The following is a 144,179-nucleotide window of genomic DNA, read 5'->3' on the forward strand; positions in this document are numbered from 1 at the left end:
ATGAGCCAAAATGTTAGGCTCAGCCTGGCAGTTTTATATCAGCGCAAGTGGCTCCTCAGACTGAGGAAGAAATCAATGGCTGCACCTCTATAATAGGGAAGTTTAACTGCAGCTGAGAGTCTCTGTTTAGCTGACATGCAGAGGCCTTAGAGCAGGGGTGTCAAACTCAAACACACAGTGGGCCAAAATTCAAAACTGGAACAAAGTCGCGGGCTAACGTTAATATTTATTGAAATATATTTATTCCTCCAGATATAAGAATGAATCTTTTCTTATGGACTCAAACACGTTGTGCTGAAAAACTGAATATGGAACAAGCAAAGCTTAATACTAAACAATATATATATTAGCTGTATGATACCAGTAGGCCAGCTCTGATAATAACTTGGTATGGCTTCGCAGGCCAAATGTAATTAGGCTGCGGGCCAGAGTTTGACACCTATGCCTTAGAAGGTTCAACTCATCACAAGTTTTTCACAAGACAAACTATCTACATAAGAAACAAGTAAACAAGTATAGTTAAGTACACGGGGTTTTGAAAAGTAACACTTTTCTTTCTTAAATATCATTTTGCTTCTTGAGGAAGGGAAACCAGGAGAGGGCTGAGGTGTGCCGAATGAAAGAAAACTGGACTGACTGAGTGGTTTGTTTAAAAGTGACATTTTTGGTTCTGATTGTTGTCAGTATGTCAGCAGAGCAGGGAGATCTGCTGACATACTGATGATTTTTGTTAGAGAGACTTCTGGATGTTATTCAGGATGTCGCCATAGACAAAATTGAACATGCTCCTCTAAGATCCATGAAATGACATGTGGTGTGCCTCAAGGGTCGGTTCTAGGCCCTGTACTTTTTAATTTGTATATGTTGCCTCTCGGCGGTGTCATCAGGAGGCATGGAGTGAACGTCCACAGTTACGCTGATGACACGCAGCTGTACATCTCCGTGTCTCCTGATGACACCAGACCAATGGATGCCCTTTTTAACTGTGTCTTGGATATAAGATCTTGGATGGCAGAAAACTTTTTACAGCTTAACCAGGACAAAACTGAAGTTTTAATCGTCGGTCCTGAGGCTCAGAGAGAGAAACTCTTGTCTAAATTACAGGCATTTTCACTATGTCCTTCGCTACAAGTGAAAAACCTGGGTGTTATTTTTGACTCTGAGCTTGGTTTTATCCCACATATTAAACATGTAACCAAAATTGGATTTTATCATCTAAAAAATATAGCCAGAGTCCGCCCTATTCTCTCTCGGGCCAACACGGAGATGCTGATGCATGCTTTTATTACCAGTCGCATTGATTACTGTAATGCCCTGCTCTCTGGTCTTCCTAAGAAGAATATTTCACCTTTACAACTCTTGCAAAACTCGGCAGCTCGTGTGCTGACGGAGACCAGAGGGCGGGCCCACATTACACCGGTTTTAGAATCGCTGCACTGGCTCCCCGTGTGTTTCAGGATCGATTTTAAAGTTCTTTTATTGGTTTTTAAATGTCTTAATGGTCTTGGGCCTTCTTATCTCTCAGATCTGCTTTTACCATACGAACCCTCGCGGACCCTGAGGTCCTCTGGTGCTGGCCTTTTGATTGTCCCTAAAGTCAGGACACATACTCACGGAGAGGCAGCTTTTCAGTGGTATGGTCCTCGTCTGTGGAACAGCCTGCTGGAGGAGCTCAGGGCCGCAGAGAACGTACATGTTTTTAAGAACAGGCTCAAGACCCACCTTTTTAATTTAGCTTTTACTTAGCGTTTATTTATTTTATGCTTATTTATTCTATCCTGTTATTCTATTATTAATTTAGGCTTTACCTAATATTTCTTGATTTTATTCTTATTCATTTTTTAATCTTCTTACTCTATTTATATTTATATTTATATTGTATCCTGTTCTTATTTATTTTATCATTTTACCCTGTATACATCGTATTGCGTCATATCTCCAGTGTTTCCTCGGAGGGCGCTCTCTGCACCGGGGCTGTTATTGACCGTGGCTGCTGGGTCTCTGGGGTCCTCTCAGTCTGGTTGGGGGGCTCCTTTGCCTCCCTCCGGCTGTGTGCCCAGCCCGGAGCCTGCGGTCTGTGACCGGCTCTCGGTGCAGACGGCTCTCTGTTATAATGTTTCCTCACTTGGCTCATGCGAGCCCAGCCCAATTTTTACTCTTTAAGTGTGCGCGTGTGTGTGTGTGTGTGTGTGGGTGGGGGTGGGGGGATATATGTGTATTGAGAGTGTGGGGAGTGAGTTGGAGGGTGGGGTGGGCTGCTTTTAACTATGTAAAGCACTTTGTGCTACATTTTTTCTATATGAAAAGTGCTTTATAAATAAAGATTGATTGATTGATTGATTGATCGATCTAAACAGTTTCAATCTTATCAACATTGATGTTATTCCCCAGAGGGTCTGCAGATGGAAATTAGCCCAAGGCTATAATCTGGCATATTTACATTTGTTAACATGTTCATTAATATGTATTGCCCCTCTTTCTAAAAATAAATAAATAAATTCTGAGTGCAGAAGAGAGCTGTGGGATTTTAATATGACCGGTAACAGCTTCACTGTTGGTCTGGTGTTTTTGGAGAGACGCGCACGCCTTTGGCCTGCAAACATGTGTTGGACGTTACATGTTTGAGCAGACTGTATTAGTACATGTTGAGAGAGCTCATTGGTTTTACCTATTACAGGATGTTTCCTGTATTAAACCTTGTTAATGACACCGTCTTCATAGGCCACCGGTTGGGACTGAACCAGCTGATGCTAATTTGGAAGATTGCTTTGTAATTCCTGACAGGTTTGAGACGGTGTGGTGACTTTTCGCGCCTCCCTTTCTTCGCATGTTCAATACTTTTTCCCTGCGTCGTTTCTCGTTATTGCACAGAATCATCTGCGGTTTGATTTCGTTACATGTGTGGACTGAATGGGTTGCACCAGCATCTGGTCTATCACTGCCTACAGATAGCGTTAGCATTGCACTAACTCAGTGCATGAGTGAAACACGCAGCGCTGCAACAGGTCCTCCAATAATCCGTCAGAATGCAAAGAAAGTGGAAAGGAAAAGATCTAACAGCAGCACCGTCGTGGCTGCGCAGACTGTTGACCGTTGTTGAGAGCAGATAAGCACCGGTGTGAAGTGCACAAGGCAGGCAGACGTGTTCTGTGCATACTGGGTCCCAGCAAGAGTAATGCTGAAACACATGCAGCCGCAAACACCGCGCATTCGCTGCGTGTCAAGGTTGCTCACAATGATATTTAAACAGCTAAGGTGCATCCTTGGAGACAACTATAACACCACACGTCGACACAAACACTCACCTCGCGTTACGGTGGACCACTGTATTCTCTCCACATCCGGTAACGTCACAAAACCCGTAGCCAATCGGTTGTGGGTGCGCTTTATCAAACAGCCGGATGGGCCGGTTGTCGCTTGTTCACGCAGGGGGTGTTTATCGAAATATGATATTAGACCCTGTCGGGCGTGGTTCAGAAAGAAGCTGAAGCTGGAAGCCTTCCTCTACTGCAGTACTACACGGGACCTGTTTATGGTGGTCCATCAGCAGCACGTCTCACCACCATCATACATGCCCTGCATCACCCTCACATGTCACTCCCGACTTCTTCATAGTGATGTGATCGATACTGAAACATCGATTCCTCCCATACCAGTCATTTATGTTCTAGAAGCGATTCTCATATTAAAATATCGATATTTTAGTAATTTAGGGTAAATTACTATATCATTCTGATTCTCTACATTGGAAGGAACTACTTCCTCTCACGTCTTTCATAGTCATGTGTGAAACACGGCTGTATAAATGTGTGGCAGCCCCTGGTGTGCGCACTCACAACAATAGCTGAGCGTAAACGGAGTCATATGTGGACGTATTTTACCTCCACAAACAGCAAAGACGTGGTTTGCGATACATGTGGCAAGACAGTGAGGTGTTGTGGCCACACCACTAACCTCATCAAGCACCTCAGAGTAAATCATATCACAGAATATGACGAGCGTATGTTGAGGTGAACTGAAGAGGAGGACAGGTGCTGCTAGGGCGAGACAGACGTCTCTCAGGGAGTCCTTTAGTGCTGCAGGCAGGCAAGGTGTTCAAATAGCACAACTTCAGGTTCTTATTTCTATATGTTAATTGTTTATTATTAAGTGATAAGAACAAGTAATCTGATGTCCTATAAGCATTATGAAGCTATAATTTGAGACACAATAAATAAAATAAGTTTTTGTACAAAGTATCGGTATCGGATCAGTATCGTCGATACCACCCTGATTTTTACTTGTATCGGATCGGACAGGAAATCGGTGGCACATCACTGCTTCTTCATGTAGTGCCGCAGCTCCGCTCTCTGTGCTCTATCATCTGATTCATCTGATTTCTTATGGGGTTAAAAAGAAGCCAGTTTAAAATGAAACAAAAAAAAATACTGACATTGAAAAAGAATATTGTAAGTGAAATAAATAAACAGAAAAATTTTGTATTGAAAGTGAAAAAAAATACTCATTGAAACTCTAAATATAGACATTAAAACAAATAATTCCCAACCAAGTCACCCTTTTCTTGTGTCGCCATCGTGTTCTTTCGATCACTACAGAAAGCTCGTGACCACAGGTGAGGGTAAGGATGCAGACTGGTCTGTAAATTGAGAGCTTAGCTTTCACATCAGCTCTCTCATCACAATGGAACGGTACAGCGTGTAGACCAGTATAATGGATTAGAGTGAAAATGTGCTCGAGACAAATGTGAAGCAGAATTACAGAAACTGAATGAAACTGTCACGAGGGCTGAACCACTGCACCTTAGAAACTTAGCACTGATGTCGGCCCCACCAACCTCCTAAACTAATCCAGCATAGTTCAAAAGTTCACAATGACATTCATATTTACATAAGTTGAAGCTCTAAACAAGTACCCAGTTTTGCTTCTCGGTAAACTATCTGCATTTTGATAACGGATAATGAACATTTCCTGGGGAAATAATTATTCATGTTCCAGATGACTTTGTCTTAATAAATGCTCACCAGTGTTGGTCAAGTTACTAGAAAAAAGTAATCAGTAACTAATTACTACTATGCCATATGTTAAAACAAGATCTAGAGTGTGATTAAAGTGGTGGGTGGGTTCTTTTACAGTTTGAGAGCCAATTGAGTCTAATAACAGATTAAATGCCATGTTGAGGCTGTCATTTTTAGCATCTACATGGATGTTAAAATCACCCACAATAATTATTTTATCTGAGCTCAGAACTAAATTAGATATAAAGTCTGAGAAATCAGACAGAAACTCTGTGTAAGGCCCAGGTGGACGATAGATGATAACCAATAAGACTGGTTTCTGAGTTTCACAGCTGGGGTGGACGAGGTCAGGCTTTCAAATGAATGAAACCTCTGTCTGGGTCTTTGGTTGATTGACAAGCTGAAGCTGAAGATTGCTGCAACCCTACTAGGAGGAGGACACACTAGTTTTAACTGTGAAAAACATGACAAACATCTTAATCCTTCTATTAAGAGGATGTCTCAAGCAGGCGTCCACATGTGGACATCGCATTTTGGGTTATTTAGGCCAAAATACACAATTTTGCTCTACAAGGGCCTGATATCCACTTATACATTATACTGCTACTGTTCTATCAAAATTTTAAGCGAATATCCTTATATGTGGCTCTTATTTTTCTTAAAAACAAAAATAAGGTTAAAAAAAATCTGGTAATTCTTTGTTTTTACATTCATTGGGCCCCAATATGCCCAAATATCAAAGAGAAATTCAAAATGCATGCCGTGGAAGAGTTCGGGTCTTAGGAGGTTAAAGTTTCTTTGATTCAATGCATGAAGGAATATTTTTTGCAGATAACCAGACTTTCTGATCCGTATGATGGCGCAGAAATCCAGCTGTGATTGTCAACCGTAAAGGTGATGCTGTACAAAAGGGACACATAGCTCCCCTTCAGTAACAGAGAACAGAGGAGGTCGATAGCTGAGTGACTATTCAAGAAGGAACAGTTCATTAGTTGACGATGTCATCAAATTATGGGCATGTTCCACCCAGGCCAGTAGAGAGATTTCATGAGGTGTTGCAGCAAAGACTCCAAATCTTGATTCGCTTCTTCAGTCTGACCGTTTGTTTGAGGAGAGAACCAGAAGAGAAACTGACCTGGGCTCTGATAGTGAAACAGAACTCATTCGATACACTGGATTTGAACGCGGGCCATGCAAACAGAACACATGATCAGGGAGCAACTGGGCCATCTTAATAGCTAAAGGTAACTGACCGTACAATAAAAATGGGCAGCCATGGAGAAGCGGTCAGTAATGGTGAGTATTGTAGTATTACCTGCCAATGGAGGTAGGCATGTAACAAAATCCAGAGCAATGTCTGACCATCCTGGTGTAGGCAGTAGTGTGAATAACCTGGGAGGAGGAGAGCTGAAGGTAAGAAAATCCCAGAAGAGTTTGGGCTTTGTTGAGAAGGTGAGCGATGTTGTTATTGTTTATATTGTGTGCACTTGGTATTTGTTGTCCTTCTGGGTTTGCCGTAGTGGTAGCAGGCTCACGAGATTAAGGAAGTGAGAGCTGTACGTTGGACATGTGTATGGAGTGAGGGGCAATGAAAGAAAACAGTGGCTCGTGAAGCAGTTCGGGAAGATTTTTTTTATTATTAGAGATAAAACGATTACAATTATAGAGGAATCAGAATCATAAGATAAGATAAGATAACCTTTATTAGTCCCATGCGTGGGAAATTTGTTTTGTTACAGCAGTGGACAGTGCAAAGTTACATAGAAAAATTAGAAACAAACAAACAAACAAACAAAACACTGGACTAATATACCAATAAGATAGTGCACACAACTGTACAAAATAGAATAAAATAAAATACTATATACAATCAGTCCTGAAAAGAAGTTGGGGAACCTGGGAACCATAATCTGCAGCTATGGGGCTGAGCGATTTGGGGTAAAGAACAAAACTCAGAGACAGCAGAAAGGCCCTTTAAACCAGTCAAAGTCGAGGAGACAGCAGAAATTTGACAGATTAATTAAAGAGAGAAGACAGCTGAGGAAGCAGTGGAGGAGGGCATATGAGACAGAAAGGGAGGGACTCACTGCCCTGCTGGAGGAAATAAAGCAACAACTTACCAAGCTGCGAAGAGCAGAACAACTCAGACGACAACGTAAGAGGAAAGAACGGACAAGGACCCTTTTCTACAGCAACCCATACAACTTTGTTAAGGGCCTTTTTGTTGAAGAGAAGAGTGGGTGCCTCCAAATGCCCATAAAAGACCTGGAAAATCACCTGAGGAAAACTTACTCTGAGCATCGGAGGCATGAGCCAGTTATTATTCTGACTGATATGCCACCTATCCAGGCACCTGAACATGAAATGGACATAAGACCACCTACATGGAGTAAAGTGGAGAAGGCAGCGAAGCAGGAAAGAGAAGCATTGGCTCCAGGACCTAATGGCATCTCATATAGGCTCTATGGAAACACCCCATGAGTTCTCAAATACCTGTGGAAGCTGATGAAGGTAGCGTGGCAGAAAGGAGTGATTCCAAAGGCTTGGCGAAGAGCAGGAGGTATTCTGATCCCTAAGGAGAAGAACTCATCCATCAGCCAGTTTTGCCAGATCAGCCTGCTGAACGTAGAGGGAACGATCTTCTTCAGTGTCTTGGCCCAAAGACTATCTACTTTCTTGCAAAGAAACAACTATATTGACACATCAGTGCAGAAGGCCGGCATCCGGGGCTTCTCAGGATGTCTGGAGCATGCCAGCGTCGTCTGGCACCAGATTCAAAGTGCCAAGAAAGAACAAAGGAATCTTCACGTGGTCTTTTTAGACCTTGCCAACGCCTTTGGGTCAGTTCCACACGAAAGAGTGGCCTTCATCTTCCTCCCATTAGGGCCTACATGGATGACATGACCATTATTACAACAACAAAACCATGTACTAGGTGACTGCTACAGAAGCTCTAGAAAAACATGAATGGGCAAGAATGAAGTTTAAGCCAAGTAAATCTGGCAGCATCTCCATCATAAAAGGAAAACTGACAGCCGAGCAATTTCTATATCAGTGGAGAACCAATTCCAACAGTCTTAGAGAAGTCCAGAAAGAGCCTGGGACGGTGGTATAACGCAGACCTCAATGGAGTCTAATAGACTAAGTTTCATCATCCGAGCGACGTACCATGTTCTACCTTCCCCAATAAATCTGCAGCTGTGGTTTGGAAAGGACCCAGCCTGCCCCCTGTGTACAGTCCCAGCAACACTCAAGCACATCTAGCATCTCATCTGTCTAGCCGAGAAAGTTGAGCGCAAAAGAAAATCCATCAACGCTCAACCTTTCACGAGCCAAGAGGAGCATCAGTTTTCAGCAGCATTTGTCCGGGAGGGAGACAAGTCGAGGACGAGCCCTTCAACACCAGATCTTGGCCAGCTGAAGGTTGCCAGGGATTGGCAGATGCAAGCGGACTTGGATCAGAGGCTAATTTTTCCCACAGAGATCGTAACAACTACTCTGCGACCAGACCTCGTCCTTTGGTCTAACTCCCCAAAACTTGTGTATGTCATTGAGCTGACGGTACCATGGGAGGAAGCAATTGAGTGTAAGAAGCTGCGGTATGCCAACTTGGCAGCTGAAGCAGAGGCTGGAAGATCAAGGTGCGCCCGATGGAAGTGGGGTGCAGGGGCTTTGTTGCCAGTACAACAGCAAAACTGCTTAGAGAGATTGGGATCAGAGGACAGGTGCAACGGCAGGCTATAAGAGAACTAGCTAACACTGCTGAGAGGACCAGTCACTGGCTATGGCTAAAAAGGGCTGACCTCACTTGGGCAGCTAAGGCAGTCAGCTAACCGCAAGAGAAAAGAAAATATTATGCTCTTCTCCCCTCTGCTCTTCTTCCCTTTTCTGGGAGGCAGTGGGGAGGTAGAGCGTACAGCCCGATCCGGCGTGGAGGTGTGGGAAGCCAGATCGAGCGCCCCCCTTCCGGCTCTCCTCTCTCCTATCGTGTCCCCTTTGTCTTACTTCTCTCGATCACCTTTTCTATCCCTTTGAAGAAGTGAGGCTCCATAAATGCTAAAGAGGTAAGTATTATTTCTCAGTTGCAGTGAATAGATAGAAAATAAACTGTAAACAGAAGAAAGGAGAGAAATAACAATTTAACATAAACCAGACACACTCCAGGGCCTGATCAACCCTGGCAGGGCCTCCTTGGATGAGGGTGTCTAGTGATAATGGCCAAAACACCCGATTAATCCAAGGTCCACAACTGATGATGTGTCCCAAATCTTAATATGATAATCTATATCAGATGTCTAATTCCACCCCCCCCCCCCCCCCCCCCCCCAAAAAAAAAATAAAAATAAAATAAATTGCAGATTAGCCTGGGTAAAAGACCGAAAGTTGAGGCACACAATGATGTGTGCTGCCTTTAAAGTTTCTGGGCTGCCTTTTCTTATAACAGCCATCCCTCAAGATTCTTGCCATTTAAAGCAATGCAATTATCAGGGACGTATGTCTGTGAAGGTTCTCAGTCATCCAGTCATCCAATTTCTTTGCAAGCTCTTTTGACAATTATCAGGGACAACATCTAGTCCTTTTACTGAATGTACACAACTGTACACAATAGAATAGAATAAAATACAATATACAATCAAATAAAATAGAATACAAATGCTATATACAATTGAGTATATATGAGAGTTATAAGAAAAATTACCAGTGCAATGGTTTCTGCTGTTTCATTTGGCGTTTCTAACCTAATTAATTTTGTTTGCACGCCACCATTCTTCCAGTCAAAGTATGACTGGGAATATTTTCCCTGTTCCATGGTTACTTAAGTCTGAGAAGTGCCACAGTACTGGATTTCATAAAGAGCTTCAAGAGTGACTTCCACTGAATGTAGCACTATCACTGACAATAGCTTCAGTCTTGGTGCACTACTGAACTTTTTAGCTGTGTTTCTTTAGCAACACACTAGTGCAATCCATGGATCTGTAGCTATCGTGATGCTTCATAGCATGAAATGCCAGTGCGCCTTCTACTGCAGATACAACAGCATCCTTGTTTTTCCCGGGTGTAACAAAGAACTCAGTCAACTTACTAGATGAATTTTCGCCTCGCACAGCCTTTTTGTTTTTCTGTGTCCATGTAAGCAACAAGATCTCCGGCACCTTTGTTAGACACACAAACGTATGTGCCAGCTCTGCACACAGTGCACTACGCCTCCCATTTATTCCGACCACAAATTTCTTTTGCAGTTTGTCTGAAAAGATGCACTTGCGCGTTGGCATCTTTTCAGCGCACAGCTTGCGCTCTGTCCTGTCTGTGAGCGCGGAACAACCACTTACAACACAGCAGTTCAGGGATGACGTTGCACATATGGGCCCTCTGTAGGCCTGTAGGAAAACCCGGACATTTTCATCCATCTCGAAAATCCTCCCGGACGCCCTGGACAGAATGTGAAAAGTGGACATCTTGGGGGAAAAGAGGACGGTTGGTCACCCTACTTTTATCCTACCCTGTAACACCACCAAGACATCGGTTCAGGTATGTGGATGACACCTGGGTGAAAATCAAATCTCCGAACATTACACTGATCACATCAAGTTCACCAGGGAGGGTATGAAAAGATGACAGGCTAGCTTAGACTGAGATTTCCATCAATGCTGGGGGACATTTAAATGTTGATGTTTACTGTAAATCAAACAGAACACATGCACACACTAACAAGAAGCCCAATATCGAAGAAAGGGCTGTGGAGCAGAATAAACACAGTACAGTGTGGTCTTAGATTATAGGAGAGAGCAGAGCTTCACTTGATGGTTGTTGTAGGAGCCATTTGTGTTTGTTACCTCATGTCTGCTGCTAGGGGACGCTTTTTGTTTGTCTGCTGCACTGTTGTGATGTATGTTAAATGATGTTGAATACTAAGAGGAATTGCTGAACAACAAATGCAGCTACTGATGAGCAATAAATGTGTTAAACCGACAAGTTAAGTATGGCTGGAGTTATTGGACTTTCTCAAGCATCATTTGTAACAGTGGCAACCCCACCATCCAACACCTCAGTGGCTTAGCCGCTATGTTTAAACCCCCCCCCCCCAAAAACATTTCTACATTTCTCAAGAGCTTCTGGTTTAGTGAGGCCGTGCGGGTGGTTCTACAGGTCTGGATGGTGAATGTTACAGTGTAGGGGAAATGGCAGATTTCAAACAGTTGTATTGACAAGTGAGACTCCAACTGGAAATGCAATTCTTATTCCAATCATTGTTTGGGTTATGAACATTAAACCAAGTGTGATCAAGAACCAGAGGGGAGCTCAGGGCCTCAAATAGGATCAGACTGATTTACTCAGACTGTTTGCCAGACAGAGAGAGAGACAGGTTACGCTTTGTGATTTAATGTCAAAGAACCGTTCCCAGAGACTGGGAACCGGGCATCTTCTCCAGACAGAAGCAGAGAGATGGGCTCGGCCCGGCTGCGTTGGTTATGTTGCACACTTGGACAAAAAGACAATTCCAGGTGTGCATGAGTTTATAATAGTCTCCTTTAATTCTTTCATTCTGCAAACACAGAAGCACAAGCACTTCAGCTCGCAGGCCGTTCGTGCACTGAATGAAACAGGGCTGCTGTGACTAACTCTGAGGTCACCCTAGCTGCCCCCCCAGTACCTGCGTGAGGACCACTCATGGCAATCATACTTAAACTTCTAAAACGTGACAGTAGGATCCCAGTGACCCTCCCAGCAGGGAATCTTTGCATAGTCAGAGGATTCTGTTTTGCTTTGTTGCCAGAAAACCAAAAACTGAGTGAGAAATCCCCCACTTTTCTCTAACTCACCAGTAAAAACTTCAGGTGTGGACGGTAACTTCTCTGGAGTCATCGTCATGCCTGTGCTGAGCTCTGAGGAGGAGGACGAGGAGAGTTAACATAAGGTTCTGAATCAGGTTTTATCATAGCTTTTAGCTGAATGACTGCTGTCCAGAGATAAGTCTGAGCATTTGTTCATGCCTGCTAAGGTGGACTTCATGAACACCAAAATGCAGTTTCAGTGCATTTTATTATTGCAGTGTTGTGATAGTACAGCACCTAGCCTGGACTATTCTTTCAGGTCTTCAATGGCCAACTGGTAGGGGTTTTGGTTCAGTTAATGGGGTAGCCACCCTGCTGAAATCTTGGAAGAACCTGTGGTGAAAGTTAACATCATCAAGAAAAGCCACTGAGCGTTCACAAAACTGGCAGGTCCCTGAAAATGGGGCAGGATAGTTCTGCACTGGGTTAGAATCCAGTCTGGGGCTTCTCTGTGGGGAATGTACATGTTCTCTCTGGGTGCTTCCTCCCACGGTTCAAAGACATATATGGGGTTAGGTTAACTGGTGATTATAAATTGTAAAGTGTAGGTGTGAATGGTTGTCTCTGTTCTTAGCCCTGTGAAGGATTGGTAACCTTTTCTTATCAATAACTAATGCACATTTGAAAACAGAGTTTAAAAATGCATACACATATTCATTTTAAATGCACACAAGCACACAGAGTATGAATGGAAAAACAGTGCTCCTGTGGGTTATCTTTCTCTTCAGGCCAGTGTGCTATCAGCTCAACCTGAGGGCAGTAACTGAGAGATCAGGGTGGCTTTTCTGATAACTGGCTGGCTATATATTTCTCTCACGTCATCTTGGTGGCTGTCTATGTTCCTCCCTCTGCTAACCCCACAGCTGCATGTGACACTATCCACTCTGCCATAGCTCGGCTACAGACTCAGCACCCGAGTGCCTTTATTGTGATCTCGGGTGACTTCAACCATGTATCACTGGACAATACACTACCAACATTCAAACAATATGTGGACTGTCCCACCAGGGGAGAGAAAACTTTAGACTTACTGTATGCTAACGTCAAGGATGCATACAGCTCCTCCTCCCTCCCCCCACTTGGTAGGTCAGATCATAACCTGATTCACCTCACCCCCCGCTATGTGCCAATTGTGAGGAGGGAACCTGTGACCACCAGGACTGTTAGGAGGTGGTCAGAGGAGGCCTTAGCAGAACTACAGGGCTGTTTCGAGGTGACCGACTGGGAAACACTCTGTGAGCCTCACGCCGAGGACATCAATGGGCTTACTGAGTGTATCACAGGCTACATAACTTTCTGCACCGACTCCATTGTTCCAGCTCAGACTGTTCATTTTTACCCAAATAACAAGCCGTGGGTGACTAAGGACATCAAAGCCCTCCTCAACAACAAGAAGAGGGCTTTCAGAGGGGGCAACAAAGAGGAGGTGAGGAAGATCCAGGTGTTACTAAAGGACAAGATCAGAGAGGCTAAGGAAAATTACAGGAGGAAGCTGGAGTGGAAACTCCAGCAGAACAGCATGAGAGAGGTGTGGAGGGGCATGAAGACCATCACTGGATTCAGGCCAACCAACAGCAGGGGAGCTGAGGGAGGTGAGAATAGAGCCGACGAGTTGAATCTGTTTTTCAATAGATTCGACACCACAGTGTCTGCTCCCACCCCCACAACCTCACCTGCAGTCAGCCTGGAATCCAGAGCCACACCACTGTGCCAGCCTCTCTCTTCACATGTTGCCTCCTGTGAGAGTCCTGACACCACTCCCCCACCCATCACCTTCACTCAATACCAGGTTGAGATGCAAATGAGGAGACTTCACTCAGGCAAGTCTGCTGGACCAGACGGAGTGAGTCCCCTTGTCCTCAAGACCTGTGCCCCCCAGCTGTGTGGAGTCTTTCATAAACTGTTTATGCTGAGTCTGAGTCTGCAGAAGGTCCCGGTGATGTGGAAGACATCATGCCTCGTCCCTGTACCAAAGTCGCCACGTCCCAGTGGCCCCCAGGATTACAGGCCCGTGGCACTGACCTCTCACATCATGAAGACCCTGGAAAGGCTCATCCTGGACCAGCTGCGACCCATAGTAAGACCACATCTGGATCCCCTTCAGTTCGCTTATCAGCCTCGTCTCGGAACAGAGGACGCCATCATCTACCTGCTCAATCGTGTCTACACCCATCTGGACCAGCCGGCGAGCACTGTGAGGGTCATGTTTTTTGACTTTTCCAGTGCTTTCAACACCATCAGGCCGACCCTCCTGGGTGATAAGTTAGCAGCGATGCAGGTGGATGCTTCTCTGGTGTCCTGGATTGTTGATTACCTGACAGGAAGACCACAATATGTACGTCTCCCACAGTGTGTGTCTGACAAGGTGATCAGCAACACAGGGGCACCACAGGGGACTGTCCTCTCCCCCTTCCTCTTCACCCTCTACACCACAGACTTCAGCCACTGCACAGAGACCTGCCATCTTCAGAAGTTTTCTGATGACTCTGCGGTGGTTGGATGCATCAGCAGGGATGATGAGACAGAGTACCGGGCTGTGGTCGACTCCTTTGTCACGTGGTGTGAGCAGAATCATCTGCAGCTCAACGTGGCAAAGACCAAGGAACTGATCGTGGACTTCAGGAAGACCAGGAAACACTTGACCCCTGTTTCAATCCAGGGGGTCAGTGTTGACATTGTGGAGGACTATAAATACCTTGGAGTTCACATTGACAATAAACTGGACTGGGCTAAAAACACCACAGCACTTTACAGGAAGGGCCAGAGTCGTCTCTATTTTTTGAGGCGACTGAGGTCCTTCAACATCTGCCAGAAAATGCTGAGGATTTTCTATGAGTCTGTTGTGGCCAGTGCGATCCTCTATGCTGTTGCATGCTGGGGGAGCAGGCTGAGGGTCGCAGATGCCAACAGACTCAATAAACTGATCCGTAAGGCCAGCAATGTTGTGGGGATGGAGCTGGACTCCCTCAAGGTGGTGTCAGAGAGGCGGATGCTGTCCAAGATAAAGACAATGTTGGATAACACCTCCCACCCACTCCATGACATGTTGGTCAGTCACAGGAGCTCGTTCAGTGAGAGACTGAGATTACCGAAAAGCACCACTGAACGACACAGGAAATCATTCCTGCCTGTGGCCATCTCCCTGTACAACGCATCCACTTAACACACTGTTTGCTGCTACAGCTACACATGTTTCTTTTCCAACTATTTATTTATGAGTGACTTATGTATGTATGTATGTATGTATATATATGTATATATTGTACTATTCTTAGTTAGTGTATTGTCTGTCTTGTCTTAATGTTGGTTTATAATGGAGCACTGTAACAAAAAATAATTTCCCCCAGGGATCAATAAAGTATTCTGATTCTGATTTAAGATAGGAGAGGTCTGGGATGAAGTCATTTGTTTGTTGGCTTGAATAGTCATGCAGGAAAACTCAGTTTTGTGTTAAATTGGTTAACTGTTAAATATCAATTACATTAACAAAGTCACAAGAATAACTCGGACAAGAAAGTCACCTACACCTCTACACCTAGTCTCACGATAAAACAAGGTCATTTCTTATTTTTGGGTTACAAACAAGTCCAGTTTTAGTTACTGACAGCAGACTAAATGATAAAGATAAAAACAATGTCAACCATGTGGCAATGACAGTTTTTTTTAAAAGACATAAATATTTCAGCCAATACAAGATAGTAAAAATTCTTTCTTCTTTGAAAAACAAATGTGGTGTTCCAACGTTTGTAGTTGTATTTCACACTGATTGTTTTATCATTTGGACAATAAAGTTGAAATTTCCAGATTAAAGTAAAAAATTTATTTTGAGAAGAAAGTCGAAATGTGGAGCTTACTTTTGTTCTTTCAAGATAAAAAGCCACGTTTGCAAAATGCCTCGTGCAGATAAGCTAGTGAAACAAGTCGATGGGCCGTCGTGTGACACGGCACACATCTTCTTTCTTGTACGAGGGTAAACTATTGATAAGCTTGCATCTGTCCACTGTCATTGTAGTTTGTACAAATGCACTCTTCCAAGTTTGTGTTTTCACATGTGACCAAAAGCTTTTCAACATCGTTGCACTCATGACTGTGTTTATGTTCTAAGACAAATCATTTCTTTCCCTGTTACTAAAACCGACTCACAGGGAACAGCAGCCGTGCCTCTCCACATTTCTCAAAACAGAATTATGACTTCAATCTCAAAATGTGGTCGATAATATTTTGTTTTCTTAATGAGACCCTAATACTCTTCCGTAGATTTTTCACAAAGTACAATTTTGTGCTGACCAACAATAGTCTAAAAAAATGCAGCCATTCAACATATAATGTGTAGCTCTGTGTAGCGTCCTATTGCACGTGTACCAAATATAACTCCGCTTGAACAAAACAAGCGCACCTAAAGCAGGGCGGGGCTTTCAGCAGCTACGTCACAGTCGGTGCTGCTTGCTTACTCGCTGCGAAGTGTTGTTATGTCAGGTCGGTATATGTAACTTGTACGTAAGCAGCACTTCGGTAATAGCTGCAGTTTTTGTGGGAATCACAGAGGACATAAAGAAATTCAGGTAAGAGACAAACATGATGTAGTTTGTTTTGTAGCAATGACGCTGAATGATTGTCGGACCATCACCGGCGGCGCTGACAGAATATTTCGCGCTCTGCCGGTGATGGTCCGACAAAAAGTGATCTCCGGTGTTTCAGTGCGGTGTGTGTAATATCTTTCCTTATTAAGTGTGCCTATGTAATGGCACACTTATTACTATTCGACAGATTTATTATTCTTATTATTATTTTTCTTCCGCCTGAAATTATGAGACGACCCCACGACTCTTGGTAGGGATTCGTCGCACAGTTTTCCCCAAATTCCCAAAAAAAGACCCCATTTTCCCCCATCCATTTCGATGGGGATGGGCCCGAAAAAAGGCGCCAACACAGACCACTTTGAAGGCCTACCGCTCGGCCATACTTTGTCGTACTTTAAACGGGTCACAAGATTTTGGACTTTTATTGTCCAAATCCTCGTTGCGATATCTTTTACGGTTGTTTCACAAGAGCAGTTTAAGTTTTAGGAAGATTTAGATTTTCACGGAATGTTCGCCCCACTGTCAACTGCCAAAAAACCAGAGTGTGGAGAATAATTTAAAAAATTTGTCTTTCTCGTCCTGTCCCACCCAAACTGTTTGCCCTACATCAATAATTTATACATCAAAACTAGTATTAATAAATAATCTACATTGAAAGGGGTTATTTGATAAAAATAAAGAAATGACCTGCTTTGAAAGTATCTTCATCGCTCCGCGTAATTGTAGTGCTCTGTGTTTTATAACCCATATACATCACGTTACTGCCCTCTGCTGCCCTCTGCTGATCTCTCCTGTAAAAGACATTTTTAATGTTAATGAGCATTTTACATTCACAAATAAAGGATAAAAAGGGAACTGGAGCTATTACCTCATAACAGAAATGATCTTTCTGGCTTGACGTCATTCAAGAGAGATATGTTTGACACATGTTTTACAGATTATAGACCAACACGTCACAACTGCTAAATGCTGACAATCTGTTTGCGGCACAACTTTTTTGAATTTTCTGGGGAAGTTGAGCACAGGTTAAACCGTTAGTAACCGTGCTCGTTTTTTAAATGCTGATGCCTCAAGTTATTGTCACCAGTTACCTAACAGGGTTACATCACAGGCATGTAGTCTAACCATTGCTTGGTCATTTATGCGCCTTCTTAAAGAAGCATGCTGAACTGAGCTCGCTTGAGATTCACTTCAGAAGCAAACACATTCAAAATCGTTTAGAGGCCTGTACCACGAAGATGAGTTTTGGCATATTCAGGTAACTTCAGGGTTAACACTGAGTTTTCTCTGCTGCAAAGGTGGTTCACTCTTCCCAGAGTACATCCCCATGGCCACTATGCTTACCAATTCTGACGTCATCATGACACCATCTTTGTGTCATGCGACAGCTGCACCGAAGTGTCTGTGACACCAGATATCTATGTTCCAGTCGATTCTCTTATTTAAAATATCAATATTTTAGTAATTTGGGGTAAATTCATTTAGTTTGTCATTAACAGGAACACAGTGGAGAGTACATGTATTTTTGGGATCGTCTAAAGGGGCCAATATTACCTGCTTTGCTCACCGTTTGTTGTTCATCATTTACACCTGCTGTTAAGGGGCAAGAAGCTGCTGCAGTATTCTCCTAAATGACAGGTCTCGCCACTTGGACAATATTGCGTCATATGCAAACTGTTTCAACACTTGGACACACTCTCTGAGCTTGCAGGATTCTCATGAAAATGGTGGTTATTAAAATCCTGCTCCTCTCAAATAATCAGGCCCCATCTTAACTTAATGACCCTGTAGTACCATATCACCCTATTAGAGCACTTTGCTCTCACACTGCAGGCTCACTGCTGGGGGCTTCCCATGATGCATTCAGTATTTCCTTTTCAGTCACATTCTTCACTCACTATGTGTTAACAGACCTCTCTGCATTGAATCGTACCTGTTATTAATCTCTGTCTCTCCTCCACTGCCTGTCTTTATCCTGTCTTCCTCCCCTCGCCCCGCAGATGGCCCCGCCCCTCCCTGAGCCTGTTTCTTCCTGTTAAAAGGGAGTTTTTCCTTCCCACTGTCACCAAAGTGCTTGCTCATAGGGGTCATATGATAGTTGGGTTTTCTCTATATGCATTATTGTAGGGTAAATGGCCTGTATTTGTATAGTGTTTTACTAGTCCCTAAGGACCCCAAAGCACTTTACACATTCAGTCATGCACCCATTCACACACTAAGGTCTACCTTATAATATAAAGCGCCTTGAGGCGACTGTTGTTGGGATTTGGTGCTGTGTAAATAAAATTGAATTGAAAATTGAAAATCCAGGCTGGTATCGATGATACTGATCTGATACTGATACTTTGTACAAAAAAGTAATGTGTGGAAACTCAAAAGCAAAAGTAATGTATTTCAAATTATTCTTTCATAAAGAATACAAGACATCAGACTTCTTGTTCTAATTCTTTAATTAGGAAGAATTATCAAACAAAAAATTAAAAACACCTGAAAAGTCAATGCCTACATAGAAAAATATTCAGTTAGTGATCATGTGACTGAAAATAATAATATAGCTGAGAAACATTTTATAGACACATGTTATTATCTATCTTATTAAATATTTTTTGAGTTGAATTTCCATTATCTTGTATTTATTATAAAGGTTTTGCAATGTGGGCAACATGGTGGCATGGTGGTTATTAGGGCTGGGCCATATCATACCGTTCACCGCTATAATGTTGGGCAACGATAACAAATTGAAATATGGCGATAAAATATGGGTAAAACGCGCATGCGCAGTGCCTTTGTTTTCATATGCACATGGCGGAAAAAGTATGGCGGCCACGGAGAATGAGAAGAGTGAAAGTGGATCGTTGAATGAAACGAATGAACCTGAACTGGTTTGTAAAAATGCTGCAACTTCACTGGTGTGGAACTGGTTTAGCTTTCGTCCCTCAGATACACAACAAAGCACTATTTTTGGTAGCGCATGCTAGTGGGCCGTCGTTATTACCGTGTTGTTTGGAAAATACGGCGCACTTAAAATCAACCCTTTGATTTGTCTGAAAGTCGACAGAGCCCCTTATAATCCCGTGTGCCTTATGTATGAACTCTGGTTGTGTTTACTGACCTCGAGACGATTTTATGTGCACGGCGCTCGAAAATCTGTCAAATGCTTTAGTACGACTTTGCTAAGCTACGAAGCCGGTTGTCGTTAGCAACCACGACGGTTAAACAATGGCGTGGCTCCACCGTCCGCTTATTAATATATTGACCTTTCACAATAAAGCTCAAGATCCTGTTGAGACTTTTAAAAATAAACGAAATCCCGTGAAAGAGTATTCAGAGTGTTTACAGATGAGAAGCATAAAAGAGGCATCAGGTGCTAAAAAATAAACCTTAGACTCAAACGTTAGAACAGGCTTTTCCCCGCAGCACGCCGTGTAATAAATACTCACAAAGAAAACGGCGCCGTTACAACTTATGTCTAAAAATGTATCGTTTCATGCATCGGTTAAAAGTCTCAACTCCAGGTACACAGCGCCCAGCTGAAAACACTTCACGCAAGTCGAGCTGCCCGAGATTCACAGAATTTACAGAAAATGTTAAATTTTTGTGATTTATATCGTTATCGGGACGATAGATGTCTTATATCAGGATATGAGATTTTGGTCATATCGCACAGCCCTTTGTTGATTCATGGTTTTCTTCAGTTTTTGTTCTACTGCAGAATATTTTTAAGGTTATCTGCTATAAAAAGCCAGGCCAGAAAAATCTCCTTCATGTTTTTTTCTGTTTTATCCTCAGTTACTTTGACACTGTCTGAGTCAGACCTGAATTGAATCAATAATAGAAATCAGTGTTGATACCCAGCCCTAGTCAGCAGCCTAGGCCTGACAGAAGTGGATGCAGCTGTGGGTAATGAGAAAAGATGAAAAGAACGATTGATAACTTTTTCGTTAAGGCCTGAACCATCTGAAATTCATAGCCAGCTCTGACATGGAGCCATCAACCTCTCAGGTTATGTCTAACACCGGTCCGGAGACGGCATCCCATAATGAGCCACACACGATTGACTCTGAGCCAGAGCCCACTGAAAGTAAAAGGGGGACGTGTATACATTTCAAAGAGAGTGGTTTGACCAGTTTCCCTGGCTAAGATACAGTAAAGCTGACCACCTGATGCACTGCGTTTACTGTGATGAGTGTGGAAAGACCACAAGCGGCAATACTGCATTTGTGACTGCTGCTTAGGGCTGGGCGATATAGCCTAAAATTCATATCGCGATATAATTTGAAGCACGTGCGGTAACTGTCATGGTCCTGGGTCGGTGACCCAGCGCTTTTAGTTTATTATCATTTTCTAGTTTATGATGATAATGATTATTGTTTGAGTTCTATGTGTTATATTCGGTCTGCCTTTGAGTCTGCGTCTGTGTCTCTGTCTGTCTATGGTGTCAACCCGTCTGTTTGTGAAGCTGTCTGTTTAGTTCTGTGTCTTGTTTGGTTCCCCGTGTTTGAGTTTCCTGCTTTATTGTGAAGGTCTCTGTCTGATGTGAGTGTGTTCAGTTTACATTTCCCCTGTCCCGTCAGCTCCGATTCCTCCCAGCTGTGTTGCCCTCCTGTCTCTCATCCCCTGATTACTGGTGTGTGTATTTAAGCCCTGTGTGTTCTCCTCCCTGTTGCCGGTTCGTCTGTGTTCCTCCGTGTCAGTCTGTGTTCCTCGGTGGCCTGCTCGTCGTCTGCCTCTCATCCTCTTGTCGTATGCTCCCAGGTCTGTTATTTTAGTTCTCCCAGTTTAGATGTTTTCAGTTATTTGTCATGCCCCCACTGCTTGTTTGCCACTACACCTTGTAAATAAACTTCACTAGCGTTTTCATCCACTGCTTGCATCTTGGGTCCTCCTTCCTCCACACCACACGGCTCGCCTTCCCAGCCGCGACAGTAACGATATATATCACGATATATTCTTCTGTATAACGTATTTCCCACACTATAAGGCACACTTAAAATCCTTTAATTTTCTCAAAAATCGAGAGTGTGATTTATGTATGAATTCTGGTTGTGCTTACTGACCTCGAACCGATTTTGGCTGCAGAAATCTGTTAAAAAATGTTTTAGTACAACTTTGGTAAGCTGCACTGCTTGATGGATTGTCAGAGCATTACGGCTGCCGTAGTGAGGAGCTTCGCGGAGTAATCTGGGTCCAAAACTCCGTCCGTTTCAGGTCCCAAAGTCAAACGAATACTAAGAGTTAAAAACGGTCTAAATTCTTTCATCATCAGCGTTGCTGCTTTACCAGGTGTAACAATTAAGTTTAACATCCAGGCATCCATGAAAACAGAATTTATTAAATTTCACGGAGTTAGAAGTTAACAGGAAGTTAGCTCGCTAGTTTACACCTAAACATGACATACTATGTTCTGACGGAGAGATTTTTGAAGCTAATTCAAACGTACAGCTCTGCTATCACTTCCTCTTTTTTTTTTCTTTTTTTTTTTTTGCCTGTCCCGTTTGGCTCTTTTGCCATCAGAATTGTTGTCTAAAGGCAAAGAAAGATGCCCAACGGATTTACTTTACCAAATTGACCATCCCAGTCTTGCCGTAATGGTCCATTTGATTCACCTTTTATTGTTTATTTTATTTTCACTTACTGAATACGGGACAGACTTGACTGGAGGAAAGAAGGGGAGAAAGAAAGAGGGAAAGAGAAAGAGCTGAGAAGAGGGACGGGGAGAAGGGCAAAAAACAAAAACCAACAGAATGAGCAGAAAAAAAAAAAAGAAAAAAAATGCATATATCAGTCACCTGGGGCCCGTTCTTCGTACCTCACTAAGTAAGTTAGCTGGATTTGATTGTTGACGATTTCGCGTGATCCTGGATCGTTCGGTTCCCCGAAGCTCATCCGGGACTTGCTGTCGTAGCAACAGAGCTGTAAGCGTAAACCTGCTCGGGAGCAGGTTTACTTTATGTAAACAGGATTAGATCGCGACCACGCAGGTATGTCCGCTTCATTTATACGAAAGCAACAGCGATATTCCACCACTGTTTCACCATAAATAAATATTATCAATGTAACTAAAGATAATGCAGCACTGGATCCTTTTATTGATTACACACAGATACATACAGGTCATTTCCTAAAAAAAGGGAAATGAACTATTAACATTGTCTGTGAAGGTTCTCAGTCATCCAGGTCATCGTAGTCAAAGGAGCTTGCAAAGAAAAGCGTCTGGACTTCTTTAAGTTGCTTGAAGACGTTTCACCTCTCATCCGAGAAGCTTCTTCAGTTCTAAGGGTCAAATGGTGGAGAGTCCCAGATATAAACCTAGTGGGAGTTTCCCCCCACAGAGGGACAAAAGGACCCCCTGATGATCCTCTAATCGCCTGAGCCAAGGTGTGAAACTGGGCGTGGGTCCCAATCAGCCAGAGTTTCGGGTGTGTTCATTGTGAAACCTGGCCCCACCTTATCATGCGAATTCCTGAGGTCAGATGGCCCAGGATGTGAGTGGGCGTTAAGGCGTCTGGGAAGGATCTCAAAACTGGATTATAGATGGCAGAGAGTTGGTGTCGTAAACCCCCGCCTCTGTTCAAAGATGGTCGCTCACAGTGGACATAGATGGCTTCTTTCACTCCTCTTTCAAACCATCTGTCCTCTCTTTCCAAAATGTGAACATTGGCATCCTCGAAAGAGTGTCCTTTATCCTTAAGATGCAGATGGACTGCTGAGTCTTGTCCTGTGGAGGTGGCTCTTCTGTGTTGTGCCATGCGCTTGTGAAGTGGCTGTTTGGTCTCTCCAATGTAGAGGTCTGAGCATTCCTCGCTGCACTGTACAGCATACACCACATTGTTAAGTTTGTGTTTTGGAGTTTTGTCTTTCGGGTGAACCAGTTTCTGTCTGAGCGTGTTGCTGGGTCTGAAATACACTGGGATGTCATGCTTGGAGAAAACTTTTACTTGTTCCCATGTTCTAGTGGGTCCTGTTGTGGCTCTAATGTGAAAGGGGATATAATATAACATAATATAATATAATATAATGTAATGTAATATATTATTGGATAATATAGTGTAATATAATAAATCTACCCACTAGAACATGGGAACAAGTAAATGTGGAATACAAGAATATTCTACAGAATGGTAATATTCATCACTGATATTGCTTTTAGTCTCTTGGAAAGAGACCCTGAAATAATCTGTTAGTTTGTTCATAACAGCAACCAAGAAAAGGGCAGAGCAAAAAAAAGACAGGTGGTGGTCCTGCACCCCCTCGTCAACAAGTTGGTTAAGTGAATAATACCCTCACGGGAAAATCGATGTCTCTCTATGAGCACACTGTCGCGCTGAGCTAAAGGATCCTGTCTATCCCGCAATATATGCTGGATTCTGAGGACTCTCCTTATCAATCTTGCACCTTCCACAATGGGCTGCTCGCGTATACGGACAGGACATGGCTGCGACAGGCTTCCCAAATCCACCTTCGCTTTTATAGCCGTGGTCTCTCATCTTGATTACACGAAGTAATTTACAATTACTACTCTGAAATATGAATTACATCTGTAATAATCACATACATGTAATAGAATGTTAATAGTTCATTTCCCTTTTTTAGGAAATGACCTGTATGTATCTGTGTGACATCAATAAAAGGATCAAGTGCTGCATTATCTTTAGTTACATTGATAATATTTATTTATGGTGAAACAGTGGTGGAATATCGCTGTTGCTTTCGTATAAATGAAGCGGACATACCTGCGTGGCCGCGATCTAATCCTGTTTACATAAAGTAAACCTGCTCCCGAGCAGGTTTACGCTTACGGCTCTGTTGCTATGACAGCAAGTCCCGGATGAGCTTCGGGGAACCGAACGATCCAAGATCACGCGAAATCGTCAACAATCAAATCCAGCTAACTTACTTAGCGAGGTACGAAGAACGGGCCCCTGGTATATAATGTTGTGCTACGTGATTGCTAGCGACACAGCTATGTTAGCATAACATTAGCACAGTGAAGCTGGAGGATGAACGCCAACCTTTTTTCCACTTGAGAAAAGTTAACGTGAGGGATTCTGGTGGTCAGGGACAAATGCAATCGCATAGCAGGATGCTATACACGGGCCAAACTTCAGTCAGGAGAACAACTGAGATTATTCATCCACAATACGAGGTTAGTCATTAATATACTGAAACAACGTGGGAATAGAACAGCTGCGAGATTTTTTTCCCCCAGAAATCTCTCAGTCAGAACATGCTATATCATGCTTAGGTAACTAGCGAATCTAGCGAGCTAACGTCTAACTCCGTTAAATGTAATAAATTCTGTTTTCATGGATGCCTGGATGTTAAACATCATAGTTATACCTGGTAGAGCAGCAACGCTGATCATTTTATTAAAGATGGAAGAATTTAGACCGTTTTCAACTCTCAGTGATGTTCGTTTCACTTCGGGACCTTAAAGGACGGAGTTTAGGACCCAGATTACTCCCAGATTTACGAGCACCTTAGTCCGACAAATACGGCAATAACGACGGCCCGCTTGCATGTTCTACAAAAAAATGTGCTTTGTTGTGTATCTGACGGACAAACACCAAACCAGTTAAGTTGCACCATTTTTACAAACTAATTCTGGTTCATCCGTTTCACTCAACAATCTGCTTTCCCCATTCTCATTCTCCGTTACCGCCGTGCTTTTTCGGCACTTCGCATGCGCGTTTTACCCATATTCTATCGCGATATTTCATTTTCTTATCGTTGCCTAGTATTGTACCGGTATTACCCTGAACGGTATAATATGGCCCAGCCCTAGTTGCTTGAAGACGTTTCACCTCTCATTCAAGAAGCTTCTTCAGTTCTAAGGTCAAATGGTGGAGAGTCCCAGATATAAACCTAGTGGGAGTGACATATGTCTGTGAAGGTTCTCAGTCATCCAGGTCATCGTAGTCAAAGGAGCTTGCAAAGAAAAGCGTCTGGACTTCTTTAAGTTGCTTGAAGACGTTTCACCTCTCATCCGAGAAGCTTCTTCAGTTCTAAGGTCAAATGGTGGAGAGTCCCAGATATAAACCTAGTGGGAGTTTCCCCCCACAGAGGGACAAAAGGACCCCCTGATGATCCTCTAATCGCCTGAGCCAAGGTGGGAAACTGGGCGTGGGTCCCAATCAGCCAGAGTTTCGGGTGTGTTCATTATGAAACCTGGCCCCACCTTATCATGCGAATTCCTGAGGTCAGATGGCCCAGGATGTGAGTGGGCGTTAAGGCGTCTGGGAAGGGATCTCAAAACTGGATAGAGCTGGGCGATATGAGATTTTTTTCATATCACGATATGTTTTTTTTCATTTCAGGCGATAACGATATCTATCACGATATAAGCCAAATAACTATATTTGTAAGATTTAAATGTGCCGTTGCTCACAAGTAAAATGTGAAATAATCAGCAGCTTGTTTTTATTTAAATATTTATTTCCCATAATAAGTTCAACAGGGTAGATGTACTTCAGGAACATGAGACTTTTTCAGATAAATAAAGGCAAATATTGCAAACTACACAAAAGGCAGCCGCTAAAGCGTTTAAGTTTCAAAATAGAACAAACGAAACAGACTAAATTGTCAATTCCACTTAGAAACAAAATATTAATTCTAAAAATAAATCTTAGTTTGTCTTACAGAAGAACAGACAAAACTGACTAACTTTTGTCAATATCAAATAAACTTAGAACTAAAAGGAAATTCTCAATCTCTCCTTGTTGTATAGCTTAGCTTTTCAAACAGTTTTAACAGTTACTTTAGTCTGACAAAAGCCGAATGACGAATTAGCGCTTCCAGTCAGAGACTGAGGCTACGTCCACACGTACACGGGTATTTTTGAAAACGGAGATTTTCCGTTTTCGTTTTAAAAAATAATCCCGTTCACACGTAAAGGCAGAAATGAAGGAAAACACTGCTATGAATATGCCAAAGCAGCAGGTGGCGCTAGATTCCTAACCGTGCAGAAATGTTGGCCAATCAGAAGTCTAGAAGCCTCGGTGGGAAAAAGTAAACAAAGCTGCGGCATAGAAGCAGAACCGAGTCGTATGTGTGGACGGACAGTAACTGTGTGTATATGTAAGCATTTAAACACTGCAGAGAGTAGAATTAACAGTATTGTAGAAATTCATTTCACCGAAACAATAACGTGGCGCACAGTGTGACGCATGCACCAGTTTATTGTATTTCCAGACTTGCTTTCGGCACATTTACAGTGCAGCTACTCTGTTTTTGTCAGACTTGAAATAGCCGAAATACCTTCACACTACGGAACTTCTATGGCTCTTCCGTTCGACAATCTCTCCGGCGTTGGAACCATCATCTGGTTTTTCTTCGGTCACGCTCGGTTGATTTTTCTAGTCGGCACACTCATTTCCTCCATTACGCGCTGGCTCCATTACCCGCTGGCTGCTTCCCAAACAAACACACGTGCAGCTTGGCACTTGTGCTGTACGTAACAAGTCACCCGACGTGACGCTGCGGCTGTGATTGGTTCGGCTCTGCGCTACTTAATTTGGATTGGCTGACCTTTTTTTTTCTTTCTTTTTTTTAAGAGGACAAGAGCAGCGAGGTCTATCGCGATAGCTTAATTTCTCTATCGAGTAAAAGTTATATCGCGATACATATCGTTATCGTTCTATCGCCCAGCTCTAAAACTGGATTATAGATGGCAGAGAGTTGGTGTCGTAAACCCCCGCCTCTGTTCAAAGATGGTCGCTCACAGTGGACATAGATGGCTTCTTTCACTCCTCTTTCAAACCATCTGTCCTCTCTTTCCAAAATGTGAACATTGGCATCCTCGAAAGAGTGTCCTTTATCCTTAAGATGCAGATGGACTGCTGAGTCTTGTCCTGTGGAGGTGGCTCTTCTGTGTTGTGCCATGCGCTTGTGAAGTGGCTGTTTGGTCTCTCCAATGTAGAGGTCTGAGCATTCCTCGCTGCACTGTACAGCATACACCACATTGTTAAGTTTGGAAATAAACACTTATGGATATATGTGATGTCTTGATGAATCGAGCAGGTATTTGAAGTTTACGCAGCACCATTCTCACATGAATCATCTTCAAAGGTTTATTGTGTGACCCAGAAAGAGTAATATTTCAAACTCTGCCACTCTGCGTTCCTCTGCCACTGCCTCGTTTGAGTTTTGGACGAAATGGATTCTGGGATATTTCATTTCGTCATTTTGAGCTGATTGGAGACAAAAACAGCCAATCAGATTTTTTTTGCATCCAAGTCTGTGATTGGCTGGTTTTGTCTCACAAATATAACGGTGTACAGAAAGAGTTGAGCGCGCACGGGCAGAAATGTTGAGAGCGCGAGCGACACATTGCGAGCGAGCGCAAGTGCAAAAACTGAGCGAGAGGGGCTGCTGTTGTGTGTGTGTGTGTGGATAATAGCAAACACTGAAATACAGTTTTTGCACGCAGGAATGAATTTTGTTCACTCAAATTCAGCTTTTCTTCGCTCAAAATAATTTTCTCCTCAAAATGCAACACTTGCACCTGCAAATTTTTTTTACGTGCGCTCAGAATAGTGGCACAAAAATAACGCCATACAACAGTGCAACCGTGACAACAAGTTAGTCTAGAGCTCTGACAGGTGTACTGCAGTCTTTATGCTTAGAGCCTAACCTACTCTCAAACAGGTTAAGTTCCAGATTAGAGATCAAGAAGTATGACATCATCACCCATTCACCAATCAGTTTTCCAGAAAATGGCATCACCATTCCTGGAAGATCCCATCAGACCTCCACAGAGTCCAAGGTTTAAAAATTAGGGGCTGGCTAAGAAACAAGCACTGATACAAAGCAAGTCTGTTTAAAAAGGAGGAGATTTGGAGATTGTGTGTTTTGGATGAGAATGAAACATGAAACTGTTCATTATAGTTGTTCATATATTGTTTACATTATATTTGTTACATCCTGCACACAACCTAACCTTTTCTCACGCAGCATGCTTGGAACAGTGGTGATTGGCATTGGCACAGCTGGTTGTGTTAGGATCAGAGACATGCTGGTGCCACTACGTGGCAGTCCTGCAGAGAAACTTGCTGTCAAAGGATTTATATCCAGGTAACACACACATGCTGATGCAGCTCATTAATGATATGAGATATAGTGTATGTGGTCTTTGTCAAGCAAAATTATTGTCATAAATCGTTAGCTCATGATGAGTCCAGAGGTGAATGAAAATAAAGCTAACTGATGGATGTCACAACATTGCAAGGGCAGCAGTGTAAGCAGAGACAAGTTGTCCTTATTCCTACCCAGGTCCTCCAGCTCTTCCAGGGGTGCACTGAGTAGTTCCCAAGGGCAGCTGAGATATCTAATCTCTCTAATTAATCTGTCCTGGGTTCTTCCATGAAGACCTCTTCAAAACAGGAGGCATCCTAGTCATCATGCAGAGGAATAGTAAAACTACAGTGAGCCCTTAACCAAAGCACGTGGATAGAATGTAGGTCGATTGGTAAACCAGCAGATTTGTTTTCAGACTCAGCTCTGCACCAATCGATGTCAGTCTTCTCACTTGTGAGACCCTGAGAAATTCCTTCCCTTGGAGTAGCTACTCCCCTCCAATCAACGGGCACTCTGCCACTTTTTTTTTTTTTTTTACAGAGGACCATCACCTCAGACTTGGAGGTGCTGGTTTTCATTTGAGTTGCTTCCAGCTGGGCTGTTAACCACTCTAGCTGAATGTTATCATCTGATCAAGCCAAAAGAAACAAATCATCTGCAGAAAGCAGAGGCCACCCTGAGGCCATCAAACCAGAGATTCTCCATCGGAGCAGTCACAGATACAGTAGAACACTTCTTCCACCTCTTCAGTTGCCGAACTGTTTCCCAGGATTGGAACAGGTTCCAGCCCCATTCCAGGGTCTGGTTTCAGAACCCCCAAGCTGTGACGAGGTGAAGTCAGCTGTTTCCAGCTGGTATCTCTCAACCTCACACACTAATTCATGCTCCTTCCAAACTGGAGGCCATGACTTGCCATGTACCCATAAAAAGTCACAGTACACTACAGTGTTCACTGTCCCGTCCAACTCCATGAATTCAGGTGTGTAAAGTCAAGCACCCAGGGTTGCAGACTGTGTTTACGAACAGTTTGTAAGACTGTTAGTGAATTAAAGTTCATAGCGTTGTAATGTAAAGCTGTTATGTTGACAATCGGTGTATATTTTCATTTTTGTTGTTTGTGAATCTTCAGTCTCATCGGATGTTGTCTTAACTGTGACTACTGTATTCTTCCTTTTGCTTCTTTTGCTTTGGTTTACCAAAGGAGAAGCCTGGAGCCTCAGCAGGGAGTGAGTCGGATCTCACTGGAGGAGGCTTTGGGTAGAGACGACGTTCATGTGGCGTTCATCTGTACTGAGAACATGTCACACGAGGACAATGTCAGGTAAATGTCTGTGCAACTACAAAATGTTGTAGAAAAAATGTACAGGGGGTTGGGAATACTTAGATTACAAACGTGAAAGAGGTTAAACATCAGATTTAAGGAAATATGCTGAGTCATTTTTCCTGGAGTGGAAACCGCGCAATTTTTTTTCACTGAATCAGTAGCCAGACTGCATCTAGACTTAGTAACACATTGTTTTTCCCTTCATCGGGAGCAGCGCTGGGCTCTCCAAATCACGGACAAACAGGATCCCACATTCGTGATTTTTATTTCACAAACACTTGTTGTAATGACTAACTACTCCTGACATTTTGGAGATGTTTGCTCTTTATACAGTAAAGTTACAGCGGGATACAAATAACATCGGGCTGATCCTGCCACGATTTGTTCCCCCGGTTCAAATCACAGACAGACAGGATCCCACAGCTGTTTATGTTTTTGAACCTATTTCGCAGAGGAATTGAAAAATGTATTGACAGCAATGTTGAATATTATTACACAGGAAAAAACAACTACAGTAAAATAATCCCACCGTGACGCCTCTGCCTTTGTAAATGGAGGGACAGTAACTGTGTGTGTGTATGTAAGTGTGTAAAACCTGCAGACAGTCAGATTAACAGTATTTTGTCTCTATCTGCCATGCTGCAATTCATCTCATGTAAACAATAATGTGGCCACAGCGTGACGTGATAAAAGGCGCATACCTTTGATGTTGTGTTACAAACTCCACACGTAAAGGCAAAAAATAAGTTTTAAAAAATCTCAGTTTTCTGTGATTTGAAACACGTTTACGTGGATGAAAGGTCCAAACACACAGAAACAGCTGCGTTTTTAAAAAAACCTGTGTGGGTGTTAACGCAGTGTAAAAGAGTTAGTAGTTTATTTTATTAATTTATTGCTGTTTACTTGCATTTGCTTAATTGTTTACTAAATGTTTGAGGTGTGAAATAAACCGCAGTGGAGCAAAATATGGGCGTGTGCGGTTGGAGGATGTGTTTGTGCGGGGGGGTCTAAACAAACGTTCAAATATGCCTAAGCGCTCATGTAAAATGTAATTACATATCTAATTTTGTCCCCAATAGTGCTCTATTATCTGACAGGAGTCTTTTTCTCCCATCGTAGAAAACATTTGTAACAAAATTCTGAATGTTTACGAGACCTACTACTTATTCTTGTTGCCTTCATTTTGACCAAGAACTCGTGTCTCATTAGGATGTTTCTGCAGGCACAGAAGCATGTCTGTGTTGAGTATCCTATGACCATGAGCTACAAGGCTGCGGTGGAGCTTTGGGACTTAGCTGAAGAAAAAGGTGATCATTTATGATTGTGTGCTACCATGCACTTTCCCTTTGCACGTCAAACGCTGAGTTCGGAGAAATGCTGTCAAACAGATAATTAAAAAGTGAAGCAATTCAGCTGTAACATCTCAGAGTAATGGAAGTTCCTTTTATTAAGTACAGTGTTGTCATCACTACTGCTGTGAGAACAGCATGAACATTTACCCCTGATGGTTCTGCAAGTGATCACTAATTCATAATAGCATTTGGATCGGTTGTTTTGCAGAAACACAGTTTGATGATACTGTGGGAAATGACTTTTTGTTTTATTTAAGAAAAATAGTAGCTCATTTTGGATTTGATTGCAGCAACACTTCACTTGTGTCAAGATGGGGAAACAAAGGCTAAAAAATATTTGTTATACTAAAAGAAACAGCTGAAGGAACATTTTGCGACAAATTAGGTTCATTGGCAACAGGTCAGTAATATGATTGGCTGTAGAAAGAGCATGTTAGAGAGCCAGAGTAATATTATGGGCAGAGAGTCACTAATCTGCAAAAAACCGAGTCTACAAAAGTTGTGGAACAATGTTAGAATAATGTTCTTCTGTTATGGACCACACAGACTAGATGTCTCCAACTACAGCAAATGATATTAATGATATATTAGATTCCAAGAATCTGGAGGAATGTCTGTGTGCATGGGCACAGAAAGGCTGAATGCCCCTCAGGGGGAGCTGCATTAAAAACAGACATGATTCTGTCATGGAAATGACAGCATGGATTTAGGAACGCATCCAGAAATAATTGTCTTTTAACACAGTTAGCAGGTTAAAGCTGCAAAGAAGAAGCCATCAGAAATCTGCTGTGGGCCAAACCTCTGAAGCTGAATCAAAATTTGAAATTCCTTCCCCAAAATATAAAGACGAGAGGGATCATCATGGAGGTGCATCAGACAGGAACAGACTTCAGAGGCTTTAGGGCAACATGTTTCTTCCAGGTTATACTCAGGGAGGGTCTTTGCATACCTGAGTAAGACAACAACATTTGGCACACGAGGAAATGAGATGCTACGCAGTGGCTGGCATCTTTTTGAGACACGTTGTCTTCAAATCCAAGTTGAGCTAATATTTTCACAACATTTTTCATAAATGGTAAATTTCCTCTGTTTAAACATTTGATGTTTTCTGTATTCTGCTGAGAATAAAATACGGGCACACATGATTGCATCGCCTGTTTGCATTTTGTGTAGCATGCCTTCTTTTTTTGTTTGTAAAAGTTTGAATCCTCTGATTCTCAGCAACTGTGTCTGTTTGTCAGGAGTGATTCTGCATGAAGAACACATTGAGCTGCTGACAGAGGAATACAAACAGCTGAAGAGAGAGGTAGAGGGGAAAACCTTGCAAGAAGGTACTCTTCATTTTACTGGTAAGAGACAGAAGCTAAAGAGTGTCTTTTTAAATAACCCTTGGGTTAGAGCTGGGCGATATATCGAGTTTTTAAAAAATATCGATATATTTTTATACTAGATATAAGATCTGACAATATCCTTTATATCGATATAGTCTATGTTACGTTATAATTAAACTTGCGGAGCCGAAGTTTGCCTCTCTTTCGTCCACTTTCGTCTTTACGCAACGTTACTCGGCCTCGTCTCTCCTTCACTGAACACAACTCCCCCTCCTCCCCCATCGCTTCACCTGCAGGAAGCAACAAGATGGACACGGCAAATCTCCTTTAACGAGTTACTGCGCATCGCCCCGTGCGTGGGGCTGGACGGCGTCAATGTGTTAGCTAGCTAACCACGCTAACGAGCTAACCGCGCTAACGCCATGCAGCCCAGAGGTGCTGCACGGACTAAAATCCTTTCATTTTCTCAAAAGTTGATAGCGCGCCTTATGTATGAATTCTGGTTGTGCTTGATGGCCGCGAACCGATTTTATGTGGTACACGGCGCTCAGCAATCTGTCAAAATGTTTTAGTACGACTTTGGTAAGCTACGGAGCTGCACCGCTTGATGGATTGTCGGAGCATTACGGCTGAGCCTCGCGGAGTGATACGTACTGTGCTTCAACGTAATAGTACCCTACTGTGTATAAGGACCATAAATGGCACCTGTTAAGAGACGTGGTTGCGAAGCGGATTTCAAACTCCAGGTTGTCAGTCACGCAGTACAAGTTGGGAACAGAGCAGCTGTGAAATCTGTCTTTGTTATTGTGCTCGGCGTCTTTTAGTTTACATTTTGACTGCACAATTGTGAGCTCTTTGTTTAGCACAAAAACAACCTTGTTTTCTTTTATTTATGGAGCATTATTATTTAATAAATGCTCATAATTTATTTTTGAGTAAATTTTATGTACATCTGCTCTATGTTAATAAAAGTGCCTGTGTGACATCTGGGACACAGCTTTGACTAAGAACTCTCTTTTTGTTCTTACTTTATGGCTTTAAAAAAATATATCGAGATATATATCTTATATCGCCATCCAGCTAAAAAATATCAAGATATGAATTTTGGGTCATATCGCCCAGCCCTACCTTGGGTTTAAAATCTGATCACGTTTCCACCAGCAGAACGTTACCCAGGGAAGGGAATATTGTGAGGATCTGCAAAGGATGAACTAGGCCCTCGTTTACAGTCCCTGCACGCGAGGCAGAAGCACAATGACCAGTGAAAACCAGATGAATATGAAAACTCTAAATATGCTTGTATGTGTATCTATGTATAATATTCTGTGCAGCACCTGTAGTGTTTAAAGAAAATTGTTGGTGTAGTTACCGCCTGTGATTTAAATAGTGAATTGTGTATCCTGTTTGTGTATAGCAGCCTGCAGACGTTTGTTTGCGACAGCACACGTCTCCTGAGCAATCCCAGCACATTCTTCTTCGGCGAGTTAAAGCATAGGAGTGGTGTGTGCTGTTACTCAGTAAGACTAAGTTCAGAGGTAGTAACGTTGAGCTTGGTATTTTTCAGAAACAATTGTTATTCTATACAAACAGAAATATAGAAATTTATGCTTTCTAAAGAAAACTCGTATCTTTAGAAATGCTATCCTTTGCAATCTTAGAAACAGTATTAGGGGAATTTTTGACAAAAATTTGATGTGAGGTCTAATAATTCAGTCATCTGTACGATGCTTTAAACACACAACAGTTCTCATCAACTCTAATTCAAACTTCAGGAAACTCTTAGTAATGTACGTGCTGTAATTTCTTCAAGGTGGAGCTTTAAAGCCTGGATTTGGTTTCCCATCATTCAGCGGCATCGCCCGCCTTACTTGGTTGGTTGAGTTGTTTGGTGAGCTCTCAGTATCTGCAGCAACACTGGAGGAGGACCCTGCTAACAGCTACAGCAAGATGACTGCAAAGCTGCTAACATCTGACAACAGGTACGGAGGATAGATCCATCTGAATGAAGAACAAGAGGAGGACTATACCCTAAGTGAAAATAGGACATCTTATCCCACATGTCAGCACACAAGACTGGGGGCTAGGGCCAACATCAGAGCAGGGTTGGACCAAACAGACTAACTAAACCCCAAACAACAGGAATGTAGATGTGGATAATATTTCAAAAATCATAGCCAAAAGTCTGTTTGAAACATCACTCTTTTCTGTTGTCAGTTGTGCAGTACATGCGTCATAACTTCATTTCACCTAACTGGAATAAATAAAAGTATTTTTAAAGTCAGAAAGCCATTGGAGTAGCCACTGAGTGAGAATATGTCCCAGTCGTTTGGTTGTCATGACGAAAGGACAGATGAGAGGCGTAAATGACGTGTAATCATTTCATCTTATGTCCATCCAGATCTCTGACATGGATTGAGGAACGGCAACCAGGCCTCCCCCGAGCAAAAAACATCAACTTTCAGTTTGATTCAGGGCCTCTGACTCAGATTCCTCCGGCACCAAGAGGGACCGTGGGCCTTTTTATGCAAGACCTGATCCATTTCTCTGCTAAGCTGGCAGGCCAAGTGAGTCCTGAAGAGCTCCAGAGAGAGAGAGTCAGGGTCCTACACTGCCTGGAACTGGCAGGCAAAATACAAGAGCTTTGCCAAGGTTAAAGGGAAACTCCTTGATCTCATTGGATGATAGTTACATTTATACCCCTGTTTCAAAAAACATTTGGGATGCTGTGTGGAATGTAAATAAAATGCAGTGATTTGAAAGTCACATATATTTATAGGCTACGTCCACACGTACACGGGTATTTTTGAAAACGGAGATTTTCTGTTTTCGTTTTAAAAAATAATCCCGTCCACACATAAACGCAGAAATGAAGGAAAACGCTGCTATGAACATGCCAAAGCAACAGGTGGCGATATATTCCTAACCTGTAGAAATGTTGGCCAATCAGAAGTCTAGAAGCCTCGGTGGGAAATAGTAAACAAGGCTGGGGCATAGAAGCAGAACCGAGTCGTATGTGTGGAGGGACAGTAACTGTGTGTATATGTAAGCATTTAAACACTGCAGAGAGTACAAGTAACAGTAACAGTATTGTAGAAATTCATTTCACCGAAACAATTACGTGGCGTAATTGTTTCGGTGAAAAATGGCGCACACCTTTGACGCTGCGTTTTCTGCGTTTTCTCTGTTTTTTTCGTCCACACGTAAATGCAAAAACGGAGTTTTCAAAACTATCCACCCTGGCCGGAGTTTTTAAAAATCTCCGTTTTCAGTGACCGAAAACGCCGTTTACGTGTGGACGAAAGGTGCAAACGCATAGAAAAATCTGCGTTTTCAAAAATACCCGGGTACGTGTGGACGTAGCCTCAGTTTATTCACAATAAAACAACAACCTTCATAAATATCTGGGAAGTGAGGAATGCTGCGTTTGTAGCAGAGGAATGTCGTCCCATTGTTGTGTGATAGAGAATTCAAAGAACTCTTCTTTTGAACTGAGCGCTGACAACAACCTGGATGTCCACGTGCCATCCATGTTTCCCAAAAACAGTTGCTTTAATCGTTTGGCTTTTTCTTTGCATGACATAATTTTAAACTGCATTTATGGATGACATTATTGACTTGCAAGCTTATTCCAGTTGGACTTTCTAAGTGGGGACATCCCAGTTGTTTTGGGAAGTCAACAGGATGGTGATGTACACTAATAAAGTAAATATTAAACCACCTTAAAGTCTGACTTCATTATAGATCAATATTGGTAGGAGAGGATGGCTCGCAATGACAGACTTCCTCCAGACTTTGACGAATGAAAGCTGAAAGAATGAAGGTGCTTTCTGGATACGAGTCACAGCTCAACAAAGATAAGCAAGCAACTGGTGTTTTCATGGTTTCCAATTGGATGAGAGAAACAGTGGGGGAAACACTGGTTGATGACTTGAACAAGGACCCTGGTACGAACACATTACTCACGAATCTTGACAGTTTGTTTCTTGAAGAAAAAGACCAGACCTATGATGTTTCTTGCCTTGAGAAGATAACGACAGACCCCAGTGTAACTGTGACAAGCTCTACCATGGACTTTGAACAATGATACAGTCACACGTGGACGTACACGATGGAGCTTCCCAATGCAGTCTTGGCTTTTAAATCATTAGATGCTGCATGTTTGGATGCTAAAGTCTTTACAGCATGTTCAGATCTGACTTTTACATTTATGAAGTCGACTCTAAAAAGGATATTTGGAAGAAAATCAGAGGCTGTCTCAAGTAGGTGAATTAACCAAGAAATGGTAAATATCCCATAGCAAAAGTGACAGAAAGGCTAGCCACTGGCACAAAGGGATCAGGAAGAAACTCACTGTTTGGCTGCAGTACTAAATGTGCAGTTTATCCGTCTGTTTTTCACTGGGTTAAAGACTGTCCACAAAGGTGAGCAAGTCAAGATAACTGACACAGATAAAGGTGAAGAGTGTAATCCACCGTCTGTAACCAAAGAGTGCTTTGGGATGCAGTTACTGACATTGCCTGCATGCAAATTATGTGTGGGAAAAACAGTGGGTACAAAACTACATCACTGAGCAAAGCCAGAAAGAACTGAGTGCACTGAAGAAAACAATACAGTATGAAGTACAGTATATTATTCGTATTGTATTCTAATTTTTGCTATACAACTTTTGCACTGTCCACTTCCTGCTGCGACAAAACCAATTTCCCACATGCGGGACTAATAAAGGTGATCTTATCTTAGAAACACCCAACTGAAAACTGGTGTATTCAACAATAAAGGTGAAAATTACAGCAGAAATTGGTCTTAAGACCTTCTTTTCCAGAGCCTGAAACACAGCAGACACATTTGTTAATCCAAGTGACAAAGTGTCTAAACGGAGTATTAAAGGCCGTCTGAGACTCGCTGCCCTCCTGGATGCAGAGATGAGGCTTTTATTTTTCTTTTCTATGTTAGGAAGTTCCAATAATTATGAACATTCAGTCACATATGAATACAATTCTCTTCATGTTTAATTCAGTTTATGCAGTTTTATCATTAGCCCATTCTCACATGAACACCCACTGGGTCCTCTACCAGAGGCCTGGGGTCTTGGGGGTCCTTCAAGGTATCTTTGGTTCTCCAAGGACTACGCTTGTTCTGACTTTATAATTTACACTGGCTTATACAGTTTTATAAACTGCCCTAGAGCTCCCTCTGGTGGCTGCTTTGTAATATTCTTTTGATTACTTTGGAAAAAGAAAAATAGAGAAAGCGGAAAATCCAAGATGGCTGAACGTAATGCCAAAGTATTACTGTTTTAAGCTGACATGGACCTTAAAATGTTGCTTTGGACGAGATTTGTCCAAAAGTATGAGTGATGATAAAATAATAATTGTCTCTTTGTTTTATTTACAAATTGTATAATAATTTGTACGTGTGAGTTATGAAAGTTTTTTCTTGTCAGCTCGCAGTAAGTGTGTAACAAGCTAGTTTGCGATAGTAGTTTGCTAATGCAATATTTTGTATGTTTTCAGTTTTACAATAGTCAAAGAGAAGGCGATGATCAGAGGCCATTCTTCAATAAATCAGCACAAAAAAGGAAAATAAGTCTGCTTACTGGAGCATTATCTTACTGTCCAGCCGGTGAAAACAAAGGGCGAGGACAGCACAACTGGAGGGAGGGAAGCTCACCCCCAATTATCCTTTCGTCCCACCGCACTACCCTCTGGAGAGCTTTGCGGTCGTAAGTGGTGCTGTTGCCATACCAGGTGGTGATGCATCCAGTGAGGATGCTCTCAATGGCACAGCGATAGAAGGTCCTGAGGATGCGGGGGCTCATGCCGAATCTTTTCAGTCTCCTGAGGAAGAAGAGGCGCTGCTCCGCCTTCTTCACTGTTTTGTTTGTGTGTACTCACCATGTGAGATCCTCCCCCAGATTTACACCTAGGAAATGAAAGCTGCTGACTCTCTCCACAGCATCTCCATTGATGGTGATGGGCATGTGTGCTGCACCTCCGGAAGTCCACTATCAACTTCTTTGTCTTTGTGACATTGAGGGTGAGATGGCTGTCTCAGCACCAGTGCATCAGGGCGCTGGAGTCTTCTGAATCTTCTGGAATCTGCTGCTGGAATCTTCTGGAGCCACTCGCCCAGTTTGGAGGGTCATTGCCCCGAGTGCTCCCATTACTACAGGGACTACTGCTGCCTTCACCCTCTACATCTTCCTGTGTTCCTTTTCCTGTTGTTGCTATCATTCGGTATAGCTACGTCTATCACTGCAGCTGTCTTCCTCTGCTTGTCCACTGTTGAAATCTCCCAATTTTGGGCTGAAGGAAGGACAGTACTCGGTGTATTTATGCTCAATCAACAATACTTTATTTCCATACAATTCAACACTTAAGAGCATAAGGACCATCATGATGGGGAGACATGCCTGAAGAGGGTCACCGCAAGTCTCAAAATGGTGACGTGTTACTCAGCTTCTTATAGCCGCTAGTGGCCCCCACCTAGTCGTAAAAGCCCAAACATTCACATTCTTTCTCCCTAAGTTATGACCTCGGATCATTGCTCCTCTGCTCTAGACACAAAGTCTCCTTCTGTTTATGATTCAGCAATAAAACATGTCAAGAACACAGTATGAGACATTCACAGCAGATCAAGGATACAGAGTGATGCACACTTATCTAATAAACTAATAAGTGAATATGTTCTTTTAACTCAAAAGTATAATGAGAACTAAACTACATACTGATCACACACTCTATATTAAAGGGTATAATATGATCTACAGCAGTATTCTAATCCAACTACTTTGATTACATATATAAGGTAACATATAATAACAGAATAATCTCACACCACCACGACTATATCCTTTTGGTTAGCCATCACCAGCTTGTCTGTCTGTATTTGGAAGTTCCACAGGATTTTAATTCGGTCAGTCACCTCGGAGTCTCTAGGTCATCTTGACACAGATATTCCTGCATACTATGACAGCAACTTGGTAATGGCATTCCATGTATGGCCTGCCTGCTAGCACCTTGCTCTTAGGTGTTGGTTGTCTCAGGGGCATCTTTGCACAGCCTGTGTCTGGGGTCTTGTCCAGTGTGATAGACCCCAGCCTCTATTGATCGTGTGCTTAAGGGCTTGTTCTTGTGCTGCCATGAGTAGTGCTTCTGTGCTGTCTTTCACCAGCCACCGGTAGGATTTCTGGATGTCAGTCACTTTTTCTGCCTTCAGTACAAATCCTGCGGGCGCCTGTTCTTCCAGGGTGGTTTTTCCACTTGCTCGTCTTCTTTCTTTGGTTTCTTCTGCCTGAGGTATTCAATAAGCACTGGTGCTTAGTGTTCCTGATGCATTCATGGACATTCATGTTGTTTCATCCTGGATAGGGGACACAGTAGTCTTGGGCCTCCTTTCTTCTGCTTGACATATAATCTCAGGGTGCTGGATTTGGGGTGAAACCCTCCATACATGGTCAGGAGCTTTGTTGTCTTGATATCAGCTGTTTCTATCACTTCCTTTGGGCAGCTTATTATCCCAGTAGGGTATCTATCTATCGGCAGAGTGTAGGTGTGTATGTGCAAAACCTTCAGGATCTACAGTGGTTTTATATTGCTTGTATATTTTTATTGATCAAAATTCTTTGTCTTGAATTATAATTTGAATAAAATACTTGATTATTTTTGGTTGTTTTAAGATCAATATGATCGCTCAGAGAGATGTGTTTGCTGTATCAGCATGCAGGTCAGATAGATGTTTAAATGTTTTCATTCTTTTTTATGAGAGCCAAAACCCTTAGTATTCCAGCTAATGACATTTAGTGATTGTATTGTTTTACTGTCATGATCCTGGGTCATGTGACCCAGCGTTTTGAGTGTTATATTTTTATCATTCATTGTAAGTTCAGCTCCTTCTATTTTCCCTAGGTTACCTCGTCTGTCTCATCTCCAATCCCCTTTTTCCTGTGTGTGTATTTACAGTGTGTGTTCCTCGTCAGTTTGTCATATTAAGTCCATCATGTGTTTCATGTCTGCATTTTCTGTGTAATCAGGTTTGTGTGGTCATGTCTGCGTCCTGTAATGTTTCCTATTTTAATTTTGAAGAGGTCATTTGTTCCATGTTCAGTGTGTTTAGTTTCACTTCCCATCATGTTTATTTGAATCAGCTGATTCCCCACGTGTTTCCACTTCCCTGATCACCTCCTGTGGGTATTTAATCTCTGAGCTCCTGTCATTCTTTGTCCGTTCATCTGTTTTGCCTGCTTACCTGCAATGTCACGCCACGTTTCCAGGTTTATGAAGTCTTCATGTTTCAGGTTTCTATGTTTATGTTTCAGGGTTTTTCATGTTTAGACTTCTTCCAGTATAGGTTATTGTTTCGTGTCGCCTTTGTTTTTGTACTGTTTTATCAGCCTCCAATAAACGGCTCACCCTTTGTTAAAATCAAGTTTCGTTTTGCGTGTCTGGACTTGGGTCCACCTCCTCACTCCACACAGTCTGCTTCCACAGATTGTGACATTTACATAGTAAAGTAAACAATGTCAAAGAAAATGAAAGAAAAGCATGTGACAGGCGACAATGACAAGTGAGGAAACAAACAAATAAAGGCAAAAATAACAGTGACAGTTCTTTGGTAAAGACAGCCAGGGTGTGACATCTTTGTCCCAGTACAATCTACTGTCTATGTACAGTTTGTCTGCTATTATCACGGCTTTCTTTCCTTCTGTCATCTTCATCTTTCTGACTGGGATAAGTTTCTTGCTCCTTTCATATATTTCCTGTGGAAAATGTTCATTTAGTCGGTAATTTGTTCCTCTCAGTTCTTTCCCTTGTTGCTGTACCATTTGTTTATGCTTAAATCTTTCAAATTTTGTGATTATGGGTAGAGGGCCATTGTTTGATGATTTCTTCTGACTGAGTCTTTGTACATATTGCTGAAAATTTCTCTGGAAATGTTAAGTTTCAATGTTATAAGTCCTTGATCAGCTGTTCAGGATCTTTGTTTATTTGTTCTTTGATGCTGGAGAAAATCAGATTGTCCCTCATGCTGCACATTTGTAAGTCGATACAATTCGAAGCTTTCACGCAGAGCTTGAAGTTCTTTGTATAATAGCTCGATCAATGAAAGTCTATTGTTGAATTCAGTTTTTGTTCAATGGACAATAAAATGTCACTCACCTCTCAAGGACTTGGATCAGCAGGGAATGTAGGTGAGTTATCCAAACTACTTGGAGTTGGACGAGATCTTTTAGAAGTCTGAGCTTTATGTGTTTGATATGTTTTTGCTTGTTTTTATTCATTGTGCAGAAATGGTCAAAACAACAGTCCATATATTCAATTAAATTTCAATTCATTTTTATTTACACAGCGCCAAATCACAACAACAGTCGCCTCAAGGTGCTTTATATTGTAAGGTAGACCCTACAATAATACATACAGAGAAAAACCCAACAATCATATGACCCCCTATGAGCAGCACTTTGGTGACAGTGTGAAGGAAAAACTAACAGGATCTACAGGGTGGGCCATTTATACGGATACACCGTAATAACATGGGAATGGTTGGTGATATTAAAGTCCTGTTTGTGGCACATTAGTATATGTGAGGGGGCAAACTCCTCAAGATGGGTGGTGACCATGGTGGCCAGTTAGAAGTCGGTCATTTTGGATACAACTTTTGTTTTTTCAATAGGAAGAGGGCCATGTGACACATCAAACTTATTGGTAATGTCACAAGAAAAACAATGACGTCCATTAAATTGTGGATGTAGCACAACGGCAATTCCACACACTTCACTCTTTGTTGTTGCTGCTCGTCGCTAGGCCAACTGGTCAGACAAACCAGAAGTGATGACAGTTAACATCACTATTGTGATCAACCTGCACCTGCAGGCTGTGTAAAGATGCCCCTGAGACAATCCAGCACATAACAGCAGGGTGCAAGATGCTAGCAGGCAGGGCATACATGGAGCGCCATAACCAAGTGGCCGACATAGTGTACAGGAACATCTGTGCCGAATACTGCCAGGTCAAAATGGGAGACGCCCCCAAGGGTGGTGGAGAATGACCGAGCTAAGATCTTGTGGGACTTCCAGATACAGACGGGCAAAATGGTGGTGGCTAAACAAATGGATATAGTGGTGTTGGGCAAGCAAAGAAAGACGGCTGTAGTGATCGATGTAACGATACCAAATGACAGCAACATCAGGAAGAAGGAACACGAGTTACCAAGAGTTAAAAGAAAAACTTGAGAAGATGTGGAGGGTGAAGGTAACAGTGGTCCCAGTGGTAATCGGAGCGCTCAGGGCAGTGACTCCAGCAGATCCCAGGAACAGCATCGAAGATCTCTGTCCAGAAGAGCGCAGTCCTAGGAACAGCTAAGATGCTGCGCTGGACCCTCAAAACTCCCTAATGAAATGTTATCTTTGTTTCTGCAATGTATGCTTTCCTTTTGGCCAGATCTTTCATGAGAAAAACATTTTTAATCTCAGTAAACATTGATACCTGGTTAAATGAAGGATAGAAAAAAAAGGCACTTTGCCAAAACTGATTGCAGCTTCTACTGTCATGGTCCCTGTGCCTCCCCGGCCAGCCCAGTGTGGCCACAAGTGTTTGTTGTTTTTCTCTCGCTCTCTCTCTCCTACCTGTCTGCCTGGGCGGAGCTCTGATTGGGCTCCTGCCCTTGGCCCACGCACCTGCAGCTGATCTCGAGCGAATTGCAGTTCTCTGGCTCTTAAGGCTGGGGCTCTGAGCTATTCGTCGCTGGAATATTGAGTAACTCTCGTTAGTATTGCCTGGCTTCCTTGCGATTCTACTGTTCCCGTGTTTGCCTTCGACTTACCCTCGTCTGTGTAAACAGGTTTACCTGGATCAGCCCTTTTGTGACCCCTGGACCCCGTGAGTAGGAGAGTGAGCTGATTGTGTGGAGACTGTTTGGACGAGGAGCAGAGCGAGTGCGAAGAAGTGTGTCTCCCCAGCCTATTGATCCCCGGGACCCTGGTGTCCCCCCCCCCCCTTCACGTGTATATAGTGCACCAGTGTGATTAATAAAGTGTTGTTGAACTGTGCTACCTCGGTCTGCGCCTGAGTCCGTTCCACTCCCGTGACATCTACCTTGTGACAGAAATGTTCTTCCATCTCAAAATGACTCGATACCATTCATGACAGACATGTTTGGCAGACTATAGGACAACAAGCCATTTACAATGGTTTAAATACTTTTTTGCATCACCCATTCAGGTCTACAGTCGTCTAATCTTTTTTTAACTGCAGTTTATTATGCATTTGTTTTTCACATTTAGCTTATGTTACAGAGCCTTTATGTGTCTGTAAACAATAAGTGTTGCTAGTCAACCCAGCATGCCACAGTAGTTGTTTTGATTCCTGATGACCACTTGGTGGTTTTAGTGTTAAACATTTCGTTAGTAAATTTACATTTCAAAATGTTGTAACATTTTCATTAGTGGGCTCTGAATCTTAGACTGAAGACACAGCTGTTTAAAACACTATTTACTGCTTTTGTAGTGGAGCTGCAATCAATGAGTTGTGTGAATCATTTCTGCTATATCAGAATCATAATTCTATAGAATCTGCAGAAATAATTCTACAGAATCATAATAACCAAATTAAATAATACAACATATAACAAAGTTACAAAATAAAAGAAATAGATCTAACATATACAAATAGTTCAATCATAAATATCCAGAATATCACAGAGATAAAAAAAAATGCTCTGAACTGTAAAACGTTATTTTCACTGTAGAGCTCATGCAAAATGGTTCAGTTATTGCACTGTTTACTGTGGATTAGATGGAGGAGTCGTACACGGACAGAGCGACAGGCAGGAATAATTTCCTGTGTTGTTCAGTGGTGCATTTTGGGTCATCTCAGTCTGTCACTTAACATGCTCCTTAGACTTAATCATTATCTTGGACAACATCTGCCTCTCTGTTTATTGCAGCTGATCACTAGATGTCACTGACAGGATTGTCTGTGAATCGTTTTTTGTACAATCAGGAAGAAACCTCACAAAAGCGCCACAAAGCTTCATCCGCTCATATCTCTGGAAATGTACTTGGACTCTAAGCTTGTCATAATATGTGTGGAATTTGGACCTAAAATGCTTCACGACAGATTCTAATAAACAGAAACAAACCTTTATCTAATGAGGCAGCAGGTACAGATGGCTAAAGATGGACCGTTTGAAGCTGAAGCTCTGACACGTGTCAAAGAAACACCAAAACAGAAGCATTGTGTCGAGGTTTGGTCCGTCTGGCCAGGGTCACGTGATCAGTGACGTCCGAAGCTTTATTCAGTGTATCACAGCTTCAGCACCTGATTCAATTATTTATAAGGAAGTGAATAATTAGCAAAATTTTTTCACAGTGATTTTGTGCAAAAAAAACCCCAAACCAGCAAGAGGATGCGCTGTCATTCCTAAATAAAAACCAAATAGAATAACCATAATAACAATAAATGTGCTGTTTCTATTTTAGTAGTTCACAAGCAATTCTACCCCCAAAACATAAATAAAATATACACTATATGTATAAGTTTTTATATATTATATATAAATGTACCAGTCCAACCTCACAGCACACCCCCCAACTTATTATACGATTGTGTTGTATATTATTATTTATATTGTCATTTTTATTGAATATGTTTACAAACATTAAGATGTCACAGGCAAAGGGAGACCGTGGCACATGCTTAAACAAAACAATTATTTATTCAAATAGATACACTGACACAAACAAACAAACAAACAAACAAACAACACAAAAAATGAAAAACAAAGCACAACAACAGGGTAGCCCAATCACACAGAACTGTCAGTTGATACTATCATGGCTCAAGAGTTGGGTGTTCGTCTTGTAATCGGAAGGTTGCCAGTTCGAGCCCCGGCTCGGACATTGTGTCCTTGGGCAAGACACTTCACCCGTTGCCTTCTGGCTACACAAATACAGGTCATTTACTAAACAACTGAGCTCGGTATCAAAGCAGTGATCTACGTCACTCAGGGACCTGATTCTGTGGTTTATAAGAAAGTGAATCACTGGTGGGATTTGTGTTGTGATAAATAGCAGACCGGTGTGCGACACAATGACAGAGATTGAACTCCTCTCTTCCTCACTGGTTCAAACAGAATAACATAATGTGTTATGTTTTTATTTCACCAGTTCATAAGCAATTTTACCCACAGGTCCAAAACATAAATAAGAAATAGACTATACATGTAAATGTACCTGTCACTGGTCCATTACAAAGCCATGTGGAGGCAGGGACCTTACAGCACAAGCATACATTTATTAATCAACAGGACATAACATCATTTTTTCACCCCCCCAAAATGCAAGTTCAAAGCACCAAAATAGGAGCTCAGTATCACACAGAACAGTTGTGCCACTATTCTGAGCGCACGTAAAAAATTTGCAGGTGCAAGTGTTGCATTTTGAGGAGAAATTTATTTTGAGCGACGAAAAGCTAAATTTGAGTGAACAAAATTCATTCCTGCGTGCAAAAACTGTATTCCAGTGTTGGCTATTATCCACACACACACACACCAGCAGCCCCTCTCGCTCAGTTTTTGCATTTGCGCTCGCTCGCAATGTCTTGCTCGCGCTCTCAACATTTCTGCCCGTGCGCGTTTAACTCAACTCTCAAAAATAACGCCATACTAAACAGAAGCTATCAGCTGGCTCTGCAGACTGGGCAATCATAATGATTCAAGCTGCTCTTCATATTTTTGGCCACCAGATGTCACCAAACACATGAGAAAACATAAAGAAACCAAACCGGAAATGTGTCACAACTCAAGACTGCAAAAACGACAAAAAGAACAAATTTTAGTTCTTCTTAGAAGCATGACACAAAAAAATTAAATGAGAGAAACAGAGAGTCCAAAACACCGGGTCACAGACCAAGAATCATGAAAAGCTACGTTGTGCACAAGTTACTTAAACTGCCTAAAGTAAATGTACTCATTACGTAGAATGGCATTTTTCAGAATCTACATTATATTATTGAATCATTGCAGATCATTATGTCTATGGTGCTGGATAGCTTTATATATAATAATGTTTCCATAGACGAAACAGAGGTTTTTAACATAACTAGAATGATATACAAAGTACAATATTTTCATCCAAAATATGCCAGAATAGAAGCAACATAACACGTAACATAGAAATACTTAAAGTAGATTAAGCTTGTCCTTTAGTAAAAGTTATCTTAAATTGCGACACGGGCGGTTGCCCGGGCGGCATCGTGGTGGGGGGCGGCATCACGGGCATGGCAAAAGAAATAAAAATAAAAAAAGCTTTCTATTAGAGCGGACAAAAAGCACCACTTAGATTCTACAACTAATTAAAATGATCTTACACAAATGTAACAAAATGGGACTGTCTACATGCGGAATGATGAATGGAATCAAATGAATGACATACCTAAGAACACGTCTGTGTAATATCTATCACTCAACTTTGTGCAGCACTAAAAATAAAATAAAAACAGAACAAGAACCTAAAGATTAGTTTACAAGTTTATTTTTAGCAGTGACAATGACACTATTTTCTTTCACAGTTGCAATAAAAATAATCTTTGATGTTGTGTTGCACTTTCCAGCAGCCATGACCATTTTGGTAATAGAAAAGCCACGCCCACTTATGAGTTGGAGGATTTCTCATAGGACAGAGTAGAAGGAAAATACAGCGTTATGCTCCCTGCCATTCCCTAACGGCAGGGAGCATAACTGTTGAATGCCACGGCATCAAAGTTTGGTATGCATGTGATCTAATTATCTATATTCCATTTTACCAAAGTGATTACAGTAACAATAATTTCCTTGGCACAGACTGAAAACAAAGACACTGGACCAGATTACACAAACACATCATGTAACATGAAATCCAGTTTTAAATGCATCTCCTTAGAAACAACTGAGGGGAAAAAAACAACAGAAAATAAACATTTATTGCACAATAACACGTGACAACATGACAAACGTATCACTTGTAACAGTCAAGATGATAATTACCTTTAGAAGTCAAGCCATAGTGGTCACTACAGTGGACAGCTATTCAAAGGCTGCTGTCTTGTATTTGTGTCAGTGTTGATGGTATACTTGCACATAAATCACTACACTGATGTGTCACTCCATACTTGCCACCCACTGGGCAGCCAGTGGCCTGACTATGTGGACATTTTACATCTAAAAAACCCTTAAAATAAAGACTCTTAAAATGCCTCAAAAACACACAGCATAGAGTCAAGTACAAACCCTAGAAAAGAGGAGACTGTCATGTTGGTGTAAAATCAATACTAAAATAGACTTCACAGGAGAGATATTAATGCTTAATCCAATCACATACTTTTATTTGTCACAAAGGCTGAAATCTAACTCAGACAAAATATCATTTACACATTACAGACATTTATTTTCCATAAAGAAACTCTCCCAGTCTGTCGTCACAAACAGCATATTATCAAACTGTCAGTCCTGGGCTGTCTCCATCTCTTTGCTACTCATACAACTTCTTTCTATATCAACAGTTTTTCTTGGACTCTAAAAAAGAAAAGAAAAAATCAGACCTGAGTAAAATATTATGTTTCATAACGCACTGCCTGCCATAAACCTCGACCATGGAAAGACACAGACTTTATTCCTAATAAGCAAGGCTTAAAATAGCACAGCACTAAAAAAGCAGGAGGGCCTGTTATGTGTGGGCCTGTTGCTATATTGAGAAGATGACATACTATACATTAATCAGCCTGTCAGATGCTCCAACACTGCATGGTACTCCTGAGACGGGAGCTGACATCTAAGAAAGTTAACGGGATCATTTTATAGTCTGTAGCGAGAAGCATGAAGGAAATAGTAGAACAGACGATTTCATCAGGTTAAGTTTTGAATCAGAATCCGGTCGTCTACAACCTGATTTCCAAAAAGGATTCAATGCAACTTCCAAATGTAAAGATGTGGAAGGATTCAGCACTCTGTAAAAAACTGGAAGAGCAAATAGTTTCAGAATTACAGCATCGTGCAAAAGTCTTGAGTCATCCCTGTTTTTTTACATATTTTTCTTCCAAGGAGCAAGACGCTGGAATTTCCAAGGTCTGAATCTACCAAACGTTTCCAAAGGCGACAGAGTATTGACTAGAATCAAATTATAATTTTATCTAAAATCTACATCAGACAAACAGTATCTGACACACAGAGCCAAACTTTGTGTCATTCACATAAGCCTTTCTGATGATGTTACTATTTTTGTCATATGTGCTCAACAATTCAAAGTTCATTGAAAATATTTTCTTCATTTTGTTAAATAAGAATTTCGTGTTAAAAAAAAATATTGGACATATTTTATTCTGGATTAATGTGAAATATAACTATATACCATTCAGACATTATCATTAATCTTTTGCAAAGTTAAGTTGTTTACAGGTCAGCAAGATTTTTTTCTCCATATTTTAATTAACCGCCTAAAGTAAATTAATTAACACAAATTACAGCTCCTGATTAATTCTGATGGTAAGAAACAGCAGTAAAGAGTTTTTGAGATATGTTCAAATATTGCCTCAAATTTCAATGTGCAGAAACCAAAAGGACTGAAAATTGCAGGATGGACCTTTGTTTGACCTTTGACAAAAAAGATCAGGTATTTGATATATGAAGATTAAATTTCATGTCAATCTTTATATATTTTGTGCAAATCGGAGACTGTTAGAGCAGAAGGCCTATGTTCATTTCAGGTGGAATTACTCAGTGGCTCAATTTTAGCTCAGCAATTCAGAGTGTATGGCTGGGTCTCTCCACAGCGTTATTTATTGAAGCAGTGTGTGGTCACCTGGACAGAGAACAGAAAAAAGTCAGCCAACATCCAAAGAGTTTTAAATATCCTTCGACAAACCCAAAGAACTATTTCTGATGGCTACTTTTAAAGATATTACCAAACAGCTTCTTGAAGATAGTTCAAGCTGTGTTGGTCCTACCAAATACTGACTTTAAACCTTGTTATAATTGTGCAAACTCTACTTTTGCCTTATGGACTGTATTTTCATGTATATTGCACAGCTCAATAACACCGCACCTATTTTAGACTAGAAAAGTTTCACACAGTACTGTATATTCAAAGTGAAAAATGTACAGAAACAGGAATAAAATGTACTACACGCTGTTGCAGTACTAGTAATGTTTTATTTGCATCCCCCCCTCCAAAGATCACTTTGAGCAGCTTTGCAGCCGACTTGTTCCTGGCACAGCTCTCCCCAAAGCAGTCCCAGCCCACTGCCTCTCCATTCTTCTGCAGCACAGCCGCAGACCACTCCTACCACATACCTCCGCCGCCCTGAGGCCGGGGAGCCATCTGGCCGAGCCTACCGAGCCAAACAGATAGGTGGCAGCACATGCAGCATGCGGACGCAGCACTTGGTCCATGAGAAGCTAGAAATTGACTGGGGCTCCAAACAAGCCGAACAGAAGTGTGACAAATTGGTACAAACCGTACTGAGTGGAGAACGACGTATTTTTCCTTAAACTCTGGACAAAAAGAATCTGCCACTATCCCTTGGTTCAATGAGCAGTGCCTAACCGGTCCAGATGCTTGTCGACCCAGGCCCTGGGATAAGTGACACCTCATTCACCTTACGATAGTCAGCACAGAACCACATAGACCCATCTTTGTTTCCCACACGAACTATGGGGCTACACAAAGCACTGTAAGACTCTTCTAGTGGAGATATCATCTGAATTTCAGGAGCGGGACCACTCCTCCTTCACACCCCCTCTGGCCTCAGGCTATAAAAGCCCCCCTTCTCCAATACCCACTGTTCTCATTTTCATGCGAACACTCGTCGTAATCAGACGCCTCGCAAATCCTAAGAGCTCGATTCCTACTCACCCTTCAGCTCATCACCACGAATTCCCCGTCGCTCAGCCCATTGGACCGTTTTACGATAGTTACGGGTCAGAGTATCTGTTAAGATGTTAAGAATAACAAGTATCTCTTAAAATGTTTCCAATAATGAAACATTTCAATATAATGTAGACAAAAAGGAAAAATAAAAAGATAGTTATGGATCAGGACTCCCGATCCTTACTTACATGTACAAAGTCGGACTGTACAAATCGGGTCTACCTGATCTGTACCGCGCATGTGCAGGGGTTTTCTTCTTCCTGTGTTCGTTTAATGGCAGTGTACTCCCCAGTGTACGAGGATACTGCCACCTGCTGATCGAGCAAATGAACCCTATTGTAAACTGAATTAGCGTCATTACAAACGTGTATTAAATTTGATTTAGTGATAATCGAGTGTGTTTATGTTTGTCTGTGTGGAGAGGATTGATTGGAATAGTGATGATGATGTCCGCTATCACTGTCAATTGTCAGTAAACACTTCATCTGGCTGATGAACCTACACGTGACATATTACAAAGTCTGTATTATTAACTCTGTAATTAGGCGCCATTCTTCTTATTTTACGGCGCTGTTGTTCAATCGGGGAACGCTCTTTGTTGAGGAGAAAAGCATGAATTTGTTTGTATACGGATTATCCATTGTTTAAATGTCCCGGTAGTCGAAAAGGAGGCAGAGCTGTTGAGAAATGCTAGGAGCTAACTGGGCGCTAACCGTGTCATTCAAATATATTGAATGTCGCAATGTTGGCAAAGAGAGGAAGTGACGTAAGATTTGCGCATGCGGGGTACCGATCGGGTTTCCGGTATGGATCAGGTAGTGACAAGCCTCACCCAGCCAGCTACAGCCGCAGCTCGCCACCACTCCGCATGCTCCCTCCCCAGCTGCTCCTCCCACCCAGCGTGACACTCGCCTAGGGTTGCCAGTTCTGCGTGCCTCTATTCCCCCTTCGCAGCTCGCCCCACAAACCCTCTTGGCACCGAGTTGCCAAACCCTCAGCCACGTATTCCTCCTTTGCTAAACTTTGCCTCCAACCTCGGCACCGGGATGCCAGGTTTTCAGCCACCATTTCCTCCTCTGCTAAACACCACAGGTAACCTCAGCACCGGGATGCTAGGTTCTCAGCCATTCATTCCTCCTCCGTTAAACGCCACAGCTAACACCTACACAGCGTTGCCGGGTCCAACATGCTACTTATTCCGTTTCTTTTAACATCTCAGCACCCCTGCTCTCATTCACCGAACTCAGTTAATTCTCTTCCGGGCACAAATGCAGCTAGCGCTTCCATGAACAACGCCTCCTTGCTCCTTTCAGCCTCACCTGACCAGCTATAGCGGCAGCTTGCCACCTCTCCGCACGCTCCCTCCTCAGCTGCTCCTGCCACTCAGCGTGACACTCCAGGGTTGCCAGTTCTGCGTGCCCTATAAGCCCCTTCGCAGCTTGCCCCACAAACCCTCTCAGCACAGAGTTGCCAAGCCCTCAGCCACACATTCCTCCATTGGTAAACTCTGCCACCAACTCTGGCACCGGGATGCCAGGTTTTCAGCTGCCTTCTCCTCCTCTGCTAAACACCACAGGTAACCTCAGCACCGGGATGCTAGGTTCTCAGCTACTCATTCCTCCCCCGTCAAACGCCACAGCTAACATCTGCACAGCGTTGCCGGGTCCTCTCACCTCCGCTACTTCCCACCGTATTTCAGCTAACATTCCTCAAACCAGCCGTCTGACTGCTCCTACCTCCAGTTCAGAGCTGCACCTGGCCTAGACTTTTCGCCCAGGCCCCATTTCTCCAAGCTAACACCATCCAGTTTTTGCTGGCCACAGCAATTCTTCCTTTCAACCCACCGGCCCCAAAGCCTTCTCCTGTATCTGCTAACCTTTGCTAACTAATCACCGCCTGTAAACATGTGGATTTGGCCGAGCTCATTCCTCCTCCTCTCACGCAACCTGCTCTTCCTAGGTGATCAATGGCCACGATGGTTCCATAATTATACGTGGTGCGGCCCCTTCTCAGTTGAAAGAGCTCTCCCGGCTGAGTTTGCTCTAGCCTTCTCGTTATATAGAGACGTCCTCCGCACCGCTTTTCCCTCCCGAAGACCAGACTTCGACTTCATCTGACCATTATTCTCAACCTCGCGTTACGATTTGGCGGCACCGGATTCTGTCAGTACCTCATTCAGTTCGCTTCTCAGGCAGCTGCTCACCTTCAGCAATTTAACCAAGACACCTTCCGGAGCAGTCCCGATCAGGAAATCTACTGCCGTCTTCGCCGCCCATCTTCTCTCTCCCGCAAGTTGTGTGGCGCTCCATAACTTCCCGCTTCCACCTGTATAGCCTCAGCCCAAAATGATTCAGCCCTTGTGCCGTCCTTCTGTTCTCTCCCGCTTGACCCCAGCTCCCGTACCAGAACCTCTAAACCCGCAATCTCCACCCCAGCATGCCTTTGCCTCACGGTTCAGACAGGCGGGGCAGGCCCATCACGCACCTCGGAGGCCGCACCATTTGCCATGACTTCAACGACTCCAGCTGTTCCTTGCCTCAATGCCGCTATCTTCACTGCTGCTCCCTTTGCGGCGGCGGCCATTCCCGCCCTGTATGACCCCTCAACCCCACCAGCCTCCACCCCTGTCCACATTCTGGCACCAGAAGTTGCCTCATTAAAAAAAAAAAAATAGGTGCTTCACCCCCTTGATGGCTCCCAGTCTGACCCCCTCCCACGTCACCACCAGCTCACGGATTATCTACTCTGAGGTCAGTCTTCTCCGAACTCGGCGTCCCTTCGTCGGAAGAGAAAACGCGGGACCTTTAACATCCCCGGAGTTCCTTAGGATAACCCTCGACACTGAACGCTTCCAGGCTCCCCTGCCCATCGAAAAGCCCAATCGCATCACCCTTCTTCCCCAAAGCTTCCTCCTCGCTCTCTCTTGCTTCAGACGACGGCTGCTCTTCCCGTTGGGATGCTTAAACTCACTTGCTTTCACCCGCTGCATCCAAACGGCCACTCCTCGACTCTGCCATGCTGCATAGCTCTCCCAGGGCCGAACCGCATCTCTGGCAACTTCCTGCCAACTGGAACGGCATCACCTTCTTCTACAACGATCGGCTGCCCCGCCCCGACGACGTCCTGCTTTTCACAGATGCCGCCCCTTCTGCCGGCTTTGGGGGTTATTACGGCCGAAGACATTCAGAGCCTTAGCGCCCCACGGAGAGGCAGCTCTGACCCCAGGTCCTCCATTTTCAGCCACGTCTTTCGAGATCTAAACCCCAGCATCGCAGAACTCATCAGCATCTCCCAAGAAGCGATTATAAAATAGCCTTGCAGCAAGCACATTGTCCTCCTATTGGACCGCTCAGAACACGTTCCATTCATCGCATCACAACTTCAACCTGCCACAACCCCACACTGCTTACCCCTAACTTCAGATCTACAAAATTGCTGCATCTCTACCATCCAGCTGAAGCATAGCGATTACTTCCTGGCGTGCACACTCGAGGCCACGTTCCTACTCGCCTTCTTCGGCTTATGCTGTTCTGAATTCACCTCCTCATCCTCGAATCCTCGAACCCCTCATCCGCTTCATTTTCATCCTCAAACGAAGCAAACCAATCAATCGGGCAGCACCACGCCTAAATACTACTTAAAATAAACTCTTGTTTAAGACCCTTCACTAACCCTTTACCTTGACCTCAGAAAATCTCAGCACACCTTACCTTCGGATCCTCTGTTCATCACCAAATCTGGCCACGCCTCAATCAGGACATGGCTCCTCTCACACTTTCGCCAAGCGCCCTCGTCTTCCGGGATTCCTCCAAATCACATCCCTGGCCATCCCTTCCTCACCGGCGTCGTGACTACTGCCTCCTGCCAAGGAATCCCTGACCACTTAATCAAGCTCCTGGGTCGATGGTCATCACAAGCCTACCTGGTATACATTCACAACATTCTCCAAAGCCTCCGTTATGCCCAGTCTTGCTCCTGCAGGGGATGCTGTCTTTGGGGGGGCTGCCCGGCCCGAGAGCCGTCGCCAGTCCCCTTCAAGGCCTTCCTCAAACCGCAGCACTAATCACACTCCCTCATCCCTCATTGCTCATCGTTACCAAGGGAGTGGTCCCTGCTAGTGAAGTGGAGATATCATCTGAATTTCAGGAGCGGGACTACTCCTCCTTCACACCCCTTCTGGCCTCAGGCCATAAAAGCCCCCCTTCTCCAATACCCGCTGTTCTCATTTTCATGCCCCCCCCTTTTTTCTTTCCTCTCTTCTCCTGTCCTCTCCTCTCTTCCTTTCCTCCCTTTATTTCTCGTTAGTACAGGGGGTTCTGCACGGCCTGAGAGCCATCGCCAGTCCCCTTCAAGGCCTTCCCCAAACCGCAGCACTAATCACACTCCCTCATCCCTCATTGCTCATCGTTACCAAGGGAGTGGACCCTGCTAGTGAAATACTCCCACATCGTTAGCGCCTCAGCCAATTCTTTCTGAACAATTTGTCCTTCAGGTAACCTGTAGGGCTGTGAGTGCACTGTCACACCAGGACACATTTCAAACTGGAGCTCTATCAGAGAGGTACGGCTGGGCATGGGGAGAACATCTGCAAAATGCTGTTGCAACGCAGCAACATTCACTCGCTCAGCCTGAGTGTGATCATAATGGAGGGAAGGAGGAACTGGGCACCTCTGGCCAAACTCATCTCTCTCCCTCATCAGAGAAGTGGGTTTGGCCTCTCTCCATGTTTTGAGAAGGTTAACCCTCTCGAGGCAGGCGTTGCCAATTTGCAACAGTTAAAAACTAACAACCTGATTACCCCACATACATATTTTATGAGTTTTTTTTACTCAGAAGTACCACTGCAGGACTTGGTTGTGCATTAGCAACAAAAAGTTTAATTTGAGCCTGAGAGGGTTAAGGTGATATACCTGTGTGGCTCCTCTCCTGTCTGACCGCACCACTGCATAGTCAACACCTGTTACCCATTTACTGTGTGACCATGAAGGCTCCTTGCAACCTGCTGAGCAACTTTGAGATGAAAGAAGGGAGTAATGCAAGCACTTTGTCTCCCTCTAGCCGCTCTGCCATACAGGCACTCCTGAAGTTCCTGAGCCTGGAGACAATTTTCTCGTGATAACTTTCCCAGTGCGTGTCTTTGCTCTCAGGTCCAGAACATACTGAATGTCCTTCTTAGCTGGGCTTGGACCTTCCTCCCAGTTTTCCTTAATCAAGCTTCTTGCCGAACAGCAGCTCAAAGAAAGAAAATCCCATGGAGGCCTGGGGCACCTCCCGCACTGCAAGCAACAAAGGTTCTAACCCGTGATCCTGATTGCTTTCATCCCCGTGAATAAACCTATGAATCATGGGCTTCAAAGTCTTATTCCGTCGCTCCACCAGCCAGTCCAGGATTCTGGGAGAAAATCCAGAATTTTAATAAGACTTTAAATTTTCCAAGATGGTTATGTTTGTTTGTCATGTTTGCATGTGTATGTATGTGTGTACCGTTCTGTCTGAAAATACAATAGCTAAAAAAGTGTTGAGCACATTTTGATAAAACGTTGTAGGGTCTAGAGTGGGGTCATGTTAAAGTTTGGGCTACATCCATCCAGGTCTTCAAGGTCAACTTAATGATTTATTGGTTGAAAATTGACAAAAAACCTCAGAACTTAGAAAGCACAATGTGAAAGAGTGCATTGTCAAAAACTACCATATTTCGAATATAAGGTAATATTATTAAGGTAATATTATGTCATATTTGACCTGTGACCTCTCCTTCAAGGTCAACAGAGTAATAGCCATCAAGTGAACCACACATTTAAACTCATTATACAATAAAATGAATGGTGCATGTTTCATATCCACATAAATACAAAATAATTATACTCAAAGTTCTGTCATTTATATTAAAATAGATTTTAACAAGGCAAACAAAAGCCTGCACTTTGCACTTCTTTTTACTGCACTATAAACTAAGGTTTAAAAAGAACAAAGAAAACAAATGGATACATACAAAATAAAATAATATTCCTTTAAAAGTAAATATCGTCCAAAGAGTGAGCTGCTTCGGTGGAGGTTCGAGTGCATTTTCAGCCCACTGGAAGACAGATTCATTTGTCAACTAAAATATTAACATTCAACATATACAGACTGGTATTCAGCCATCATAATGATCAAAACTATAAGTGCAATAAACCAGTTTTAAATGAAATAATGTGGACTGTGAATGAAAATATCGTCTATGGTTAAGTTTTAATAAAGTAAAAAAGCAGGCACTGAGACAGAATCAGATAAAAATGGATGTGAACAGATCACTAAACAGACCAATAGAAATAGAGCTGCTCTCCTAGGAGCTGGCACAGGGAAGCAGCTTGGTGCTTCACATTCCTGTCCAGCCATTCTTACCCACTACCATGTCACTCTGTAAAACGGTAAGGCAGCTGTTGGCTTCCATCAACTCAAAGTGCATCTCTGAACTTATCCAGCCCAACACCTGCCCATCCTCTCACACACAAACTGCTGAAGCACACACATATGTGATCAAATCTGTGCACAAGCTAGATCACAACAGTCTTATGAGAACTTACATGTGAGAGAAAAGGTGAGTTGTTCTTGCTGAACTGAAGCATCAGTGCAAAGTTATCTTCTAGACAATGTATGCTTGGTGCAAAGTAAATGACGGCTAACTAACTGAACAGAAGAGCAACATAACGACTGAATGTCCGTGCTATTGTTCACTGATCATATACAAAACAAATTCTTTACATCTCAGCTGGATAAGGCACAAACTTTTTATTGCAGCATTTCAAAACGTGAAAATTTACTCAGCAGTCAGACTGACTGCTAAACAGGCACATACTCCAGGTTTTTATGGGCAGTCTAGATGCTAGGCCCGACACTCAAATCCACTCTGCTCCCATTGGCTCATCTCGCTGAGGGTAAAGGCCTGGTTTCCAACTAGCTACTCCCAGCTTCAGCTTTCACTGCACTCTGAAGTCACACGTCATCAACAGTCCAATCAGGCTGGACTTGGGCACCAAAGACTTTCACACAGTCCAGGGGTGGTGATGGTTTCATCTTTCTCCCTTGCCACCCCCCTCATTCCTCCATGTGTTTTTATCCTCTCCTCCACCCGGCTATTTTCAGGCCTCCGTTTTGTCTGTGTCTGCTGTTCTGTCTGCTGTCGTTTTTTAAAAAGGCCCCTCTGACTAGTCTGGATGGATCCACTGCAAGGTCACAAAAGTAGCTGTTAGAGTAAAGTCATTCAGGAGTCCGGTCACTGCTGCAGAGAACAAGTTATCAAGTTTTATATGCAATGGATGTGAACAGATCAACAAACACACTCACTCTCCAAGGACCATAAAGAGTGTAAAGTCACTCCTTTTTAAAAATTACATTTACACACACACACACACATATATGTAAATACAGTATATTAGGTTAAAAACAGAAAAAAATTCTAACAAGCTTAAAGTGACTTTTACTCAATACAGACTGAACTCTCTGAAGCACCTTTTGTTCCAGTCTCTGTCAGTGGGATTCACAGTTTTATAATGTTGAGGTCCAGACTGTGGGGAGGCTGGATGATGTCACAGTACTTCTCTTTGCTCATAATTCCATTAATACTGACGAGATCAATGACATCAGTGACTTCAGCCCCAAACTGTGGCAGAGCATCCACGGTGTTTTACAGATGGCTGTCAACACCCACCCCGGGGCCTTTATCTTACCCCCTCCTACAGATTGATGATACTTTGAACCAACAATTTAAAATGTTTCATTCTGAATCGAATTTTTAGTTTTATAAATGTGAAACTGTTTTATATTTGGCATTTTACCAAATTTTTTCATAAATTCAACTAAAAAATTAGAAGCAAATCATGTTTTTTTCCCTCCAACATGCTGCTGGTAGCAAAGATACATTTTAAAACTGGTTCTTTGCTAAACTGTCTTATGTGTAGACACAGCACTGGTTTATACATATGTGCCTTCCTGGGTATCTCTGGACCACTTCCAGTACAACTGCTATTTTAGATGGCTCAGAGTTCCACTGAGACCACTTTTATGTGATCTCAAATTTGTGGAAGAAGCAAATCTTCTAATAAACTGAGCATTATCACAGGAGATTCATTCACTGCAAACAAGCTCTTGCATGCTGTTGTGTGCACATCCATGGGACCAACACAGCCTTTGCTGCCCCATCGTACTCCATTCATGTTCATCCCCATCCCCAAACAAAGTTCAAGTTAAAGTGTTGTCATCATTGTGACACACTGAATAATATACTGTTCACATCACAGTTTCATAAGCAGACAGAAAGTGGAGTGCTCTTAAAATAGCAGCAGAACTTGATGGTTAAGGTAAATCCATCATACAATAGACTCAAATGTACTTATTTTGCTTCCTGGAGCATCGACCTGCTACCAGCAAAGCTTTGTGATGTTTGTAGTTTTTATGTCTGTCTGGCTGGCGAGACAGAAGACTTCCTTCAACTGAATGCTATAATGTGTACTTGAATTAAGGTTTCCAATTTAAGCCACAAAAGAAAAGAAACCTGTGTATAAATCAGAGGGATCCCATGTCTGCTTTACAGAATGATTCTCACAACTTTCATGTGAACAATTAATTATTTCTACCAACACCTATTAGTTTATTAAAAGCACATAACAAAGCAACACCTGGTAAAGTCTCCTTTCTTTATGAACCATTTGAAAACTACAGTTTGTTTACAAACAGTTCATGAAATTAATAATATCCAAAGCTGCCCTCACAATTCTGAATACTCTAGCTGATACTAATATAGTTTGCTCTTGTGTGTCAGAAATACAGGACTGTCAGGACGTTTTACCTCACATCTTAAATTTCTCCTTAGCTTAAACCCCAAAAGGTTGATTATGTTCATCTGGATGTAGCGGAATCACATAATTATGCTACATCCAGATGGATTTACTTACCTGGATGAGTGATCGAGACCTTCTTGGCCTAAAGTTTATAGGTCATGATTGTGGGCCAAGAAGCAAGCAAAGCAGCGTAAACAGGACTGTGTCTGAACATGACAACAGCTTTGGTCATCTGTAACTGTTAGACCAACTCTAGAACTCATTGTTTTAAAGGAACGCCACCCAGTGGGACAGTGTTCTGTTTTATGTTCTGTAAAAACGGGAGAAAAGGGCTACATCACCGTTAGTAGCTGTTTATCGTCCTTTTGTAGGACAATAGTAGTAGTAACAATTTTTAAAAAAAGACCAGTGTTGCCCTTTAAACAACCAACTAAGCTTCACTTTCCCTCAGTCTACTTAGGCACTCAGTTCCAGTTATTCACTTGGCTTTCCACAGCATCACAGTAACACTTGATGTGCAATACACTGAAACCTGAAAAAATACAATGATTAGAAAAAATTACTGAATTATTAATTTCTCTCTTCCTCGTAGTCCTTTCACCAGAGGATGAGGCAAGGATGGAGTCTCCATGGATACTCCATCGTGTCCTGTGCATCCGTCAGTGTCAAACATATATTCAAACCAGGCCCAGGGGTCAGTTTTGCTAATTGGAGCACAAACGTTCCAGGCTAACTGAAAACAGAAGAATTACCACAGCAGAACTGTAGAACCGTACCATTGTGAAGGTGCAATGCAGGGATAGAACAAAAATGTGTTAACAGTCATGTCAGTGGAGTGAATACAGTTTTGAATGTAATCAGCAGCCATGTTTGACTCGGACTGATGAGCCTTTAATCCAAAAATGTGTAAAATGCAATGCAATAATTTGCAAATGTTATAAAGCCATATTTTATTCACAACAGAAAATATCATGTTTACACCAACAAATTAAAAATGTGCAAGAACGTCAGACGTCATATAGCTGGAACCACATATTAAACACTTTTAGCATTGATGATGGCGTTGCCAATTCCATAAGCACTAATGCATCCCATAGCATCAGATATGCAGACTTTTGAACTGAGCACAGGTAACAAAGCAAGATGGTCCTTCTTTAGATCGTTCGTGGAAAACATGTCTGGACTAAAGAGGGACTCGTGTTCCAAAAACAAGGACCACAGTAACTCAAAGCCCCCCCACCACACTCGGATCTAATTCTGGGAACAGTTTAAAGATGTGCACCTGATGACCTGAGAGGTCTGACACTGTAGTGGAGAGGGGACAAAGCAGGGAAAAGCATTGGGACCTGTATAAAGCAATAGAAGGATTTTAAAGATAACTCCTTTTTGATTACTTGTAAAATGATAATAATTAGTATGTATTAGTAAAATGTTCCTCTTTTTAGTACCACTTACAGTTTCCAGTCTTTTATTGCCACCGTCTTAACTTCTTTATAAAGTAATATTTTCTTAAAGGGGTACATTGTCTTATTGTAAACATTTGCTACTCTTTCTGTTTTCTGTTGTGAATAAATTATAGCTTTGCAGATCACTGCACTTCTGTTTTTATATACAGTTTGTATTGAGGTTGTATTCTAAATGACCGATCTTTCCTGAGTGCACGATAAACACAACAGCAAACCAGTTTCAGTTGTGAAATACTCATACAGCTGCAAATTCTTACCCGAGCCCATATTTGGTCAGGTGAGGAAATGGACAAAAATGATTGCTAGACCTACATTCAACAGCATCACAAGAACCACCAAGATAGAGTTAGGGCCCTGTGGAGACACACAAGAAAGCTCTTTAAGTTATTTCATTTATTTTGCAACATTATGATGACTGACGCTATCAAAATCAACAAGACAAGCAGTGGGCCCCACTGACAGCATGCAGTATGTAGTGGAAACTAGTAAAGATATCCTCTTGAATTCAGTTCAGTCAGATCAGAATACTTTATTAATCCCTCAGGAAATTGTGTGGATTACAGTTGCCCAAAGACAGTAACAGTAACAGACTAAACTATTTAAATAATACAATATGTTGCAGAGTTTACCAATTTAAGAGCTGGCACAAATCGCTCAACTATAAGTATGAAGAGTATCACAGAGGTGAAATATATATGATTGACATTTAATTCTAACCTGTGAACTTTTTACTGTAGAGCGTGTGCAACAGTGTGGAACTATTGCAGTGTTTACAGCGTATTAGATGGAGGAGTTGTACAGGGCGATGGCCACAGAAAATAGTAGTTGTCCAAGACAGCTGTCTAGTTCAGAGTTCCCACTTTCTTCTTCTGCAGAAGGTCTTTGGTAACATTTGTTTGTCATCTTCTTATAATCCTTTTGTTGCTTCACCTTTTGCTCTTGTAGAGACTCATATCACCCTGTGTGTGTGTGTGTGTGTGTGTGTGTGTGTGTGTGTGTGTGTGTGTGTGTGTGTGTGTGTGTGTGTGTGTGTGTCGTTCTTTTCTTTTTTGCTCGTTTGCATACAACCTTTATTATACCATTTATGAATTTTGTTAATAAATCTGAACTGCAAATTTTTATTTAAATTTTGCAAGACAAATACTTGTCAAACAGGCCACCACCTACTGAAGCCTACAGAACCACATCATCTGCAAAAAGCAGAGGTGAGATTCTGAAGCTACCAAACTGGAAGCCTTCAGGCACGAGGCTATGCCTAAAATTTCTGTTCATAAAAATAATGAGCGGGATTGGTGACTGAGTCCAACACCTACTGTGAATAAGTCCAACACTGACTGCTGGCAGTGTACAACTGTAGCTCTTGCAACAGTCCTCAATCTGAGATTTGATTAATGGATAAAGTTTCCTTTCCAGTACCCTGGTACAGTCTATCTTCCCAGCGAAGCTGAGTAGTGTGATCCCCCTATAACCTTCCAGAAACTCTTCTTAAAGATGGGAATCACCACTCCAGTCTACCAATCCAGAAGCACCTTGCCACAACCGTGTTTACGGAAGCGGTTGTGGGATTCATCGGGAAACTAGCAGATGATACCGTGGAGACAAAGACTATCACAACGTTTCCCAACCAGAAGCCGTGGGTGGATAAAACCATCCGCGACGCTCTGAGATCCCGCACCGCTGCCTACAACACGGGACTCACGACGGGGGACATGGACCCGTACAAAGCCGCGTCATATAACGTGCGGAGGGCGGTGAAAGAGGCGAAGCAGCGCTACGGGAGGAAACTAGAGTCACAACTCCAACAGAGTGACTGTAGGAGCCTGTGGCGGGGACTAAGGACAATAACGGACTATAAAGCACCAACAACCGGTATGACGAACGCGGCCGTGACTCTGGCAGACGAGCTGAACACTTTCTATGCTCGCTTCGAGGCTGCAGCTAAGGACTCCAACGATGCTAGTGTTAGCGGCGCTAACGGCTGCAGACAGGAAGATACTGCCAGCACCGGAAACGTGCTCGTCATCTCCGAGCATGAAGTAAGGAGAGCCTTCAAGAGAGTGAACACCAGGAAAGCAGCAGGACCAGACGGCATCCCAGGTCGTATCCTCAGAGACTGCGCATACCAGCTAGCTCCTGTGTTCACTGAGATATTCAACATCTCTTTATCTCAGTCGGTGATCCCCACATGCTTCAAAGAGTCCATCATTGTTCCTGTCCCGAAGAAACCCCACCCTGCTTCTCTCAATGACTATCGCCCTGTAGCCCTCACCTCAGTAGTGATGAAGTGCTTTGAACGCCTGGTCAGAGACTTCATCATTTCTTCACTACCAGACACACTGGACCCACTACAGTTCGCTTACCGTCCAAATCGTTCCACAGACGATGCCATCTCTCATCTCCTCCACACATCACTCACTCACTTGGACACTAGAAGGGGGAATTATGTTAAAATGCTCTTCATAGACTACAGCTCTGCATTTAACACCATAATTCCCTCCACACTCACCACCAAGCTGGAGCATCTGGGACTCAGCTCATCTATGTGTCAGTGGATCTCCAACTTCCTAACTGGCAGACCACAGGCAGTAAGGATGGGCGGACATGTCTCAGCCTCCACCACTCTCAGCACTGGAGCCCCCCAGGGGTGTGTTCTGAGTCCCCTGCTGTACTCTTTGTACACATATGACTGTGTGGCCACTACCAGCTCCACCACCATCATCAAGTTTGCTGACGACACCGTCGTGGTGGGCCTGATCTCTGATAACAACGAGACGGCCTACCTGAAGGAGATTAGGAATCTGGAGAACTGGTGCCAGAGGAACAACCTCCTTCTAAACGTCAGTAAGACAAAGGAGCTGATAGTGGACTTCAGCACTAAGCAGGAGAGGAACTACCAGACCCCCGTCATCAACGAGTGCCCAGTGGAGAGAGTGGACAGCTTCAAATACCTCGGAGTTCACATCACGCAGGACCTGTCATGGTCCTGTCACATCAACACCGTGGTGAAAAAGGCCCGACAGCGTCTCTACCACCTCAGACGCTTGAGAGACTTCCAACTGCCCTCCAAGGTGCTCAGGAACTTTTACTCCTGCACCATAGAGAGCATCCTGGCGGGAAACATCTTAACCTGGTTCGGGAACAGCACCATGCAGGACAGACGAGCTCTACAGAGGGTTGTGCGGTCAGCTGAGCGCACCATCCGCTCCGAGCTCCCTGACCTGCACTCAATCTACAGCAGGCGGTGCTGGACCAAGGCCAGGAAGATCGTGAAGGACCTCAGCCATCCCAACAACAGACTGTTCTCTCTGTTGAGGTCAGGAAAGCGATTCCGCTCCCTGAAGACCAACACAGAGAGACTGAGGAGGAGCTTCTTCCTGCAGGCGATACGGTCTCTCAATCACACCACCACACAGTACTGACCCACACATACAGTTCTTACACACACACTGGACTTTCTGGACTTTGTTTCACTTCATTACTTAAATCACGCTGCTGTTATTGTGTATATATTTATTTATATTTCTTCATACATTCTTATATAGTTCTATATTGTGTATTTTGTTGTACAGTTATTTTATTTTCAACTTTAATTTATATATTTTATCTTATTCTCCCAGTTAAATTTACCCTTCATTCTAATTTGTGTTGTACAGTTATTTCATTTTTAACCTTAATTTATATTTTATTCCTTCCTAGTTAAATTTACCCTTTTTAATCTTTCATATTTATTTCCTATCTTATTCATAGCCTTTTCCTTTTTTGTTTTCTTTAGGTCACGAGCAGTTGTCCAAGCATTTCACTACATATCGTACTGTGTATGACTGTGTACGTGACAAATAAAATTTGAATTTGAATTTGAATTTGCCAGATATTCAAGACAGACTTAGAACAACAAGAGCCTTAAGGAAGTCAGAGCAACTCATCCACCCCAGAGGCCCTGCTGCTACCAAGTAGTTGTTTAACTACTTTGTTGATCTTGCCCCTGGTGACAGGCAAATCGTGCCCCTCATCCACACACTCTGCGTCCTCTACAGAAGCAGGTCCTCAAAGTATTCTTCCTGCTGTCCGACTATATCCACAGTTGAAGTCAGCAGCACCCCACCCCCACTAAACCCTGTGTGAGAGAGCACTGCTCCTAAACGGTCTGAAGGCCACATCCGGCCCGCGATATAATTTCATATGTCAATATTGTCGCAGATGCCAACAGACTCAATAAACTAATCCGTAAGGCCAGCAATGTTGTGGGGATGGAGCTGGACTCCCTCAAGGTGGTGTCGGAGAGGCGGATGCTGTCCAAGATAAAGACAATGTTGGATAACACCTCCCACCCACTCCATGACATGTTGGTCAGTCACAGGAGCTCGTTCAGTGAGAGACTGAGATTACAGAAAAGCACCACTGAACGACACAGGAAATCATTCCTGCCTGTGGCTCCCTGTACAACGCATCCACTTAACACACTGTTTGCTGCTATAACTACACATGTTTCTTTTTCAGCTATTTATTTATGAGTGACTTATGTATGTATGTATGTATGTATGTATGTATATATATGTATATATTGTACTATTCTTAGTTAGTGTATTGTCTGTCTTGTCTTAATGTTGGTTTATAATGGAGCACTGTAACAAAAAATAATTTCCCCCAGGGATCAATAAAGTATTCTGATTCTGATTAATGGCCTGTCGGTATGTGGCAGCTGAATCTTCAACCCTGCTGAGAATCCATGTAGGAAGGACTTTAATTTGATGGGCACACCATGCAGCAAATCACAAGACTGACTGTAATCATACTGTTATGTGAAAGAAGGGAGGGAGTTAGACGCTTTCAAGACAGCTAGTGTAGTGATACAGGCTAGCTACAGAAAGAGACGAGCGGGAATTAAATGCAATCGCGTAGCGAAAAAGTGAAAAAACAAGCAAAGCTGGGTGCCGAATCCATAAAATTAGGAGCTGCCTAAAGTGGTACCCATATTTATTTGCAACCATTTTCCAGGTTTCATCATCGTCCAGGCCTTAAACCTCATGTGTGTTCTCCCCAGTAGGAGTAAATTCATTAAAAAATGAAAACACTGAATAAAAAAATGCTTCCTTGAAAAAGTCCAAATTTACAGTTTATTACACATATTACACAAAATATACAAAAAGTATGCAGAAGTGTACCAGAGAACCACGGTCAGTGTCCGAGTGTCTAAATGAGTCTCACAGGCCTGGATGTGTGTTTGAAACCATTTATAATTGTTAACTTGTTTGATCTGCTGCTCACCGCAAACAAGTACAACCAGTAACTTGGACTTTTAACTGGATTTTCACAAGTTTTACAGCATTTCCTTGCAACTTCATGCATGTCTTCCTCCTGTAAAAACAGCTGAATTTCTTCTCTGAGCTCAAAGATTCATTATTATCAGGAAGTCCTAAAAACTCACTGAAAAGCCTTCAGTTAATCCAAAATGCTGCAGCAAGAGTCCTGACAGGGACTAGAAAGAGAGAGCAGATTTCTCCTGTTTTGGCTTCCTGTTAAATCCAGACTCTAATTTAAATCCATCTCATCGCACACAACATCTGGAATAATCAGATCCCACTGAAGGCTGACATGTGGGCCTCACTGCTAAACATGTCTGTCTGTGTGTGTGTGCTAGGGAATGTAAATGTATAGCATTGTTATATCATTAATATCAAAATATGGCACTTTTATATGAGGTAAAAATGTATTGTGGTATTACCGTGGGCACCATGATATGGCAACAGCCCTAATTCTGGACATATATCCATATTCAGATTATAGTTATTGTAACATTGGTGGGAAATTCTAGAAAGTATAAGTCATGTCAGTACAATCTGAACACGCACACTCACTGTGCGTTCGATTCTCCCTGATTGTTAGAATACTATATTATAAAAATATGTGTGGCAACTCAACTCACCGATTTGTCCTCTACAATTTCAGGATCCATTTCCATACTGGCTTTCTTGGTTTCTGCAAGGCTCCTTGATTTGCTTGATTCCTTTTTTTGCGATTCCTTGGGAGGCTCTTGTGCTTTGGTGCCATCTTTTGCTGGAACTTGTGAAGGGATAGGGGCTGGCAGGGGTTTTGGTGCTGGTGGTTGAATTTGTTTGACAGGTGATGGCAGCAAGTGTACAAGGTCAGATGGGTGAAGATCATCCACTACACCAATTGGTTCTTCAGGGGGTTGAATCTTAAGAGTTGCTTTAACATGGTAACCATGGAACTGGGAGTGAATCTGTCCATTGCTTGAGTAACTGCTGACTGTAGTGGTAGCAGACTGTTTGACTGCTGGAGAAGCCTCTTGTTGCCTTACTTGCTGTCTCAGAGAAAGTTTTGACGCTGCTTTTGTTATGCCTGTACAATGAAAAAAAGACAGGAGTAATGGAGACCACAGTTAACCAAATGACTAATGCGTATACAATATACTGGTTCAGGAGGTAGAATTTCAAGTTTTCAGTCAAGCTTCACATCTCAGTTCAGCTTCACAGTATCTGCGGGATGCTGTTAATTTTCAGCAAGACAATAAGCAAAAAGACCCTCCAGCTTCCTAATTGGCAAACCATGGGTCTCTATAACCTAATCCAACCTAAACCCACCAAACACAGATGGTTCAGGATGAGATGAACTACAGAGTCAAAGAAAAAATAACAGCTTTCAGGAGAACTTCCTCCAGACTGTTGGGAAACCTCCTGTTGCAGTAAATATGTAGAAATTAGCTGTATTACTATTACAGCTAATATCTGATAGACAAACATGCAATAAAGTTGCTTACCTGCTGTCAAAGCCTCCGCTGCTGCATCAGAGGCAAGAGTTTTACTGCTGTAAAAAGCCTTTTTAGCAGCAGTAGGTGAAGGACTAGGGCTGGGACCTGGGCTTGCAGATGGAGACTGGGTTGGTGTTGTGCCTTTCCTGTAGAAATGTGGGCTCCCCGAAAGAGATTTCTCTTTTGTCTCCTCTCTGGGCTTCTCAGTTACATCTTGCGCGTCACTGTACTTCTGCAGTGTGTAGTCGGGTCCTAGAAACAAACACAAACACACACACACACACACACACACACACACACACACACACACACACACACACACACACACACACACACACAGACTTTTTGTTCTCTACACTTAGTTTGAAAGACAGATCAAAGTCAGATCGGACACAGCTGCCTTAAAAAACCCCCCAAAAAAACAAAAAATAATTACAGTTGGAACAGTTACAAATTTGGACACCATGTATCAACACCACTGTGGTGGAGGTGTGGTCTGTAGCTCCGCTGCAGAAGAGGGGTGGCACAGTGGGCTCAGAGCACAGTGCCAGAGAGGCTGGCAGTGCAGCTGGGGCCAGTCTGCTAATCAGGCTCTTCCTTTTTACTGACGCAGGGACCTGGCAGAGGGTTGTTGTTGCCAAGCTGAGACATGTCAGCTGCAAAGCTGCCACAACAAAACTCAAAGAAGTCTTTAAATAAATGGTCACTTACCTGAAAACGCTGTTTACTGGGTCTGTCTATCACAGTTGTCCCGAAAACGCAGGACGCATGTCAGATCCATAGCCTGTACAGCTGGCCCAGCTGCTGGGTCAGATGGCGGCAGAGCTCACAGCCGTGCACAAACAGTACATGGTGGTGCGTAAGGGGAAACTGAAGACACTCCTGGCCACAGCAGAGGGGTGTCAGTGGCCTATGGACGAGTGGTTGCTGCTGCTATGGAGGGAGGCTTAGATGGTGGCCCTGAGCTTGCTGCCGGCATCGCGGTGCTTTCCCAACATCTGCCGGGCCATGCTGGACCGCTGGCAATTCTGGAAAAGTGCAATGTCGGCAGAGTATTGGCCCTTCACTCAGCAGTTCATGGGCCCAGCGGTTCTCTGATGTGGTGGCTGCAGCCCGGGGGATCAGAGGGGGAAGCGTGGCAGTTTGAGCTGGTGGACCTTGAACAATTCGTGGAGGGGTTCCCTGGGAAGACAGCGCAATGGGTCCACTGCCCTCGACCAGCGAGCCTGGAGGTGGTAGTCATGCTGGCAGAGATCCACAAGCAGCATGGCTAGAGGAGACTGAGAGACGCGGCCGCCTAACGAGTGGGATGAGGCCAGTCTCAGCTCCGAGATGCTGGTTTCCCTTCTGTGCTGCAATCACATCTCCCTGTTCTGCCTTCCCAGGCACTGCACCAGGACCCACACGAGCTTGGGGCAGGAGTGTTGGAGGTGCACGTGATAAGGACACATCTGCTGGGAATGTCTATGGATGGAGGTCAGACAGGTGTTCCATGTTGCAGGCCCTCCAACACCCTCTATCCATCTGAGAGGGACGTACAGCACACCGGTAAGTTACCAAGGGGGTATACACAAGGCTATATGGTGGACTTGGGCTGCATCCAGAACCTGGTCCCCCAAACTCTGATCTAACCCAGGGTTGGAGTCAGAGTGGGTGAGTATCTCTTGAAAGCGATACTGACTGACTGACTAGTGCACATCGCTCATGTCTTTCACACTGAAAGAAATGTGCAAATTATTAGAGATTCAATTTATCTGGACCAGCATCTACCACTTTCAGACAGCCAGGTTGGTGGAGCATGTGGGCTTCATAGATAATTGGCAAACCTTCTGGAGGAAACCTGGTCTTGTTAGGAGAGACGGCATCCATCCCACTTTGGATGGAGCAGCTCTCATTTCTAGAAATATGGACAAATTTATTAAACCCCCCAAAATATGACTATCCAGAGTTGGGACCAGGAAGCAGAGTTGCAGTCTTACACGCCTCTCTGCAGCTTCTCTCCTCCTGCTACTTCCCCAAAAACCCATCTCCATAGAGACTGTGTCAGCTTCCAAACAGACAAAAAACAAACTAAAAACCAGCAACAAACAACTTAAACATAAACAATTACAAAGAAAGAACAATACAGCATCCACATCTGAACCAAAGAGTAAAACAGTGAAATGTGGATTATTAAATATTAGGTCTCTCTCCTCCAAGTCTCTGTTAGTACATGACTTAATAATTGATCAACAAATCGATTTACTCTGCCTTACAGAAACCTGGTTGCAGCAGGATGATTATGTTAGTTTAAATGAATCAACACCCCCGAGTCATTCTAACTACCAGAAACCTCGAAGCACATGCCGAGGGGGCGGTGTGGCAGCAATTTTTCAATTAAATTCAGTTTTATTTATATAGCGCCAAATCACAACAAAAGTCGCCTCAAGGCGCTTCATAGATACAGAGAAAAACCTAACAATCATATGACCCCCTATGAGCAAGCACTTTGGCGACAGTGGGAAGGAAAAACTCCCTTTTAACAGGAAGAAACCTCCAGCAGAACCAGGCTCAGGGAGGGGCGGGGCCATCTGCTGCGACCGGTTGGGGTGAGAGAAGGAAGACAGGATAAAGACACGCTGTGGAAGAGAGACAGAGGTTAATAACAGATATGATTCAATGCAGAGAGGTCTGTTAACACATAGTGAGTGAGAAAGGTGACTGGAAAGGAAAAACTAAATGCATCATGGGAATCCCCCGGCAGCCTATGTCTATTGCAGCATAACTAAGGGAGGATTCAGGGTCACCTGGTCCAGCCCTAACTATATGCTTTAGCAAAAAGGAAAGTTTTAAGCCTAATCTTGAAAGTAGAGATAGTGTCTGTCTCCTGAATCCAAACTGGAAGCTGGTTCCACAGAAGAGGGGCCTGAAAACTGAAGGCTCTGCCTCCCATTCTACTTTTAAATACTCTAGGAACAACAAGTAGGCCTGCAGAGCGAGAACGAAGTGCTCTAATAGGGTGATATGGTACTACAAGGTCATTAAGATAAGATGGGGCCTGATTATTTAAGACCTTGTATGTGAGGAGCAGGATTTTGAATTCAATTCTGGATTTAACAGGAAGCCAATGAAGGGAAGCCAAAACAGGAGAAATCTGCTCTCTCTTTCTAGTCCCTGTCAGGACTCTTGCTGCAGCATTTTGGATCAGCTGAAGGCTTTTCAGGGAGTTTTTAGGACTTCCTGATAATAATGAATTACAGTCGTCCAGCCTGGAAGTAATAAATGCATGAACTAGTTTTTCAGCGTCACTCTGAGACAGGATATTTCTAACTTTAGAGATGTTGCACAAATGGAAGAATGCAGTCTTACATATTTGTTTAATATGTGCATTGAAGGACATGTCCTGGTCAAAAATGACTCCAAGGTTCCTCACAGCGTTACTGGAGGCCAAGGTAATGCCATCCAGAGGAAGAATCTGGTTAGAGACCATGTTTCTAAGATTTTCAGGGCCGAGTACAATAACCTCAGTTTGATCTGAACTAAGAAGCAGAAAGTTAGCGGCCATCCAGGTCTTTATGTCTTTAAGACATTCCTGCAGTTTAACTCATTGGTGTGTGTTATCTGGCTTCATGGACAGATAGAGCTGGGTGTCATCAGCATAGCAGTGTAAATGTATGCTATGTCTTCTAATGATGCTGCCTAATGGAAGCATGTATAATGTAAACAGAATTGGTCCTAGCACTGAACCCTGTGGAACTCCATAATTAACCTCAGTGTGTGAAGAGGACTCTCCATTTACATGCACAAACTGGAGTCTATTAGATAGATATGATACAAACCACTGCAGTGCAGTACCTGTAATACCTACAGCATGTTCTAATCGCTCTAATAGGATATTATGGTCGACAGTATCGAAAGCTGCACAACGCTTTCACACCAGCCTATTAATCAACCAAAGACCCAGACAGACTTTTAATTCATTTGAAAGCCTGATGCTTAGCCTCGTCCACCCCAGATTTAAAACTCAGAAACCAGTCTTACTTGTTATCATCTATCGTCCACCTGGGCCTTACACAGAGTTTGTCTGATTTCTCAGACTTTTTATCTGATTTAGTTCTGAGCTCAGATAAAATAATTATATTGTACGACTCTGGATACTGTAGCTCCTGTGAAAACTAAGGTCTCTAATCAGAAGTATTTGACTCCGTGGAATAATTCTCAAACACGTAGCCTAAAGCAGATGACTCGTAAGCTGGAGAGGAAATGGCGTGTCACAAATTTAGAGGATCATCATTTAGCCTGGAGAAATAGTTTGCTGCTTTATAAGAAAGCCCTCCGCAAAGCCAGAACATCTTACTATTCATCACTGATTGAAGAAAATAAGAACAACCCCAGGTTTCTCTTCAGCTCTGTAGCCAGGCTGACAAACAGTCAGAGCTCTGTTGAGCCAACCATCCCTTTAACGTTAACCAGTAATGACTTCATGAACTTCTTCACAAATAACATTTTTATCATTAGAGAAAAAATTACCAGTAATCATCCCACAGATGTAATATTATCTACAGCTACTCTTAGTACCATTGATGTTAAGTTAGACTCTTTTTCTCCAATTGATCTTTCTGAGTTAGCTTCAATAATTACTTCCTCCAAACCATCAACGTGTCTTTTAGACCCCATTCCTACAAAACTGCTCAAAGAAGTCCTGCCATTAATTAATTCTTCGATCTTAACCTCCTAGGACCTGGCGTCCACACATGTGGACATCACATTTTGGGTTATTTAGACCAAAATACTCAATTTTGCTCTACAAGGGCCTGATATCCACTCCACCGAGGACATTATACTGCTACTGTTCTATCGAAATTTTAAATGAATATCCTCATATGTGGCTCTCATTTTTCTCAGAAACAAAAATTAGGTAAAAAAAAAATCTGGCAAATCTTTGTTTTTACATTCATCAGGACCCAATCAGCCCAAATACCAAATAGAAATTAAAAATGCATGCCGTGGAAGAGTTCGGGTCTTAGGAGGTTAAATATGATCAACCTATCTCTAATGATCGGCTATGTACCACAGGCCTTCAAGCTGGCTGTAGTTAAACCTTTACTCAAAAGCATCTCTAGACCCAGCAGTCTTAGCTAATTATAGGCCAATCTCCAACCTTCCTTTCATATCAAACATCCTTGAAAGAGTAGTTGTCAAACAGCTAACAGATCATCTGCAGAGGAATGGCTTATTTGAAGAGTTTCAGTCAGGTTTCAGAGCTCATCACAGCACAGAAACAGCTTTAGTGAAGGTTACAAATGATCTTCTTATGGCCTCTGACAGTGGACAACTTAGTGCATGCCATGTATACAGTACGTAGCATATAACTGTTTGAATATTCAGATGAGAAACTTCCATCAGGACACCGAGTTATGGAGAAAAAAAGTGGCCCTGTTGTTGCATTTCAGCACACATCCCCGGTAAAGTCAAAACAATCCAGACTACGATGGTGAGAGTGGACAAAGCTGTGAAAGGCTGGCCATTCCTGAGGCTCATGTGAGCAAACACGAGGCCAAAGCTAATACAACTTTGAATCTGTCACAGTCATACATAACAGAGAAGGAAGCTGGAGGAACTATATGAAGCTGAGCAGAAATGTCTAAAACAGGAAAATGAAGCATTTGATAGATTTTGAAAGCGCAGCAGAGGCAGAGAAAAGGAGATTCCAGTCTATGCAAGGCCAGCAACAAGCAAAACATCAAGTGTTCATGGAGATAATTGGTACTATCACCACCACTTGGTGTCCTGGTCAACAACAGCACCCACAGTCACCACACTGGATCTATCTAGTTCCTGTGGGGTCACCCACAGGTAGTGCCTGGCCTATCCACTACTCTCCTGTACCACAGCAGTCCATGTCACCCGTTGCCCAAAAGACTGATGTCTGTCCCTCTATCAAAGTCTCGACAATTCTTGACAATGCACTGAACATGAAGAGACTTCAAAACCAACAAATGTCTCAGGTGCAACCCACCTGTGTAATTAAAACATTAACCAGCAGGTGATGATAGTTTCTCCAATGAGCGTTTTTCCTTTTTTAGTGCAGTCAGCTAGAGAGCTGAGTGACGTGGGTGCTGAACCGAAAGCACTCTGTACACTTCCATTTAAGTCTCTTCAAGGCACTTTATTTTGTAAGGTACCCTACAGAGAAAAGATCAACAATCAGATGAACCCTTACAGAGGGGGTGTCAAACTCAAATACACAGTGGGCCAAAATTCAAAACTGGAACAAAGTCGCGGGCTAACGTTAATATTTACTGAAAAAAAAATCTTCCTCTAGATATAAGAATGAATCTTTTCTTATGGACTCAAGCACGTTTTGCTGAAAAACTGAATATAGAACAAGCAAAGCTTAATACTAAACAATATATATATTAGCTGTATAATACCAGTAGGCCAGCTCTAATAGTCATTTGGTATGGCTTCGCGGGCCAAATGTAATTAGGCTGCGGGCCAAATTTGGCCCGCGGGCCAGAGTTTGACACCTATGCCTTACAGGGAGTGCAGAATTATTTATAGTTTTCACACATTAAGTTTTTTACTTCTCACTAAACTGTATCTTTGTATCTATCTACATTTTCTGTCATAATCTGATTTTACTTTCTATGCAAATATCAAAAAAGCTGTGTTTTTGTCTTTATTCAGTTCAATATAAATATCTGATATTACAGGGAGTGCAGAATTATTAGGCAAATGAGTATTTTGTCCACATCATCCTCTTCATGCATGTTGTCTTACTCCAAGCTGTATAGGCTCGAAAGCCTACTACCAATTAAGCATATTAGGTGATGTGCATCTCTGTAATGAGAAGGGGTGTGGTCTAATGACATCAACACCCTATATCAGGTGTGCATAATTATTAGGCAACGTCCTTTCCTTTGGCAAAATGGGTCAAAAGAAGGACTTGACAGGCTCAGAAAAGTCAAAAATAGTGAGATATCTTGCAGAGGGATGCAGCAGTCTCAAAATTGCAAAGCTTCTGAAGCGTGATCATCGAACAATCAAGCGTTTCATTCAAAATAGTCAACAGGGTCGCAAGAAGCGTGTGGAAAAACCAAGGTGCAAAATAACTGCCCATGAACTGAGAAAAGTCAAGCGTACAGCTGCCAAGATGCCACTTGCCACCAGTTTGGCCATATTTCAGAGCTGCAACATCACTGGAGTGCCCAAAAGCACAAGGTGTGCAATACTCAGAGACATGGCCAAGGTAAGAAAGGCTGAAAGACGACCACCACTGAACAAGACACACAAGCTGAAACGTCAAGACTGGGCCAAGAAATATCTCAAGACTGGTTTTTCTAAGGTTTTATGGACTGATGAAATGAGAGTGAGTCTTGATGGGCCAGATGGATGGGCCCGTGGCTGGATTGGTAAAGGGCAGAGAGCTCCAGTCCGACTCAGACGCCAGCAAGGTGGAGGTGGAGTACTGGTTTGGGCTGGTATCATCAAAGATGAGCTTGTGGGGCCTTTTTGGGTTGAGGATGGAGTCAAGCTCAACTCCCAGTCCTACTGCCAGTTTCTGGAAGACACCTTCTTCAAGCAGTGGTACAGGAAGAAGTCTGCATCCTTCAAGAAAAACATGATTTTCATGCAGGACAATGCTCCATCACACGCGTCCAAGTACTCCACAGCGTGGCTGCAAGAAAGGGTATAAAAGAAGAAAAACTAATGACATGGCCTCCTTGTTCACCTGATCTGAACCCCATTGAGAACCTGTGGTCCATCATCAAATGTGAGATTTACAAGGAGGGAAAACAGTACACCTCTCTGAACAGTGTCTGGGAGGCTGTGGTTGCTGCTGCACGCAATGTTGATGGTGAACAGATCAAAACACTGACAGAATCCATGGATGGCAGGCTTTTGAGTGTCCTTGCAAAGAAAGGTGGCTATATTGGTCGCTGATTTGTTTTTGTTTTGTTTTTGAATGTCAGAAATGTATATTTGTGAATGTGGAGATGTTATATTGGTTTCACTGGTAAAAATAAATAATTGAAATGGGTATATATTTGTTTTTTGTTAAGTTGCCTAATAATTATGCACAGTAATAGTCACCTGCACACACAGATATCCCCCTAAAATAGCTAAAACTAAAAACAAACTAAAAACTACTTCCAAAAACATTCAGCTTTGATATTAATGAGCTTTTTGGGTTCATTGAGAACATGGTTGTTGTTCAATAATAACATTATTCCTCAAAAATACAACTTGCCTAATAATTCTGCACTCCCTAAGTAAGCACTTGGCGACAGTAGGAAGAAAAAAAAAAACCTTTTAAGAGGAAGAAACCTCCTGCAGCACTAAGGTCAGGGAGGGGTGGTAATCTGGCACGAGGGGTTGGGTGAGTGGAGGAAGACGGAAAGAGATTAACAATAACTAACGATTAATTAAAACCAATGATTGAATCATTGTTGTATAAACACACTGTATAAAAAAAGAGGTGAGTGAAGAAGAAGTGCATCATGCAAACCCCCAGCAGCCTAGACCTATTGTAGCATAACTAAGGCTGTGTTCAGGGTCACCAGGTCCAGCCCTAAAGATCATTTAAAAATGGTAAATGGACTGATTCTTATATAGCAGTTCCTACTCTCCCAGAGTACTCAAAGCGCTCTACACAACATGCCACATTCAGCCAAGCACTATCTTCTATACTTTGAAGTGCTTACTAACTACCTACTAACTACTATGTACCAGAGAGCAACTTGGAGTTAATATCTTGCCCAAGGATATTTGGCATGCAGACTAGGGAGAGCCAGGGATTGAACCACCAACCTTTCAGTCAGTAGATGATCTGCTCTACTTCCTGCCACCCCGGTTCTTAATTTTTTAAAGAACACACCATGCCAAGATATGCCAAGGTTTCAACTAAAAGCTCTTTGGAAATCACTTTTCGATGTAAAAATACTCTTATGCCTGTCAAACTGTGTTATATTTGGCATTTATCATACAATCAAAATAGTTTTTTTTTGTGCCTGAAGACACAATTTAAAATGTGTGCAGATACAACACTGTTTCACGCCTTTTTTTGTCTGAAGTTCACAGGTTAATGTTAACAAAAAACATTCCACTGAAAATGATCAGGTACAAAGACCGGACTGAAAATTTGTGGAAAAAGCAGCCGATATCCAAACCTTTGTAAGAACCTTCAGAAGGCATGGAAAACTATTGCTAAAGACCATTTAAAAAAAAAACATTGCAATATGATCTGGCTCCTTGGTAGCAAAATTTGAAGAAAATAGGGGAGGACCAAGACAACCTCAAAGGGTTTCAAACCCAACCTTCAAACAGTTGTTCTAAAACCTTTCATAACCTTTTAGGCATTTCAATCATACAGAAGGTCACAAATTAAACCTAACAACAGAAGTTCAACATCGCATGTTTACAAGCAGCAGCTCTACAACATGTGCAGGTGTTACAGTACCTGGCTGATGGAAAGATGGGGAGAGCTCCCTGGCCACAGCTCGGGCAATATCAGAATCCTGGCAGGCTGATTGTGAAGCCTGATCTGCACACTCTGCTTTGACCCGGGCATGGGACGTCCTGCAAGAATCCATATACTCATTAGTAACTAACATACTCAGCATAGTGTGCTCTGTCTGGTTTATTTGGAAGTGTTTCAATAGTTTCCATGGGGCTGCCATCTGGGGCTTCTAAAAAGCATTGATATGCAAGGCAGCTGTGAAGAAATGTGATGCACACAGCTTTTAGGTTTTTTTCTCTCCTTTGATATTGGCTGGACATTTCTCTTAATTGTAGACTTTGACAACGATAAGCCTTCGTCTTTGTGTGTTTTTGACTTGGCTAGTAACTGAAGAGTTTTTCTCTTAATCAAGGAAAGGATTTTGTAAATATCTACTTTCATTGCCTTGAGGGGTGTGATGGATGCATGCAACCACACAACTGAGATGCTTGGGTAATATTCATTTGGTCTTTTGTCTTATGTTTACGTTATGCTCTAAAGCTTCTGTGATCATAAGTTAATTAATTTGATATTTTGAGTTTACCTGTAATGCATGACAGCACTAAGCTATAGCCCAAATGGTGGCATAGACTTTCCTTTGCATTGTTTGTTATTTTATACAGGTATGTTATATTGATTATATTTCTGCTCTTTCTGAGTTACCTGACCTCCGCTCCAGTCCTTCCTGGTTTGGCTGAAAGAGGAGGCTGAGGGTGGAGCTGGTTTAAATGCAGAAGCCAATAAAGTGGACTGGACCATCTATTGTGATCATGCAGGGGGAATGGGGTTCTTCTTGAATGATGGTTAGCTGTTATCTCTTTAGTTTTCACCTTTGGTGTATATAATGGTTTATTCATTTGCTATATAACTGGAGCTGTTTCTCATTTGGGCAGGTCAGTTTGTTGAGTTATGTTTTTGTTAAGTGATTTTTGAGTAGCGGTCTGTTAAGTTAACCTCTTTTATGGGCCCACTTGCTTCTTAAAGACTTTATTTTTTGTTATTTTGAATTTTTGTAATCATCTTATCCTTTTTGGGGGTATAATAAAACCCATTTTTTGAAGTTTACATTTGTGCCTGTGTGTTCCTGGCTGCTTGGTTCATGACAAGGGGTCTTTCAGGGCTTTTAGTGTTGCTGAATTTATTTGATTTGATTTGATATTTTTCTAAAGGAATAAACTTCACTTCTTTTATCTCCTTAATGATGAAATAATGAGGAAACTAACACATATGTTTGTTTACCCCCCCCCCCCAAGAGCTTCCCAGATGTCTTAGGGATGGGGTATAAACCCCTAAGAGCTTTCTTGGTGCTGTACTGAGGAATGTGGTTTCTCTGTCAATCTAACAAAGTATTTCTGCCAAACTGGCTAAAGAGGTAAAAACCAAAGGGTGATTAAAATGGAACAGTATAGAAAAAGAAACATTAAAATTATGTAGAGGGTTACATGGGTATCACATTTGATTAGAAATATGCATCAATTTTTATGAACACTATTCAGCTCATCCAGACTTAAAATGGTGAATGGACTGATTCTTATATAGCGCACTTCTACTCTCCTGGAGCACTCACAGCACTTTAGATCACATTCACCCATTCACAGCCATGCACACAAGCACTTTCTTCTACACTTTAAGTGCATTCTATCTAAGCATTCACACACATGCATACGCTGATGGATGTATCGGAGAGCAACTTGGGGTTAGTATCTGAAGGTCAAAGTGATGCAACATTTGAATCCAACATTACATAAAATCCCTGCTGTGATCATTACTAAAACCAACCAGCTGATCTATACCACAGCAACAGTGATCCTTGAGATGCTTGGCTATAAGTTGACCAGCCACAAGTAGCAATACCCGCCATGCAGAAAGAGGCTGAGATCAAGGGAAAACTGCAGGAAGTTAGCAAAATATTTAAACTGCAGAAAGGTATGAGGAAGAATGGAGTGTAGAAGAAGTACAACAAGCTGCTAATTCTGAGGCCTTTGAAACAACCAAACAAATATACACAGTCTTGGCTAACCGCCTTAAGAGGTATACCAGAAGTAGAAACCATGAGAATAAACCAGATGTTCTCTACTAAACCATCAAAGATGCATTAATATAAGGCAGGAAAACAATATGAGAGCAGTCCCACCAAGGCTGGAGATGAAGCAACACTGGAATAGCATATGGGAGATGGATGCAACACAACAACAATACTCAGTGTTTAGTGGATCTAAGAGCACCCCATAGCAACCACTCTAAACTGCATGTCATGTGATGTGACCATCACATCCAAGAAAGAGTCTCAAGCATGAGTTCGCCAGCACCAGTCCCGCACATCATTCACACCTACTGCCTAAGAGCCTAACTGTATTCAGTGAGCACCTGGCAGAACAAATGAACCAGCTGCTAATGGATGCAACTGGAACAGCTAACTGAAGGCTGGACAGTCTTGATTACCAAGGACCCTTCGAAGGGACTGGTCCCATCTAACTAACGTCCAATAAACTGCCTAACACCACATGGAAGCCTCTGCCAATGTAATTGTAACCTCTCTGTAACCTACAGAGAAATAACATTGTGGAAGAGGCAAAAAGTGAGTAAAAAAACGTCCTAAATGCAGTTAGAATTTATTTAGAACTATAAATTAAATTTCTTTTAGCAATTATTGTTTTTTAATGTCACAATTCCAACCCTGCTCCTTTATCCGGGCTTGGACCGGTGTTCTGAGAAACCATCCTACTCTGACAAATCGTCCTACCCGTATTATAATTTGACGGTGACTTGTGACTAAACCTAACCCTACCCCTAACCATAACCCTAACCATAATGGATTGGATTTATATAGCGTTTTTCAAGGCACCCAAAGCGCCATAACCATAACCTTAAGTATTCCAGATGGGTGAGAGAAAAAGAAGTTAATTCGGCTTTGGTGTTGTGCACATGCGCCGCGTCTGCGCAGAAACATTGGGTAGGATGTTTTTGAGGTAGGATGGATTCCCAGAACACCTGCAAAAGTGACCCGAAATTGGCACTCTGGTGGAGTTGCTGTGTGTGTGTGTGTGTGTGTGTGTGTGTGTGTGTGTGTGTGTGTGTGTGTGTGTGTGTGTGTTTATAAGTAGTTTTAAACCTTGTGATCCACAAAACAGCATAACAGTAAAAGAAGAACTGACTGCGTTACAGTCAGTGCGAGAGCAGCGGCTTCGCTCATGCGCGATTCATTTGCAGTTTGGACGCATAGGGGTCAACATCTCTGTGCCCTGATAGCAGATGGGGGAGGACCATCATCCGCCTGTGAGCACTTTGGCACGGGTGAGGTGCCCACGGCAGCACCGCTGCTTGTTGAGAGTAAGAGCAATATGCATTTTAACGTCAAAAAGTCATCATAAATAAGTCTCCAATAATACCAGAAAAAGTCACCAGATTTGTCGCTAGTCGCTTTTTTAGAAAAAAAGTCTCTAAGGGGGTCTGAAAACTCGCTAAATATAGTGACAAAGTCGCTAAGTTGGCAACACTGGAAATAATTTAGACAGTTTGTAACTCTTAGTGATGCCGCAGTGTTCGTTTGACTTTGGGACCTGAAGAAGACGGAGTTTTGGACCCAGATCACTCCGCGGGGCTCCTGAATACGGCAGCCGTAATGCTCCGGCAATCCATCAAGCGGTGTGGCTTCATAGCTTACCAAAGTTGTACTGAAACATTTTTGACAGATTTCTGCGCGCCATGTACCACATAAAATTGGTTCGAGGTCAGTAAGTACAACCAGAATTCACACATAAGGCGCACTGACGATTTTTGATAAAATTAAAGGATTTTAAGTGCGCCTTATAGTGTGTAAAATACGTGATACAGAAGAAAATAATATATCGCGATATATATCGTTACCGCACTTGCTTCAAATTATACCGTGATATGGATTTTTAGGCCATATCGCCCAGCGATAAAGCCCTACCCTGTCCCCACTGCTGTTCTACGTAAGCCTGAACAACAAAAAGATGGAAAGTAGTCAGAACTGAGCAGGCTGCAATATCAAAATGCAATATTCCAGATATTGAGGATAGCTAGAATTACATGGGAATACAAGAGGTGAACTGAACAATGAAGAGGCCACTAGAGAAGCTGCCTTCGCCAAAGAGCAAGGCAAATCCTGAGGAGTCTGCTGAATGGGAAGAACAAGCTCTAGGTAATCAACACCTATGCCCTGCCAGATACCCTGCTGGAATAATAAGCTAGCCAAGGGAGGAGATAGAAACCACTGACATTAAAAAAAGAAAAGCCTTTACCACGTATCGAAGGTTTCATACCAAATCCTGGCCAACGAATAGTGAGTGTAGAATTACTATCCAGGATGTAAGAACAACAACAACAATCCATCAGTACATCAGAAAGATGGCCACGAATGATCATGTGCTTGGTGATACCTCAGGCAGCAGAAACCCAAGAGAAAAAAGGAGCAAGAACAGCAAAGATCATAAATACTAGTTGGCAGATCATACATGGAAAGCTATAATGAAGTGGATGGCATAGTATGCAGGAACACCGTTGCCGAGTAAGGCCTGGAAGTGCTAAGGCTAACCAGCCAGTAGTTGGGTCCAAGCAGAGGAGGAAGGCTGTAGTGATAAGATGTAGCAATAGCAACATCAGGAAATAGGAACAAGATACCTGAGAAATGACAAGGGCTGAGAGAGGAGATAGAAAATACGTGGAAGCTGAAGGCAACTGTTGTCCCTGTAGTAATCAGAATACTCGGGTCACTGTGCCCAAAATTGAGTGAGTGGCTCCAGTAGATTCTAGGTATGGCATCTAAAATGGGTTTCTGGGGCTGAGATGCATGCCGGCAGAGGAGATTGAGGTGGAAGTGATGCTGGTGTTGGCTTGACTGGTGGGGACTTCGGGGTTGGTTAGGAGTACAGGTGAATATGCAGGTGTCACAGGAGGTCAGATCAGTGAGGCAGTGGGAGGAGGGCATCTAGGGGTGCTGATGATATTTGAGATGGGGGATGTGCAGTTAAAACAGTTGAAAAACAGGCTTGAAATGGTGTGTTAGTTTTACACCAGATGTAACCAGACTCAACCCTTTAAAAAAGTTTAGACAGAATATTTTTCCAAAGGTTTTGGGGATTTAACGGTTACTTTTTCACATAGAGCAGGTAGGGTTGGATAGCTTTTTTTTTCTTTTAATAAACTAAATGAGCATTTACATACTGGGTTATCTTTGTCCAGTTTTAAAATATATTTGATCATCTGAAACATGTGACACATATGAAAGACAATCCCAAACTAACAAGCAGCAAATATTTTTTCATTCCACAGAATACTAAGTACCATATGCTTACTATGAAGTTTCAATTACATTTGTAAACCAGTGTGTCAAAATGAGCAATAAAATGTCTTTGTGTCAAGCCAAAATATGCAGAGTAGTATTAAGAGTATTACTAATAGTATTTAATAATGAGCAGTATATGCTCTGACAATAGTATAGATAAAATATGGATAAAATTTTGTACAGTATATATTACCCAATATACTTCCAATGTAGTAAAGAAAAAGGTGGTAAAAGTAGTTGTAACTTCCTTATGGTTCTCAGGATATTTTACCTGGAGATGGCAATCTCAACCTTGGTTCTGGCGATGGCTGCTGCTCTCACTGCTCCTTCAATGGCACGATCCACTTTTTGTTTGGTCTTGGTATTCTTTAGTGGGAACAGCTGCTTCCTGATACCCCGGATCAGCATATTGTTCTTGTACTTCCCTTCTTCCTTCGTCCCATTAGGAAAGATGGTGCAGCCATAGCCATGGCGTTTATTATTCAACCACTCGCCTTCATATTTCATGCCATTAGACCGCTCAGAGATACCAAAGCCACTGCGTTTGTCATTTTTCCACTCGCCCACATACGACTCGGTGGTGGTAGCATCCACACTGTCCTCAAGAGGCAGGTAGTCATCGCCAGGGTCTCCATCTCCAAAGCTAATGGTAGAGTTGGCGTCACTTGAACTGATGCGGCTCATAGTAGTGTCACTGTGTGCTGAACTGCGCTTACTAGAAATTGATGAGCGTGAATCAGATTTGCGTAGTCGCTGAAGGCTACCAAAAAAGGAGCCACGGCGAAAAAGACCCTTTCTCTTCTCTGAACCCTCTCCATCTGATTGGAAGTTGAGCACAAAACCACCACGTGTGCCAGCAGGGCTATCGGATAGGCTGTCACGCAGTACTGTACCATTACTCTGCTCACTGCGGAGTGAAGACAGCGAAGTTCGTAGAGGTGAGCGGATGACAGAAGCCATGCCATAAGGAACACTTTGACGTACTCCATAGCCGTGACGCATGCCACCACTCCACTGACCCTGATACGTGCCTACAGCAGTAGCAGAGAGACACACAGAGAGAAGACAGACTGTGAGTAAAGCATAAAAAAATAAGCAGAGACAGAATAAAAAGCATATACAGAATAATGTAGAATACAAAGTGAGTGATAGAGGCTACCAAAGTAAATAAAAAAGATCAAGAATGCAAAGAAGGATGCAACTAGAGCTCCAACAATGAATCAATGAACCAACTACTTTCTATAGTCGAATGAAAGTCATTTTAATCAACCTTTTGGCCATGCATCATTATAGCAAGACAAATATCGTACCACACCACATTACTTTATGACAGCGTAGGATACTAAGCTAAAAAAAACAAACAAAAACAAAGTCACTGCAGAGGTAGAGTAAAAATATAATTTTATTTTATTAACAACTTAGGTGACATTCCTAGCCAACAGAAATGTTAGCAATGTGTCAGGAGACTGTACAAACTTCAACTGCCATAAACAGGCTGCCCATCTACAAAGTCGTTATCATATAATTGTGTAAATGTATCAGTGATTATAACTATATCCAAAAGTGTTCAACAGATGTGCTTAAGCATGACATATCCAGGACACGTGTGAAGTGTAAAACACTGTGAGGCAGACTCCATGTTTAAGTAAAGGGTGGGCCATTTATATGGATACACCGTAATAACATGGGAATGGTTGGTGATATTAAAGTCCTGTTTGTGGCACATTAGTATATGTGAGGGGCAAACTCCTCAAGATGGGTGGTGACCATGGTGGCCATTTACAAGTCGGCCATCTTGGATACAACTTTTGTTTTTTTCAATAGGAAGAGGGCCATGTGACACATCAAACTTATTGGTAATGTCACAAGAAAAAGCCTTTGTTTAAAAAAAAAAATACAATAAGACGTGATGAGGAGGGTCAAATATGATTGAAATGCACTCTCACTGGCTAACTACACGTGACTGACAGTTTCTCAGTGAATAGGCATCATTTGGCTCTACTGTAACTTGGAAAGTAAACGAATATACAGGAAACAAAATAACACACTGACTAGACAGTTAATGAAGTTAAGCTAGCTGATGGACTGTAATGATGGTGGCTGGTGGCTAGCTACAGAGCCGTGGTTTTGCTAATATAATCACAGTAGCACAGGGAAGATGTAAGAAGAGGGTTGGTTTGATCTCAATAAAAGGTCACGGCCTGGGGGATCAGCAGGGCGCTGATAAACTGTTTCTCTCTCGCTCTCCGGGGTGGAACTCATTCTCAACTCATCTTGTCCTCGGCCCACGCCCCTCAGAGGAGGAAGCACCTGAGATTCATTAACGCAACCAGTATTTAAGCCAGGCGATGACTGCTGTTCTTCGCTGGATCGTTGTGTTTGACTCGTGTTAGTGTCGTCAAGTTGCCAGCTAAGTTTCCCCTTTGTGTTTCTGAGCATTGAACTAACAAACATTTCCCTGTGTACAGACTCCCTTGACCTTTTCCCCGTTTCCTGTGTGGTGATAGTTGGAGAAAGAGAGCCTGATCATGTGTGTGGATTAATGGAAGAGGAGCGAGAGTCTGTTTCCCTGGATTTCCCTGGAGCCCCGTCCCCCCACTTTTGTACGTAGCACTATTTCTGCACATTTGTATATACATTCAGTGAACTGTGTAAATAAATTGCTTGTGAAGCTTCCTATCGCTGAGTTTTGCATGTGAGTTCTCACGACAAACCGTAACAGTAATGATCCAGCCAACCATGGACTCAGCAGACTCAACCCCCACCCTGCAGCCTGTCCTCACCCCGGAAGCAATTCTGGAACGCCACAAACAAATGCTACAGCACACTAACTAGCAACTGGCTACGCTCACCCAAGCCCTCGCTCAACGCCCATCCACGCCTCCTCTGCATGTCTCTCCACAGTTACCGGCTTCCGAAACTCTGGCGCCCGTACCATCTACCTCTTCCGCACCGGCTCACCCAGAACCCCCGGAGCAATCTTTACCTGCTATGGAATCTTACTCGGGTGAGTTTCATAAGTGTGCAGGATTTTTGACCCAGATCACAGACCTATGAGACTGATGGGGCCAAAATTGCCTATATTGTTCAGCTGTTACAGGCAGGTATTGAACTGGGCACAAGCCAAGCTAAGAACTGACCCTGAGATCACTTAGCAGGACTTTCTCGTTAAATTTAAAAGTGGTTTTGAAAGAGGCACCGGAGCTGAGGTGGCTGCTCTTTGATTGTTGAACTTAAAGCAGGGGAGACGGAGTATAGCGGAATACTCAGTCGAGTTTTGGACTTTGGCTGAAGAGACCGGGTGGGGGCAGTCGGCATTGATAAGTACCTCACTGAATAATGTTTGTGATGAATTGAAAAATGAACTGGTAATGAGGGACTTACCTTTGACTCTCTCTGATGTGATTACACTGTGTATGAAGGTAGACGAGCATTTAAGAGCGAGCCGGGGAACCGGAAACTATATTACCCAGAGGCATCTGGGACACACGGAAATGGCGCTGGGCGGAGGCGCGACCAGTGGCGGAGGCAATCAGGTGTCGGACAGTATGGAAGAGGGTGAACAACCCATGCAATTGGGGCGCTCCAGACTAATGCCTGAGGAGCGACATTGACGGTGGAGGGCCGGTGAGTGTTTTTACTGCAGTTGCAAAGGCCATATCGCCAACGCTTGTCCGGCTTGGCCAAAAGACCGCCCGCCAGTAGAGAGGAGAGTATGGGTGGATGAGGTCTCCTGTTCACGGTCTCCTCCACGTCTCATGATTGCAGCAAAATGAACTGTGCAACTCAAGACTCATTCTCTTAGGGCTCCGATTGACTCTGGGGCAAACAGAACTTTATTGACGCTTCGCTGGCGCATAAGCTAAAACTAAGCACTGAAACACTACCACACTCTCTTCAAGTTACAGCCCTTAGTGGTCAGCGTCTCCCAGACATCACCCACATTACAGAGCCCATTTCTTTAACCCTTTCTGGAAATCATTCTGAAACCTTGCAGTTTTCAAAGCCCCCCTCACACCGCTAGTCTTAGGCTACCCCTGGCTGCGTCAACATAACCCAGTCCTTGATTGGAGAAAGGAGAGTAACCTGGGGTGGGGGGAGGAGTGACCTCAAACTGGGTTTTTTTTGCAAAGATAGAGCGTGCTCGCTGCCTCCTTACCAGCCGTACGATTGCGGGATTGACCTTCTCCCGGGCGCACCGCTCCCTACCAGCTGTTTATACAGCCTTTCACAGCCTGAATGTGAAAGCATGGAAAAGTACATTAACGAGTCACTTGCTGCAGGTTTAATTCGCCCCTCATCTTCCCCAGTAGCCACTGGCTTCTTTTTTGTGACCAGGAAAGACAAGAGTTTATGGCCCTGCATTGGTTATCGAGGCCTCAACAACATTACGGTTAAAAACAAATATCCTCTCCCGCTGTTGAATTCCGCTTTCGAGCTTCTCCAGGGGGCCACAATCTTCACTAAGACCTGCAAAATGCAAATATCCTGGTCAGGAAAAGTGAGGGGGATGAGTGGAAAACGGCCTTTAACACCCATCTTGGCCATTTTAATATCTTGTCATGCCGTTTGGTCTCACCAATGCTCCAGCTGTTTTTCAGGCTCTGGTAAACGACGTGCTCCGGGACTTCATCAACCACTTTGTCTTTTTTACCTGGATGATATCCTCATCTTCTCACGCTCCGTCACCGAACACGAACGCCATGTCAGACAGGTCTTACAACATCTCCTTGTGGACCATCTCTTTGTTAAGGAAGAGAAGTGTGAGTTCCACGTAACTACAGTTTCCTTTCTGGGCTACATCATTGAGCAAGGTAACCTCAGAGCCGACCCAGCTAAGGTTAAAGCCGCCATTAACTGGCCAACCCCTTCTAACCGCAAGCAACTCCAAAGCTTTCTGGGTTTTGCTAACTTTTACCTTCGTTTCATTCGTGACTACAGTAAGCTTGCTTTGCCAATAACTCGTCTCAACTCACCCAAGGTTCCTGTCAGCTGGGATGAGCCTTCTCTCATCTGAAGCTACGTTTCGCCTCGGCGCCCATCCTTTTCCAACCAGATCTCAGTCTACAGTTTGTCGTGGAGGTGGACGCTTCGGACGCCGGAGTGGGGGCCGTGCTCTCCCAGCAACAAAGTGGTAAGCTTCACTCTTGTGCTTACTTCTCTCGCCGTCTCTCCCCCGCAGAAGGAAATTATGACGTGGGAGACCGCGAACTGCTAGCCATCAAGCTCGCCCTGGAGGAGTGGCGTCACTGGCTGGAGAACGCTGCCCAGCCATTCGTGGTGTGGATGGACCACAAGAATTTGGAGTATATTCGGTCAGCTAAACGGCCAAATGCCAGGCCAGCCAGGTGGGCCCTGTTTTTCACCAGATTCCAGCTCTCGATCACCTACAGACCTGGCTCTCATAACGTCAAACCCGGCACTCTCTCACGCCGATTCACTGCCTCGGAAGATACAGCTCAGGACTCCCCCATTCTCCCTCCCACGTGTGTTATTGGGACCCTGACCTGGGAGATCAAATTTGCCATTAGGGAGGGTCATTGAACAGAACCGGGCCCCTGAACGGGCCCTCCAGGTTTACTCTTTGTAGAACTCGTGACCTCTGTTAGGTCACGAGTGCTACATTGGGCTCACCTGTCACCCGGGGGTCCACCGCACCATTACCTTCCTTCAGCGCTTCGCCTGGTGGCCCTCTCTTGCAGAAGATGATTGTGAATGCATTGCCACTTGTCCAATTTGTGCCCAAAACAACAACGTCCATCAGCCATCTTCCGGCCTACTCCAACCACTGCCTACGCCAAGCCGCCCCTGGTCGCACATTGCTATCCACTTCATCACCGTTCAGCCACCTTCATCAGGTAACTCAGTCATTCTCACAATCATCGATCGCTTTTCTAAAGCTGCTCATTTTGTTGCCCTCCCCAAGCTCCCCTCTGCTCTAGAGACCACCCAGCTCCTGACTGACCACGTTTTACACCTCCATGGAATCCCCACGGACATAGTTTCAGACAAGGGTCCACAGTTTACGTTGCGCGTCTGGAAGGAATTCTGTAACGTCGTCAGAGCTCAGGTCAGTCTCTCCTCCAGTTTCCATCCGCAGACAAATGGCCAAACGGAGTGGGCCAATCAGGAGCTCGAAGCGGCACTCCAATGCTTGACATCCACCAACCAGACGAATAACTCCCATGGATCGAGTACGCTCACAACAGCCTCACCTCCCCTGCCACCGGAGTGTCCCCCTTCGAGGCGTCCCTAGGTTACCAACCACCTCCGTTTCCTGCCGTTGAAGGTGAGCACTTTGTGCCCTCTTTCCAGCAGCATCGCCAGAGGAGTCGGCGTGCCAGGAGAGCCACTCAAGCCGCCCTTCTCTGCACGGCCGAGCGCTTGGCGTACTGTCACTGGACCCCGGCACCACCTTACGCGCCCGGACAGAAGGTTTGGCTGTCTGCCAGGTTCATCCTACTCAGGTCTGAATCCAAAAAACTATCTCCCACCTTCATCTGCCCTTTTGAAATTGACACCCTGATTAACCCTGTTTCTGTCCATCTAAGACTGCCCCGGAATACGCGGATTCACAATGTCTTCCATGTGTCACAAGTGTAACCTGGTCTCTCTAGCCTGATCGTGTTTGTGGATTATTGGAAGAGGAGCGAGAGTCTGTTTCCCTGGATTTCCCTGGAGCCCTGTCCCCCCACTTTTATATATAGCAGTATTTCTGCACATTTGTATATACATTTGGTGAACTGTGTAAATAAATTGCTTGTGAAGCTTCCTATCACGGAGTCCTGCGTGTGAGTCCTCATGACAAACCGTAACAAAAAGTTAATAACAATGCCTCAGTTAGCACAGCAGAGGCTTGGACCTGAAAATTCAGATTCAGATTCAGAAGACTTTATTTATTCCCAAGGGGCAATTACGAGACTGACCTTGCCGACCGTACATACAATACACAAACATCACATTGGAGAGACCGGTCAGGCTAGGTAGCTGGCCGGTCAGCCGCACGAGCAGACTGAGCTCAGACTTATCTGAGTTGATAAGTCATCACTTAACAACAAGACTGCCTATTTATAACCACAAATATTGTCATCTTTAGTAATCAAGTAATCTATTGATTATTCCATGACTTAATCAAGTAAAATACCATGGATAATAAATACTTTTGTCTTATTAATGAATAGTAATGAATATTCAAAAGAGAAAAAACAGGTTTTTCAAAATGAACTGCTCACTAGTGTCCATTTTAGAAATTACAACGTTTTAAAGTTTAACTGCAAAAAACATCTCTTAACAAAACAAAAACCTGTGATAGTATTTATGTGCCGTGCTAAAATGTTATGTTTTCTTAAATGCAAAAAATATATAAATAATTTTAGTCAAAGTGAAATAACTAAGGCATGAAAAAAAAAAGTACCTTTACTCTTTTTCTTGGAAGATTTTTCGCGGTGTAAAACAAACGGCGGTGGATTGTAGCTGCTCAAAGTCTTCATGTCCGAGTTTGTTGATGGTTGCTATGATGAAAGACGCCCAACAGCTTTTTCCACAGTAAAGGTTTTAATGGTGATTACAGAAACAGTGCTGCTGTCTTGGACGCTAGAAACATGTTGTGTTTTTTTTACTGAACTTGAGCTCGCCATGTCACTAATGGCTCCACATTAAACTGTGCCAGCGTCATCATCAGTGCAGCTGTTGTGTTAGCGATGTTTAAAACTGGGTGCTGGGCTTAATGTTGTTGAGTTTTTATTCAAACACATGGTTGTATTGTAGGTCTCTTTTTACTCCGAAATGAAAATATTTTTTCACTCACAAGACAATAAAAATATCCCAATTTTTGGGAAATAACAAAAATATTTGAAATGGATGGTTTTATTAATGCAACAGTCAATTAGAAATTTGTGTATCTCTATGTTAAGCTTTATTTCATGTTCAGAATCACTGGGGCAAATGCTGATAGAGATTTCTGGGGTGTGGGTGTGAGTATTAACAGTATATAAACTGGGGATGTTCCTGGAAACGAATTTCTTAGTTGACTGAATGAGGGTAAAAATGAGACTAGCTGAGTAGTCTAAAACTAAGAAACACTCAGACATTAAGTTAAATTTGACAACTGTTTAGTGGACAATGTCAAAGACTGTAAGGCATTTGAAACCATTAATCACATTTTTCAGTCGCTTAACTGTGCAGCATCACGCATCATCAATATTACAGGTTATACTCCAGACAAAGAAGAAGAAAAACACTTAAACTGAATATGATGTGATAAACATGTAAATGAAAACATGTTGCTACAAAAGACGTTCACATATTACTAAAATATGACAAATCAACATCCAAAAAACTGAACAGCAAGTAAAAAGTGTAGCACATTGAGCCATGCTTTATGAATGATGTACGAAACTTCATTAAAACCACTTCAGTGAAAGTTAAAATCTGAAATAACAGATCAATAAATCATTCAGGGCTTTCCTCCAGTTATCTGATGTCAGGCTGCTGGGAAGCAGCCGAAGGAGGAAAGTTCAGGCCTCCCTCTCACCCACCTCCTTCAGCTTATCCGAGGAAATCCTGAGCCTTTCCCAGGTCAGTTGATTGATGCAATCTCTTCAGTGTGTTCTGGGTCCAACTGGCATGCCCGGCTGAAACACTGTGCCCACGAGGCAACAGCCTTAGCTGGCTCGTTTGGGTGTGGAGGAGTACGGGCTCCACTCTGAACCTCTCCTGAATGACTGAACTCCTCACTGTGTCGCTGAGGGACAGCCCACCCACCCTTCGGAGAAAGCTAAATTGCTCTTTCATTCTAATAGTGTTCATGTCTAAATTAGCAGATTTATGTTTGTAAACAACAATGCTCCATCTGAAGGCAAATGGCCCCATAACATTTAGGATGCAACAATTTATCAGTATTGGACATCAATTTAAATTCCCTAATCTACACTAGACTTGTAGTCAAGACCGCCTAATCCGAGACCAAGACAAGACCAGAGGGTATCGAGACCAAGACAAGACCAAGACCAAGTTGAGACGAGACCGAGACCGAGACGAGACCAAGACCAAGACCGAGACAAAAAAAGTCTTTAAACTGCAGCCAGATGCTATTATATATACATATGCAGGACACCTTAAACTAGTTTTTTAATTAAGCAGCGAGGCAGAACAAAGTCAGGGCTGTATCAAGACACGAGGACTAAACCCCAATTCAACCAGACCCAGAACTGATCCGGAATTAAAACAGGACTACAACAGTTCAAAATCAGGACTACTGAGGACTTAACCAAGACAGAACCAGAATCAGAACTAGATGATAGCAGCACTAAAAATCATCATAGACCTGCACTACACTTATTTTTTAATTCTACCAAAGTCCACTATTTAGATTGAGAAACGTTTATATAATTATTTAGCCTTGTTGTGCAAACAAGCTGCATAACTTAATAAATACAGAATTTGAAAAGTAACAAACCTAAAAAGAAACACTAGGTACGAGATACATGTTCTGATGAGTTTTGGCAAACAACCATTTGACTAACATGTGTGTCTCACCTGCTCTTATTCATCTCTGTTCTGTCCTCATTCTCTCTCTCCCTCTCTCTCTGTTCCTCTTTGTGCTGACAATCAAGCCAAACACCAACATCATCAAATACACAGTTGAAACCAGGGCCCTGTTTCAGGAAGCCGGTTTGGAAAACTCAGAGTGAAAAACGACACTCACGGTTGAGTAACCCCGAACTGTCCAACTCGGAATATTCCGTTTCAGAAAGGCTGATAACAATTAGTTCAGTCAACGCGGAGTTGCTTTAACCCCAAGTGAAGCGCGCGGACGAGGATACATAAAGCCCTGATAAGCGGAGCACAGATTAAGCGAGTCACCATGGAGACTGAGGGAAAGAAGGCGCGGTCAATGTATTTCACAGCGCTTGAGGCCGAAATTCTGATGGCAGCATATGCCGATAACATGCAAATTCCGCGGAAAAAAGTAACACAGCCACAGCTGCAAAAGAAAGGGAGCATGCATGGCAAAACATAGCCGACAGAGTCAATGCGTGAGTGTTAATTTAAACATTGATCTAGGGATTTCCACCCATTTAACACGTTATTTTATCATATGTTATTTTATTTGTTATTTTATACATTTTATTTTGTGATGTGATGTGAGCGCAGGTGCAACCCAACAGGCCCCAAACGTGCCTGGCAGCAAGTAAAAATGAAATATAAAAATATAGTCCAAACAGGTGGTGTAATTGTATTATGAGCCATAGTGCTTGGTCTGTTTGTCCGATGTAAATTAATTGCAGTTAGAGGCTACATTAATTTTCTTTCTGTAAGCACTTATTGAAATTATCTGAGCACATTACAAGTACATATTTGCTTACTCTGTATGCTCAAATGTGGCCCGTTATAGCCAACAGAAAAAAAGCGGAGGCCCGAAAAACAGGTGGGGGTCCTCCACCACCACCACTCACAGAGGCTGAGCAGTTGGCCCTCAGCCAAAACAGTGGGCGCCCTGTGGCTGAAGGCATCTCTGCGGGGACATCCTCTGAGTCAATAACCCCGCAAGACACAAGTGCCTACATAAGGGGTAAATTCAAAATAATACATGATGTGCATACATCCTTTCTTCACAGTCACCTTTGCAGTGCTACTCATTCATTTGATAAACTCTTTACCATAATGAATTATTTTGTAGTGAAGTTATTTTCCTACTGATTTTGCCTTCCCTCAGTCTTGGTTGTCTTTGAGAGCATAATGACAATGAAGTGTAAGGTGCTTGGTATGTTTGTTAATTGCCATTTGGTCCCTTGTAAGTTATAAGTGACCTGTATAAACCTCATATTCTATCAGTTGATGGTGATGGTGTACTGCATCTGGTGCAGCCTCCTGTTGAGCCAGACCAACATGCAGTTGTGAGTAATACTCCACAGATTATATGAGTTTACAGTAGAACAGCAATGTTGTCTATTTCTTTACTACAGGAAAATAATGAAGAAACATTGACAGCTGTTACAGAGGAGGAAGCAACAGAGACACTTTATGAGGTTTACATCTTTTAATACTTTGTGTACAGGAAATACAGGCGACCAATAAAGCCAGTTGAACAAAAAATCTGTTTATTCTTCTTTCAACATGTTGAGGTGATGGGTCAAAGGAAATGATTGTGACATATGGTGTCTCTGACTGCGCTTCCATCTTGTATGTCCGTGGGAGGGTCAGGATGTTCATGGTTTGGATCACTGCTGATGTTTGGTTCAGAAGGACAGTGTTCTCCTCTAATTGTGGCAATGTTGTGAAGAATCACACATGCCACAATAATGTCACATGCCCTTTCTGGGGTGACCCTGAGTCTTTGCAGGCACTGGAACCGGGCCTTAAGCATTCCGATAGTCATTTCAATTCTGGCTCTTGTCCTGCAATTAGCCAGATTATATCGCTGCTGTGGGCCCGGTTCAGGGTCAGGGTAAGGGATAAGCAAATAGGGTAAACATGGATACCCCCTATCACCAAGCAAGTAGCCAGTGAACTCTCCTAAGACAGAAGGGTACACTTCAGTTCAAATGTCCCTGAAGCAATTGGTCTTTATATATTTTAAAGTATTCTCAACTCACCATGTCCAAATTTTGTGCTCAGTGTACATTCACGGAATATTTGTGAGTCATGGACAGAGCCTGGCCACTTGGCTTCCACATTTGTGATAATGTTGGCAGCATCACATATGATCTTCACAGTGCAGAGAACACAAATTAGCATCCATTACTATAATGAAATAATTTGTTAGTTTGACATGCTACAGGGAACTATGTACCTGTACATTAATGCTGTGGAAAGACTTCCTGTTCACATAGTCTCCTTCATTTACTGAAGGAGCAATGATTGGAATGTGAGTGCCATCTATACAGCCAATCACGCCTGGGAACCGTGAAAATAAATGTGCAATTTAAGTAGTAGTCCAAGTATCACCACATCATACATTAAGTTTTGGTCATCCTGATACCTGCAATTTTGTGGCATCCCTCTTTGATAAATCTTGTGGGTCTATGACCGGGGAACACCACAGACGAGTACAGGAGACGTTTCAGTGCAACTGTAACATTCCTGACTGCCCGACAGACGGTAGCCTTGGAAACGTGCTCAGCGTCACCAATATTATACAGAAAGCTCCCGTTTGCAAAAAACCGAAGTGCAATACAAATAATATGCAATGAACTGAGAGCATGTCCGCGATGTGTCACATGCGTAATATATGGCCTGAGGATGTTATCCAAATAAATTATAGATTGTGCTGAGAAACGGTAACGTTCGCACAGAAAATCATCAGGAAATGATAAAATGTCCAAACGCGCTCTGATCACTCTCTACCGGCGGAGAGCTCTGCGGAGAATTTGGGCTTCACGATCTACTGGCTCTTCAAGGAAGTGGCACGCCATGTCCGACACTTCCTACTGTCAGGTTTCCGACAAAGGGGCGGAGACAGTCAGGGTTAGTTGTAGTAAACCTGCTAGGGGGCAGGTTAGCTTCACGGAGTGTGTCGTCATAGTGACTCACTCAGGCTTCAGCTGAACTCGCTTTGTGAAACCGAAAACCCAGAGTTTTCGTTAACTCAGGGTATACTTACTCAGTTTTTCCACTAAACCGGCTTCCTGAAACAGGGCCCAGATATTTAAACACTCTTCAGATCAAAACACAAACACTTTTTTAATTGTAACATCAAATCAGACTAAATGTTTATTTTTTTAGATTGATAAATATAAAAAACATATTTGTTAACTTTAAGAGTAAAGAGAGAAACTATCTGTATTTCTTAATTGTAAATGGCACCAAATTGTATTCAAACTGAGCCACACTTATGGAGCTCCACAGTTCTCTTCCTGGTGTTTTGGTTGACATCTCTTGATGTTCCCATGTCACAGAAACAGGCTCTGTGTTTTGCCTTATATGCATCCACAGCTGTGCCACCAGTTTACTCACATGGACTCTACTAACCAATCAGAAGCTTCTTCAGCTCAGAATGGAATCGTCTGGAGTTTTCTTATTAATTAACAATAAACTTAGTGTATATGTACTCCTACATTTGATGAAAGTGACTAAAATAGAAGCTCTGTCTCTCTTTATTCTGACATTTAACTAATTCAAAAGATATTTCAATATTTATTTATCTAAAACAAGTTTACTCTAAATTGATGTTTAACAGTAAAAAAAAGTTTTTATGTTTTCTCCATAAAGTGTATGTAAATATCTGGTTTCAGCTGTGAATATACTGCTGTGTATTGAAATTCCTCTTGTTTTGCATAGATATACTAAACAACATCCAAAGCATAATATATAAAATAACATCTACCTGAGTTTTTTCTTTGAAAGAAGCTCCTTATGTCCATTGTTGTGTTCATCAGTACATGACTGAAACCGATTTAGAGTTTGTTTAGCCGTGGAGGGAAACAACTGAAAATATGAAGTGTAAGCTAAGACTCTCTAAAAAATCAGCGTTGCTGTTCGGCTTTTTATTTATCCATTTGTTGATTCACTCGAAGAGCAAGTAACGCAACCAAGTGATCAGTTTGATATCAATCTTTTGTGATACACCGTCATATTTACATTATTAGTTCAGTACGAATGATTTGCTTTGATACCTGGTCAAACTTAAGCTCTCCTCTGTCTGCAGCAAACTCGCAGGCAGCAGCTTCTCCCCCCTCGCTCACATGGGTGCTGTGCTCAGTCGCCTAGTGCCTGAGCTCGGATCATACCAAAATTAGGGGGAATTTACGACGGTGCGCTCTGTGCTTCGTGTGTTATTTTTGTTTTATACAGTTGTCAGTCAGGCATCTAGCTAACAAATTACACTCCAAAAGACCCCATGCTTCTGAAAAAATGACCCGGGCTTAAGCCCAGTAAGCCACCCCCCCGCTCCGCTGATGGTTGACTCCAAATCTCCCGAACACTATGTCGATTTGAGAACGCAAGACCGAGACCAAGACAAAAGTCCGTCGAGACCAAGACAAGACCAAGACCACGTAAAAGTGGTCTCGAGACCACGACTGGTCTCGACACATCCAACTCTAATCTACACTATATTCTGCAGAAGAATTTCCTTGTTGGCCTTCACACACATATGAACCTGAGCAACAACCCATTCTTAATCCAGATGATTTAATAGGATGTCGGCCCACCCTTTGCAGGTAGAACAGCTTTCATGTGGCCTAACACTTTATGGCTGAGTTGCTGTTGTTGCCAGTCGCTTCCACTTTATTTGTTAATTGCACCTTTGCTTTGAATGACGGTGGCAAAACAGAAAAACACTGAACCAAAAAAGAAAACACACACACCAATCTGTATTCTTGAAAAAGTCTTCTCCAGAAAAAAAAAAGGTGAAGCACAAAGAAAATGTTCAAGTCAATTAAAAATCGAATAAAACAAAACTACACAGTTTGCAAACAATAACTAAACTGACGGTTTGGGTAGGTTCACAGTCACCCAGGTCGTGGTGGTCCGAGAAGCTTGGAAAGAAAATGGTGGTAAAAACTGACACGATTGTAGTCGTGTCCTCGGCTTACTGCGGTGGATGCAGCACAAAGACCCGGGTTACAGAAAGCGAGCGGAGCGTGATCCGCCGATGCACCACAAGGATTGTGGGCGACACATGTGAGGTCAAAATCATCACGACACACCCATGACACAGTGAGCATAATGCCCCCATTAGACTGCTCAAGAAGTAAATCTCTTGCAGCATCTCTTGGTGTCTTTCTACCAGAACTCCACTGAGGTGTCTGCACTTATGCCATTCTGTTATAGTAAGGGAGCAGCTCTGCAGCACACAAAAAGACAAACAAACCAGCTGCCTGTCCTGGAAGACATCTTCATCTCCCGCTGTTAGAAAAAAGATTTGTTGTCAACTTCAGGACAACATCGATTAGAACATGCACCAGATGATTCACCAACAGTCTTTACCTTAAAGTCACTACCATCATGAACAGTGAACTGAAAGCACACCTCATATACTAAACATGCAGTAATTACAGGAATAAATCAAAATATGCATTTTGGTGGTCTTGTGTTGTTTTCCATGTTTAATGTGCGTGAATGAAAGAAATATATTTATATTATAACATATTTTTATATTCATTGTTAAGTGCAACCTAATTCCATTTTAGATTTCTTTACAATCATAATAAAGAAAAAAGTTAACCACTGTGCTGCCCTGCATTTACCGAGTATAGTGTGCTATTGTGCTGCATGTATTAACTGTCTATGAGTTCCAATACATGCTGATTTTCAATCCTCTGCTCCGTTTCCAAATCCTACACCCTGTGCAATGTTTGGAGCTTGTCTTGAAGTCAAAAAATGAACAATAAGCACAACTGGAGACAAATAACTGTATGTTTCTCTTAACATGTTTGAGTCTAAGAAAAGATTTTGACAGTTGGGAGTTTTTGCGATTCTAAAACTACGACCAGTGTCTGACATTAAGTGAAAAAACTGTTAGCTATGTAGCCTGATTAGGAGAGCTGTGGCACTGGTACTTTCAGCTGTAGAATGTCAGGATGTTCTATTTTAAAAGACTGAAGTAACTTGAGACACTGAGAAGTCTGTTGGATGGCCAAACATAACTCCAAGCAGCTACTTTGCAATGAGGCATAAGCCTCCAGAGTCCGACTGAAAACACCAGACTAGACTGGTTTCTGTAAGATCTATGAATAACTGTATACATAACTATAAAACTGTTACGATTTCTGTCATTTAGGTCTATTGAGCCAGTCTTTCATTATATTCCTTTCATAATACCACCTACATCCGCTTTACAGAAAAAACTATCATAATCTAGAAGCAGAAGGCCTTCTGAAATATCAAAGTGCCATATAAGAATTACAAATTGAGCTGACAAATTATACTGATTTGATTTCAGTTGCATATGTAGGCGATTTATCACCAATGCCCATTCAAGCAATAAAATTAAGCAACAACATTAATGGATTTCCAACTCTCGTTTTGTGGCATGATGGTGTCAGAAGTGGACACAAAAATCAAGCTTTTTAATTTTATCAGTTTTAACACACAGCTTTAGCATTAAACAGCAACACCAAGATTGCAGCAAGCACTTAATCAATTTAATCTTTCTGTGCAGCTGTGATGATTACACACACATGCATTATATATGCACAATATATGTACATATGTAGATATATACTAATTACATCAAATATATCAAGCAACATGTATGGAATTATGTAGCAAAAAAAGAAAAGATAAATAACTCGAAATATGTTTTAGAATTTAGATTCAAGAAAGAAGCCACCCAGCTGCAAACCCTCGGCCTTCTCTCAGCTTCATGATGTCGTCACCTGAAATGGTTTCGCCTCACAGGTGAGCCTGTCAGGGTTCATTGGTGGTGTTGGGACCATCATCTATGTTGTGCAGAAGTCAGGTTGGTGCACAGCTGACAGCCCTATTTGACAGCTGTTAGAGTTCATATTATGGCAAGAACCAATCAGCTAAGTAAAGGCCATATCGCGCCATCGGCCCCTCTATATGGCAGCCTCGCTTCTGTCTGTCTGCCCCAGGGCAGCTGTGGCTACAACCATAGCTTGCCTCCACCAGTGTGTGAATGTGAGAGTGAATGAATAGTGGTATTGAAAAGCGCTATATAAATCCAATCCATTATTATTAATATTATTAAAGAGAAACAACAGCCCATCATTACTGTAAGAACTGAAGGTCAGTCAGTCCAGAAAACTGCTAAAACTTTGAATGTGTCCCCAAGTGCAGTCAGAAAAACCATCAAGACTACGATGAAACTGTCTGACATGAGGACGCCCCAGGAAAGGAAGACCAGGAGTCCCTCTGCTGCTGAGGATACAATCATCCGAGTCACCAGCCTCAGAAATCACAAGTTAACAGCAGCTCAGATTAGAGCCCAGATAGATGCCACACAGAGCTCCAGTAGCAGACACATCTCTACATGTTCAGAGCAGACTGTGGGAATCAGGCCTTTATGGTCAAATAGCTGCTGAGAAACCACGACTAAGGAAAAGCAACAAGCAGAGATTTGTTTGGGCCAAGAAACACAAGATGAGTCCAAATTGGAGAACTTTGATTCCACCCGCCGTGTCTTTGTGAACGATGGTCTCTACATGCATGGTTCCCACCATGAAGCATGGAGTTGATGGTTTGCTGGTGTGGGGGGCTTTACTGGTGACACTGTTGGGGATTTATTTAAAACTGAAGGCACACTGACCCAGCATGGCTACCACAGCATCCTGCAGCAACATGCCATCCCATCATGTATTGTTCAACAGGACAATGACCCCAAACACACCTGCAGGCTGTGTGAGGGCTGTTTGACCAAGAAGGAGAGTGATGGAGTGCTGCACCAGATGGTCTGGCCTCCACAGTCACCTGACATAAACCCAGTGGAGATGGTTTGGGATGAGATGGAGCGCAGAGTGAAGGCAAAGGACCAACAAGTGCTCAGCACCTCTGAACTCCTTCAAGACTGTTGGAAACTATTTGAGGTGACATGAAGCTCATGGAGAGAACGCCAAGAGTGAGCAAAGCAGGAATCAAAGCAAAGGGCGGCTGTTAGGAAGGATCTAACATATAAAACATGTTTTGAGTTGTTTCACACTTTTATTTACTACATAATTTAAGTGAGAATCTACAATGTAAATAGTCATGAAACAGAAGCCAAGCCATGTATTTAGGCTGGTAGACTAAATAATGCAAGGGTGACTAGAAACTAGAAACTAGGGCTGGGTATCGTCACTGATTTCTTGAATCGATTCGATCCATGATTCGATTCAATTCGGGGAAATTTTGCCTCAGACAGTCAGAAATAGTATAATTCAGATCACGTATCAGTACATTTCCATATTTTTATATCTATAAAAAGAAAACTGACACTTGCGAGACTTTACCAAAGGTGTGAGCATCACAGCAGAGGCCTTTGTGTCAAAGTAACTGAGAATAAAACATAGAAAAACATGAAGGTGATTTTCCTGTTCTGGGATTTTATAAAAATATTCAGCAGTACATCAAAAACGAAAGAAAACCATTAATCAACATATGAACGTTACCTGATGCTGCTGAAGTGAAGCAAAGTTACAGAGGTTTTATTAGAGACACAGCTGAGAGTTTTTCAATTTTAAAAAGTTTAAATTTGTTCAGTGTTGAACAGCAGAAATGAGGCTTCTTTGTAAGTAAGTAAGTAAAAGGAAAAAAACCAGCGGCCGACAGCCTGTAAACTACGGTAGACTGGTGCGTAGTAAGCAAGCGAATAATGCAGAAAACAGATTTTTAGAGAGCTGTGCATGAAGTAAAATAAATTTATATTAAAAAAATCAATTCAGGATTTTAATGAATCGTTATCCAAGCTAGAAGTGATTTTAATTGATAAATCGATAATCAAAACCCACCCCTACTATATGTGTTCATTCACAGTTTTGAAGCCTTCAGTGAGAATCTACAATGTAAATATACATGAAAGTAAAAAAAAAAACATTAAATGAGAAGGTGTGGTATAGGGATAATTTTCTTCAGATAAGCAGAAGAAAATGGCAGGATGATTTATTGCGTTGTCATGGATTTTCAAACATCGTCCATCATTCATAATGCATGGCACACTTTTCCGTCACAATTTATGAGTTTTTCAGTGGTTAATTTGTCATATTTTAGTAATACGTGAATATCTTCTGTAGTAACATGTTTTCATATTTAACATCTGTTTGTTTTAAGTGTTTTTCTTCTTCATCGTCTGGAGTATAACATGTAACCTAAGGAGCTTGGAAAGAAAAGCGTCTGGACTTCTCTAAGTTGCTTGAAGACGTTTCACCTCTCATCCGAGAAGCTTCTTCAGATCTAGGGTCAAATGGTGGAGAGTCCCAGATTTAAGCCCTGTGGGAGGGACAATGGACCCCCTAACGTCTTCAAGCAATTTAAAGAAGTCCAGAAGTCTCTCCAAGCTCCTTAGACTACGATGACCTGGATGACTGAGAACCTTCACAGAAATATAACATGTAACGTTGATAAGGCACAGCATGATTCATTATTGAAGAACGTGATCAGTGATTTAAAACGGCTTTGTTATCAGTTTTTGACATATTCTATTAAACAGCTTTCACATTTAACTCACTGAGTGTTCCTTAGTTTTACACTGGTAGGTTAGTCAACAAAGAAATTAGTGGCTAGGAACATCACTAGTAAGCACAAGCATTTTAGTTGATGGTGACAAAAACATTATGTGTGACCTGATGTCCCCTCGCAATCCTTTAATCACCCTTTGATTTGGGTTAGAATGAAACAACTGCCACCATTTAAAATCCCCATTTTCAGAGCAGCCGCAAAACATCCATGATGGGCTCAGGGACACATGGGCCACTTCTGTTTTACATGCATGTGAGTAGTTCTATCACAGAGGACACATTATGGCCACATTAACAATTAAATATTAGCATTTTAGTTGTTTTTTATGTTCAACGTGAGGACTGGTTGGTGTATCTTTGATCAGGCCAGGTGGGGGTTTCCAGAGTGTGCTGTCACATCACACACACACACACACACACTCGTTATCATAGTGTGTAAGATAAACTACTGTACAGAAGAAAAGGGTGCTTTGGTTATACTGGGAGTTTGGTTGAAGAACAGTCAACACCTGTGCACCGTTTTATCTTACCTCCATCACCATACGTCTCCACGCCATACCCGTCCTGCAGGCCGTTACTCCAGGTACCCTCGTACCTGGCCGGCGTGTTTACGCTTTGCCTGACTCCGTAACGGCCCTTTAACCCATGAGTCCACTCTCCTCGGTAAATCCACCTCCCTTTGGTTTCAATCCCGAGCCCGTGTCTCTTCCCCTGCGCCCAGTAACCCTGATACGTGTTCCCACTGGGCCAGGTGTAGACGCCAACTACCTCGAAACCGTTCGACCAGGAGCCAGAGTACTCTCCCTGGCCCTTGGGTCCGGTGCACACACCGTGGCCGTGGGCTTTGCCATCCTCCCACCCTCCGCAGTAGGTCCCCCCATCATCAAAGTCGAATCGACCGCCCGTCATTCAGAACTTGAGGGTAAGTGTTACTCTGTGGCTTCCAGTGACGTTCCGATTTTGCGAATTGCTGTTAAAAGTGATGTAAGACTGACAGTGTAGTCCAGGTCAGAACAGGAGTTCTAGGCGGAGATATGAAGGAGCGGCGTGTACCGGCAGCGGTGTGCCGGGATTTGAAAGAGGGACGTGGAAGGATGGGAAGCAGTCGCCACTGCTGCCACAGCCGCTTCCATACCGCGTACTGGAAACTCCCCCACTCGTCTCTCACAAGTCATTTAGCTCAAAGCTGTCAGTGATCAAATAGTACTTTGCTTCCTGTTTGACTTTTCAAAATAATACCACAACCTGTTGCGTGGGTCGAATCTGATTACACGAGGTAAAATTAATTGGGACGCTTCAATATTCATAAACATTCAGGAATGCCTTCATAGTTTTCAAGTTGTACATCGTTACATTATTAATGTCTAGTTATATATAACTTTAGTAACATAACTTACGCTATAAACAATGTGAAACAAAAGGCAGCATATTCCCTAAATATCGTATTTTGTTTCTTCCCAAGTCAAAAACAGTATTCTTTTCATTCCTCAGTTTTATTTTTGTGTCACTTAGTTCAGATAGCTTGTGATCTAGTAAAGGGCTAACACGAAAGGATGAAATCCTGGTAACAAAGGCTGCAGTAAAATTACAAATGAACACTGATCATACAGAACCTTAAGCATACACTTAATATAGATGATAATCTTGAGCTGATGCAGTGCTCTGCATTCTTCTGCTCAGAGGGAGCTGAGAAGCTACTCAAATGGATGGATAGATGCATGTGTTTGTGGACCTGGAGTTTCTCACGTGACTAAATAGAGTACTGTGACAAACTATTACATTCCATAACTCAGTGACTTCTAGAACCAGCAATAACTTGAAGTAATTGTTTGCTGTCTGACTTCATCTTTCACACTGTTGTTGAGGAATATAAGTATTTTTCAGTACATCGTAGTCTGGGGGGGCATTCGTTTATGCACAGCTTTTCAAGGTCCTGCAACAACACTTCAGTTAGGTTGAGGTATGGACTTTGACTGGGCCATTGTGACACCATGATTATTTTTCAGCTAATCTGGTTGAGATAAGCTGGTTTTCTTGGGATCATCGTCCCGTTGGCCCAGTCTTCAACTGTCAGACAGGCCTCACATTCATGGATCCTTTTGTCCAAATAGAATTCATACTCAACTAAATAAGATGGTGCCCAAGCCCTGTGACAGTAAATCAAACCAAATGATCACCCCTCCACCACCATGCTTGAGAGGTGCTATGACGTGTTTAAGTTAATGTACTCCAAGTGTGGTGCTGTGCATTATGACCAAACTATGACCAGAAGTGGTTGCTGTTTCTCCACATGCAACTTTAGAGAAATGTAAGCTGTGCTGTCATGTTCTTTTTCAAAAGATGAGGCTTTCTTCTCACAACACTTCCAAGCAAGCCATACTTATTCAGTGTTTTTCTGATTGCACTGTCATAACTCTGCACATTTATCATGGTAACTAAAACCCGTAGAGTCTGAGATTTAGCTGCCCCCCCCCCCCCTTTTTAATGTATTTTTTCTAAGCATTGCTTGATCTGAACTTGGGGTAAACTTTCTAGGATGTCCACTCCTGGAGAAAATCTGGCATTGCATTCACAACACATACCTGAATGCAGCAGACCAGCAAGAAAGTCTGCTTTTATAAAGGTGGTCACACTTGCAGAGGATACATGATTCAAGTCTATTTAATTATCATTCGGCACCTGGCTGCTACTTTCCCTTTTAATTCCTAAAGCACTGACTTTGGAATACATTTTTCACAGAACTTTGGTCCTAAACTACTTGAATGCTAACTTCATGTTCTCCTTCTTCATTGAAAATGATTGATGTGTGTGACTGTATTACTAGTACAGTCACACACATCAATGTGACTGTGATGTCTTGATTTTTCAAGGCCAATTAACTCTTTGCTATCTCGTTTAAAACAAAACTGTTGCAAAAATAGAGTGTTGTCCCAGGTTATTTCAGAATAAAAGTCGGTAAACAATTTGCATTTATAAACTCAAACATGTGCGATAAAGCAGCAACACTATGCTTCATTTTACCTGTTGTGTATCCGAAGTCATCTCAATGAACTCCCATATTCATGCTCTGTCAAACAGCGCCATCTTCTGGAAATCATAGTTGTTACAGTTCAGCGACCACGAACAGAAAACACACACCCAGAAGCAAAGCAGCTCTTTCAGACTTTCTCTCTTTCATATATACATACAAAAATTAAGCATATCTGATTCAACTCAATTTTATTTTATTTATACAGCACCAAATCACAACAGCAGTCGCCTCAAGGTGCTTTATATTGTACAGATGACCCTGCAATAATACATACAGAAAAAAACCCAAGAATCATATGACCCCCTATGAGCAGCACTTTGGCGACAGTGGGAAGGAAAAACTCCCTTTTAACAGGAAGAAACCTCAGACAGAACCAGGCTCAGGGAGGGGCGGGGCCATCTGCTGTGATTGGTTGGGGTGAGAGAAGGAAGACAGGATAAAGACATGCTGTGGAAGAGAGCCAGAGATTAATAACAGATATGATTCAATACAGTGTGATGTTTAAACACAACACGTCTTGGGTATCCCGCAGCAGGCTACACCAGCGGTCCCAAACCTTTTTTGTGCCATGGACCAGTGTCGCAGATAAATACAACAAAATAAAACTAGTACCGGTACCCAAAAAAAGTATTTATTCATAACACATGGGAAAAGACTCAGGGAAACAGAGTTAACGATAAAAAAGGCAAAAACAATAATGATAAAAAAATGATTGAAAACCCTGAAAACCATAAATTTCACCCCTGAGCCTCAACACTTGCGGCCTCCTACCAAACGACTCACAGACTGGTACCAGTCTGTGGCCCGGGGATTGGGGACTGCTGTTCTACATCTATTGCAGCATAACTAAGGGAGGATTCAGGGTCACCTGGTCCAGCACTAACTATATGCTTTAGCAAAAAGGAAAGTTTGAAGCCTAATCTTGAAAGTAGAGATAGTGTCTGTCTCCTGAATCCAAACTGAAGCTGGTTCCACAGAAGAGGGGCCTGAAAACTGAAGGCTCTGCCTCCCATTCTACTTTTAAATACTCTAGGAACAACAAGTAGGCCTGCAGAGCGAGAGCGAAGTGCTCTAATAGGGTGATATGGTACTACAAGGTCATTAAGATAAGATGGGGCCTGATTATTTAAGACTCTCTCTCACCTCCTGGCAATACAAAACGCAGCAGCCAGACTTCTAACTCGTTCTACCAAGCGTGTTCACATTACTCCCATCTTATATTCTTTACATTGGCTCTCAATAGAGTTTAGAATTCGCTTTAAAATTCATGTTTTAACATACAGAGCACCAAATGGCCCCAGATTATTTATCCCAGCTTCTTATAAAATACTCTGCTGCTCGCCGTCTCCGCTCACAGACTCCGAGTCTGTTGGTTGTTCCCCATACACGACTGAAGACAAAAGGGGCGGAGCCTTTCAGTCTGTTGCACCAAGGCTGTGGAATAGTTTACCACTACAATTACGTTTGCTTGACTCTGTGGATTCTTTTAAAAAGCAGTTAAAAACTTTTCTGTTCAAACAAGCCTTTTGTTGATCTATGCATTTTATATTCTTTGCATTATTTGCATTTGATCCTTTACATTGTGTATAATGTCTATTGATTGTATTGTTTATTTTAATATTTGTGTACAGTGCTTTGTGACTGCCTGTCTGTGAAAAGCGCTTAATAAATAAACTTTACTTACTTACTTACCTTGTATGTGAGGAGCAGGATTTTGAATTCTGGATTTAACAGGAAGCCAAAACAGGAGAAATCTGCTCTCTCTTTCTAGTCCCTGTCAGGACTCTTGCTGCAGCATTTTGGATTAGCTGAAGGCTTTTCAGGGAGGTTTTAGGACTTCCTGATAATAATGAAAGAAGTAATAATGAACTAGTTTCACTTTGAGACAGCATGTTTCTAACTTTAGAGATGTTGCACAAATGGAAGAAAGCAGTCTTACATATTTGTTTAATATGTGCGTTGAAGGACATGTCCTGGTCAAAAATGACTCCAAGGTTCCTCACAGTGTTACTGGAGGCCAAGGTAATGCCATCCAGAGGAAGAATCTGCTTAGATACCATATTTCTAAGTCAGAAAGACATCTACTGTGATGAACTCTACCCCCCACTGCTGTGTAATCCATCCATCCGCTTCCGCTGATCCTTTTCAGGGCAGGGTACACCCTGGACAGGTCGCCTGTTGCAGGGCTAACACACAGGGACAGACAACTATTTGCACTCACATTCACTCCCGCATACAATTTAGATTTTTCAATTAACCCTATCCGCAAGTGCACGTCTTTGGGAGGAAGCTGGAGTACCCGGGTAGAACCCGGGCAAACATGGCAGAACATGCAAACTCAACACAGAAAGACCCCAGCCTGATGGTGGAATTGAATTCAGGACCTTCTTGCCGTGAGGCAACAGTGCTAACCACCGTGTCACCGTGCTGCCCGTTCCCTGCCCAGTGTAATCAATTACCCACTACAGTTCGCTTACCGTCCAAATCGTTCCACAGACGATGCCATCTCTCATCTCCTCCACACATCACTCACTCACTCACTTGGACACTAGAAGGGGGAATTATGTTAAAATGCTCTTCATAGACTACAGCTCTGCATTTAACACCATAATTCCCTCCACACTCACCACCAAGCTGGAGCATCTGGGACTCAGCTCATCTATGTGTCAGTGGATCTCCAACTTCCTAACTGGCAGACCACAGGCAGTAAGGATGGGCGGACATGTCTCAGCCTCCACCACTCTCAGCACTGGAGCCCCCCAGGGGTGTGTTCTGAGCCCCCTGCTGTACTCTTTGTACACATATGACTGTGTGGCCACTACCAGCTCCACCACCATCATCAAGTTTGCTGACGACACCGTCGTGGTGGGCCTGATCTCTGATAACAACGAAACGGCCTACCTGAAGGAGATTAGGAATCTGGAGAACTGGTGCCAGAGGAACAACCTCCTTCTAAACGTCAGTAAGACAAAGGAGCTGATAGTGGACTTCAGCACTAAGCAGGAGAGGAACTACCAGACCCCCGTCATCAACGAGTGCCCAGTGGAGAGAGTGGACAGCTTCAAATACCTCGGAGTTCACATCACGCAGGACCTGTCATGGTCCTGTCACATCAACACCGTGGTGAAAAAGGCCCGACAGCGTCTCTACCACCTCAGACGCTTGAGAGACTTCCAACTGCCCTCCAAGGTGCTCAGGAACTTTTACTCGTGCACCATAGAGAGCATCCTGACGGGAAACATCTTAACCTGGTTCGGGAACAGCACCATGCAGGACAGACGAGCTCTACAGAGGGTTGTGCGGTCAGCTGAGCGCACCATCCGCTCCGAGCTCCCTGACCTGCACTCAATCTACAGCAGGCGGTGCTGGACCAAGGCCAGGAAGATCGTGAAGGACCTCAGCCATCCCAACAACAGACTGTTCTCTCTGCTGAGGTCAGGAAAGCGATTCCGCTCCCTGAAGACCAACACAGAGAGACTGAGGAGGAGCTTCTTCCCGCAGGCGATACGGTCTCTCAATCACACCACCACACAGTACTGACCCACACATATGGTTCTTACACACACACTGGACTTTCTGGACATTGTTTTCACTTCATCACTTAAATCACTTTAAGCATATTTGCACTGCACAAGACATAATGTGGATTGCACAACACTGGACATTATATTCTTCATTTCCAGTTAATACTTGTACAGCTGCTGTTATTGTGTATATATTTATTTAGATTTATATTTCTTCATACATTCTTATATAGTTCTATATTGTGTATTTTGTTGTACAGTTATTTTATTTTCAACTTTAATTTATATATTTTATCTTATTCTTCCCAGTTAAATTTACCCTTCATTCTAATTTGTGTTGTACAGTTATTTCATTTTTAACCTTAATTTATATTTTATTCCTTCCTAGTTAAATTTACCCTTTTTAATTTTTCATATTTATTTCCTATCTTATTCATAGCCTTTTCCTTTTTTGTTTTCTTTAGGTCACGAGCAGTTGTCCAAGCATTTCACTACATATCGTACTGTGTATGACTGTGTACGTGACAAATAAAATTTGAATTTGAATTTGAATTTATATTGTAAATGTAAATGTTATCAGGAAATGAGATTACCTTTGATTACTGTTACGCCCCACTTAAAAATGAAGTGTTGACTGGGGTGAGGGGTAACACAAAGTGAAAGAGAACACATGAACTACTGGAGAATAGATGTCATTAAACATGATTTATTGCCCAGAACTACTACAGTAAAAATAAACACAGGGAAGCTCTTTTCTTCAGGGTCTCCAAGGCCAAAACAACAAACAAAACACCCCCTTTAGCTAGAAATCAAACCAAGTACTCACTAACCAAAACAAAATACAATGGCTGAGCTCCCTGTCTAACAGAAACAGGAGAAAACAGTTGAAACAAAAATGGCAGAGAACCCCTACCTGCTTCCACAACGATGAACTAATTAACACAGTAAGGGCACACCTTTGCTTACAATAAAAGAGAAGCAAACCAAAGTTTCACAGAGTTCACCTTCACACACACACACACACACACACACACACACACACACACACACACACACACACACACACACACACACACACACACACACACACACACACACACACACACACACACACACACACACACTGCTCAAAACACTACAGCTCACAGCTCTGGCAAAAATGGGGGACGTGGCAGACTATATGCCGTGGCTGACGAGCTGGAACACACCTCAGCTGTGGCTCATGAGGCAGGACTGCAACACAAGAAAAGGAGAAAAAAACTCCTACACAGAGCCACTAGAGGTCAGCGACCGTAACAATTACACTTTGAGATTACCTCAAATTAGAGGGTTTTCAGGAAACACTGTTAAATGTTCAGTTTCTATGCCATATGTTAAAACAAGATCTAGAGTGTGATTAAAGTGGTGGGTGGGTTCTTTCACATTTTGACAGAAGCCAATTGAGTCTAATAACAGATTAAATGCCATGTTGAGGCTGTCATTTTTAGCATCTACATGGATGTTAAAATCACCCACAATAATTATTTTATCTGAGCTGAGCACTAAATCAGACAGAAACTCTGTTTGAGGCTATATAAGAGGCTGACATTGGACACTTGTTAATTTTAGGGGCTTGTTAATCGTCTGTCCTGTTTTGTTTCACCAGCTAAGTTTTCCTGAACAAAAAATGCAACAATAAGCAAACCTGTTCATGCTCTTGGTCACTGGACTTGAATTAACCCAGACAGCGGTTTCTCTAAGGTCTGTGCTATATTTATTTTCATTGATCTAATGCTGTCGGGATTCCAACAGGAAAATCAGAATATTAAAAATAGTTTGGATTCAACCACATTCAGAGATATATGAGAAACAATATCAGATTTATAATCACTTTGAGATGACCTAATCTTCTGTGGGACTGCAGAATCCAAACCAAATAACTTTCCACTGTATCTACTGTTTTTTTTAATTTGACATTTTTATGTACGTGTAACCTTTTGTATTGTTTATATTGTTGATTTTGTTACTTAACATTCTGGTTATGTTACCCTTTCTGTGCAGACTGCCTGTCTATGAAAAGCACTTATTAAATAGACTTTACTTACTGTCTGAGCTCAATAACAACGAACTAGTGAAAAAAAACTAACAAAAAACAAAAGAAATGAACTGGGAGGATCAATTTTCACTGGAAATGCTGGAAAGACACAAACGCCTGCTCCCCATAACAAGCTCCTATTTTTTTTCTTTTTCCTGCTACGTTTTCTATTTACTGTTATCCATCGTACTGACATCGTACGGCACAAACATGCATATCAGACTTTCATCAAATGTTCCTGTCTGTTACATTTTTGAGCCAGAATATCTGCAGGGTTGGAAAGTTGGCAAAAACCCCCCAAAACAAAACATTCAAGTGAATGTAATTCTGTAACAACAAACACATCTGAATGACTCATGTGAATACAGAGACTCTGTGTTCAGACTAAGTCTACTGCGCTACTTTCAAGCACTTTGCAACCTGTCCTCTAATGTGTGCCTTACTGTATTGTGCCTTCCTCTTCCCATCAGTGGGCTTACTGAGTGTATCAGTGACTACATAGCCTTCTGCACCGACTCCATTGTCCCAACTCAGACTGTCCATTGTTACTCAAAAAACAAGCTGTGGGTGAGTGACATCGAAGCTCCTCTGAATGACAAGAAGAAGGCCTTAAGAGTGGGCAATAAAGAGGAGGTGAGAATGATTTAGGTGTTATTGAAGGGCAAGATCAGAGAGGCTAAGGACAATTACAGGAGAATAACCTCTCTCTTCCCTTGGAGTGGAAACTCCAGCAAAAGCGAGAGTGGTGTGGAGTGGCATGAAGACAATCAGTGGATTCAGGTCATCCATCAGCAGAGGAGCTGGGGGGTGTTGAGGACAGAGTTAATAAGTTGAATGTGTTTTTTAACAGCTTCGACACTGCAGTGAATGCTCACCCCCGTGCAGACTGACCTGTAGTCAGCCTGCAGTCCGCAGCCACACCACTCCTAACCCTAACCCCCACCTGTCACTTTCACTCATGACCAGGTTCAAAGACAAATGAGGAGACTCCACTCAGGTAAGTCTGCTGGACCAGACGGAGTGAGTCCCCGCGTCCTCAAGGCCTGTGCCCCCCAGCTTTGTGGAGTCTTTCATAAACTGTTCATGCTGAGTCTGAGTCTGCAGAGGGTCCCAGTGCTGTGGAACACATCATGCCTCGTCCCTGTACCAAAGACCCCATGTCCCAGTGGCCCCCAGGATTACAGTTCTGTGGCACTGACATCCCACATCATGAAGACCCTGGAAAGACATCCTGGACCAGCTCGGACCCATAGTAAGACCACATCAGGATCCCCTTCAATTTGCTTACCAACCACATCTTGGAGCTGAGGATGCCATCATCTATCTGCTCAATCATGCCTACACCCATCTGGACCAGATTACTGAGGGTCATGTTTTTGAAGTTTCCAGTGCATTCAGCACCATCAGGCCGACCCTCCTGGGTGATAAGCTAACAGCGATGCAGGTGGATGCTTCTCTGGTGTCCTGGATTGTTGATTACCTGACAAGAAGACCACAATATGTGCGTCTTCAACATTGTGCATCTGAAAAGGTGATCAGCAACCAGTGATGTGAATACAGGTGTTACAAATAACGGCGTTACTAACGGTGTTATTTTTTTCAGTAACAAGTAATCGAACTAATTACTATTCCTATCGTTACAACGCCGTTACCGTTACTAACAGGAAAATGCGGTGTGGTCACATTACTATTTTTCAACAAACAAATGGTTGATGCTGTGTTCAGCTTACCGCACCTTACATCAGTTGCACGGAAGTAGCTGTAAGTAATCTGGGCGCTACAGCTTTAAGCACCTCCACACGCTCCCACGAGCGGTAAACACTTTCTGGTAGACGATCACTTTTTGGCACAACACCTGGAGCTCAGGGGGCAAAACAATCACATGAGTGCTGCTGTTTGACTGAGGAAGAATAAAGTAGTCAGGGTAACCCAATCACATGACCACTTCTAACTCCGTTGAACTTAATAAATTCTGTTTTCATGGATGCCTGGATGTTAAACTTAATTGTTACACCTGGTGAACCACCAATGCTGATCATTTTATTAAAAATGAAAGAATTTAGAAAGTTTGTAACTCTCAGTGATGTTACAGTGTTTGTTTGACTTTGGGACCTGAAGAAGACGGAGTTTAGGACCCAGATTACTCCGTGAAGCTCCTGATTACGGTAGCCGTAATGCTCCGACAATCCATCAAGCAGTGCGGCTTCATAGCTTACCAAAGTCGTACTGAAACATTTTGACAGATTTCTGCGCGCCGCATACCACATAAAATCGATTCGAGGAGAGTAAGCACAACCAGAATTCATACATAAGGCACAGTGTCGATTTTTGAGAAAATTAAAGGATTTTAAGTGCGCCTTATAGTGTGGGAAATACATGATACAGAAGAAAAGAATATATTGCAATATATATCGTTACCACAAATGCTTCAAATTATACCCATGATATGGATTTTAGGCCATATCGCCCAGCCCTATCTGGGATGCACCCTGGACCCAGTGCAGGTGGTGGAGACAGAAGGACTTTGGCCAAAATAACATCTCTGATGGACAGAGTCTCCCACCCTATGCATGTAAATGTTACTGAACTGCAGAGCTCCTTCAGTGACAGACTGCTGCATCCTCGATGCATGAAGGAGCGTTTCTGCAGGTCCTTCCTCCCTGCAGCTGTCAGACTGTACAATCAGACCTGCTCCCAACAAACACAGATGTTTACATCAGCGCTGTAACTTGCACTACTCAACCGAAAAACTTCTGTCATAACTTGCACATTACTTTTCTCAATGTATATACACTGACTTATTGGACGTTGTCTACTTTGGAGTCTTCTCTCACCCCCATTCTCTGCGGCCTGCTGGAGCGGGGGGGCTAGGAGGAGGAGTTGACTGTCTGACTGCGGTCTGGAGTGTGGGGCCTCCCTGCTGCTGCGGAGTCGGGGCGGTCTGCCTCCCCCCACCGCAGGGAAAAGGGTAACACCACCTGGGTCTGGGTGCAGTTCCCCCCTCCAAGGGCAAGGGTACCTAGACCCGGTTCGTAGAGTACGCTTGGGGAGTGTGATCGTGTGTACAGCGTCTCTTTATGTCTGTCTCCACGTTGGTTGAGTGTGGAGTAAGTGCATATGAGAGCATGAGGGTGGGAATGGATGTTTGTATCTGTGTGTGCCTGTATGTCTGTGTCTATATGTCAGGTTGGGTATCAGACGCCACCTCTCTGGGGACATCTCAGGCCCTCCAAGGTTTGGAGGCCTATCTCCACCCACCACCACTTCCCCTGCCAGTGGCGGACTCCCTCAGGTGTCGGTGCGTTGGTGGTTCTTTGTGTCCGGGGATGGGCGTCCAGGTACACACCGGCTCACTCCTTGGCGGGCCTGGAGCCTGGGGCTCGCTCGAGTCATTTCGGAGGTGGGGTGCCCCCGGCCTCTCGGCCTGGGGCTCGGTCACTCAGGCACGGCTGGCTGCCGGCGGAGCTCACGGGCGCGTCACTGCAACTCCCCCTGGCTTCTGCTCCGCGGCTGCTGAGTGAGCCCTCATCTGGGACTCTCCTCAGCTCTTTCTGGGACAGTGGCGCAGCTGCCCCTCTGTTGGTCTTCCTTGGTCTCTTGTGTTCTGGGGGCCTCTGGATGTCTGGAGTTTTGATCTCATCCACACCTGCTTCATGCCCTGGAGGACGGGGCTGTGGCCCCCCCACACCCTCTAGCAGATCATTACATGAAGGAACCTTTTAAAAAAACAAGCGCGTCCATGCTCACAGGTGTACACACGGGTGATCACACACACAAACTACACCCTTTTTGGCTCCTACCTCAAAGCACACTGTGTTCTGTTGATCTTATGTGCTGCACAATAATGTTTAATATTTAGTATTTACTGTCATATTCCCATATATCATTGTGATGTTGTTTATTCTATTGCTCTCGTTTTCTTCTGCTTGTTTTCTTTTTTCTTTCTCAGCAGGTGATCCAGGTGATTGATATATGCATTTTTTATTTCTTTTTTTTTCTGCCCGTTCTGTTGGTTTTTGTCTTTTGCCCTTCTCCCCCGTCCCTCTTCTCAGCTGTTTCTCTTTCCCTCTTTCTTTCTCCCCTTCTTTCCTCCAGTCAAGTCTGTCCCGTATTCAGTAAGTGAAAATAAAATAAACAATAAAAGGTGAATCAAATGGACCATTACGGCAAGGCTGGGACGGTCAATTTGGTAAAGTAAATCCGTTGGGCATCTTTCTTTGCCTTTAGACAACAATTCTGATGCAAAAGAGCCAAACGGGACAGGCAAAAAAAAAAAGAAAAAAAAGGAAGTTGTCTACTTTTTAATGCACAGGTACAATACACAGTCTGTATACTTTTCTAATTATTCTAAGTATTCTTAACTATTTAAACATCTTTCAGTATCATACTCTACACACAGGCATACTCACACACTACAACCTGGGTTTGCCACTTATCTATACTTTAATTTTAATAACTGTACAGTACTGTTTTGGTAACGATTGTCCATGATGTAAATATGTAAAAAATTTGTGTGTTTCTGTTCTATGTCCTGTGTCCTGTTCAGTTTGTATATGTATTTTTTTGCTGCTGTTGCAACCAAATTTCCCCCTGTGGAACAATTAAAGGACAATTCTCTTCCCAGCTTTGACAAAAGTCCAGCTGGGATAACCACATTTACTCAGGGCCTTCTTGATGTTCTTCTGCCTCCCTGGCTGCTGTGTCAGTGGGGATGGTGTTTGCTCTGTGTTGTAGCGTCCTGATGACACCCAGTTTGTGCTCCAGTGGAGGATGAGAGTCAAACCTTAGATACTGATCCGTATGTGTAGTTTTACGGTACACGTTAGCTTTTAGATGTCCTCCATTACTGATGGAAATCTCATAGTCTAAGAAGGCTAACCTGCCACTGTTCATATCCTCCCTGGTGAATTTGATGTGTCGGTCCACCGAGTTAATGTGATCCGTGAGTTGTGGTACGTCCTGAGATTTGATTTTCACCCAGGTGTCATCCACATACCTGAACCAATGACTAAGTGGTGTTCCAGGGTAGGATAGCAAAGCCCTTTTTTCCACTTCTTCCATGTGCAAATTGGCCACGATGGGTGAAACTGGGGAAACCATGGTGCACCCATGTTTCTGCCTGTAGAACTGACCCTTGTATGTGAAATAGCATTGTCTTGTTCTAACTGCTTCAATGCTAACTGCTTTTTATATATTTTATTTATTGTTGACTCTATTTAATTTGTAAAATATGTGTACACACACACACACACACACACACACACACACACACACACACACACACACACACACACACACACACACACACACACACACACACACATAGAAAAATATTTAGTATACACATCCAGGAATGCATATACTATTATATATTGTACATGTATTTATTAGTTTCAGATTTAGCCATTCTTGTATTTTGCTTGTTTACATTATTGTATTTTGCACAACTCTGTTGCTTGTGAAGCTCGCACACAAGAATTTCACTCACATGTGCTGTACCAATGTACCTGCACATGTGATGTGACAATAAAAGTGATTTGATTTGATTTGATTCAATGTCTGTCACCCTCTTCCTGTAACCACTGCTTTTAGAATTAACCAGTGTATATTACATTTGTGGTAGAATGCATAAAATGAGGAAAGGGACTGATCAATATAAATGTAGTTTAATTGCTGGAAACATTTTATTGGGGTCAATAAACTCATATTTACAGTAGCAAAGTATCTTCAGGATGCATAATGATTGTTATGGCATTGCTGTTAAAAAATGTTTAATATGGACATTTCAGGTAAACACTGCTTCAACCATTTGAATCAACACAAATTACACTGTGTAATGTTAATGAACCAAGGTCTTCATCATGTACTTAAGTCATGAAATATGCATGTAGAAAATGTAGTGCTTGTATGTATTTATACATTTATACTGAAGAGAACGTCACGGTTCTTAAGGTATACCACTAGATGGCTGTAATAAACCATCTTGTTTCAAACAAAATAACTGCATATACAGAAGAGGGACAGCTGTGTGAAATGAATTGGGCAGCTTGAGAAATGTTAAAGATAGAAACATTAGGAAAACAAAAAATGAGATGTTATGGCACAGTTTTTTTAACCAAAGACGGTGGTGGTTCAAGATCGTGTTCTGAATAGTTTGGGGGCATTTTAATGAAGCTAAAGTTGAATGAATGTCTAAATGTGACATTTACACCTGCAGCAGGTGTTTACTGGCGTTTTCTTTTACATCTTCTAGAGAGACTAGCCAAGATGTGAACACATCTGAGGTGGTTGGACAGCCACAGGGCAAGTAAGACAAACAAAGGTGAATAGTTTCATGACTATAACATGAATATTCTAAATTGAACTTTCCAAAGAGAGACCAATGTTTGTTTGTTTTTTTACATCTCCTTGAAGCATCAATACATGTTCAACAGCTTCACAGGGAGTGAGGTAGAGGCTCTAATATTGTTTAGAAGTCTGAGGAGAGAACAAATGTGACCTTTGTATTTACAGCATGTCACTAAACTGACTGCATTGTACAACTTCAGAATTCCTCTTGATCACAGGTGTTTGCACTGTTTTATGATCACCCAGAAGGTGAAGTGGAGGAGGCTTCTGGTTCTTATTGCTTTTGTTAAAATGTTTTAAATTCTATTGTTATAACTCATTCATGTTAAACCACAAGAAAACCTAAGCTGGCTAACTGAACTTTGCATATTACTTGAGAGATATTCTGCAGGCCACTGTTGTGCTGCAACGTCACAGAGTTTGGATTCAGCTAAATATTGACTGGACAGTATTATACAGTCAGACAGACACTAATCCTATAGTCCTGTAAACTACATTAGTTGAAGACTCAAGCATTACTTCCCCCCGATGCTGCTTCTTGACTGCTGAGATGGTGCTGAACAGCAAACTTGGTTAGCTTTTGATAACCCCAAAGAAATTTGGGAAAGATCTCCTGATTAGTTAACAAGTGGCAACAGACTTTATCCACAGTGATAATTATCAGTGATTAAGTGTATGAATAAACTTTATAGTGTGCATTATGACTAAGCAGGAAATAGAAAATAATAAGGTTTTGATAATAAAATTTCAAAATTACAAAAATAACTCACAGCAAAATAACATGATCTCTCTCCATTTGTCTCCATCTTATTTTTTTCCAACTATTAGTATGGATAGTATTATCTATAATCTATTAACACTGTGAGGAACCTTGGAGTCCTTTCTGACCAGGACATGTCCTTCAACGCACATATTAAACAAATATGTAAGACTGCGTTCTTCCATTTGTGCAACATCTCTAAAGTTAGAAATATCCTGTCTCAGAGTGACGCTGAAAAACTAGTTCATGCATTTATTACTTCCAGGCTGGACGACTGTAATTCATTATTATCAGGAAGTCCTAAAAACTCCTAAAAAAAGCCTTCAGCTAATCCAAAATGCTGCAGCAAGAGTCCTGACAGGGACTAGAAAGAGAGAGCAGGTTTCTCCTGTTTTGGCTTCCCTTCATTAAGTCAATACAGGAGGCTCCCTGTTAAATTCCTGCTCTTGCTCTTGACGAAGGCGGTCGCACTTTTCTCCTCTCCCTTATCTTCCCTGCTTAGCCTCTTGTGTCCTTGTCTAGTCTCGTGTTTTTTGTATTACTTTTCCCTGGAACACTCTCTCACAGTCTGTTCTCTAAAACCTAAAAGAGGAATTATGGTTTTGATCAACTGGTCCCTAAATGCAATTGACACCCCTTTCTCAACGAGAAGTCTGGGCTCGGGTGAGCCTGAGTGCTGAAGATATCTAACTATTCGGAACCATGGTAACAGGGTTCTGGTTGATCGGAGCTGGCTTGGCCCTGACTTATCGAAGAATTAAGGAAGCGGAACCGGCTGTTCAAACCCCCACAAGGCTGCCCGCTGGGATTGGAACGATGGGAAGAGGCGTGAGTTTCTCAAAATGGGCTGATTGAACGCAGCACGGAGAAGATCTTGGAGAAGCTTACGGCTGCTGTGAATACTCAGAATAAGATCTCTGACTGCAGACTGGATACATCTAAGAAGGGCTCGCTCGGAATAACATCTCTGGGCGCAAATTGGATGACATCTTGGGGAGGCACACTGCTGTGAGTTCTCAGAATCGGCTCCTTGAGCACAAGAAATGACAACATCACAGAGCGCAAGTATGGCAAAGCTCACGGCTCTCCAACGGGAGATTGAGAGACCAGTGTTGGACTGTAGAACAGCTTTGAAATTCATATGAGCTGTTTGCACTAAAGTAAAAACCACCATCACTTCATGCGGATACCCCTTCGGCACCAGCTGTGGGCTCAAGGCTGGAGCCGAACAACAACACCCTGATAACGACTGTGTTTAGTATGTTCTTCCCATTCCATGCAAGGCCACCTGGGTTGGCTGGAAGACTGTTTACTTAGGCTAGCTTGCCTTGCCTTTCTTTGCAAGGATACTCAAAAGCCTGCCATCCATGGATTCTGTCAGTGTTTTGATCTGTTCAACATCAACATTGCGTGCAGCAGCAACCACAGCCTCCCAGACACTGTTCAGAGAGGTGTACTGTTTTCCCTCCTTGTAAATCTCACATTTGATGATGGACCACAGGTTCTCAATGGGGTTCAGATCAGGTGAACAAGGAGGCCATGTCATTAGTTTTTCTTCTTTTATACCCTTTCTTGCAGCCACGCTGTGGAGTACTTGGACGCGTGTGATGGAGCATTGTCCTGCATGAAAATCATGTTTTTCTTGAAGGATGCAGACTTCTTCCTGTACCACTGCTTGAAGAAGGTGTCTTCCAGAAACTGGCAGTAGGACTGGAAGTTGAGCTTGACTCCATCCTCAACCCGAAAAGGCCCCACAAGCTCATCTTTGATGATACCAGCCCAAACCAGTACTCCACCTCCACCTTGCTGGTGTCTGAGTCGGACTGGAGCTCTCTGCCCTTTACCAATCCAGCCACGGGCCCATCCATCTGGCCCATCAAGACTCACTCTCATTTCATCAGTCCATAAAACCTTAGAAAAACCAGTCTTGAGATATTTCTTGGCCCAGTCTTAACGTTTCAGCTTGTGTGTCTTGTTCAGTGGTGGTCATCTTTCAGCCTTTCTGTCATGAATCGCTGTGTGGCAGGCAAGCAGGAGTGGTGGACCCAAAATGCAGAACTCAGACACGGAAGTGAAACTTAAACCTCGTACAAACTAAACTCACCAAAAGAAAACCAAAAGTCAGAACAGAGGAACCAAGGACTGAAACACTGGAAAGAAACACTAAACTGGAGCAGGAGACCAAACACTAGGAACATAGAAGCAGAACACACAGCTAGTTAAGGGTACGACACGACACTAACACAGAGAAACACAGGGCTTAAATACACAGATGGCAGTAATCAAGGGATGAGAGACAGGAGGGGAACACACCTGGGAGAAATCACAGCTGACGAGGCAGGGGAAACGTAAACTGAGCACACTCACTTTTGACACAGACCTTCACAATAAAACAGGAAACTCAGACACATGGAACCAGACAAGACATTGAACTAAACAGACAGATTCACAAACAGATGGGGTGACACCATAGACAGACAGAGACACAGACTCAAAGGCAGACCAAAAATAACACATAGAACTCAAAAAATAATAATCATCATCATAAACTAGAAAATGATAACCAAAAGCGCTGGGTCACCGACCCAGGACCATGACAGTTTCTTACCTTGGCCATGTCTCTGAGTATTGCACACCTTGTGCTTTTGGGCACTCCAGTGATGTTGCAGCTCTGAAATATGGCCAAACTGGTGGCAAGTGGCATCTTGGCAGCTGCACGCTTGACTTTTCTCAGTCAGGCCCGGATGTGCTGTCTAATTCGGCTGTCTCTCACCCTTTACCCCCCCGTTGCTTGTCATGTGTTTCTTTGGTGTATTAAGAGTTTTTTCATGTGCAGAGGTGTTTTTTTCTGTCCTCAAACTGATCTCCCTGTTGGAGCTCAGTCTGAGGGGAGTTATTTTTTTCTCCTTATCTTTCCTCATGTGGTGCATTTTCCATTGTTATACCTCTCTGACCTGTCTTCCCCATGTGATGTTTTGTGTAATGTATGTATGGTCGGAGGGTAAGATGGCGCCGCCATTGCGTGCAATAGGTCGGCAGCCTTATGAAATTTCCCCTTGTGGGACTAATAAAGGTAAATCAAATCAAATCAAATATCAAATCAAAATCAAATCTAGAATTCAAATCCTGCTCCTCACATACAAGGTCTTAAATAATCAGGCCCCATCTTATCTTAATGACCTTGTAGTACCATATCACCCTATTAGAGCACTTCGCTCTCGCTCTGCAGGCCTACTTGTTGTTCCTAGAGTATTTAAAAGTAGAATGGGAGGCAGAGCCTTCAGTTTTCAGGCCCCTCTTCTGTGGAACCAGCTTCCAGTTTGGATTCAGGAGACAGACACTATCTCTACTTTCAAGATTAGGCTTCAAACTTTCCTTTTTGCTAAAGCATATAGTTAGGGCTGGAGCAGGTGACCCTGAATCCTCCCTTAGTTATCCTGCATTAGACGTAGGCTGCCGGGGATTCCCATGATGCACTGGGTGTTTCTTCTTCACTCACTATGTGTTAACAGACCTCTCTGCATTGAATCATATCTGTTATTAACCTCTGTCTCTCTTCCACAGCATGTCTTTATCCTGTCTTCCTTCTCTCACCCCAACCAATCACAGCAGATGGCCCCGCCCCTCCCTGAGCCTGGTTGTGTCGGAGGTTTCTTCCTGTTAAAAGGGAGTTTATCCTTCCCACTGTCGCCAAAGTGCTTGCTCATAGGGGATCATCTGATTGTTGGGTTTTTCTCTGTATGTGTTATTGCAGGGTCATCTGTACAATATAAAGCACCTTTTTTTTTTTTTTTTTTTGTGTCCCGTTTGGATCTTTAGCCATCAGAATTGTTGTCTTAAGGCCAAGAAAGATGCCAAGCGGATTTATTTTACCAAGTGGATCATCATGGTCTTGCCATATTGGTCCATTTGATTGACCTTTATTATAATTATGAATTTATTTTATTTTCAGTTGCTACAAACGGGACAAACATGACTGGGGGATAGGACAGGGGGAAAGAATGAAAGAAAGAGAGGGAGAGAAAGAAAACCAAAGGGGAGAAGAGACGGTGAGAAGGGGGGAGGAAAGAAAAAAAAAAACCAAACAACAAAAAAAACAAAACACCTGGGTCACCTGTATGGAGAACAAAAACAGAAGAGAAAGCAAACAACAAAGAGCAACATAATAAAAAAAACGGCACCATCACAATAAACTAGCTAGCAGTAGATATCAGTAGATACTAAATAATAAACGATATTGTGCAGCACGCAAGATAGACAGCGCACAATGTGCTTTGAGGCAGCAGCCAAGAAAGCTGTAGTCCGCGTCTGTGAACACCCGTGTGTACACCTGTGTGCATACCTGTGTGGATCAGCATGCTTGCATTCCAAAGGTTTCTCCATGTAACGATCTGCTAGGGAGTGTGGGGAGCCACAGCCCCGTCCTCCAGGGTATGAAGCAGGTATGGAGGAGATCAAAACTCCAGACATCCAGAGGTCCCCAGAACACAATATAACAATATAAAGCACCTTGAGGCGACTGCTGTTGTGATTTGGTGCTGTGTAAATAAAAATGAATTAAGTTATTTCATTACTAGGGAACTTGTGCTGGTTTGCCTTTGCTGTTTTTTGAAACCAGTAATTCAACTCAGGGTTTCAGGGGCTAGAACCTATCTACCTGTTATATGGGAAGAGGCAGGTTACACCTTGACTCCTTGTACAGGTTACAGTCTATCATAGAGCACTAATTTTATTGCAGGATCTAGTTTTAGATTCCCTGTTGTCCATTTTAAAAATGTAAAATTTTATTTCATAGATAAATACATTTGTACTTGTTAGTGACAATATTGAGTGCTGTTTTTCTTAAAAATGCCAAAGCAATAAAACACCATGAAAACACCTCACTACACATGAACCAGTATTACTTTCAAATTCTACTTTTTTTTTTTTTTAGTTAATTTTATTCTAAGTTATTGTAATCAGGCCAGACCCAGCCTTGCCGTAATGGTCCATTTGATTCACCTTTTATTGTTTATTTTATTTTCACTTACTGAATACGGGACAGACTTGACTGGAGGAAAGAAGGGGAGAAAGAAAGAGGGAAAGAGAAACAGCTGAGAAGAGGGACGGGGGAGAAGGGCAAAAAACAAAAACCAACAGAACGGGCAGAGAAAAAAAAATGCATATATCAATCACCTGGATCACCTGCTGAGAAAGAAAAAAGAAAACAAGCAGAAGAAAACGAGAGCAATAGAATAAACAACATCACAATGATATATGGGAATATGACAGTAAATACTAAATGTTAAACATTATTGTGCAGCACATAAGATCAACAGAACACAGTGTGCTTTGAGGTAGGAGCCAAAAAGGGTGTAGTTTGTGGGTGTGATCACCCGTGTGTACACCTGTGAGCATGGACGCGCTTGTTTTTAAAAGGTTCCTTCATGTAATAATCTGCTAGAGGGTGTGGGGGGGGCCACAGCCCCGTCCTCCAGGGCATGAAGCAGGTATGGAGGAGATCAAAACTCCAGACATCCAGAGGCCCCCAGAACACAAGAGACCAAGGAAGACCAACAGAGGGGCAGCCGCGCCACTGTCCCAGAAAGAGCTGAGGAGAGTCCCAGATGAGGGCTCACTCAGCAGCCGCGGAGCAGAAGCCAGGGGGAGTTGCAGTGACGCGCCCGTGAGCTCCGCCGGCAGCCAGCCGTGCCTGAGTGACCGAGCCCCAGGCCGAGAGGCCGGGGGCACCCCACCTCCGAAATGACTCGAGCGAGCCCCAGGCTTCAGGCCCCGATAAGCAGCCGCCAAGGAGTGAGCCGGTGTGTACCTGGACGCCCATCCCCGGACACAAAGAACCGCCAACGCACCGATGTCTGAGGGAGTCCGCCACTGGCAGGGGAAGTGGTGGTGGGTGGAGATAGGCCTCCAAACCTTGGAGGGCCTGAGATGTCCCCAGAGAGGTGACGTCTGATACCCAACCTGACATATAGACACAGACATACAGGCACACACAGACACAAACATCCATTCCCACCCTCATGCTCTCATATGCACTCACTCCACACTCAACCAACGTGGAGACAGACATAAAGAGACGCTGTACACACGATCACACTCCCCAAGCGTACTCTACGAACCGGGTCTAGGTACCCATGCCCCTGGAGGGGGGGAACTGCACCCAGACCCAGGTGGTGTTACCCTTTTCCCTGCGGTGGGGAGAGGCAGACCGCCCCGACTCCGCAGCAGCAGGGAGGCCCCACACTCCAGACCGCAGTTGGACAGCCAACTCCTCCTACTAGCCCCCCCGCCCCATCAGGCCGCAGAGAATGGGGGTGTGAGAAGACTCCAAACCTACTTCTAAGTATTAAATGTCCCCCATCTTTGATATATGGATCAGATTAACTACTGCAGATGTAATTAAATGCAGGTTAAAAACACAGACTTAAGGCTATGGTTAGCTTCTGCCTAGCCACCCCTTTATTATCAGGCAAGTTTGGCCCAACTTCAGGAGATTAATAGGAGAAGTGTGCAGGGGTGCACTCACGACTGGTAGCGACTTGTGATGTCTGTGCTGTGCTCATTGGGCCATTTCAACGGACTCTATGTAGATATCACTTTGTATTAGTTCATATCTTACACGCAAAAAAACAAACAACTGTAAGAATTATTTGCCATTAAATCTGTTTGATTCAGTGTCTGATGTGTTAGCGGAATAAGACTTGAAAGTCCATAATTCATGAGTTCATTCATGAGGATGAACGCAATTGGGATCACTAGCTTGAGCCTCTGTTATTTGCTGTGTGAGAGGCCTGTCCCTGTGTAACAGAGGGACTAGGCTTTACATCAGGAGGTAAACTGGGGTACGCTGATAATGAGCTGCTGTGGTCAAACAGTGGTTGAGCCACACAGATCTTACCTCAACCTCCTTGAAGCATAAAGAGAGGCTAAACCCATTTCTCTGGTGAGCCTGGTTAAGGATCAAGATGAGTTGGGGCCTGAGGTGCTATTTCATCCTCACTCCTTTGTGATGACCATCTCACAAAGGCCCAGAAAGCTGATGTTCCTGCGTCACAGCAACATTTTGCAGATGTGGTCTCCACTTGCTGCCCGGTCGCACCAATCTCATAAAGCACCATTTTGAATGGAGTCCCTGAGACAGGCCGGGCTTAGAGCCAACCCAACAGGTTGGTTGTGAGCAGGATAGGTCCCCAGCCTAAGTCAGATGATTGGGGTATGTGGCTCAGCTGCAGGGGAGGGGTGGAGCACTGGGTTCAGGGTGGAGTGTCAAAGGATGCTGGCAAACACATCACATCATCATCTAATCATGCCTCCACTTTTTCAGTAGGTCCCCAAGAGCTGACTGTGTGAAGTACAAGTGGAAAAGACGAGCTGGGCGGAGCTGAAGTGCCAGCAGTTGAAAAAGAGAGTGCTCTAAATCGTCAGACACTATGGAGAAAAAACTAGAGATGGTTTTCTGTCTCTGCAGACCAATGCGTGCTGGAGAAATATGCTGAAAAACACTATAATTTAAAATATTTCTAATAATAAAAATAACAGGATGTGAGTCAGGCATCCTGACTCAGCACCCTGAGTGGCCATGTAGTTACTTAAGTTTAGACAGTCAGAAGTAGTAAAAATATTTAATTTAAGGGCGTCTTAGAGTAAAAAAGGCCTCATGTGGCTCACACTTTTAAAATATTCTGTGTACTGCTCATTGGTTTCTTGCCTTAAGCAATTATAGGTGAGAAGATCATCTTGCGCCCATTGTCTCTTATGTAATCTTCCCGAGAGCAAGTCATGGTGACTGCTTTGTTTTACTTGATTAATTTGATTTAATCACAGCCAGTCAGCCCCACCGCATTCCGCCCACATAAAGATTCTTCTGACGCCATCCTAATTCTGCACAGCACCAGACTCATTATGTTCATTTGGAACTCGTCTCATGGACACTTTGTAACTTCCCAACACAGAGATCAATATATCACTTTGAGAAGCTGTGTTTTCAGAGGTAAAGACTAATCAATTAATCAGTTAATATATTTGATTAAAATGGGTTCAAATGCAATGAAAACTTATAAATCTCTGGGTTGTTATTTAACATGTACAGTTTTCGTCAACAATATTCCACATACTTTGAGACAATCAAATATTTATATAGCCCTTTTTTTCCAATTTGCATGTCAAAATATCCTTATAGGCAAGATACTGAATCCTAAGGTTTCCCCAATGCATCCATCAGAGTGTTTTTGTGCAAATGTTAGATAAGGCCCTAGCTGCTGGGTGGGGACCTCAACCTGAATACAAACCACCCCGTGGGGACTTGGTTCATGGTGGGGACCTCAAATCAGGTCCCCACGTGGTCAAAACCTGAAATCAGTGTGAGTGTAAAATCCCTGCGCCTCTAGTGGACACACATTGGTACTGCAGTCCCGTGGGGTGTGTGACACTTTGCCCACTCAGCATTGGACCCTAGTGGTAAAGAGTTGTATTACAGTTTGGAATTTTATTTTAAACTTGGTGTCCTTTATATTATAAAAAATTATATTAGAAATAAAAAAAATATATAATTACAACACCATATTTTAAATTGCATTAATTTAAAAAAAATTCAGAGTAGCTTTCAAAGAAAAGCGTCTGAACTTCTTTAAGTTGCTTGAAGACGTTTCACCTCTCATCCAAGAAGCTTCTTCAGTTCTAAGGTCAAATGGCGGAGGGTCCCAGATTTAAACCTAGTGGGAGTATTCCCCCACAGAGGGACAAAAGGACCCCCTGATGGTCCTCTAATCACATGAGCCAAGGTGTGAAAATGGGTGTGGGCCCCAATCAGCCAGAGTTTCGGGAGAACTCATTGTGAAACCTGACCCCACCTTATCATGCAATTTCCTGAGGTCAGATGGCCCAGGATGTGAGTGGGCGTTAAGGCATCTGGGGAGGGATCTCAAAACTGGATTATAGATGGCAGACAGTTGGTGTCGTAAACCACCGCCTCTGTTCAAAGATGGTCGCTCACAGTGGACATCGATGCTTCTTTCACTCCTCTTTCAAATAATCTGTCCTCTCTGTCCAAAATGTGAACATTGGCATCCTCGAAAGAGTGTCCTTTATCCTTTACATGCAGATGGACTGCTGAGTCTTGTCCTGTGGAGCTTCTATGTTGTGCCATGCGCTTGTGAAGTGGCTGTTTGGTCTCTCCAATGTAGAGGTCTGGGCATTCCTCGCTGCACTGTACAGCATACACCACATTGTTAAGTTTGTGTTTTGGCGTTTTGTCTTTCGGGTGAACCAGTTTTTGTCTGAGTGTGTTGCTGGGTCTGAAATGCACTGGGATGTCATGCTTGGAGAAAACTCTCCTGAGTTTCTCTGATACACCGGTTACATAGGGGATGACAATGTTGTTGCGTCTGTCTTTCTTATCCTCCCTCGCTGGTGTCTGATCTTCTTTTCTGTGCCTCTTTGCTGACTTTATAAACGCCCACTTAGGATAGCCGCACGTTTTGAGTGCTTCCTTTACGTGTGTGTGTTCCTTCTTTTTTCCTTCAGGCTTAGGAGGAACATGTTGTGCCTCCTAAGGCCCTAAGGTGTAGGGTCCTAATCACTCCAAGTTTGTGTTCCAGAGGGTGATGGGAGTGAAAGAGGAGGTACTGGTCCGTGTGTATGGGCTTCCACTAAACTTCGATGTTGAGGTTGCCATTCTCTTCAATGTGCACAGTTAATCCATATGGCGGTTTCTGTGGCTGTGATGAGGTCTACTATGGGCAACTGTTGCGGGGAAATGGCAAAATTGAGTCCTTTGGCTAATACTCTCTTTTCAGGTTCAGTGAGATTCCGGTCTGAAAAGTTCTTAACCCATTTCTCCTGACTGTCTTCAGGTGTGTTTTCTTCTCTGAGTTGTGTAGGTTCAGAATGAGGAGTGTGTGCTTTTGAAAGCAAGGTGTGAAATTTCCTGCGTTGTCTTTCTTTTCCCTTAGAGTGTTGGGCCCGCTGGGCCTTGTCCACAAACTTGTAAACCTCTTCCAGGATTGGAGAGGGTAGAAGGGTTTCCAGTTCCTGCAGAGTCTGGCTGATCTTGATCTGGAGGGCATCTATGGTGAAATGGACCTGTCTTATCCTTTCACTTAAAAGCTGACTTCGTGCTCTCTGTAGAATCAAGTCTGCTCTGTATCCCCTGACAGTGGATCCAAGGCGCAAGCTCTTAGGAACAACTCTGCTTTGTCTGCATCTTAGGTTGAAACGAGACAGCGGTGATGCAAATCTGAAGGCTAGACATTTCACAGCCTTTCTGGCCTTCTTGGTCTTCGAAAGAACCCGGAAGTGAATGAGGAGTTATCGATCTACAAGCCCGTAGCATGCGAGACAACCTTGTGTTTTCTGGTATTACAGAATCTGCCGGAGGACACCGTAAAGAACATCGCCTTTGAAAGAGTGTATCGCTTGGGGGCCGTGAGGTCGCCAACTGGGAGACCACGTCCAATTGTGGCCAAATTCGGCCAATTCAAACAGAAAGAACAGGCAGGAACAGACTTCAGCGTGAACGACCAGTTCCCCAAAGAGATCCTGGAACGACGCAAGGTCCTGTTCCCAGTTCGACGTAGCTTCATCCAGAGAGGCTCCCGCACTGTCATTGCCGTGGACCGGCTCTATGTGGATGGACAACAGGCTGGAGAGCACGGGTTTGACCTGGGAGACATAGAAAACATTATGGATACGCATGTTGCGAGGCAGCTTCAGATGGACAGACACCGGATTGACCAGGGCCTCGATCTCGAACGGACCGATGAAAGCCGGGGAAAGTTTCTTCGACTCAGCACGAATGGGAACGAAGCGTGAGGAGAGCCATACCTGTTGCCCAACCATATAGGCAGGTGCAGGGATCCGGCGGCGGTCAGCGAGCGCCTTATTGCGCTCCGCTGTCCGCAGCAGAGCGGCTTGGGTGGACCGCCAGGCCCGGCGGCACCTGCGGAAATGATGTTGCACTGATGGGACGGTATGCTCACCTTCCACGGCCGGGAACAGGGGTGGTTGGTAGCCCAGTGAGGCTTCGAACGGCAACAGTCCAGTGGCTGATGAGGTCAGGCAGTTGTGGGCGTACTCAATCCAGGGGAGTTGCTCGCTCCAAGTGGTCTGGTTGTGAGAGACGACACAGCGGAGTGCTGCTTCGAGCTCTTGGTTGGTACGCTCGGTCTGTCCATTGCTCTGAGGGTGGAAGCCCGAAGAGAGACTGACCTTGGCGCTGATCTGCGTGCAGAACTCCTTCCAAGCCCAAGAGGTAAATTGGGGTCCCTGGTCGGAGATGATGTCCATCGGAATGCCATGAAGCCGGAAGACGTGGGTGGTGAGCAGCTGGGCGGTCTCCAGGGCCGTAGGGAGCTTCGGGAGGGCGATGAAATGAGGTGTATGGGACCAGGGCCGTCCTGGCGTGGGGAGCGGTTGAAGAAGCCCGGCGGGTGGTTGGTTGGGACATTTGTTCCGGGCACATGTGGTGCATGCCATAACGTACTCCCTGGCGTCCTTGTCCAAGGAGGGCCACCAGAAAAACCGCTGGAGGAAGGTGATGGTGCGCGGGCTCCTGGATGACAGGTGAACCGGGCAGTGTGGCCTCAGTGGAGCACCTGGGGTCGGACAGCAGCAGGGACAAACAACCGACCAGGGGGGCCCGTGCCCGGTCGGGGTCAGTATCCTGGGCCTCGCGCACGAGAGCTTCGATCTTCCATGTGACAGCTCCAATAACACAAGTAGCTGGAAGAATCGGTTCAGGATCGGAGTCCCCCTCCGTACTGGAAAACTGACGGGAGAGTGCATCGGGCTTCACGTTGCGCGACCCTGGTCTGTAAGTGATGGAGAAATTGAATCTTGTGAAGAAGAGGGCCCACCTGGCTTGCCGTGAATTTAGGCGTTTGGCGGACCAGGATGTACTCAAGGTTCTTATGGTCGGTCCACACGATGAATGGGTGTTCTGTGCCCTCAAGCCAGTGCCTCCACTCCTCCAGGGCCAGTTTGACCGCTAGCAACTCCCGATCACCGATGCCATAGTTCTGTTCTGCGGGTGAGAGACGACGAGAAAAGAACGCACAGGGATGGCGCGTACCTTTGAATCGCTGTGACAGAACTGCTCCCACTCCAGAGTCCGAAGCATCCACCTCCACCATGAACGGTTGCCTGAGGTTGGGCTGACGGAGGATGGGGGCGGTAGTGAACTTCTCCTTTAGTAGGGAAAAGGCCTCCTGAGCAGAGAGGTCCCACTGAAAAGGAACTTTGGGGGAGGTAAGTGCGGTGAGAGGTGAGGCAATCTTACTGTAGTCCTTTATGAAGCGTCGGTGGAAGTTGGCGAATCCTAGGAACTGTCGGAGTTGCTGGCGGTTCGGCGGTTGAGGCCAGTCCAACACAGCCCGGACCTTCTCAGGGTCAGGTTTGAGATCCCCCCGAGAGATGATATAGCCAAGGAAGGCCACCGTGTCAACGTGAAATTCACATTTCTCCGCTTTTACGAACAGCCGGTTCTCCAGGAGGCGCTGCAGGACCTGCCTCACGTGACTCTCGTGCTCCGCCTGGGACTTAGAGAAAATGAGAATGTCATCAAGGTACACAAAAGCACATCGATTAATAAAATCCCTCAGAACATCGTTAACTCGGGCCTGGAAGACCGCGGGTGCATTGGTTAAGCCAAAGGGCATGACGAGATACTCGAAGTGTCCAATATGTGTGTTAAAACCGGTCTTCCACTCATCTCCTTCCTGGATTCTCACCAGGTGGTAAGCGTTTCGCAGGTCTAGTTTGCTGAACACCGTGGCCCCCTGGAGTAGCTCGAAAGCTGAATTCAGGAGGGGAAGAGGGTACTTGTTCTTTACAGTGATCCTGTTGAGGCCGCGGTAATCAATACACGGCCGGACCGTCTTGTCTTTCTTGTCAACTGTGGCATGAATAAGGCACGGCGGGACCACGGAGCGACGTTCAGAGCCAACTTTATTTGATTCACGTCACACCACACCACCACCAACCCCTGAGTCCCCGTGTTTTAACACGGCGGGCGTGATTGCGGATGCCGTGCAGGTGCGTCCGCACGGCCCCGCAGACCACGCCCCACCACATACCCCCATCGCCCGATTGAGGCCGGGGAGCAATCCGGCCGAACCTACTCCCCCCCCCGCGAACTGGGGCGAGACTCGGCCCCTAAACATCGGCGCCCCAGCCCCTGACCAAGCGACGGGGAAGCGTCCGTTCTGGTGGCCGCCCGCGCATCCAGCGGCAACGGCGAAGCTGGTCCGGAGGTCGGCCGCGTAGCAAGCGGACACGGCCCCACAGGCATGGCCGTGAGCTCCTGCACACAGGCGGCTGGGCAGACGTCAGGCGCGCAGAATCGACTGGTGGCAGCGAGGCTGGACTAGCCAGCCCGCCGATCCCCGGCCTAGCGGGGCTGTCCCGCTCCTCTGCCTCCAACTCCGGCTGCACAGGCTGCCCTGGAGCAGGGACCTCCGTCTCCCCGCACAGCTGCTCCGCCACCGCCTCCGCCACTCCCGTTTGGAGCGGCTCCCCGCACTGCGCCTCCGCCCCCAGCAGGCACAGCCCCTCGCCCACCTCTGGGTGGAGCGACTCCTCTGCCTCCGGCAGGTGTAGACCCTCGCCCGCCTCGTCCTCGGCCTCCGATTGGAGCGGCTCCTCCACCGCTCCCGGCAGGAGCAGCCCTTCACCCGGCTGCTCCTCCTCCTCCGGCAGGCTCGGACCCCCGCGTGGCTCGTCCACCACCTCCGGCTGCCGAGGTGACCCACACGGCTCCTCCACCGCTTCACTGTCCTCGGGACACACTTGTGGGGGTGGCGCCCAGGCCCAGAGCAGCGCTGCCAGCTCTGCCATCTTCCCCAGGTGGCGTTCGCTCTCCTTCCGCAGCTCTTCCTGTTGGCGACGCACCTCCGCCGCCTGCTTCCGCTGGGTGGCCGCTATTTCGGCCACCCTCTCGGCCAGCTCTTTCCTTTCCTGGCTCTGGTAGGTACCCGCCATGCCGCCTCCTGGGTTTCGGCACCAATGTGGCATGAATAAGGCACGGCGGGACCACGGAGCGACGTTCAGAGCCAACTTTATTTGATTCACGTCACACCACACCACCACCAACCCCTGAGTCCCCGTGTTTTAACACGGCGGGCGTGATTGCGGATGCCGTGCAGGTGCGTCCGCACGGCCCCGCAGACCACGCCCCACCACATCAACAAAGAAGAAACCTGCCCCCACCGGGGAAGATGACAGGCGAATTATCCCGGCAGCCAGAGAGTCATTGATGTATCTCTCCATGGTTTCCCTTTCGGGCTGTGTGAGGCTGTAGAGGCGGCCAGAGGGCAGAGGCGCCCCAGGGAGAAGATCGATGGCACAGTCATAGGGCCGGTGTGGTGGAAGCGAGCTCGCCTCATCCTTACTAAAAACTGCTGCGAGGTCATGATAGACGGAAGGAACTGAAGATAGCTCTGGCGCTTTAGAAGGCTTCCCGGAGAGGGAAGAAGGGACAGAAGACGTGGCGGCCCGAAGGCAGGTCATGTGGCAGCCCATCCTCCACCCCATAACTTGCTCTTTCTTCCAGTCGATGTGTGGGTTGTGTTGTGAAAGCCATGGATAACCTAGTACGAGCGGGGTCACTGGTGCCTTAAACACACAGAAACAAATGTTCTCAACGTGGTTACCAGAGAGAGTGAGTGTGACAGGTAGGGTGATGTGCGTTATGTCAGGCACCGGTGACCGGACAGGGCGGACACGCGGAGAGGATGAGGCAGTGGCCGTGTGCCAATGTTGAACTTGGAGACTAACGATGCATCAATGAAATTCTGTTCTGCACCAGAGTCAATTAACACAAAGAGGGAATGGGACAACGACCGGAGGGTGAGTTTTGCAGACAGCAAGAGACGGGGAAGAGGCTTGTTGCTGGACAGGTCGCCCACCAGTACCCTCTCAATTACTGGCGGGTGCTTCCTTTTGCCAGCGCCGGGCAGGCAGAGATGAAATGCCCCTTGCGACCGCAATACAAACACTCACCTGCGGAAAACCGGCGTTGTCGCTCCGCAGGAGTGAGTCGAGAACGTCCCAGCTACATGGGTACCTCCTCCTCAGTTCCAAAAGCTCTAGCCTCCCGTGCGTCGGGCTGGGGGTCCCGGGAAGCCAGGGGCTCGCAAAACTGCTGTCTTCTTGAGCTCTGGCACGCCCATAGGCGATCATCCACCTGAATACACAGGGACATTAAAGCATTTAGAGAAGCAGGAAGCTCCCGCATCATTATCTCATCCTTGAGCTCTTCGTGGATATTATTTAGCAGAGTGGTCTTCAGGGCCTCAGGTCCCCACTTGGTCTGTGCAGCTAGGGTCCAGAAATCAACAGAAAAGTCAGCCATGCTTCGCCTACCTTGCTTCAGATTAATCAAACGATAGCCGGCAGCCTCCGTACTAGAGCCTTTATCAAACACCGACTTGAAGCGAGACAGGAAGTCATCGTAAGACATTCCGGGGCACGCCTGCAGCTGGGCCTGGGCCCAGGCCAGGGCTCAATCACGTAGTAGCTGGGTGACGTAAGCGATCTTAACCCCGTCAGTAACAAACACATGAGCTAGTAATTGAAACTGCATGGAACACTGCAACAAAAATCCTGCACATTTTCCCATCTCCCCAGAAAAAGCCTCAGGTAAAGGTAAAAGCTTATCCAGCGAAACCGGGGAGGCTACTGAAGCTACCGCGCTAGCGGCCGGAGTAGCTGTGGCTGCTCTAGTGACGGAAGGAGCGTGTGTTACCTGGGGAGGAGCCGCAGGAAGCGGGTAGTCGGGCAGTGGAATCCGTTGGGCGAAAGCCTGAGTTAGAGATGCCACTTCTCCGCTGAGCCTTACTAGCATTTGTTCGTGTCGGTGCAGAAGCTCCTCCAGAGACATGGGGGCTGTCGCTGCCGAGGCTGGGTCTGCTGAGTCCATAGCAATGGCTGGATTATTCTGTCAGGCTCAGGAGAGACTCGGAGGCAGACCGTCACTTAAGTTCACAATTTATTTACACACAGACACCAGGTGCGGATATATACAGGTGAGGGGGCACAGGAAGAGGGTCTCCGGGGAACACAGGCACGGGAAGGGGACGGGCTATGTACACAATCCTTCGCTGAAGCTCAGGTAGCTCGGACTCCGGCTTTTAGCTCACCAGACGGCGGTCCTCAGGCTGGCGAGAAATCTGGCACAGGAAGGAAGAACACACTAAGGGCACACTAAGGTTTGTCACATGGAATGTAAATGGAGCTGGCACCAGAGAAAAAAGGTTAAAGATATTTAACCAGCTTAAAAAACTACAGGCAGATGTTGTTTTATTACAAGAAACTCACAGGCCTGTAACAGGTTTAAACGAACTTAAAACACCTGAGTTTCCTAATATGTTTGCAGCCTGTTATAATTCTAGACAAAGGGGAGTAGCAATTTTAATACATAAAAATGTTAATTTTACAGTACGCGATACAGTTATGGATCCAGAGGGTAGATTCCTTATTATTAAATTATCAATATTTAACAAATAGCTATGTATTGTAAGTATATATGGTCCAAATGTTGATGAACCCTCATTCTTCCACGGATTTTTTAGTGCACTCTCTAATTGCACACTTATTCTTGGAGGCGACCTCAACCTTGGACTAAATGAAGAAATGGATAGGCTCAACACAACAGGAACTCAGCGCAATTGGCAGTCCACAAATATAATCAAACAGTATATGAGCGACTATGGCCTTTGCGATGCATGGCGCTCCCTTCACCCCAACAGTAAGGAATATTCTTTCTTCTCACATGTCCATCACTCCTACTCTCTTCAGGATTATTTCCTAGTCAGCAGCTCACGAGCAGTTGTGTAAGCATGGGATGTTCGTCTCCTCCTGAAGGCCCGTAACACTGCCTTTAGGTCAGGAGATGCACACGCCTACAGTACAGCCGGGGCTAATCTAAAGAAGGGCATCAAAAAAGCCAAACACCATTACAAAAAGAAGGTGCTAATCACAGTTTGGCCATAACGAACACCCTGTTCGAACATAAGAGTGTCCATAAGTGCACGTGGCACCAGGACGCTCTAGGCCGTAGGTCGATGATCAATTTTGCAATCGTATCACCAGACCTGCGACCATATGTTCTGGACACTCGGGTAAAGAGAGGGGCTGAGCTGTCAACTGATCACCACCTGGTGGTGAGTTGGATCAGGTGGCGGGGGTGGACGCTGGACAGACCTGGTGCACCTAAACGCGTAGTGAGGGTGTGCTGGGAACGTCTAGCAGAGGCCCCAGTCCGCGAGATCTTCAACGCACACCTCCGGCAGAGCTTCAACAACATTCCGAGGGAGACTGGGGACATTGAGTCCGAATGGACCATGTTCAGCGTCTCCATTGCCGAAGCTGCTGCATTGAGCTGCGGCCGCAAGGTGGTTGGTGCCTGCCGTGGTGGTGATCCCCGAACCAAATGGTGGACACCAGAGGTGAAGGGAGCCACCAGGCTGAAGAAGGAGTCCTATCGGGCTTGGTTAGCCTGTGGGACTCTGGAGGCAGCCGACAGGTATCGACAGGCCAAGCGGAATGCGGCTCGGGCAGTGGCTGAAGCAAAAACTCGGGTGTGGGAGGAGTTCGGAGAGGCCATGGAAAAAGACTTTCGGACTGCCTCGAAGAGATTCTGGCAAACCGTCAGGCATCTCAGGAGGGGAAAGCGGTGCTCTACCTGCACTGTGTATAGTGCTGGCGGAGCGCTGCTGACGTCGACTGAGAAAATTGTCAGGCAGTGGAAGGAATACTTCGAGGACCTCCTTAATCCCACTGACACGTCTTCTGAGGAGGAAGCAGAGTCTGGGGATGAGGGGAATGACCTGCCAATTTCCGGGGGCGAGGTCACTGAGGCAGTTAAACAACTCCTTGGTGGCAGAGCCCCTGGTGTTGATGAGGTCCGCCCTGAGTTCCTGAAGGCTCTGGACGTTGTATGGCTGTCCTGGTTGACACGCCTCTGCAATGTTGCGTGGAGATCAGGGGCAGTACCTGTGGACTGGCAGACCGGGGTGGTGGTCCCCATCTTTAAGAAGGGGGACCGGAGGGTGTGTTCCAACTACAGGGGGATCACACTCCTCAGCCTCCCTGGGAAAGTCTATGCCAGGGTGCTGGAAAGGAGAGTTCGTCCGCTAGTCGAACCTCGGATACAGGAGGAACAATGCAGTTTTCGTCCTGGTCGCGGAACACTGGACCAGCTCTTTATCCTCTCGAGGATACTTGAGGGTGCATGGGAGTTTGCCCAACCAGTCTACATGTGTTTTGTGGACTTGGAGAAAGCATTCGACCGTGTCCCTCGGGGTGTCCTGTGGGAGGTGTTGCGGGAGTATGGGGTGTCTGGCCCATTGCTACGGGCCATTAGATCCCTATACAACCGTTGCAAGAGCTTGGTTCGTATTGCCGGCAATAAGTCGGACTCGTTCCCGGTGGGTGATGGGCTCCGCCAGGGCTGCCCTTTGTCTCCGGTTCTGTTCATAATTTTTATGGACAGGATTTCTAGGTGCAGCCAAGTGGTGGAGGGCTTTCGCTTTGGTGGCCTCAGAATCTCATCTCTGATTTTTGCGGATGATTTTGTTCTGTTGGCTTCATCGGGTGAGGGCCTCCAGCTCGCGCTGGAACGGTTTGCAGCCAAGTGTGAAGAAGCGGGAATGAGGATCAGCACCTCCAAATCTGAGGCCATGGTTCTCAGCCGGAAAAGGGTGGAGTGCCCACTCCAGGTCGGGGATGAGTTCCTGCCCCAAGTGGAGGAGTTCAAGTATCTCGGGGTCTTGTTTGCGAGTGATGGGAGAAGGGAGCCGGAGATCGACAGACGGATTGGGGCTGCAGCTGCAGTAATGCAGACGCTGCACCGGTCTGTCGTGGTGAAGAGGGAGCTGAGTGTAAAAGCGAAGCTCTCAATTTACCAGTCGATTTACGTCCCACCCTCACCTATGGCCACGAGCTGTGGGTAGTGACCGAAAGAACGAGATCGCGGATACAAGCGGCAGAAATGAGCTTCCTCCGAAGGGTGGCTGGCCTCTCCCTTAGAGATAGGGTGAGAAGTTCAGCCATCCGGGAGGGGTTCAGAGTAGAGCTGCTGCTGCTCCACATCGAAAGGAGCCAGTTGAGGTGGTTCGGGCATCTGACAAGGATGCCCCCTGGGCGCCTCCTGGGTGAGGTGTTCCAGGCATGTCCCACCGGGAGGAGGCCCCGGGGAAGACCCAGGACACGCTGGAGAGATTATATCTCTCGGCTGGCCTGGGAACGCCTTGGAGTTCCCCCGGATAAGCTGGAGGAGGTGGCTGGGGAGAGAGAGGTCTGGGCCTCTTTGCTTAGGCTGCTGCCCCCGCGACCCGGCCTCGGAAAAAGCAGATGAAGATGGATGGATGGATGGATGGATGGATGGATGGATGGTAGAAGAACGCTTCTCCAAATCCAACCCCCGACGCATGTGGCAAGGACTCCAGACCATTACAGACTACAGGACCATCAAACCCTCCCCCGCATCCTCTGATGTCTCCTTCCTCAACGAGCTCAACAACTTTTATGCTCGTTTTGAGCGAGGGAACCCCACAACCACACCCAAAGCAGACGTGACGCCAGACCACCAACCTCTGACTCTCTCCCCACCGATGTAGGAGCGGTGCTGAGCAGGATCAATGTCCACAAGGCTGCAGGTCCCGATGGCATCCCCGGGCGTGTTCTCAGAGCATGTTCTGGGGAGCTTGCAGGAGTGCTCACAGAGACATATTCAACCTGTCCTTGTCCTACGCTGTGGTACCAGCCTGCTTCAAATCCACCTCCATCGTCCCGAAACCCAAAAACTCCAACCCATTTTGCCTCAATGACTACCGCCCAGTAGCCCTCACCCCCATCATCACTAAGTGCTTAGAGCAGCTGGTCCTAGCACACTTCAAATCCTGTCTTCCCCCCACCCTGGACCCCCACCAATTCGCATACCGCCAGAACAGGAGCACAGAGGATGCAGTCTCCATCGCACTACACTTTGTCCTCTCACACCTGGACAACAACACCACCTACGCCCGAATGCTGTTTATAGACTTCAGTTCAGCATTCAATACAATCCACCCCTCACAACTCATCAGGAAACTGACAGACCTGGGCATCAGTTCCCTCATCTGCAAATGGTTACTGGACTTCCTGACCAACCGCCCCCAACATGTCCAGCTGGATAACCACTGTTCATCTACGATCACAATGAACACCGGTGTACCACAAGGCTGTGTGATGAGCCCTTTCCTCTACTCCCTCTTCACCCACGACTGCAGACCGGCTGATGGTTCCAACACCATCATTAAGTTTGCAGATGACACCACGGTGATTGGCCTATGGAGGAGGTGGATCGTCTGGCTGAGTGTTGCGACAGAAACAACCTGCTGCTTAACACCAAGAAGACCAAGGAGCTCATCGTGGACTACAGGAGGAATGCTGACCCACATCCACCCATCCACATTAAGGGGACGGCTGTTGAGCGTGTGAACAGCTTCAAGTTTCTGGGAGTCCACATCTCCGAGGATCTCACCTGGACAACCAACTGCTCCAAGCTGGTCAAGAAGGCTCACCAGCGCCTCTTCTTCTTGAGGACTCTGAGGAAGAACCACCTGTCCTCAGACATCCTGGTGAACTTCTATCGCTGCACCATCGAGAGCATCCTGACCAACTGTATAACAGTCTGGTACGGGAACTGCTCTGCCTCGGACTGGAAGGCGTTGCAGAGGGTCGTGAAAACTGCCCAGTGCATCGCCGGAGCACCACTTCCTGCCATAAAAGAAGTAGCGGTGTCTGAAAAGGGCTGGGAAAATCATCAAAGACCCCAGTCACCCATCACATGGACTCTTCACCCTCCTGCCCTCTGGGAGGCGCTACAGGAGCCTCCGGACTAAGACCACCAGGTACCGGAACAGCTTCTTCCCCACAGCTGTCAGACTCCTGAACTCTGCTTCCTGACATCTGACCCACGTTAACACATGGACTGAACATACACACACCCACAATGGACAACTGTACCCTCAAACACACAATAATAACATGGACTGAACCACCACTCACAACCACTAGCACTTTATATAGCCTCTGTAGAAACTATCTACACCCTCACTTATCTTAACTGCTGTCATGGTCTGCGGTGGGTGGCTGGAATTTCCATAAGGCTCCTGAACTGACCTGGGATCCGCCCCTGGGCAGGGCCAACTCCAGCTCCCGCACACCTGGAGCCTATTGCAGGCAATCAAGCCAGAGGGATTTAAACCACACGTTGATGTTCATTCACTGCCAGTTCGTCATCAACACATGTTGGTAACAGGCCGTATACGTTAAGTTCTTGCTGTGATTCATCCTGTTAACACGACTCTCTTGTGCTACAGTTGCTGTATCCACCTTGGCTCACACTCCACCTCTGGACTCAGGATACCTAGTAATCATTCTGGAAATCTCTCTGTGCCTCACCTGCCTGCCCTCCTGCCATCACACTCCATCTGAAGCCCCGGATCTCAGGCCAGCTTTTCCACGCCACTCAGCCTCCCCTGGATCTTCATCACCCCCCTCTCAACACTCCAGGTCCCTAACTGCAAGTAAGAATTGCTGCTCTTACAACTGGCCACTGCAGAGCTGCCTTCACTACCTACCTAACTCCTATATCCTCTTCCTTCAGTGTGACTGTTCCCCACTCAGCTCCGTTCCGCATCTCAGGCCTCATTCCCTCGCCATAGCCACGTTCCCCAGGCCACGCCGCACCAAGACTCCACGTCTCGTTGTTTTTTTGTCTTTGCCACGTTTTTCTCTTGCACTTAAACCTAATAAATTGTTGCATCATCTGCTGTCTCCGCTCTGGGTTTCTGCACCTGAGTCCTGTTCAGTACCGGCCACCCGGCCACGTGACAACTGCACTACTGTATATGTCATGGTCCTGCGGCCATGACTCAGTGACTTTGTGTTTGTGTTCCTTATTGTTATTATTCTCTTTATTATTCTTGGGCTGTTTTGGGATGGTTTGTGTTTTGGGATTTTAGATACTGGGTTTTGGGTTTGTGCTCCCTCTATTGGTCCCTGGTGTTAGTGTTCCCCTGTCTCGTCAGGTTAATCAGGTCCAGCTGTGTCTCCCACCTGTGTGTGATTTCCCAGTGTCTCTTTGTGTACTTATAGTGTGTGTTTTCCTCTGCTCCTCGTCGCGTCGTCTGTGTTCATCCTCTGTGTTACCCTGCGTACTCTGCATTTCTCCGTGAATCCCCTGCGTGCTCTCCCTGCTGTTCTCCCTTCATGTTCTGGTTTGCCACTCCCTTTGTGTAGTTTCTCCCAGTTTAGTTCATCCTTAGTTCTGTTTGCCATCTCCACTTTATGTTCAGTATTGTCAATAAATCACCTTCACATCTGAGTAAGTGCTGCATCTGAGTCCTCCTTTCCACTCTTCACACGGCCGCTGCCCCGGACCGTGACAGTACGACGCGACCACAAGATGGACCCAGCAGCGCTTAATCCGTCCAGGGAGCTACGGGAGACGCTCATCGATGCCACACAGGAGCTGATCGACCTGTGGCTGGAAAGCCCGGGTGGCACGTCCCAGCGCGCTATAGAGAGGCGGCTACAGCGTCTGGTGACCGGTCTCCCATGGCTTCTGGACTCGCTCTGTTCGTGGGAGCGGGAGTTTCTCCTTTTGGACCTTGGACTTCACCCCCCGTCTGCATTCACTTTCGAGCAGCCCGATGCGGTGAGTCAGCGGGATGCATTGCTTTCCCCAGTTTCCGGGACTTTGTTTTCTGGGGCTATTCAGAGCGGGATGGGAGACTGTATGGATCGCTTACCTACCTTCGTGGTAACAGATCCTTCCCAAGTGGGCGTGTACATACCCGCTGCAAAACTGACAGACTGTGTCTCTGCCGCTCCTTCTGAGCCAGGACTTTATTGCCATTCTCCGGCTCAGTTCTGTGTCCAACCACAAGCTTCCCAGTCTGTAGCTCAACCATTAGCCTCCCTTAAGCCACAATTTTCACACTGTTTTTCCACCGCTGTTTCTGAGCAGGGAGACAAACTGTTTCACTACGGACCTGTTCCTCAAAAGCTGGCTACATTAGAGACTATTGCTCACTCCGGGGCTTCCCCAGAGGCTGGGTTACTGCCCTCAGCTTACTCTGGACCCCTGGAGGCCAAGATGCCAACTGTGAAATGCACCGGGCTGTCACTGCCTGAGCAGGGTCAGTGCTCTGCGCAGCTGCAGCCCTCCTTATGTGTGCCGGAGGCCCACGTGCCTACTGGTTTTGTTTCATATGTGCCAGAGGCCCACGTGCCTACTGGTTTTGTTTCATGTGTGCCAGAGGCCCACGTGCCTACTGGTTTTGTTTCATGTGTGCCAGAGGCCCACGTGCCTACTGGTTTTGTTTCATGTGTGCCAGAGGCCCACGTGCCTACTGGTTTTGTTTCATGTGTGCCCACTGGTTCTGCGGCTGTTTTCGCTGGGGGGCCCGAGGAGCCCGTCCAGCCTCCTGCTTCGCTAGCTGGGGGGCCCGAGGAGCCCGTCCAGCCTCCTGCTTCGCCTGCTGGGGGGCTCGAGGATCCCGTCCGGCCACCTGTGGCTGCTTCTCCACCTGTGGCTGCTTCTCCACCTGTGGCTGCTTCTCCACCTGTGGCTGCAGTGCCGCCTCCTGCAGTACCATCACCTGCAGCGCTACCACCTGCTACTGCCACGCCTCAGCCTGAAGCTTCATCCTCGCCTGATTCTGGTCCAGCTCCATCCTCACCTGGCCCAGCTTCAGCTACAGCGTCAGCTTCGCCTAGCCCAGCTTCAGCTACAGCTTCGTCCTCGCCCGGCCCGGCTTCAGCTACAGCTTCTTCATCGCCTGGCCCGGTTTCATCCACGCCTGGCCCGGTTTCATCCACGCCTGGCCCGGCTTCCTCCACGCCTGGCCCGGTTTCATCTCCAGCTTCATCCACGCCTGGTCTGGCTTCGGCTTCTGCTTCAGCATCGCCTGGTCCAGCCTTCGTGTCTGCATCCTCGTCTGGTCCAGCCTTCGTGCCCGCATCCTCGGCCACAGCATCCTCATCAGCATCGCCTGGTCCAGCCTCCGCTTCAGCATCCTCATCAGCATCGCCTGGTCCAGCTTCAGCATCCTCATCAGCCTCGCCTGGTCCAGCTTCAGCATCCTCATCAGCCTCGCCTGGTCCAGCCTTCGTGTCTGCATCCTCGTCTGGTCCAGCCTTCGTGTCTGCATCTTCGTCTGGTCCAGCCTTCGTGTCTGCATCTTCGTCTGGTCCAGCCTTCGTGTCTTCAGCATCCGCACCATCGCCTGCAGCAGCGTCTTCAGCATCCGCACCATCGCCTGCAGCAGCGTCTTCAGCATCCGCACCATCGCCTGCAGCAGCGTCTTCAGCATCCGCACCATCGCCTGCAGCAGCGTCTTCAGCATCTTTGCCCGCTGCGGCCCCGGCTTCCGTGCCTTCAGCCTCGCCTGGCCCAGCCTCATTTGGGTCTGGAGCTGAACGGCCGTTTTCTAGACCGCTGGCTAGGCTACTGGCCGGGTGCCGTCGCCTGACTGGCCGCCGTTGCCTTCCGCACGGCCGGCCCCCGGACCGCCATCGCCTGACTGGCCGCCGTTGCCTTCCGCACGGCTGGCCCCCGGACCGCCATTGCCTGAGCGGCCGCCGTTGCCTTCCGCACGGCCGGCCCCCGGACCCTCTTCGCCTGAGTGGCCGCCGTTGCCTTCCGCACGGCCGGCCTCCTGAACCTTTTGTGCGCCTCCACGGCCTTCTTCGTGGCTGGCCGCCTGAACTGTGCTTCGGACTCTGCTCCCCTGTGAGTTTTGTGGACGTTTGTTTGGGACTCTGGGGCCTTCGTTTTGGTCATGGCACGGTCCCTCCGTCCTGGGCCCCCTGCCACCCGCCCGGGTCTGGTGGTGTGTTTCTGTGGCTGTCGGGGGCCAGCCCTTGAAGGGGGGGGGGGGGGGGGGGGGGGTACTGTCATGGTCCTGCGGCCATGACTCAGTGACTTTGTGTTTGTGTTCCTTATTGTTATTATTCTCTTTATTATTCTTGGGCTGTTTTGGGATGGTTTGTGTTTTGGGATTTTAGATACTGGGTTTTGGGTTTGTGCTCCCTCTATTGGTCCCTGGTGTTAGTGTTCCCCTGTCTCGTCAGGTTAATCAGGTCCAGCTGTGTCTCCCACCTGTGTGTGATTTCCCAGTGTCTCTTTGTGTACTTATAGTGTGTGTTTTCCTCTGCTCCTCGTCGCGTCGTCTGTGTTCATCCTCTGTGTTACCCTGCGTACTCTGCATTTCTCCGTGAATCCCCTGCGTGCTCTCCCTGCTGTTCTCCCTTCATGTTCTGGTTTGCCACTCCCTTTGTGTAGTTTCTCCCAGTTTAGTTCATCCTTAGTTCTGTTTGCCATCTCCACTTTATGTTCAGTATTGTCAATAAATCACCTTCACATCTGAGTAAGTGCTGCATCTGAGTCCTCCTTTCCACTCTTCACACGGCCGCTGCCCCGGACCGTGACAGTATAGCTCTGTGTAAATAATCATTCTGTACATATGATAATAATTTTTAACCCTACAACTGTTTACAACTTGCATAGTTCCCATTTCTGTATAGCTGTATATCTCTGATTCTGTAAAGTTATTTATTTCATATTCTGTATAGTTTTTCATATTTATATCCTGTTCATAGCCTGTACATAGCTTGTACTCACTACAGCCTGTACATACTTATAGTTATAGAATATTCACAACATACTTCATACCGTGTACATTATAACATACCATAATAGACCCATTTCTGTAATATACTTACATATCTATATTATTGCTAATATATATTGTAATGTAATGCTCAATGTTCCATTTGCCAGAACTGAACTGGGAAAGAGGGCTTTTACTTATGCTGCCCCTTTTACATGGAACATGATGCAAAAACACTGGAAGATAGCAGATCTTATTTCATTAAATGCTTTTAAGTCCAAATTGAGAGAGCCAGAGAAAAATCTTTTTTAAAATTTAATTGTTACTTATAACATGTATGTAACTTTGTAATTTTAACATGTTGTCGCCTCTTGGCCAGGACTCCCTTGAAAAAGAGGTTTTTAATCTCAATGGGACTTTTCCTGGTAAAATAAAGGTTAATAAATAAATAATATATCTTTATCACTAAAGCACTTCTGGATAGATGCAAACTGCATTTCGTTGCCCTGTACCTGTGCATGTGCAATGACAATAAAGTTGAATTCTATTCTATTCTATTCTATTCTATTCTAAAAGCAGCCCACCCCACCCCGCCCTCCAACTCCCCCACACTCTCATTAACATAAACAATCATGGATACATACCCAACCCCCCCCCCCCCCCCCCCCCCACACACACACACACACACACACTTAAAGAGTAAAATTGGGCTGGGCACACATGAGCCAGGTGAGGAAACACTATCACGGGGAGCCGTGTGCACAGGGAGCCGGTCACCGCTGAGAGGACCCACACAGCCCCAGCAGCCATGGTCGATCACAGCCCCAGTGCAGAGAGCCCCTTCCGAGGAAACACTGGAGATATGACCTAATAAGAGTATATACAGAATAAAAAAATAAAATAAATAAGAATGGGATACAATGTAAATATAAATAGAGTAAGAAGATAAAAAATGAATAAGAATAAAATCAATAAATATTAGGTAAAACCTAAATTAATAAATAGAATAACAGGATTGGGGAAATACATATAAAAGTAATATTCAGACTATAATCATAATGCAGAAAAGGGCCATTAGACTAATAAATCAGGAGGGGTATAGGGCTCACACAAATGCACTCTTTATTAGGACGCAAGCTATAAAATTCCAGGATCTGGTGAAGTTTAAAACAGTGCAAATAATATATAAGGTAAGGAAAGGGATGCTCCCACTCGAAATAAGTAAATGGTTCTTAGAAAGAGAAGGGAGGTATAATTTTAGAGGGAAGTGGAATTTAAAATTACAAAGAGTAAGAACAACATTGAAAAGGATGTCTATTTCAATAGCGGGAGTTAAATTCTGGAATGAGTTAAAAGTAGAAATAAAGGTCAGTAGTGCTATAAACCAGTTTAAAATAAAACTCAAAAAATAAAT

At 44.2% G+C, this 144,179-nt stretch overlaps 3 protein-coding genes across 7 annotated transcripts in view; 1 reads left to right on the top strand and 2 right to left on the bottom strand.

Moving 5' to 3' along the window:
- The window catches only part of coa1 (cytochrome C oxidase assembly factor 1), a 14,052-nt gene extending 10,614 nt beyond the window's left edge, over window positions 1-3,438 (bottom strand). The window contains exon 1 of the mRNA XM_085389763.1: window positions 3,306-3,438. The gene's annotated coding sequence lies outside the window, so the exon portion shown is untranslated. The remainder of the gene's footprint in view (window positions 1-3,305) is intronic.
- A 12,815-nt stretch (window positions 3,439-16,253) lies between these two features.
- blvra (biliverdin reductase A) lies at window positions 16,254-36,228 on the top strand. 2 transcript variants are annotated; one of them, XM_085388517.1, is made up of 7 exons: window positions 16,254-16,410; window positions 28,381-28,500; window positions 29,705-29,824; window positions 31,037-31,134; window positions 32,421-32,510; window positions 34,321-34,489; window positions 34,909-36,228. In XM_085388517.1, the coding sequence occupies exons 2-7, from the start codon at window positions 28,382-28,384 to the stop codon at window positions 35,162-35,164; spliced, it is 852 nt and encodes a 283-aa protein (XP_085244643.1). In that variant the 5' UTR covers window positions 16,254-16,410; window position 28,381; the 3' UTR covers window positions 35,165-36,228. The 2 variants fall into 2 exon arrangements, with proteins under 2 accessions (XP_085244643.1, XP_085244642.1); XM_085388516.1 differs by having other exon boundaries at window positions 16,255-16,410; window positions 32,421-32,528.
- A 7,973-nt stretch (window positions 36,229-44,201) lies between these two features.
- Window positions 44,202-102,502, bottom strand: LOC146648785 (junctophilin-1-like). 4 transcript variants are annotated; one of them, XM_085390377.1, is made up of 7 exons: window positions 101,901-102,502; window positions 82,524-83,283; window positions 76,906-77,024; window positions 67,473-67,715; window positions 66,618-67,054; window positions 60,952-61,048; window positions 44,202-57,614 (listed from the first exon to the last, which is right to left on the bottom strand). In XM_085390377.1, the coding sequence occupies exons 1-6, from the start codon at window positions 102,277-102,279 to the stop codon at window positions 60,968-60,970; spliced, it is 2,019 nt and encodes a 672-aa protein (XP_085246503.1). In that variant the 5' UTR covers window positions 102,280-102,502; the 3' UTR covers window positions 44,202-57,614; window positions 60,952-60,967. The 4 variants fall into 4 exon arrangements, with proteins under 4 accessions (XP_085246503.1, XP_085246505.1, XP_085246502.1 ...); XM_085390379.1 differs by lacking the exon at window positions 60,952-61,048; XM_085390376.1 differs by having other exon boundaries at window positions 44,202-61,048.
- Between the last annotated feature and the right edge of the window lie 41,677 nt (window positions 102,503-144,179).

Source organism: Rhamphochromis longiceps, linkage group LG18 (assembly GCF_057381845.1).
Source record: "Rhamphochromis longiceps isolate RC_006_pf linkage group LG18, R_longiceps_female_GT1.1, whole genome shotgun sequence".
NCBI lineage: Eukaryota > Metazoa > Chordata > Actinopteri > Cichliformes > Cichlidae > Rhamphochromis > Rhamphochromis longiceps.

Coding starts and splice junctions, on each gene's coding strand:
- blvra (XM_085388516.1), top strand. CDS start 28,382: ATGCTTGGAACAGTGGTGATTGGCATTGGCACAGCTGGTTGTGTTAGG. Junction 28,501..29,704: donor GTCAAAGGATTTATATCCAG/GTAACACACACA, acceptor GGTTTACCAAAG/GAGAAGCCTGGAGCCTCAGC. Junction 32,529..34,320: donor AGGTACTCTTCATTTTACTG/GTAAGAGACAGA, acceptor AATTTCTTCAAG/GTGGAGCTTTAAAGCCTGGA.
- LOC146648785 (XM_085390377.1), bottom strand. CDS start 102,279: ATGACGGGCGGTCGATTCGACTTTGATGATGGGGGGACCTACTGCGGA. Junction 83,284..101,900: donor GGAGACGTATGGTGATGGAG/GTAAGATAAAAC, acceptor CTACTGCTGTAG/GCACGTATCAGGGTCAGTGG. Junction 77,025..82,523: donor GTTGAGATTGCCATCTCCAG/GTAAAATATCCT, acceptor GGATTCTTGCAG/GACGTCCCATGCCCGGGTCA.